At 38.6% G+C, this 112,101-nt stretch overlaps 1 protein-coding gene across 8 annotated transcripts; it reads right to left on the bottom strand.

Moving 5' to 3' along the window:
• Positions 1–248: 248 nt before the first annotated feature.
• LOC138749495 (zinc finger CCHC domain-containing protein 2-like) lies at positions 249–111,782 on the bottom strand. 8 transcript variants are annotated; one of them, XR_011348703.1, is made up of 16 exons: positions 110,967–111,782; positions 105,411–105,516; positions 92,733–92,809; positions 80,005–80,076; positions 75,369–75,478; positions 74,577–74,668; positions 73,994–74,038; positions 55,716–55,770; positions 55,172–55,301; positions 40,222–40,286; positions 38,093–38,190; positions 13,908–14,033; positions 8,693–10,105; positions 3,616–4,565; positions 1,729–2,958; positions 249–1,086 (listed from the first exon to the last, which is right to left on the bottom strand). XR_011348703.1 is itself a non-coding variant. In XM_069910927.1 (15 exons), the coding sequence occupies exons 1-14, from the start codon at positions 111,573–111,575 to the stop codon at positions 3,639–3,641; spliced, it is 3,003 nt and encodes a 1,000-aa protein (XP_069767028.1). In that variant the 5' UTR covers positions 111,576–111,782; the 3' UTR covers positions 249–1,086; positions 3,616–3,638. The 8 variants fall into 8 exon arrangements, 1 of the variants encoding a protein (XP_069767028.1); XR_011348707.1 differs by having other exon boundaries at positions 3,616–3,643; XR_011348699.1 differs by having other exon boundaries at positions 1,729–4,565.
• Positions 111,783–112,101: the final 319 nt, after the last annotated feature.

The following is a 112,101-nucleotide window of genomic DNA, read 5'->3' as shown; positions in this document are numbered from 1 at the left end:
TTTGTTATCAATATGTATGGATTTCGCATTTTTTTTTATATAAAATATATAAAAAAGATTTGTATTTTTTATGTAAATGGAGTATAGATTATTTTGCTATATTTATGTAAAGGCTGTATACCTGATATATGCTTGAAAACCAAAAAATAAAATTTATATAAAAAAAGCATAGATTATTATGGCTGAATACTGTTTCATAAACAATGAGGAATAAAAACTCACCAACATATTGGCAATAACTCTCCTACTCCAATTGAAATAGTGATATTTATTGAATCCTGAGCTTATTACATCCCAATGAAGCTCATGTGGTCTTCTTAACTTCTTATCTAAAACCAGGTTCAGTTTTGTATTGAATATCAGCTTAAGTTCTTTTATCCCAATCCATGGAGTGAAACTTGAAATAATCAATTTTTTGATTGAGGAGAATGAGTATGCTATCACATTTTAGAAAATATGAAGCAAGAACATGTACTACACACTATAATTAAAAGGTGATTGGATGATCTTTTCATAACATTGTTTAAAATTCTATCAAAAGCATTTATTGCTACCTCTTTCTTCCATCTAGAATTACTTGCCATAACAATTCTATTCATTACTAATCAATTAATTAAAACTAATATTTGCACAAAAAAAAAGACAAATGCTTCAAAATGTTCAGGAACCAAAATTAAACTGCAGCCAGATTGATCTTCATGGTAATTGTATCTCTGGGAAAGGTGTTCATTTTTGTAAATTGAAAATGATTTTTAAATCAACTTTTGACATCAATAATTTTGAAACATTTCTGAAAAGATTTTAAAAAAATTGTTAAATAGCTAAAGACTGCGACGTTTGCATTTTATAATAAAAATATTTAAAGTATTGTAAATCTGAATTTCCAGGTTCAATGTTGATGTGAAGTCACTTGAAAACATTCCCAGCTTTAGAAGTTGATAAAGCTGGAGATGGAACTTTCCTGGATGTTCACGAGTTTTGGATGAAGGACATCATCAAAACATTGGTGGAAGTTCTCCCATCAGTCAGGCTTTGCTTAGGACCAGTTGCTTTGTCCAAACCAGTTTAGTAGCAACAGTTTGTCAGCTGTAGATATAAGTTTGAAATAACATGACAATGTGCTAAATAATTTTGAAACATTTAATCCAGGCACAATGGAATTTTCTTTACTAAGGACAATGGGTGAAATGCAAAACCAAGAGCAGATTTGGCAACTTATTTCTGAATTCTGTGCTCTGTAATAATGGCCTTTGAGCATTTGCAAGTCATTTTAATCCCTTTTCCCATATATGGCCAGCTTTCTCTGCTACCAGGACAAGGTCTACCATCAACTAGGTATAACATCTCATATTCCACCTGTGCAGTCTTCAATCTGATTGAACTTTCCAATTTCAGTTAACTCTCACCTACTGTTTCCTTCCTCTCTCCTTACCTCTTTCCCAATCTTTGCACACATTTTTGTCTCTTCCCTTGCTTGGTCCTATCTGCCGACTACCAACATTTCACCCTGATGGATTCCTCCCCCCCTCAAAAATCTGGTTTAATTTTCTCTTCACATTTCTCCTAATCAATTGATTTATCCAGTCCTTTGTGTACCTGTTCATCACCCTCCACCTGTCATCTTTTCCACCTTCATCACTCCCTCAATTTGGCCTTTCCTTCTCTTTTACTGAACTCTATTCTTTCTATTTGTCCTTCATCTTTCCTCAGTCCACATCACCAACTCACCCTTTCAATTCTCCAGCAAGTCTTGATGCAGGGTCTCCACTCAAAACATTGATAGTTACTTTCCAATCATGTAGTAGGCACAAGTAATTAATCCAAGGCCAAATTGCTTCCCAAAATAAGGCCCACATTATTTCCATCAATTATGCTTGTCTTGGGTGGTCCAAAGGCAAATTACAAGTTAACCAAAAGATATCCAACAAAAATTAACAGTGATCAAAAATAGCATATTTGATAAGAGAATAATAATGTTCAAAAGACATTTGGACAGATATATGGATTAGAGTTTAGAGAGAAATGGGGTAAGCCCAGGTCAACTTGGCTGGCATGAATGAGATGGGCTGAAGAGCCTGTTCTGTATTGTGTGATTGATTGTGTACCAATAAAGGCAAATCAATTTTGTGTGTACTTGATTTGGTTTCTTTTAACTGTTTTACCATCAAAACTCATGTACAAGATGGAAATAGACACCAGGAAAAAAATGTTTTTGGGACAAGGGAATAAAATTAAAACCAACAAACGACCAATAAGGTCACAAGTCTGGGATTCAAACACTATTCTCCTTAGATGATTTTGCTGACTCAGCTATTTCAACAGATAATGTCAAAACAATTATTGTTCTATTTGAATACAAGACAAGCAAGGACTGTGCTTAAAATAAGAAACTGTAATAAAAGGTTTGAATATTTTTATTGCTATTAATTCAGGGGAAAATTGCATAAAATCCAAAAATTGTTCTAGAAATATAAGTGACCTTTCCAGGACATAACATCTTGAGTATGAAAGAATACCGGTAAACAAATGAACAAACTGAAGGTAGCAATATACCTCCTATATAAAGTACACTTTTTAAACCATAAAATTAGCTCCAATACACCAGAGTTATTTAGAACCACTGTCGTATGATTTCCTCGTCTCTGAATTGGAATTTGAAGAACAAAGAGCTCAATCACACCAAGATAATTATTTTGTATCCAACTGGTCATTCAAAAATCCAGGTAAAACAAATGTGCTTTAAGGAAACGAATTGCCACACTTTATCTGAAGATTTGAAAATAAATTAATTGATTCACACAGGTAGCAGTTTTTAAAAGAAAACATGCAAGAAATAATTCAGTTGCTGTCCTGTATACAAGTTCTGGCTTCTCAAAGCAGCTCAACTGGAATAACCAGAGACAGATCAAGCCAGCTCCAATAGGTTTGCTTTGTATATGTATCAGCATTTTGTTGACACTAAAGGGTTTAAGACAAAGATTTTTAAGATCCTACAACACATTCAGATCCTATGGCACAGTTGCTTGTTTTCAAGTCAGAAAATTACATTAATCCACTCAGGAGAGGACAATTCATTTACAGAAAAAGCAGACTGCTTGCACACTAATATCGTATCTCTGTATATCCCATGAATTTTAGTTAAAGGAAGGCCATTCAGGCAGCAAGGTGCAAATTCTCAAAAACTGCCATCAACTAAAAAATGTCAGTGTACTTTGAAGAAATAAACCCAGAAACAAATAGTGCATGTTGGCTTTTTTTTCTCTTTCCAAAATAAGCAGCAGAGCATAAAGTAGGGACATCGCTGAAGTGATTAATATCATCTACAACTAGTGCATTAGTCTTCACATTGTAGTCATGGAAAATGCACATGAAATGGTCAGTTCAGAACCATTCCAATTTTGCAGAACTCATTCGACCGAAAATAAATATGAAGCAAGTGGTTTTCTAATCATGAGAATTTGTAAGCGTTATGCGTCACTCTCAGCAAAACATTTGTTCTACATTCTAAAATTTGAGTCAACATGTGACAGGAGGTTGTAACTTAAAGCCTTTTACTATTTTTTTTAAAAAAGAATCATGTAATTTTCAATGGTACAGTATAAAAAAGGGACTCACATAAAAGTGTGGCCATTGAATATTCAACCTAAAGATAAAAAGGGGGAAAAACATTCACACATTATTAAAAACAGTCACAATAAATATACCTAAACTTAAAGTATCAGGAGTGATTAGTTGTTCTCAACTTTTGTTTTAATATTTGTTTCTCTAAGCTCTACTGAAAAAAAAAACACTAATTGGACAACTTTGAAAACCGTTTCGTGTTTTTTTTTTAATCAAGATTAATACAGGCACTCAATTTTCCAAAACTTTATCTTCCAAAATCAATATAAAAGGTTTTATCCATATCAATGTCTAAATTTATTATTTTTCCAGTAGGCCAAACAATGCATTTCTAAATTCGTGCCTATTTTTCAAAGTGGAGTCGCTTCAACACAAATTGAAAGAGGACAAAATAAAATGAAATAATGAACAAACGAGACTCAAAATTTGAAGACAATTTGTTTCAGACAAAAGATGGAGCATAATGAAAGATATGACCTAGCATTTCAACTGGCAGCAAGTTTGCTCATTCCAGGTCAGCGTCTACTGGACAGGTAGATTCTGAAACACTGTGATAAATTATTACAAACAATGAACATTGCACGTGCCACTTGGTACAATACATTCATCAGTGCAAAACCAGAGGTCATTATTGTCAGCATTTCTGGGTCATTATACAAACTGCTTGTTTGCCTCATGAACAATGCAGCCAATACAGACAAAGACATGTTCATAGGAAACAAAATGCCACAATAAGTTCAAGGCAATCAAGACCTTAGTGACAACGTACTAATTCAAAACAAATGGATAAAACCATTAGTTTTTTTTGCTGGATGGAAAGAGCATCAAATGTATTATTAGGGTCAAAACCCCACAAATCAGGCTCATTGCCAAGATGACAAATTTTCTAGCTTAGTCAGCTGAATCCAAATCATGAGGTGGGGCAAACTTTAATTTGAAGGCACCTGTGTAAAAAAAAATATATTAGTAAAAGTTCACAGTAGGATTTATTACAAGCAAAAACACACAAACTTTTCAGTAACTTTTAGAGGAAAAAAAAATTTAATTCTTAAATCATATAATTTAAGCATTCCATTCTAAGATTATTGCAAAGGTGCTACACTGTTCAAATTGTTTATTTGGCAAGGGACTGTTTAGTTTTGTTGGGCTGTGGAAATATAGAAGCAATCATTTTACATAATTCTCACTTTCTTGTTCTCCAAGATAATGACAACACTTTAGCTTGGCGAGGCACAGAAATGGGCCCAGTGTCAAGCTTTGCTCCAACCATAGGTATGTTCCATCATCAATATTCATTCTGCACAAGATTGTTGCATTAAATTTTGTTTAGATTGGTGTCGATCATAACATTCAATGTATTTGGCAGCTGGATTTAACCTGCAAGACTGCTTTATTGAACAACAAGAATGAAATGCTCTGGCTCTAATGAGGATAATATTAATAACCTGATTAAGCTTAACATTCTCCATTTTTTTTAAACTTTTTGAAGAAATATCAGGTAACAATGCCACTTTCCAAGTACAGACAGTCCCTGGGTTTAACATAAATTCTGTTAGCTGGCTCTATCTTTTTTTTCTCACAAATTTCTTACTTTTTTATTTAATACTTCACTGTGTACCATTTCAGTAACAATATATACAAACATTCGTCATTAAAATATATACTGTGACATTTTTCCCCTTTCCCCCACCCCCTATAATATAAAGCAAGAAAAAATGGGAAAAATATAAAATAAATAAAATACAAAAGAGAAAAACATAAATCGTGTCGTCCTAAATTCCATATTAAGGTATTTTCGTACTTGTAGCTTATCATTTTAAGAGATGGAGGTCTGAAATCTCGCTAGCTCTGTCTTTAACCCGAATTTATATTTAAGTCAGAACCAGTACACATGGTCCTTATTTAGCGTCAGTGAATCAAATGTTCATCTTAATATATAGTATATATTGTGTATTTTACCTTGACATGCATATAAAACATTTCACAATACACCAAAGTATCTTAAACATAATACAGTACATAATAATACAGGTAATAATAGTTCTAATCGTACTTTAAGGCTGAGCAGCGGCCATTTTGCAGGGTGTCCCCCCCTCCCTCCTCAGTGGCACAATCGCACTTTAAGGCCAAGGGGTGGTCATTTTGCTGCTTTGCCCAGGCTGCGTGCAGTGCAGCCATTGCACACGCCGCTGCTTCTTTGCCTAGCCTATGCACGGCATAAGAAGACAGCGGTGTCGGGATGGCACACGCCCCCTTCCTCCCTGAGATTGGTGTGGGGTCTGGTGGTTGTTTTTTTTGAGGGGGTGGGGAGGGAAACAGAGGGTGCTGAGCAGCAGGACCAATCCGGGGACTGTTGATAACACAATACTAATAAAAATTTAATAATTTTTGGTCATTGCTATGAGAATTATGACTCAACCACGCTCAAACCAGAAGTTGATGCAATTCTACTTCTGGCTGGTTTGATGGTTTGTAACTATGGGTTGTTCATAAATTGGACTTTTTTATCTGCCTGTACCATTTGAGAATCTTCTCATCTCTTAAATTTCTGAATATTTGTTATCAACACATTTGCACAGGTCACACCTAACTGAATTTTGATTAAGCACCTTCAAGCATGATCTACTGCTGAGTCCTCCTATCAGTATGCACAATACTTCAGCAACATCGGACCTACTTTGTGAAGCTGCCTTTAAAACTGCAACACTTGGAATAGAATGTAACAAGAACACAAATTGTGTCCTACTAACAGTTATTCAAATATTCATTAATCAAAAATATATAAATGGTCCTTCTCCAAATGCAACAATCCCTCCATTACATCAGAAATCATTTCCTGCTTTACCTCCTTTTCATGAATTAGAATGGAACTCCAGATGTTATTTATGGTTGACATACACCTTCCCATGTACAACAGATCTGTACTAATATTAATCTTTAAAGTTAAAATGTAATATTTTTAGAAAAATTGTAGTGGGTTTGGATTCAGGGACAGACACTTGCACATAGAAACCATTCTGAAAATCGAAATCTCTGATAAGCCATTGTTCTGCTGGAAGCTGGTTTGCTTAAAAAGACTTCTAATTAAAAACTGCAAATAGTCATAAAAGTCTTATGACTGCTCTCTATTGAGAACTCAAAACAATAGGTATTGTTCAGAAGCAGCTGTGTAGACACACTGCCATTCTGCTGGTTATGGTCACAGACAGGCCAGAGTCCATTGGCTCATGATTCATACTTTTGAAGAAGGCATTATGAACTTTAAAGACAGAAATGATGAATTGTGATGAGACATTTCAGAGAAACATATTACTGAAAACAGGGATATTTTGAAACCAGAAGACATCTGGCCATCCTGTAGGTAACACAGGATTGAAGGGACTTGACCATCCTGTAAATCACACAGGAGTGAAATGCAGTTAAAAAAAAGACTGCTTATGAAAAGGGGGAACACTGGAAATGTGGTTTTGAAGAATTTAGCTACCTCGCTGTCTCTAGAAAAGAAGACATATCCTACTGGATCCATTTTTATATGGCCACTTCATGTAGTTCTTGTGTGGGTTCAAGAAATCATCATGGAAGAAAAGTCACTTCACTGTCTCTTTGGAAAAGAGGACAGATTCAGTGTGTGGAACACAAATTCCAAAATCATGCAAGAAAGAGAAAATCGTTCGCATGAAGAAACATTGCTCTGAAAACAACTCTATAAAAGAAATTTGAGTTTTAAAGAGGTCTGCTGTTTCAAAATACTTCAATATTGCTTTTAAGCAACAATTTTAAGAAATCTGATGCCTCACACTTACTCCATCATTGCTTTTGAAGAGCAATAAAGACTTTGAGTTTCAACACAAAAGGTTTCTGAGACTGAACTTTAAAATCAACTCTTGAATCAAGTTTAAACTGTAATAGTTTGGGTTTTAATGTGCATAGTGGGGTTAAGGTTAGAGTTAAGTAAGAAGTGTCATAGTATTAATAACTAATAATAAAAATTGTTTTACCAAAACCACTGCTGCTGACTTAGTACGTAACACCATGCCAGTCCTGAACTTATCCTTTAATTTCTTCATGGTACATGGAATGACTTATCAGCTGCCTACTGTGCGTGTGCGGGTGTGCGTGCATGCACCCCACCATCACGCATCCTGTAATTTCAACAGACAAAAAACTTACAATTCTCCAAAGCATGTTGCCCAAAACACCTTTGGAAAATGGGCTCTTCGGAATAATTATTAGCATTACCGCCTTTCACTATTTCCAAACTCTGTCACCAAAACTGGATATAGCATTCATTATGCTGCTTGATAAAAAAACAGTGTTTTTGCTGCCACTGTACATTTGGTACCAGTAGTGCTTCAGGCTCTTTCTAACTAAGTGGATTGCTGATTGTGGGGGAATGACCAATTTTATGCACTTGAACAATTTCCACCAATGTAGTTATAAAGGTAATCTTTACAAAGGAAAAGAAAATAGACTGCAGAAAGTGATTACCTTTTGTTCCAATCAATTCATTAAATCTTAAAATAACTTGGTTCGGTTACATTGCAATTGTCAAAAATTCTAAACTTCAGCTCTGCAACAGTATGAAGCAGGCAGAATAAAGTGATAAAAAGCAGGACACACACATTTGAAAACATTTTTTCCATGTTGAGGTTTAAAATCTATCATTTAACCCATGCATTGCATTTCTTTTTAATTTTTGAAAAAAAAATCTGGGAATTGTTTTAGATTCTGTTTCATAAATTTCTTTCATGTCATTAAAATAGAGAATATCCATATTTGCAAAATATTGGCCGAATTTCAGTGAATACTGGATTTTGCATCCAAAGTTAACATTCATTTCAACAATTCACAGGACACACTAAGCTAAGGGATCACTTTGTTGTCATTCACGGTGTTATATTAACTTCAAGTTCAATGCTTCAACCACATTAATTACATATAGTTAGCACATTTTACAAAATTAATTGCAAGACCATAATCACAGTGAAATCCCACTTTAAAGATCTTAGTATCGTGAGAATCTGAGTTTTGCAGGGTTACTATCTTTTTTTATGTTCAACACACTGCTTACCTGGCTGACTGGCCTCCATGGATGGCTGTTTACAGTCTTGTGCATGGTGTCCACCTATACCACAATTATAGCATGATGCAGTTCCATTCTTTTTAGGTCCTAACCCATTAACATTGGTGACCATATTGGCCACTTGATACATTAATGGAAATCCTCTGATAAATCCTGGCATTTGTTGTATCCCATAGTTTGTCTGATTTGCCATAGGATCATGCATTAGCCCATTAGTATAAGGATTCTGATAAAAGGGCATCTGGGTTCCATTGTTTTGATGTGCTTGGTTGAGGTAGCTACCATTACAAAAAGAAGTCATCCCACTTAACGGGATCAATGGAAATCTGATAAACTGGCTAGGTATCGTGCTTGGATAGTAATAATTTAACAATGGACTACCATTGGTTCCACAGCTACCTCGGCACCCACAAGAACTACAAGTCCCACAGGCAACTTGCTGTGCTGGTTGAATGGTCCCGTTAGTACTAGTATTTCCTATTGCATTTATGTAAGAGGTGCTATCACTCTGAGCTGTGCTATGAGTTAATGCAGTATTGAGACTTGGTACAGGGCCTGGAGTGTGGGTGGGAACAGAAGATCCAGTGGACTGGATTTGACCTATAGGAGATGGAGAATTTGCGGTTCCTTGTAAAGGCAAAACACTGGCTGGAGTTCCACTTAAGTTGTATGAGCCAGATGGTGGCTGCAGAGCAGCAGCAGGAAGCATTACTTTCAAATTGGCAGATTCAGGTGCCGTTGCTATATTTCCATCAGTCTGAGGCAACAAGGTGTTCAGTCCTGCTAGGTTCTGTGTTGAAGGTTTAGCAGTGGGATCTAAAACAGAAGACACAGAGAGTTTCCCAGATGGAGAATGGCTGTGTACAGGGATGAAGGCAGTATTAGCTGATCCAATGTTGACAGTGACTGCTGGTGGCTGGGGTCCAGGAACATGGCAGTTCTCCATATTAATTTGTGGTGCTGTCATTTTATGTCTGTGCACCATTGGATGTAGAGCAGGACCAGCAGCCTGCAGAAGGAAAGGAGTTGGCACAGACAGAGGGGAGGGCATTAGGTCCAGTCTCTTCCCTGCTTCTGCAGCACCAACTGACGTTACATGTGACGAATCTCGGTGAGAGACGGCAGCAGGAGGGACTGCTACAATCATTCCTACAGTTTTACCATCAACAGGAGCAACATAGTCTGATTTTGTTCCACCATTTTGCATCATGTAGTGTATAGGAGGCATCATAGGAATGCGAGGAAGCAAAGCGGTTGGCTGATTTCCTGGAATAGTACCATTCTCACTCTGTACTGGTGCTACCTGAGCGGTTGGCCTGCTGGTAGATCCACGGGAAGAACTACAGACGAACCTCTCTTGCTGCCTATCTTTCCCAGAATCTTCTGAAGTGCTGTCAGAATCTATCCAAAGAAAATAAGATTTATCTTTGGTGTTATGAAACAGAAACTCCAAGAACTTCAATGCTCACAAGAATATCCACTACAAAACTAGAGAACAATAGCATTCCTTTAATAACCAAGTAAAATAAGATGGTAAAATAGATATTTACCTTGATTTGAGGGTCGACTTCACAAAATCTGCCTTGGTACAACTATGTTTTTAAAAACAAGGGAAGCAGCAACCACAAAGCCCCAAGCCCATTTTGTCTGCCATTTATTTGTTTGCCTTATTTAGACATACAGCACAGTAACAGTTCATTTTGGGTCATGAGTCCATGCCGCCCAATTTACACCCAATTAACCTACACCTCCAGTACGCTTCCAATGGTGGGAGGAAACTGGAGCCCCCAGGGAAAACCCACGCAGAAACGGGGAGAACATACAAACTCCTTACAGACAGAGCGGGATTTGAACCCCAGTTCTGATCACTGGCACTGCAAAGGCATTGCACTAAACAATACGTCAACTATGCTAACCTTAGATCAGGTTGCCAATGGTCTGCATCTCAACTCCCTCTAACCAGATCCTTCTAACTGGACACCCCCAACCACTCTGTTCATACTTTTACCCATTAAAATATGTTTATCTGCACTGAAAATTTCAGTTAAATATCGATGCGCAACACAAAATTGGTCCACTTTTTCACGGATGCTACTCATCTGGTGCTTGCAAAAATCTAAATTTAATGTTTATGGAAAATACTCATTATGTTTGTTTTAAAGAAAGCATTTTAGATTCAGCATTAATTATTGTTGGCATCAGTGAAAATGCTTAGCCACCTCCAACATAGCTGTACCTGATTCACAACTTATTTTCTTTTTGGTATGGTTGCTCTACAATGAACCAGGCAGGATCCTCTGCTACATCAGCAATATTAGAGTGAGAAATTTGTTGATTAGGTCACAAACAGCAATGGAATTGAATTTTGCTGCAAGTAATGGCTCAAAAGATGCTCCATCTTGAGTTCTGAATCCATTCTCTCTTAGCATGTTGATACTGCCACACAACACAAGGTATTCAGTGCGAATATCACTCTCACCAACAATGTTATACCAAGGTACATCAATAACTAGTAGTTTGGGAATACAAGGTCAAAGGGTCTACATAGTGCTTCTCTCTTTATTACTTCAGACCCTTCTAATATCTTATTAATTTTTTTATTTTTCACACTATGAACCATATTGACCAAAATGCACACAAACATTTCCCTCTTGAATATAAACAATGTCATTTTCTCCCCTTTTCCCTCCACCCTTCCCTCCCTCCTTCACCCCCCCTCCCCGCCCATTCAACGATCAACATATACTTCTAATATCTATGACGTCAACCGGGTCTGTTGTGAATGAGGCATTCTTAGAGTGGACATTGAACTTCCCCTATTTAGTGTATACTTCACATCCTTATTCTCAATACTCTTGTCAAGTGGCATTATTCAGCTAAGAACTGAATGGAGTTGTTCCATCTGTGGAAGTAAGTATCTGCCTAGTATGGAATAATGTAGATAGATCAATTTTTATTTAATGTTCACATGTGCTTTGCACAGAATGAAGGGAGGATCATAAATACCATAACACACTGTGAGTCCCATACTGTCCTATCAGGGCAAACCTTAGCCTGCTAGTAAATCTCCTTTCAGCTTTGAGTTCCCCAGATTATGTGACTTGCAAAAACAGCTCAGGAAGATGAAATGTAAAACCCAAATGTTTAGAGGAATGTGTCCCCTTAAGGTGAAAACAGAATACTCTGCCTTCAGATTTCACAAGTTATCTCTTGGAGTGACAATAAAGGTGTTTGAAGTTCTGCATGACTAAAGAGTCCAGTATTCCAAATGTTATCTTCTGATTTTAAGAGTAGCAAAAAGCCCACAGTAACAGGGACTGCGATATTTTTTGGGTGCCACTAGAAGAGTTGTAAATGCTTGATCAAAGCTATGTTTTCAGAATCCTGGTGTCAGACTAAAGGAAAAAGGAGACAAGGAAAGAAACCAGCCTGATCACTGACCAAGATCGACAGCATAAAACTGGATAGAAGGTGACCAATTAGCAGGCTCACTTACTGAAGAACCAGCTGCACAATAGCTGTGCACCCCATATTAACTGAGTTGTCAAGTTTTACAAAACAAATAAAGGGTGCTTTTTAACAGGGTTGTGGTCCTGAAATTTGTTCCAAGGTTTGTAAGGAACAAAAACATTAACACATCTTTGATTAGATGCCATGACAATTCATAAAGAACAGAAAGTTTTTACTTTTCTAAATATACAACTGTGATGCTACTTATAAATCTATCCCAGATTCTTTTTACTGTAAAAATTCTCAGACATGGTCTGCACAATAAGGATACTAACACTGGATGGAAAGAGTCAAGGACCATTGATATAACAGCTGTAAGAAAAATGATCTGACAAAAAAAGATATTGTAAGAACAACAGACGCAAACACAATTGGAGGATATATATAACAATATTTATAGAAGCTGTATCATGACTATATCCGCCTTTCTCAATATTTGTAGTGTCAAGATGGTAGGATGAAGCCTCACTTCATTCCTTGCAAATAATAGTAATTGACAAAATATGTTTTGAGGAAAATGGCATTTTTCAAATGAATGCTGTGCAAGTAGAGCTTCAGTTCCATCCAGAGCCAAAATAGCCATATAATTAATTGTAGAAGAGCAAGGTCACCTCCTTCCTGGGATATAGTCATCTCCCTCAGGAACTATTTTATTGATACCATGCATCTGGTCACCAATTTGCACAATGCACCACTGGCTAATATTCCAGAGTAATTAATTTGCTGTATCACATCAGTATACACTTGATATGTGATTAAAAACAATTTTAAAAACTAAAATTTTATAACCAATTCTACTTATCAGATTCAAAATTCATGTCAGAATTTCTAATCTCAGGTGGATAACGTTAAGAGAATATTGCATTTCCAAAAATGCAGCATTCTCTTAACATGATCCATCCAAGAAAATTATTCTTAGAGCAACTTTTGCAGGGATTGAACTGGAGGGCAAGTTTGGGAAGATGCATGGAATGAAGTTTCTAAATAACAATGTGGCAAAGAAGAAAGGATACCAAGGAGCAAGGTGGCATTGGAAGAGTGCTGGTTATGAGGAGTCACAGCTGGATGAACAATTGAAACCTCTGAGTTATGAAATCACCAATAAAATAAAAACCTGAAGGACACAAAGTTACCATATTAAGGCATATTAAGCAAAGAAACTAAGTGGAGAATCTTGTACACTTATTTTCGACAAGTGGATTAATGGCCAATCTTTGCATTATTTATTTTTTGGCCTAATTGCTTGAAATTCTTTGTAATTTCAAAGAGGGTCATTAATTTATTTTTATTGTTCACTCCGTGTGATATATAACAAATTGAAGGGTAATAATGGCTGAAGAGAATTATAAATTGGTTAAAGTACAGCAAAACATTACAAATGGATTATATGAGGGCAAAAAGGCATCTCCTATGTTTCGTGAGAATATTTTGCATCTTCAGGAGCACGGAAATTCAAACTGGTTACAGAAATCTGTTGATCACAGTTTGTAAACATTTTTGCTGGACCAAATCTAATTGTGATGCAGATTTCCACTGGAGTGTTACCCAGCAACTTCAACTCTCTGCTTCAAGAATTAAATGTACTTGAAAGTTACCTGATTTCAGCAGCCTCAGTCAGAAAAATGATATTTTATTTGACTGTAGGAGATTAAAAGCCAATCTAGCAGGATTTTAAAAGTACATAGCAACTCACCTTTGTCTTTCTCATCTTCACTTTCACAGCTCTCTCTCCCATCGTGTCTTGGGCTGGAAGGAGAACTGTAACTTTCTGAAGAGCTGTCTCCACATGCCTCTAGACCACAGCCAACATCCCTTAATTCTAAAACAATCAGGTAGGTGCCATTGAGTAATAAAGCACAGCCAATTACTTTTTCTTTTTTAAAAAAAAGCCTGTGGCATAGTAGTCCACTGCATTATTTTGCAAAATACTTTAATCTGTTCCAATTCTTATTTTGTGTGCGGGACAATTTAAACTAACCTCGACTCCCAATTTCACTCTAGAAATATCTGACATGCAAGAATTAATTCCTTGCCAGGGAAAAATCTGCTGTTACAAATCCTATCAGCACTCTGAGTCCCATATCAAACCAACTAATACCCTGGAAACTACTACCTTCAGAACAATTAATCACCAGATAACTCTGCAAAATATGCTGAAAATATATACAAGAGTCATCACTTTTGAAATGTTGACAAGATTGTATTTGGTAAAAACAAAACACAGATAATTTCTCATGCCCTATATTTCTGAATTTACCACGGACATTGAACAAATAGCCAGCAAATCCAACGTGGTAGCCAACGCCCTATCCCGTCCGGCTATCTTGGCTGTGCACGACTCTAGCCCTGGCATCGACTATGCGGCCCTGGGTGATACGCAGCAGGTAGAGCCTGACATTCTGGTGTACCGGACAGCACTCACCTGCTTTCAACAGATGGACATCCAAATTGCCCCTGGCAATTCCACGCTGCTCTGCGACACCTCAACGGGTAAACCTCGCCCTGTCAAGTTAGTCTACAGCACACCCCTAGTTATTCCGGGCGAATTTGTGACGGCCCCTTAGGAATTTGGAGGAGCCCCCAGTGCCCACATTGTCCCGATTACACGAGCGCCTAGGCACCCTGGCCCCTGCTAAACCTAGACCCCAAGGCCAGCCCTGCACTTACGTCCCAAAGAACTTTACTGATTGTAAGTACATATTTGTTTAGCGTGGAGCTCACCAGCCACCTCCATAGCGGTCTTACGAGGGGCCATACTGTGTCTTCAGACACAACTGCCCCACTTGTGTTTTGAACATTGGCAACAGCAAAGAGACTTTCACACTCGACCCATTGAAACCAGCCTACTGGACTTTGACCAGCCCATCACTCACCCGACCCCAAGGTGCAGGGGCCGGCCTCCTAAAAACAGTGCCCCGGTCGCCGGTTTTGGGGCGGGGGGTGCGTGCAGTGGCCCGCGACCTGACACAGAAAATGGTTGTCGAACACAGAAACTGGCAAAGCTTCGTGCGAACTGAAATGCTCATTTCCATAGGCCGCTGGTAGAGTGGTGAAACTGGCCAATCACCACCAGTGGACCATAGGCAGCCCAATCAGGGCCCAGGCATTTGAGGTAACCATTCGGCAACTGGTCCGCTCAATCCACGCCCCAGTGGTGACGCAGCCAAATTGACTATAAAAGGCAGAGCTGCCACTGAATAAACTCAATGTCGAATACACTCTACTGGTGTGTGTGTCTTTCTTCTCCTGCAGATTCAAGCTACTGCTTTAGGGCTATAACCAAAAGCTATAACCTAGCTGCAGCGACCTCGTTACAATATTTCCATTAACAAGAGATAATACTCTTCATTATTGCCTCAGACATAGAGCATTACAATACAGTACAGGCTCTTCAGTCCATGTTGTTGTCCCTACCAATATAAACTTATTCCACCATCAATCTAATCTTTCTTTCCCTCACAGCCCATTATACTCTATTTTTCTTACATCAACATGCCTCTCCAAGAGTCTTTTAAATGTCTCTATTGTGCCTGCCTTCACCACCAGCAATACATTTCTGGCACTCATTACTCCATAAAATTTAAAAAAAAACTTTTCTGATGTATCCCCTAAACCTTCTTCCACTCAACAAATGTCCTCTGGTAACGACCACCCTGGGAAAAAAGATCGTAACTATCCTTTCAAAACCTAATACAGCCTCTCTCCTTCTTACGACATATGCGACTTATGACAATCCGTACATACAACAAAAAAAAAACCTATGTTTTTTTTTTAAATAAAGAAAAAAAATACAGATATAAAAAATTACTCTTGGTCGTACATCCACCAGTGCTAACGGCTGCATTCTTATGATGGTGACTGTCAGAGTATCCTGGCATTGTGTGCATCACAGCATCTTTCACAGTTCTCAGGATAAAAAAAAATGCTGTACAGGTACAGTGCGGCTGTTGGGGGAGCACAGGGCAGTGGGATCAGTGTGGGGACTGATAGGTGGCTGTCAAGGGAGCATGGTGCAGTGGATCAGCGTGGGAACTGATAGCTTACATCCATTTTGAGATCTGACCGGTCGGTCAGAACGGAACTCTGACGCATGTACATCTCTGTTAAGTTGCCTCTCAGCCTCCATCAATCTAAAGAGAAAAGCCCTGGCTTGGTCAACTTTTCTTGCAGACATTCTTCAATTCAGGCAATGTCTGGTAAATCTCCTCTCCACCCTCTCTAAAGCTTCCACATCCTTCCTATAATGAGGCAACCAGAACTGAACACAATGCTCTATAAAATTATGGTTATATCACAATTAGAGTTGCAACATTACTTTGCAGCTCATAACACAATCCCCCCCAATAATGAAGGCCAGCACACCACGTCTTCTTAATTACCCTATCAAATGCACAATAATCTTGAGGGATATACGACTTGGACCCCAAGGTACCTTTGCTTCTTCACCTTGCTAAGAATCCTTCCATTAACCATATACTCCACCTTCAGGTTCAACCTTCCAAAGAACATCACTTTACTTTTCCAGATTGAACTCCATCTGCTTCTTCTCAGTGTAACACTGTTTATACCCCATTGTAACCTACAACAATCTTATCCATCATCCACGACACTTCCTATCTACAAATTGTCTGACTCACTTCTCAAATTCTATGTGATGCTATACTTTACTTCCAACCAAACACATCCCACATCTACATCTCTGATTGCCACAGTACTGATGATTTCTCTGGCTCACAGTGCTTCCCCTACCTCCTTTCCCTTTTTACCTGATTTTTGGGACTTCAAGTAATCTGGAGTATTCACTTCCCAATCCCAAATGACCTGCAAGCATGTTGTTGTTTTCAACTCTTGTTATAAAAACTTGTAATAAAAGTTGCATGCATTCAGATAAACTCTAGCTTTTCACTTGAGATTTATTTTCTACATATTACACTTCTCTGCTCCTCCTGTTGCACTTTGATTCTCACTTCTACTACCTGATGCTATTGTTGTTTAATTTCAATTTAATGCATTAAACTTGTCACTAATCTCTCTTTAACTCTATTTATGGGATTTGTTGGAACATTGTTCTCTGCCTATTGGAGCGTTTTTAACAAGGAAAAACACAAAAAATGCAAAATGCAGATTCTGGGATCTTGAGCAAACAATAAAAAGCTCTAGGGACAGCGGGTCTGGCAGCATCCGTGGATTGAAATGGTCGCTCAACGTTTCAAGCCTTTATTTGAGACCCTTGATTGACCATTTCTATCCATAGATGCTGCCTGACTCACAGAGTCTTTCTAGCTTCTCATTGCTTTGCTTATGATGTCCCATACCTTTTTACTTTTACCTTCTTTAAACTTTACATCATTATGTAGTGCAGCCCTTCTATTAACACCAAGAATGTATTCTCAATTAGGGGTTGCCCACAGAAGGAATGGAGTGCATTCTGCCTGGTGGTTGTTAATGAATAAAAAGTTGCAGGGGAAAGAGGAAAGAGTTGGGAGTAGCCCAACCACATGCAAATGTTTTGTCTTAATAAGAAATCCAAGAAGGAATCTGCAATTAGAGTTGTCAAGTTTAATCTGTAACCCAGCAGGGTTAATACAAGATCCTCTGGTTAAGACTCTTCTAAAGAGTAGAAGAAACATGGTAGAATGTCAGATACAAAATGAAAACAAACACTTTGAGTTCATATGTATCTTCAACTTAAATAAGGACAACTCAGATGAGGAAATAGTACCCTTGAATGCGCCAAAGCAGTTGAAAGGAAAAATCAATAGCTGAGCAGCAGCAGATTCTATATTTAAGTAGCTATTTCATAATGCTCAGCAGACATTTACCCAATTAGATAGCTCTGTGGTTTACAAAGGATGTTAATAAAAACATGAAATCAAACTTGACAACACCAAATGGCAAAATCTAGAGGTAAACAAGATTTTGATTTTTGTTTCAAGAACCAGTAGCAAGAGACTAAAAAGGAAAAGAAAAATGATGAGATAACACAAAGGCAACTAGTAACTGGGACCTTGAACAGTGAAACTAATTAAATTATAAGAAACAAGGAATTGGAAAACAATTTAAACCAATACCTTGCCAGCCTTCACAGTGAAGGACTTTGCTTGTTAGCCTGATGTCAGTGGTTGGGAAAATGTTGGGAGTCGATTATATAAGATGAGGTTATCGAGTACTTGGAGGCATATGACAGCAAAGGCCAAGTCAGTCAACATGGCTTCCTTGAAGAAAAGTCTTACTTTATAAACCTATTGGAATTCTTTGAGGAAGTGAGAAGCAGGCTGGATAAGGGAGATGCAGTGGGTGTTATGTATTTGGATTTTCAGAAGGCATTTGACAAGGTTCCGCACAAGATAGGTGCCGCAATTAGATAGCTCTGTGGTTTACAAAGGATGTTGATAAAAACATGAAATCAAACTTGACAACACCAAATGGCAAAATCTAGAGGTAAACAAGATTTTGATTTTTGTTTCAAGAATCAGTAGCAAGAGACTAAAAAGGAAAAGAAAACTTAACAAGTCAGGAGCCCATCGTAGAACTGGAATTATACTAGCATGTGTCGAGCACTGGCTGATTGGTAAGAAGTAGAGAGTTGGAATACAAGGATCATATTCTGATTGGCTGCAAGTTGCTAGTGGACTTCCACAGAAGTCGGTGATGGGGGCCCTTTCTTTTTATGTTGGATATTAATTATTTAATTATGAAATAAATGGCTTTGTGGCTAAGTTTGTGGATGATGTGAGCGTATGGGGGACTCTTTAGTTTAAGGGGGGCAGAGGGGGATTTGCCTGAAATTTTATACCAGTAAAGTCACAAGTACTAATTTCCAATAAAAAGTATTTATCAATCAACACTGTCAGCACAAATCACACAACATGCAACTTAAAAATAAATATTATTTTCCCCACTGCCTAGTCTGAATTTGGGGTTCCCCCCATTCCCAAGTTGCACGCCCTTAGTAGTGTAAAGGAAACACAGAGGCTGCAGGAGAATGGGCAGACAAGTGGCAAATGAAATATAATGTCGGGAAGTGTATGGTCATATAATCTGTAGGAAAAAAAAAATGGGTATTTTTTTTTAAATGGGGAAAATTTAAAATACCCAGATGCAAAGAGACCTGGGAGCCCTCATGCAGGAAGCCCTGAAGGTAAACTTGCCTGTTGAGATGATGGTGACAAAGGAAAATGCAATGCTGGCATTCATTTCAAGAGAAATAGAAGAGCAGAGATGTGACGTTGAGGCTTTAATTAGGATTGCTGAGAGCATGAGTATGTGAGCAGTTTTGGGCTCCTCATTTAAGAAAATGTGCTTCAGTTGGAGAGTGTTCAAAAGAGGTTCACTTGAATGATTCTGGGAATGAAAGGGAAATGATATGAGGAGTGTTTCACAGCTCTTTGCTGGCATTCATTAGAATTTAGCAGAATTCGGGGGGGGGGGCAGAATCGCATTGAAACATTTAAAATGTTTGAGAGGCATTGACAGAGTAGATATGGAAAGGTTGTTTCCTATGGTGGGAGAGTCTAGGACAAGATGGCACAACTTCAGGATTAAAGGACATCTGCTTAGTTCAGAAACTAAGTGGAGGAATTTTTTCATTTAGAGATTGTGAAATCTGTGGAATTTGTTGGTGCAGGTAGTTGCGGAGTTCAGGTCATTAGGTGCATTTAAGTCAGTGATCGATAGGTTTTTGATTAGCCAGGGCATCAAAGGTTATGGGGAGAAGGCTGGGCAGGAAAATAGATTAAATGGCAGGGCAAACTCGATGGACTGAAAAGCCTATTTCTGCTCCAATGCCTTATGGACGCTATGGACAGCTTGATCTCTTCCAAAGAGTTCCAGGAGAGTAAGGGCTGATTGGAAAACCGAAAATCCTTTAAATCTTTTCTATTCATGTACTTGTCTAAACATCCTTCAAACATTACAAATGTCCCCACCTCTTTCACTTTTTCTAACAGCCATATATCAACCACTCTCTGTGGACCCTTCGAGTTCCTGTTAATTTTTTTTATCCCCCTACCTGAAATCTATGCCCTCTGCATTCCCTTACCCTTGGAGAAAGACTCAACTATTTATCTCTTTGATACCTACTATAATTTTATAAACCTCCAGAATGGCCCTCAGTCTTTTCTGCTTCAAGCCAATCCTAATAATTCAAGCTTCCAGTAACAGCAAGATTCTAATGAATCACTAATACACCATTCTTAGCTTTACAAAATCCTTCCTATTGTGGAGTGACTGGAACTGCACAGAATTATCAATGCGTGATCTCACCAATGTTTTGTACAGTTATAATACAGCATCCTTGTTCCTATCATCAATGCCCAAATTGAAGGCAAGAGTGCCAAATTACTACTTCATCATCCAATCTACCTATCTCTTTTTATGGAACTATGTACCCGTGCCATCAAATCTCCGTTCAAAAGGGCTCTCCGAACCCTACCACTTAGCTGCAAGTCGTGTCCTGGTTTAACCTACCAAAGTGCAAGACTTTGCACTTGTCTGAGTCAAACTCCATCTGCCATTCCTTGGCTGACTTTCCCAGTTCATCTAAATCTTGTTATAATCTTAGATAACCCTTTTAAACAGTCCACTGAACAATACATTTTAACGTCACCTAAAAAACGTGTTCAGTGTGCTGACTATATTGTCATCCAACTTTTAAATATCAATAATAAACAACAGTGAACCCCAGTACAACACTGGGTTTAGTCCTCCAATCTGAATAAGAACATTCCTCTACCACTGTCCATCTCCTACTGTCAAAACAAATCCATATTCAATTGGCCAACTAATCCTGGATTCCATGCAATCTGACCTTCTACTTCTGCCTTTCATGCCAGACAATGTCAAAGGTCCTGCTAGAATCCATGTCAATGAAGTCTACTGCTCTGCCTTCATCAATCCTTTTGGTCACCTCTTCAAAACTCAAATTCAAGAGATTTGATTTTCCACACACAACGCCATTATGACTATCCCTAATCGGTTCTTGCCTTTCCAAATTCATGTACACCTGATCTTTAAATAAAGATAATAACATAATCCACCCTCCAATCTTCTAGCACCTTATCAGTGCCTAAAAGTGAGGGTCAACACACGAGTTAGCTTAGCATCTATTGTTGGCAAAAAAGTAAGAAACAAAAATCAAGGAAGAAATTGCTAGTCTTCAAAGCTTAATGCAATCAAACAAGTCAAGTTTTATGAAAAGTAAATCACATTGAACAATAGAAGGAAATGAATAGATGTAAAAAGGTACATTATGGACACTCTATACATCCAAACAAAGATTTGGGGAACTACCAGAATGGATTTGCCAATGCTGCAACTATGTTCTGCCAGGTGGAAATGGAATATTTCTGCATTCACTTTTGCTTATATCTTGACGGACTCAATAACGCCCAATTTCATAGAATATAAGAGCTCAAGGTATTGGCTAAGAACGACAATATGAATTTAAGTGGTTATCAAATAGCAAACAGTCAGAATAAATAGGTCTTTTTAAGACTGGCAGACTATCACTTGTGGAGGGTATTCCTTGATTATTTATGATTTATATTTATGACCAAAAGAGGGCAGAGTGCAATGGATTCACATTTGTTGGTTAAAAAAATCTAAAGTCTCTCTCAATTGCAAATGAATGGCATACAGAGGGTATGAGTTAATTTTGAACAAAACAAATTAGCACACAGGGGAAACTATGTCAGGAGTGCAAATGGTACATTGGCCTTTGTTGTGAGAGTGTTCAAAGTTAGTATCAGAATTTATTGTCATGAAATTTGTTGTTCTGTGCAAACATTATAGGTGAAAAATTGCTATAAAATACATTTTAAATAAACAAATAAATTGGTGCAAAAGGGGAAAAAAAGCAAGGTAGTGTCTGTGGTTCATTGTCCATTCAGAAATCTGAATGCAGAGGGGAATAAGCCATTTTTGTACTGTTGGGTGTTCTTCAGGTACCTGTACCACTTTCCTCATCATAGCAGTGAGAAGAGGGCATAGTCTGGGTGGTGAAGGCCCTTGATCTATTGTTCTCTTGTAAATATCCTTTATGGAGTGAAGACTGATGGCCATGATAGTGCTGGCTAAGATCACAACTCTCCATTGCTATTTCCTGTCCTGTGCATTTGGCAGCTCCATACCAGACAGTGATGCAACCAGTCAGAATGTTCTTCATAGTGCATCTGTAGATATTTGCAAGAGTCTTTGATGACATACGAAATCTTCTCATACTCCTTATGAAGTATAGCTGCTGGCAAGCCTTCATGATTACATCAACATGGATCAGGATACATCTTTAGAGATGTTGACACCCAGGAATTTGGAGTTCTTGTCCTTTGCTTCTGCTGATCCCTTGATGAGGACTTGTTTCTGTTCTCCTGATTTTCCCGTTCTGAACACCAAACCAGCTCCTTCGATTTACTGAAATTGAGTGCAAGGTTGTTGTTGTGACACCACTCAACCAACTGATCTATCTCAGCTCCTAATTGCCATCCATGATTCTGGCAATGACTATGGTGTTATCGGCAAATTTGTAGATGGCATTTTAATTGTGCCTAGCAACACAGTCATGGGTGTAGAGCGAGTAGAGCAATGGACTACACACAATTCTTCAGATGTACTTGGGTTAACTGTCAGTGAAGAGCAAATGTTGTTTCCGATTCACACTGACTGCTCTTCTGATGAGGAAGTCAAGGGTCCAGTTGCAGAGGAAGGTGCAGGGTTTGGAACTTGCTGACCAGTACTGGGTACCATGATAAGATGGTGTTGAAAGCTGAGCTGTAGGCAGAAGGCAAAGTCTAGAGCCAGAGAGATTGCATCTGCCGTGAGTGATTGTAGTGGTAGGCAAATTGCAAGGGGTCTAGATCAGTGGTTCTCAACCTTTTTCTTTCCACTCACATACCACTTTAAGGAATCCCTATGCTATCGGTGCTCTGTGATTACTAAGGGATTACTTAAGGTGGAATGTGAGTGGGAAGGGGAGGTTGAGAATCACTGCTCTAGATCCAATTGTTACGGAAATATTTTGCTTGAGCAAAATTGTCATTGGCCCATTTCATTTGGAGTGATGAAACCGTGTACATAATGAGTCAATTAGGTACGAATAAAACAATGGTTTTCAAACTTTTTCTTTCCACCCACATACCACCTTAAGCAATCCCTTACTAATCACAGAGCAAAACCTATGGCATTGGAAGTACTTAAAGTGGTACGTGAGTGGAAAGAAAAAGGTTGAGAACCACTAGTCTAAATCTTTACTTAGCAACGAGTTAATTCTGACAACCTCTCAAAACCTTTCATCAGTTATGTGAGTGCTCAGAGGTGATGGTCATTGAGAGTTCACTCTGCTCTTCTTGGCACTGGGATGATTGATGCCCTTTTGAGGTAGGTGGGAACCTCCGACTGCAAATGTCTGTGAACAATCCAGCTCGTGGATACTGAATCAGGAAACAACATCTATCTCTTTTTGAAGGGAAATACCAAAAATACCAGAGATTGGCATGAGAGTTTGCAAAGGAGGATTAATTTTTTAAAACTTTTTCTCAGACATTAACAAAACAAATGAAAAATATTACAATAATTGTCTAATTTCTCACCAAATTAAATAATTTTACTTCAAATTACTAATTTATCTCTATTTGAATAGTAACCTGCAGCCCACCATAAAAAAAATTATCATCAATAAATGTACATAATCTGGCCATTTAGTAAAATGTTCCTGAAAAATGGGTTTCAACGATTAAATTCAAAACTGTAGTTTCCAGTCGAATTGAAATGTAGGTAAAATAGGGCAGCAGTTCATGAAATTGTAAGGCAATTAATTACCAGTAAAAGCTAAATTGAATTATTTATCCACAAGCACGTACCGAATGAAAAAAATAACAACTTTATGGTCAGGAAGTTCAAAAGCATCAAACTGAAATTACACAAGAATAATTGTTCACCAAACTCCAGAATAATGATGCATTTAAACTGATATTACACTGTACTATTTGGTTGTTTATCCAGACTCTTTTGTGTAGTCTTCCAAAGGCGCTATTTGCCTTGGCGAGTCTGTTGTCTATCTCATTGTCGATCCTTGCATCTGATGAAATGGTGCAGCCGAGATAGGTAAACTGGTTGACCGTTTTGAGTTTTGTGTGCCCGATGGAGATGTGGGGGGGCTGGTAGTCATGGTGGGGAGCTGGCTGATGGAGGACCTCAGTTTTCTTCAGGCTGACTTCCAGGCCAAACATTTTGGCAGTTTCCGCAAAGCAGGACGTCAAGCGCTGAAGAGCTGGCTCTGAATGGGCAACTAAAGCGGCATCATCTGCAAAGAGTAGTTCACGGACAAGTTTCTCTTGTGTCTTGGTGTGAGCTTGCAGGCGCCTCAGATTGAAGAGACTGCCATCCGTGCGGTACCGGATGTAAACAGCGTCTTCATTGTTGGGGTCTTTCATGGCTTGGTTCAGCATCATGCTGAAGAAGATTGAAAAGAGGGTTGGTGCGAGAACACAGCCTTGCTTCACGCCATTGTTAATGGAGAACGGTTCAGAGAGCTCATTGCTGTATCTGACCCGACCTTGTTGGTTTTCATGCAGTTGGATAATCATGTTGAGGAACTTTGGGGGACATCCGATGCGCTCTAGTATTTGCCAAAGCCCTTTCCTGCTCACGGTGTCGAAGGCTTTGGTGAGGTCAACAAAGGTGATGTAGAGTCCTTTGTTTTGTTCTCTGCACTTTTCTTGGTGCTGTCTGAGGGCAAAGACCATGTCAGTGGTTCCTCTGTTTGCGCGAAAGCCGCACTGTGATTCTGGGAGAATATTCTCCCAGCGTATACAGAGCCGTTGTCATACCCACACTCCTGTTCGGCTCCGAATCATGGGTCCTCTACTGGCACCACCTACGGCTCCTAGAACGCTTCCACCAGCGTTGTATCCGCTCCATCCTCAACATCCATTGGAGCGCTTACACCCCTAACGTCGAAGTACTCGAGATGGCAGAGGTCGACAGCATCGAATCCACGCTGCTGAATATCCAGCTGCGCTGGATGGGTCACGTCTCCAGAATGGAGGACCATCGCCTTCCCAAGATAGTGTTATATGGCGAGCTCTCCACTGGCCACCGTGACAGAGGTGCACCAAAGAAAAGGTACAAGGACTGCCTAAAGAAATCTCTTGGTGCCTGCCACATTGACCACCGCCAGTGGGCTGATAACGCCTCAAACCGTGCATCTTGGCGCCTCACAGTTTGGCGGGCAGCAACCTCCTTTGAAGAAGACCGCAGTGCCCACCTCACTGACAAAAGGCAAAGGAGGAAAAACCCAACACCCAACCCCAACCAACAGATTTTCCCTTGCAACCGCTGCAATCGTGTCTGCCTGTCCCGCATCGGACTTGTCAGCCACAAACGAGCCTGCAGCTGACGTGGACTTTTTACCCCCTCCATAAATCTTCGTCCGCGAAGCCAAGCCAAAGAAAAAAGAAGAACACTGTACTAAGATACAAATATTAAGCAATGGACCACAAATGGCACAAAATATATACAAATCAAACAATTATTTAATTCAGTTTTGACATATGCTCCTACTGGGCCAACAATATAATATAAAAACAAGGAGCAACAGTAGGCCACCTGGCCCATTGAGCCTGCTCTGCAATTCGAATAGATAGTGGGTGATCAAACCATGGATTCACCTCCACTTAATCACCTTTTTCCCATAACCCTCAATTCTCTGACTACATTTCTGCAGGCTCTATACACCCTCTGTTCAATTTACTTTGCCACTCAAATGCAACCTTTTTGAAACTTTATTCAAACAGCTGCTGTGGGTGGGGCAGTACCAGGGCACTCCACTGGCTGAATGTTTCCTCCCAAAAGAAACATTTACTTTTACTATTTCAAAGTTTAATTAAAATTTTTATTTAAAACTTTATTTATTCTTAATGCCAGATGAGGTTTTTAAAAACTTTAATTTAATTTTTTATTTAAAACTTTATTTATTCTTAATGCCAGATGAGGTTTTTAAAAACTTTAATTCAATTTTTTATTTAAAACTTTATTTATTCTTAATGCCAGATGAGGATTTTACTGTTTATAACATACCTCCAGCTACTGTGCTTTTTTAGCACTTGAGTAAATTAGTCAAACATGATCTGCCATTCTTGAATCCATTCAGTCTGCCTGATGAAACAATTTCGAGCGCAGTGCCTCGCCATTTCTTCCTTAATGGTAACTTCAAGCATTTTCCGACTACAGACTTTAAGTAACCTGCCTTTTGCCAATCTCATTATTTAAAAAAAAATAGTGGTGTGACATTTGCTGTCTTCAAATCTGCCATTTTGAAAATTATCACAATTATATCTACTATAAATGCCACCATTTTTTTTAGCCCTTTGCAATGCCTTTCATCAGGACCAGTCTAACTTTAGACTCACTAGTTTATTTAGCACTACCTCATCAGTGATAACAATTGTGTCAAGGTCCTCACCTCCTATTGGATCCTTAACTTTACAATATAGCATTTAGAGCATGTTCCACCAGGAAGTCTGACACAAAATAGTTGTTCAAGGTCTCACTATTTCCACATTACCCAATATTAATTCCCCATCTCATCTTCCAAGGAACCTATATTCACTTATGCCATTATTTTATCCAGTATATAATTATTAAAAACTTTTACTGTTAGTATATTTTCTGCTGGTTTACTTTCAAAATCCATCTTCACTTTATTTATTGCTTAGTACTTCTTTGTTCAAGTCAAGTCATGTTTATTTGTCATTCATACCATAACCATTGCAGTGTACTGTGAAAAATTTCTCTGAACCATGGAGCTGGTTATTTATATACTAAATGACATCAGAATTTTTTAAAATCAAAAACATATCACTTATATCATGTTACATATACTAGCTTTGTGTCCCCGGAATTCAGAAGCCTCATGGCTTGTGAGAAAAAACTGTTTCACAATCTGGTCATGAAGGTTTGAACACTTCAGTATCTCTTCCTGGATAGCAGGAGTAAGAATAGATTTGGGAGGGGTATGTGGAGTCCTTCATAATGTTTATGGCTTTCCGCAAACAGCCGTTATAAATGTCTAGCATGGCAGGGATAGAGACCCCAATAATCCCCTTGTTGCCTTTAAAGTTTGCACCAATTTTCCAGTTGCCTCTACTCTTGGCGACTTTATACACATGAGTATTCATTTTGATGTTTTCCTTTATTTCCTTATTAATCCAAGGCTGGCTCTTCCCACTCTTATTGTCCTTGCTTTTAACTGGAATATATTTTTGCTGAATATTATAAGGAGATTTTAAAACACTTGAAAAGGACAGCAAGTTAAAACTTTGGGAATTTCAATTTAATACAATCAAAATTCAAACATGTCTACCCATTTGGAACTAACATGTGCTGGTTGTTCTTCAACATGTGGCTGTAATTTAAAATGCCTTCCTTCAATGCAAGCCAAACTTTTCAGGTCTCAGGAAATCTCCCAGATAAAAAAAAATCAAAAATTATCTAGTCCTGAGGCAAAAACAATACTACCTGAAAAAGAGTGCATCCCTCAGGCCCAAGAGGCTATTCAAAAAAATAGTTTTTCCTGCATTCGCTTGAAGAACACCAAATGTGTGCTCTCTCTTGCATTTATCATTAACCTTCATGATAACCACTAATTTCAAATGTAACTTCAATTAGCTTCTAGTACAGAATAAATTCTTTTCTTTGGAGGCTGAGCTAAATCATTGTGCTGGACGATTTTGAAAAGGAGGAATACGTTTGAGGAATCAAAAGAATAAAGAGATGGCAAGAGATTAATATATTCCAAAGTAATCTCATCAAGATTTAATGATCAGGTTAATCATACAAAATGGGGAACATCGCATTTAGCTCTCCAACTTTCTATATCATGGTTGATCTTTTACCTCAGTTGTTTTCCTGCCCTAACCCCATATTCCACAATTTCATCAATATCTGAAAATCATTCAGTCTTGAATATACTCAACTAATGAACCTCTAATAAATGCAAACTTTGGTGTCAGTGAGATGCAAATTATAACTTAACGTGACTGCTGACAGTAATGATCCAACCCTCCATCCTCCCAACTAATGACTCAATGGGAAATTATAAACTGCCAACATTTAAAACAACTAGAAATCATAAATAATACAAAAATCCATTAATAACTAATACTCTATTAATCTGAAACAGACCAAAATAAATGCTTACCTTTAAGTGAAACATTTAAATACATTCTACTACAGTAACCCAGTTTTCCTTTTAAAATATGGTTTTAATACAAGTCAATGTTTTTTAAAATTACAATGAAGAACAAAAATAAGTTATTTGTACTGAAAATAAGAATTGTTGAGTTACCTGTGGTGCCTCAAGACTCTGTACTTTCTTGATGTAAAGTTGCTTACCTGTCAACCATAAACTCACAAGAATCTGACTTGGAACTTACATTGGCAAAAGCCAGTGATTTGGGTTTTGCCATCAGCTTGCTACATTAATTTTCTTTCCAACCATACTTAAAATGAGACAATATCAATGTCCCCCAGATGACCACTCACTTTAACTTTAATACCACTTTTTTTTATATATACTAATCATTTACTTAATCATTCCATTATCTGAAAATCTATAATTCTTGGCCTTAAATACACTTGCAACCAAGTCCCCTCAGACTTCTTGGGTACAGAACACCAAACACTCATTGCAGATCAGATAAAGTTTCAGTTTTGAAAGGCCAAACCCTTATTTGAAGATTGATTCCCCAGTCCCAGTCCCAGAAATCTATTCTGTCAAGCCAATTACAATGTTTTATGCTTCAATGAAATCTGCTGACCTCCAGCCAATATCAGAAAATCTCCTTTATTCACTTCTTATTTGACAAACTCCACCTCTGCCCCCCAACTGCAGAAATAAACTTGGTAAACCTATTTCAAATTTTCTTTGGAATGGGTCATGGACATAACATTTCAAGTGTAATCTCACCAGGGCCCTGTATGATGTGATAAATCATCTGTCTGTCAATTACAATAAAGGCTAACATACCTTTAGGTTTCCTAATAGTTTGCTGCATCTGTGCATTAACTTCTCAGAGTTTCGTCTACAAGGATACCTTGGTCCTTCTGGACATTAACAACTTTAAGTGTTAATGCAAGGGTTCTGTTCCCAAGAACTGACTGCAAACTGAATTGTTGCAAGTCAAAGTGAGCATATATCCCAGAACTAAGCTGTGTGAAGATACAGGGTATTACAACCTGATGTATGGACATGGAAAGACAAAATGTCTTGTTGGAAATTTTGCTTTAAGTAAATGATTATTAATTAATTGAATTTCAACTTTAAAATATTCTCTCTAATTGTGTTGCTGAGATTAGATAATCACCTACTTCTGATTACCATCTTAATTGAGGGTTCAATTTCTCTGGGGATGTTTTTGATTGTTGTTTAATCTGGGGAAGAAATATAATTTTATTTTCTTGTGGAATGATAATATTTCCAGTTGTTTATGAGGATTAAAAAAAGGTAGAGGGCCAAATCTATCCTTAGATTTCTATACATATGACTACTGTATTTTTTCCACAGCTCTGGATTAGCGTTAAGGGAAGAAGTCACTCAATTTCTTGTTTTGAAGTCAGTGCCCATTTTGAATTTTTTTTTGAAAGCCAATCTTATTTTTGATATTGGAGAGTTGATGCACAATCAGGTTTGTTGTAACCCGAGGACTGCCTTTAAAAACATACATTTTCCTTTCTACTGTTGTCAGGCCAGAGTTAGCCATAATTTCTTTCTCCTTCTTAAATAATGGTGTCACATTTGCTACCTTCCATCCTTTGTACATTGTTCTTGAATCTATAATTTTCGCTCTTTCAAAATCATGAGATTCAAAAATCAGCAGGTCTTCATGAATTATCAGGACAATCCCATTAATTTCTACAAAAGTCGATCTTTAAATAAATGGGAACCTTTATCCAATCCTCATTCACTTTATACCTGTGATCTACTATTTCCAGGGACTTTTCATATTCTTTCATGAAATTAGAAATAAAACATTTCTGTATATCCTCAGTTCCCAATTTAAAAAAAATCTTCCTTTCAAACTCCTAACCATATAATTAACTCCCAATTAGACAATTTTAAATCTCCCATCCCTCTCTTCTCCTCTCCCCTCCAACCCTGAATTGGGAACCACACAGGATCTGCTTTAGGTCACCTAGACCACAGGGACACCTGCATTAGGCTTTTGCTCAATTAATGCCAAGCTGTAGTCAACATCATCATAACACCAAAACATATGACTAAACAAAAGGATATAGGTGTCTCTTCATCCCTCTGTACTGGATCCTCATATTTCCTCATCGGCAGAGGCCAATCAGTGTGAATCAGCAACATCACCTTCTTCACACTGAGCATCAATACAGAGACAACTCAAGGCTGTATATTTAGTCCCCTGCTGTATTTCCTCTAATCAAGTTAATCTTTAATTCAATTTACAAATTTGCTGACAGCAGCAATGCTGTTGAATGAATAACTGGAGATGATGAGATTAAGAATCTGGTTGAGTGGTGCCAGAACAAATGGATCCGTGACTTCCTCATTAGAAGACCACAGTCAGTACAAATCTCCTCCTCATTGATTACCAACACTGACGCACTTCAATGATGCGTGCTTAGCCCACTGCTCTACTCATTATACACCCAGGACTGTGTGGCCAGACATAATTCCAAAGCCATCTACAAATTTACCTATGACACCATAGTTCTTGGCAGAATTACAAACGGCAATAATAAAGCATATAGAATGGAGATAGAACAACTCATTGAGTGGTGTTACACCTATAACCTTGCACTCAACATTAGCAAAATCAAGGAGATGATTGTGGACTTCAGGAGGAAGTCAGGTGAATACGACCCAGTTCTCATCAAGGGCTCAGTAGTGGATAGGGTCAAGAACTTCAAATGCCTGTGTGTCAACATCTCTGAGGATCTGTCCTGGAGCCTCCATGTTCATGCAATCACAAAGGCTCACCAGCAGCTTTACTAATTTTTTTGTGAAAATTTTATTTTTCATTTGCATCAATACATAGATATAATTCTTCATCAATGTAATAAAAACAATACAAAATGATATATAATTTTTTTTCTTTTTATCCCCCTTCCTCCCCAAAAGAAAAAAGAGAAAAAAACACCTGAATTTATTTATCATTCTCTATTCTTATATTCCTAACATATTATTCTATCCTGTACATATTAATTGGGAGGAGCGGGTGTTATGGATACAGTGGATGAAATCCACATATGGTTTCCAAATCATAAAAATTCTCAGGTTGATTCCTTAAATTATAAGTAATCTTTTCCAATTTTGAATTTCCGTATGCCATTGATCTAACCATATAAAATTATCTGACTTCCATACATTTTTGTGCCACTGCTATTGCTACACAAAAAATTTCATTGATATTTGTCTAACTTCAATTAATATGTCATATAAATCACCAAGCAAAAAATATTCTGGAATCTTTTGGTATCTGTATTTTCATAATTTGTCCCAATAATATATTTAAGTCTTCCCAAAATTTACCTACCTTTTCACAAAACCAAACTGCATGTAATAAGGTTTCTGTTTCTTTGTTACATCTGAAACATTTGTCAGAACAATTTGAATCAAGTCCATGTAATTTATACGGAGTGTAGTATAAATTGGTATAAAAAATTATATTGTACCATTTGATATCTAACATTAATTGCATTAGTTACACTCTCCTGGCACAATCTTGACTAGGCCTCATCATGAATTTGTATATTTACATTTTTTAAAAACTTGTATAGTTCCTTTTTCTGCATTGTGTCTTGTCATTGTATATACATATTAGTAATAAATTTCTTAATAAATGTATAAATTATTAAATACTCAAATGGGCCCTGTTCCAGAAGTCTAAAATTCATGCCAAATTTCTTTTTTAAATACGATTTAAGATGATAGCATGATTTGGTATATATGGTCCCATATAATAAATTTATTTGTTACTGAGTGTTCATTAATTTCTAGAAAAAACTTTATCTGTTGTCTCATAAATTCACAAAAATCTTTCCTCTTTAAAAGTACCGTATTAAATCCCCATCTATAACCTACATTTTGTTCTTATTCCAATGCAATTGACATCGCTAAAGATGAATGATCCAATAATATTCTTGCTTGATATTCAATCTTCTGAACTCTAGCTTGTAATTGTGTAGAGACTGATACGTGAATACGTCTAACAAGTCTCATTCATTAAATCTGTCATTTAACTACTTTATTTTTAACAATATTTCCACCTGATCTATCTAGTTTTGAATCAAAAGTAACACTAAAATAACAGTACTTGTCACAATAATCTTAGTTATTGCAGGCGTAAAATAAAAGATAGAAATAGGAACAACCCCCCCCCCCCCCCCCCCCACCGAGGCACGCGATGTTGCTACATCTCTATTCCCCTCATCTATTTGGCATGTGATCCAAGTCACATTCATGCACGAGACTTCACAGTGTTAAACTCATGGTCCCCACTAACTCGCTCAATATACCAAACAATCCCATATTGCATTGTTATCATAGATTCTAATTCTCTCATAAATCTTAAAAAATATATGTAGATCACTTAAAGGTTAAATCCTCCTCCCCATTTAAACGAACTTGAAATATTACTTTTTTTACCCAACTATAGCAAACCTTTTTCCATCTGATATTACACACAAGTATCTGCATCCACCTGTCTTGCTTTATCAGGCAATAAATCGGAATATACCTTTGCCTCATTAGGTTCCGTGTAAATCCTAATTCGAGCAAAGACCTTCAAAACTGCTGGATACCTTAAGACAAAGGCATAACCTTTCTTCCATAACACATTTTTAACTGCATTGAATTCCTTCCTCTTTTTCAACAATTCAAACTTATATCAGGATAAAAAAAAACTTATTCCTATTATAAATCATGGGTGATTGTCGTTCTTTTGCTTGCTTCGCTGTCAGCTCTAAAATTTTCTCTCGTACTTCACATTGAAGAAATCTGACTAGTATTGGACGTGGCTTCTGATCCGGCTGTGGCTTTGGTCTCAATGCTCTATGCGCTCTCTCAATTTCAATGTCTCCTTGAAATTCAGTCACTCCCAAAGATTGTGGAATCCAACACTGTAAAAACTTCTTTTATTTCTTGTCCTTCATCAACTTCTTTAAGTCCAATAATCTTCATGTTGTTTCTTCTGCTGAAGTTCACTAAAATGTCTATTTTCTGCATTAACTAATCTTTTGTTGCAGCTGCTTCTGCCACTTTCATTTGCTCCTAATGCCTTGAATTTCAAATGAATTTCCTTTAATTTTCTCATCCATAACTTCAAATCTTTTATCTACCTGCTGCATCATATTCTCAACTTTTTGTAAAATTTTTGTTTTCAACTATAATCTCTCCATATTTTTTTTTATTTCTGCCATTATAAACTACCTATCTTGTTGGGAAGATTCCATGTATTTTTTTCATTTCTGCTGCAGAAATAAATGATCCTTTCATTTTCTCCAGCTGTTTGGAGTAACTTGAGTAAACAAAGTCTCCTGTTTTTCCGGTTCCTCTTCTTGCCCACTGGAGCTGGAGGTCTGAAATGTCTTTTTTGGTTTCCTCTGTCTTTTTTTTGTGCTTTGTGTATGCATGACTCCTCACACATGTGCAGAGTCACATCTTCATCCGAGTCGGGTGGCCATTGTCTGGAGAGACCCTGTACTGCAGATTCCAAGGTCTCCCCAGCTCCTGGCTTATCTCCCCTGGGCAGTACCTTACTAACAGTTCCTGGATCCTTCCTCAAGGTAGGCCTCTCTTCCTTATCTCGAGTTTTTTCTTGTTCAGTTTCTTGTACTGTAACAGCTGGATTTTCTTTCTTTGGTGTCATTTTAAAATATTCTGTAGGTCTTCCGATACTTATTTCTTCTATTTTTCTTAAGTTTTGCTAACATTTTTTCAACTGATTTGAGGAGAGTAGGATTTGCAATTTAACCCTACCATGTGGCACACCCCCGCCAGCAGCTTTACTTTGTGAGGTGTTTGAAGAAATTTGGTATGTCACCAAAAACTCTCAAAAACTTCAACAAGAGCACCGTGGAGAGCATTCTGACTGGTTGCATTACTGTCTGGTATGGAGGCACCAACTCTCAGGACAGAAAAAACTCCAGAGGGAGTCCAGCCTGCGACATCACAAGTACTAGACTTCACTCCATCAATGACATCTACATGAGGTGGTGTCTTAAAAAAGCAGCCTCTATCCTCAAAGACCCCCACCACCCAGGCCACGCCCTCTTCACTCTGCTACTATCAGGAAAAAGGTACAGGAGCCTAAAAACAAGCACTTCCCTTCTGCCATCAGATTCCTAAAGAATCAAAGACACTGCCTTACCTTTTGTGCACTATTTTATTTATTGTTGTAATATGGTTTTTTGAATGTTTGCACTATGTTGCTGCCACAAAACAGCGAATTTCGTGATTTGTTCATGACAATAAATTTTGATTTTGATCTTCCTTTCAACATCAGAGGCAAAGGAGCTTATTCTTGATTTCAGGAAGGGCAGGCCAGGGACCAAGCACCTATCTTCATTGTTAGAGAGGGTTACAGGCAGAGAGGCTTCACAATTCTTGTGAGTTCATTTTTCAGAAGACCTCTCCTGCAGCCAGCACATTGAGGAAACCACGATGAAGGAACACCAGTGGCTTTACCTTCTCAGGGGTCTGATGAGTTTGACACATTGTTGAATATTCTATAAAATTTCTCCAGGAAACTTGTATACTGACTATTTGCATTACCACTTGGTTTGGTAATTCAAGTGCCCTGTAACACAGAAGACTGCAGAATATAGCAAACATAGCCAGATCCAGCACAGGCTCTGATCTCCCATCCATTGAAGTACAGGTACTCCTCAACTTACATCTGTGTTCCGTTCTGAAAAACTGGTTGAATCTCAGAATAGATGCACGTCAGAATTTCACTGTATCTGTCTTATAGTTTGTCAAATTCAACATGTCGGCCACCAAGGCCAGCTCTCATGAGAGGTTGGCCACCAGCCAGTTCTCGCAGGTTGTCCACCAGTGCCAACCTCTTGCATTAGATAGGACTGACTTTCACATAGGTGGTAAGTCAGGGAACAATTATAAACTATGTGAAGTGGTGCCTCAAGAAGGCAACCAACAATATAAAGGATACTCTTCACCCTGGTCACAATCTCATCTCATTGCTACCTTCAAGCAAAGATAAAGAAGCCTGAAGACCAGGATATCTAGGATCAAGAATAGTTTTTTTTCCAACAGCTAACAACTTCCCCCGTTACACTAATCATGCATTGATCTGACATCGCAAAAGGACAGCCAGCACTATTTTTATTTTTACACTAGGATAACTGAATACTGTATATTTTTGCAAATAAGTCAAGTCGTGAAACCTGAAAAAATTTCTCAAAGCAGTGGGGTCGACTTATACGCTGGATATACTTTACAGACCTTAAATTCGCCAAAAAAAAAAACAGATTGACATCGATTTGGCATACAAGTCGATACTAGAAGCATCTCCCCACCCCCGGCGCCATAACCACTCCTACCTGTGACCCTGATATCGCCACTCTTGCCTGGTAGGCAAAGGTTCCTGCTCCCACAGGGAGCACAAGGTCACTGCATCAGCTCCGTGGGCTGTCACTACTTCTGCCCGCTACTTAATTTACAGCTTTGTTACTTGCAATTGGAGTGTTTTAAAAAAAATTTGGGTTGTTCCTGGGAGGTTCAAACAACCCAAAAAATGGGGGTCGACTTATATGTTAGACATAACATAAAACCATTAAAATTAGACTAAAAACAATGGGGTGGGTCAAATGCCAGTCGACTTGCATGCTCTAATTGGGACGGAGATGAGAAAGCATTTTTTTACCCAGAGAAGTGTGAATCTGTGGAATGCTCTGCCACAGAGGGTGGTAGAGGCGGATTCGCTGACTATGTTCAAAAGAGAGTTAGATAAGACTCTTGTGGGTAACGGAGTTAAGGGTTATGGGGATAAGGCTGGAAAGGGGTACTGATAGTAATGATCAGCCATGATCTAAAATGGTGGTGCTGGCCCGACGGGCCAAATGGCCTACTCCAGCTCCTATTGTCTATTGTCTATTGTATTTATTATCTATCTTTTATTGCCCCTTTTTATTTCAATTATGTATACTAGTTTAGTCTTTTTTATGGTACTTGTTTGACTGAAGTAAATATTTCAGTGTATGTGTATATTGTATACTGTATATGACAATACTCATTATCTTCATTAGCTTTTTGAATTCCTGCTTGCAGAGAAATGTATCTATTATTCTTACATTCTATCATTGTACAACTTTACATTATTTTTCACACTCCCAGCTTGAACATTTGCTCATCCATCCTATTCTCTCTGCAAGTTATCTCCAACTCTGCATACAGGATTCCCATTGCTGCCGATACTTTTTAATTAAACAATTCTACAATACTTAATTTAGGGGTTTAAGTGCCTCTTGAAACAAAGTATCCAGGTAACATTCCTCCTCTCAGCTGTATTGTAGTGTTCAAAACCTTCCACTCTAGCTCAGCAACTCAAGCTGCATACAGTAGCCATAGATTAAGATTAATCAGTTCCCACGCATCAATAGCCAATATACATTAAATGCCCCAACATACACTTAATTTAATTAAATAAGTTTATTTTAAACTAAATTTTAAATTTTGGTACCTTACCAAAATTTCCATTTGTGATGCTGCATTTGGCAAGAATTGCACATTGTGCCTGGGCTGAATCCACAGACTATATCCCCTCTCCGCTTTCCACAGGGACCACTCCCTCCAAAACTTCCTTGTTCACTCAACCCTTCCCACTAACTGCCTCCTTGGTATCTATCCATGACCACACCTGTGCCTACACCTCCTCTCTCACCACTAATCGGGACCACAAGCAACACTTCACATGAATCTGCAGGGGTCATTCAAAGTGTCTGGTGTTCCCATTGTGGAGAAATGGTGGAAGACTGAGAAATTGTTTCACTGAGCATCATCACTCTGTTGTAATAGTGGGTCCTCCCAGTGGCCAACCATTTCAATTCTGCGTCCCAATCCTAGGCCGACATCCATCCATGACCTTGTACACTGAGGCCACCCGCAAATTGGAGGCACAGCACCTAGTATTTTGTCTGGGTACTCTCCAACTAGATGGCATTAACATTGATTTCTCTGGTTTCCATTCTATGTCTCTCTCCCTCTTTCAGTATCTCTCTGTCTCCTTTCATCCAGCTCCCCACCCTCTCCATTCAGTGAGGTTCCCATCCCCCTATCACTTCCCAGCTTTTTTCTCTTCTGTCCTCCAACCCATATCCACCTATGGCCTCTTGCCTGTGGATCTGTAAAGCTCCCCATGCCCCTGCAACCATCATTTTATTCAGACACTTGCCTGCTTTTTGCTCATACCTTGATGAAGGGCTCATGGCCAAAACATTGGTTACACATCTATGCAACATAAAAAACGCCAATGATTTTCTCCAGCACTTTTGTGAATTGAACTACAATCATTGTGTCTGACTCTTCTTGTTTAACAACAGACTAGTTATAGGCTCAACCAGTCATCCGACTCAAGTTAACCAGTTCCAGTTGAACAAGTCTGCAGATGTTGTGATTGAACACAATATGCAAATGTGTTGGAGAAATCAGTAGTCATGCAACAATCAAAGGATGTAAAAGGTAACAAATATCAAGGTAACAAATAACCCTTCACTTCTTTTGGATTCTGCGTACTCTGCTGAGATTCTCTAATACATTTGTTTATTGTTCCAAGTTGTTATTACATGAAAAGATGGCCACAAATTATTAACAAGTGATTTGGATGAATTCTTTACCTTTTCCTGATCCAGTCCATATGCGATGCACAGGAGGAATTCTGAGAATACCATTACCAACAGGTGTTCTTTGATTGCCACGGTCTACTTTGTTTTTTCTGTTGTGGAGTAAACAGAATTGGATCAAAATGAATCTTTCCACTGCAAACCTCTCCCCTCCAGCTACTTCCAAAATGTATCTTCAACTATTCTCCTGTATATAGAATGTGGATCATACGAACTGGCCTATTGGCCCGTGATGTCTGTGCCAACCATGATACCAAATTAAACTAATCCCATCTGCCTGCACATGATCCATTTGTCTATATGTTCATGTACCTGTCTTTTCCTTTTCTTTGGCTTGGCTTCGCGGACGAAGATTTATGGAGGGGGTAAAAATCCACGTCAGCTGCAGGCTCGTTTGTGGCTGACAAGTCCGATGCGGGACAGGCAGACACGGTTGCAGCGGCTGCAGGGGAAAATTGGTTGGTTGGGGTTGGGTTTTTCCTCCTTTGCCTTTTGTCAGTGAGGTGGGCTCTGCGGTCTTCTTCAAAGGAGGTTGCTGCCCGCCAAACTGTGAGGCGCCAAGATGCACGGTTTGAGGCGATATCAGCCCACTGGCGGTGGTCAATGTGGCAGGCACCAAGAGATTTCTTTAGGCAGTCCTTGTACCTTTTCTTTGGTGCACCTCTGTCACGGTGGCCAGTGGAGAGCTCGCCATATAACACGATCTTGGGAAGGCGATGGTCCTCCATTCTGGAGACGTGACCCATCCAGCGCAGCTGGATCTTCAGCAGCGTGGACTCGATGCTGTCGACCTCTGCCATCTCGAGTACTTCGACGTTAGGGATGAAAGCGCTCCAATGGATGTTGAGGATGGAGCGGAGACAACGCCGGTGGAAGCGTTCTAGGAGCCGTAGGTGATGCCGGTAGAGGACCCATGATTGGGAGCCGAACAGGAGTGTGGGTATGACAACGGCTCTGTATACGCTTATCTTTGTGAGGTTTTTCAGTTGGTTGTTTTTCCAGACTCTTTTGTGTAGTCTTCCAAAGGCGCTATTTGCCTTGGCGAGTCTGTTGTCTATCTCATTGTCGATCCTTGCATTGATGAAATGGTGCAGCCGAGATAGGTAAACTGGTTGACCGTTTTGAGTTTTGTGTGCCCGATGGAGATGTGGGGGGGCTGGTAGTCATGGTGGGGAGCTGGCTGATGGAGGACCTCAGTTTTCTTCAGGCTGACTTCCAGGTCAAACATTTTGGCTAATTTACCTGTCTAAATGCCCTTTAAAGGTCACAATCATTTCTGCTTCCACCTCTGCCCCCAGGAGCACATTACAGGCACTTGCTGTGTATAAAAATTGCCCCAGATTCCCTTTGAACTCTCTCCTTTGCTATGCAAAGCTACACCCTCTAGTGTCTGACATTTCCACCCTGTGAAAAAGACTATGCATCCCATAAATACTCATACATACTTCTACCCAGCACTACTGAGAAAACATTACAAGTTCGTCCAAGCACTCCTTACAGCTCATACTCTAACCCAGAGAGCATCCAGGTGAACTGCTGCAGCCTCCATATCCTTACAATAATGCGAAAACCTGAAGAACACACAATACTCTAACTTTGGCCTAACCAAAGTTTTATAGAATTACAACAATATTTATTTATTTAAATAGACGAATACTTGTTATGCATATGTGTTGTTTCTTTGTATGTGTGTTATGTCTGCTTGTATGTCTGCATGTTTTGTACCAAGGACCGGAGAATGCTATTTCATCAGGTTGCACTTGTACATCAGATGACAATAAACTTGACTTAACTTTACAATTTAAAACTCAATGTCCTGACCAATAAAGGCAAGCAAGCCATATGCCTCATTTACCACTCTATCTACTTATGCTATCATTTCAGGGAACCATGAACTTGCACTCCAAAATTCTTAAATCAAGGAAATCAAAGAGAAAATATTTTTCACACTCTTGCTACTCTTAAGTTCATCAGAGCTCCTCAACCCAGGATAGCAGAGATTTTCATTGTACAGTACTTTTCACTTGCTTTCTGTTTCTCTGCTTCTTCATTTCATAGGGAATTCCTTGCCTCCAACAATGTTTGCAATTAAAATGGTTTATAAAAGATATTTAAATACATACACATCCACTCGACTGTTCAACTTTTTATTCCCCGATGAAGCATTTCTTTTATCTTCTGCCAAACACTACAAGAGGTGAGAGAAAAAAGAATGCATAATTAGAATTTTCATTCAACGTTTAGAGACAATATTCAGCTGAGATGCATTCTGTACTGCACGTACATTGATTTACAGCAGTCAAGTTGTTTTGTGACTGCAGAAACTATTAGAATTGTTTCCACAAAATATTTTGCATGATCCTAAAAACTAATGGTATGATTTTAAGAGCATACAGAATAGATAAACATGGGGATATTAATGCATAAAATTTAGATGACAGCAGTTTAAGTTAAGAGAGATTGTTATAAAACAAATAATATTCAACTTTATTAATAAGGTGTATTTCCAAATCATCTTACAAATAGGAAGCTTTCAACCCCTTGATGATATGCCACATCAGAGAAGTCCCATTCTTCTAATTTTCCCAGAAACCCTTTTGCTCTATTCTGATTAATTTTATCAGTTATCTATACCAGATAGTCAGAGTTGGAGAGAACAGAACGGCCCTTTGACCAACCATGGTATTTATTTATATTTGATCCATTTACTTACACTAGTCCTGAATCCTGCCACGCCTTTTATTTATAAATAACTGTCTAAACGCTTTTTAAACACTAATTATAACTACAATTTCTTTGTCTGGCAGCTCATTTCATATTTCATACTCTGTGTGGAAAAAATTCTCACTTTCATCTTAAACCAATGTCCTCCAGTCTTAAACTGCCCCGAGAGGAAAAATACATCTACCCCAATGGTTTTCAAACTGCCCCCTAAACTCATATTTACCTTAAGCAATTTCTATGTCATAAGTGTTCTGAGATCAGCAAGGGATTGCTTGTGGTAAATGTGAATAGGAAAAAAATTGAAAACTGCTGTTTTAATGGTTCCCAATTGACTCGTTATGTGCATGATTTCATAACTCCAAATGAAATGGGCTAATGACAATTTTTCTCAAGCAAAATATTTCAGTAACAATTGGGTTTAGAGCAACCTTCCCTTCCCACTCAAATACCACATTACTAATCATAGAGCACTTATGGCATAGTGATTGCTAAAGGTAGAATGTGAGTTCAAGGGGGCAGTTTGAAAACCACTGATCTTCCCTATTATGCCCATCAGTTTTATAACCTTGATAAAGTCATCCCTCAGGCTCCTACATTCTAGTGAGAATAATTTAAACTTCCAATCTCACCTTACAAGTAAAAACTTCTATTCCAGACACATGGTGACACCTTCTAAATTCTTCCTAATGTTTTTACATTCTTCCTGTGTAGCCTGATCAATGCTTCTACAGCTGCAACATGATATCCCAACTCATACTTCTTCACCTTGTTAAATGAGTAGACAGAGAACATCTCTGATAGGGTATGACCAAATGATTAAATGCAGCAGATAAACAGATCATGGTTCTTTCTCTATAGTTTTGAACAGCTTATCCTTTGCAAATCTCCTTCAAGATGTCAGCTGCAAACATTCCTTTTCTCCTATTTAAGGGATTGCCTTTTTGTGATTCACTGGTCCCCTTGTCTCTTTGTTCTCTCCCATGAAACTGCAGAAGTGGTGATATTTGACCTTTCACACCTTCCTTTTTGATCATCCAGGACCCCAAAATGTCTTTCCGAGAAAAGATGCAATTCTTCTAATCTTATGCATGTAAATTGGTCTTCACAATGAGGTCTCCTCTACGTGGAATAACCAAATGCTGATCTTGTGATAGCTTTAGTGCCTGCATTGTCCATAGGGCCAAGCCTGAAATTCCAATTGCTTTCCATTTTAATTCTCCATTCCACTCTGATATTCCTGTGGTTTCCTATGCTATTAAATGAAGACTAATGCAAGCTTGAAGAAAGCTTAATATTCCACGTGAGCCTTGAGTCCAGAATATCAAATTTGTCAACTTTGGATAACTTGCTTGGTCTTTCTGTCCATATCAGAATTAGACATTTCCGCTTGTCATCCACCTACGATTTGGTGGAATTACCCCCCTCCCCCTCTAAACTAGTATAGCATAAAATACTAGTCAAATTTAGGAATAATTAACAAAGAAGCATCAACTTGCTTGTCTCTGCCATACTTATTCATTGGTCCAATCCCATTTGTGGCATTCCCTTTATTATGTTCCCCTCCCCTCTCCAAACTTTACAATTGAAACCAATTGATTTTCTCTCTTTTCAATTCTGATGAAGAGTCTTGGGCCTGAAAAGTTAACTGTTTCTCATTCTCCAAATGCTGCCTGTGGTTCCAGTACTTTAATTTGTATTTCCAGCATATACAATTTTCCTTTGTTATCCCAATTCCTTTTTATTCATTCCATTTTCACAAGAGAAGAGAAGCAAGATAATCTGGGAAGCATGGTAGACCATTACACAATATTGTCAAATGACACACAGACTATTTCTGCAAATCAGCAAGTTTTCTTGTTCACTGTAGAAGTGTGCATGTTTCATGCAACAACCAATAAACTATTTCAGTATAAGGAGATGAATTCCAAATCTATTCTTGGAATCTTAAATCAAGAATGTGATTGACTGGAGGGGGGCGTGGCAAGATGGCATAGTGGGAAGATGTGTGGTTTCACCTTCCCCCAGTTAGACTTCTAAATACCCGAATTTAAAATTTATAAAAGTGGTTAAAAATAGTATTTACAGACTTTGGAATATTGGAGGATTGCAATAGCTGGAAACGTGAAAAAAATCAAAAACTCAATTGCAAAAGAACTTACCTTACAAAAATGTTGAAGAACTGAGGCCTACTTACCAAGTTGAAGCCACGGAGTCGTCGACTGGAGTCCACAAGCCTGAAGACTCCTGCTCAGTTAAGTATTACGCCGCCGCCGATCGCGCAACCGCAAGATGGCGCCGGCTCAGTGATGGGCTCGGCCGGCCCTGACTCGCGCCCCCGTAAGTCCAAGGGTGTGGGCGGATCGACCGAGCGAAGACAGACCCACAAGCCCGCAATACTACCTGGCGGTCCGGGAGTGTGCGGTGTAGCATCGGAAGATGCACCTGGTGGTCTGGGAGCGTGCAGTGTAGCGTCAGTAGACACACCTGCACAGTCGGTGATTTTGCTGGGCATGTGCGGAGCTTCGCGGGTCCGGGAACTACTGGACTAGGTGTGGACTGTGGGGGAGCCTGACCAGCAGTGGGCTGACGAGGTCAGCAAGCTGTTGACAGGCTCCAGACCCACAAATGCACTGGAAGAGGACCTATGATGTTAGAGGAGGAAGAAAGATCAACATTACAGGAACTTACACAGGAAGAAATGGGGACTGAGACTAGAGAAGGTAGGCTTCAAAGGGAGGTGATGGAACCTGGCCTGGATTCTGTGTTCACAATTTTGGAAGGGATTGCTCATCAATGGAAAATAAGTCAATACAGATGTCGACTCAGATGACTCAAAGATTTATGGAAGTGAAAACTAAAATGACTACTTTATGTGAAGAAATGACTTGTGATTACCGAATTTTCAGCATTATTATGAAGCAGCTCAATTCAAATTTCTTAGTGCATTAATGAATATGGACGACCCACCTAGTTGGGTAAAGATAGAAATGGCGGTTATTTTAGAAAAATTTCCTCATGAGTTTTTGTTTCGATGGAATAAAAATTTATTACGAACTTATGATGTACCAATATTGAAACATTTATTGAATTTATGGACAAGTAAACTTAAAAAATTGGGACTTAAAAATATATATTCTGGAAGATTGCCATTGTATAATAATCAACTTGTTCCTTTTACGGTCTCCAATGCCACTTTGAAACAATGGGAAAAGAGAATAAAAAATTTATCAGATTGTTTTTCTGAGGGTTGTTTTTGTTCCTTTGATGAATTACAAAGGAAATATGGTATTAGTGCAAATTCTATATTTGTATATTATCAATTAAGATCTTTTGTAAAACAGCTATGTGGTCGACATATGATTTTATTGCCTGAATCTAGTTTTGAAGAATATGTACTTTCAATACCAAAAAAGGGATATATATCTGATTTGTATTGTATTTTACAAGAAATTGATAGTAAAAAAGACTGGGATAAAGATAAGTTGAAATGGGAAAAAGATTTAGGACATAAAATAGCTGAAGAAGCTTGGATGGAAATTTGTCAGAATAGTATTCGGAAATTAATTAATGCTAGACTAGCGATGATTAATTATAATTTTATTCATCAGCTATATTTAACACTGGAGAAATTAAAAAAATTTGGTCTTAGTAAGTTGGATTCTTGTTTTCGATGTGATCAGACGGCCAATACTTTTTTGCATACTGTTTGGCTTTGTGATCGATTGCAACAGTTTTGGAAAGGTATTCAATCTATTTTTAACAGTTTATACAATATCCATCTTGTATTAGATCCCGATATATTTTTATTAGGGAACATGCAATCATTAATTGATTTAGGTTTAGAGGATTATCAGATTTCATTTATCTATTTAGCTTTAGTCGTGGCTAAGAAATGTATAGTACTTACTTGGAAGATAGAAATATACTAACTTTAGATAATTGGTATTTGGAAATGAAATTTTGTTTGACTATGGAAAGGATATCTTTTTCAATTCAGGATAAGATGTCTTTTTATAAGTTAAAGTGGACTCCGTTTGCTAATTATATGGATTTAAGTTTGATTTAAATATATGTTTAAGCGTGATATTTTAGTATTGACAATTTTTTTTGTTGCTAGAATTTTTTTTAAGGTTAGTTTTATCTCTTTTTTTTAAGTGGGTATTTTTTTTCCATATATAATATTGTTAATTTTATTAACTCTTCACTCTTTATTTTGGGGGGGGGAGGGTTGGACTAATTTTAAGTTAGACTATTAATATTGTGTTACAATTAACGGGGGGGGGGATTATTTTGTGTAGTTTTCTGATGTAATATTGTAATCATACTATTTTAATTTTTTCTATTTTTCTTTAAATGTAATTCTCTATTGTATTCATGTTATAAAATTTTAAAGTCTTAAAAAAAAGAAATGACTTGTATGAAGCAAGATAATAATGTAGTTAAAAGTGATGTAGTAGATGTATAAAATCAGTGCACACTGTACAAGATAACTTTAAAAAGATTGAAGAAACTTTTTTTTGAATGTAAGAACCAAGTGCAGTGTAATAGAGAAAAAATGGAAAGAGTGGAGGATTCGTTCATGGATTAGGGATCCAGAAGAAGGAATTATTGAAGAAGATTGAAGAAATAACGTAAAAATAGTAAGTCTTCCAGAAAATATAGAAGGTTCTGATCCGGTAAAGATTTTTAAGAAATGGATTCCTGAGGTGTTGGGCAAGGATTTTTTTCCGGATGGTCTGGAGTTAGATCGAGTACATAGAGCACTGAGGAAGAAACTGTTTCCAGGCCAACCACCATGAGCTGTTTTGATTTGGTGTTTGAAATACCAGGACAGAGAATTGATATTATGAATGGCGGTGCAGAAAGCACAACAGAATCAGGCTCCAATGATGGTCCAGAATAATACGGTGTTTTTTTATGCGGATTTGAGTCAAGAAATTATTGGAAGGCGCCGAGAATTTAATTCAGCTAAAGAAGTATTGTAGCGAAAGGGATATAAATTTGCTGTGTTGAAAGTTTTTTTATGGGAACTTTCAATCTCAATTCTTTGAAAATGATCGATGCATTAATTTTTGCTAATTTATTGCCAGATTTACGAGGAAATAGATGATCGTCATCATTGTCACCCAAGAGGAGGGTAAATGGCAATGGAAATGGGAAGAATGGAAAACATGGGAAGAAAGTTGAATTGACACAAAGTCTTCTTGATATTGAAAATCCGGAACAATCATTGGGACTGGAATCATTGGTTTGATTTTTTTTTTCAGTACTTTGTGAAAGTCTGACTAGGGTAGGGGGTGGGGTGGGGAGGATGACACTGAGACCTTCCACTGAGATCTGCCACTAGTGGGTTTTACCACACCCTGATTTTTAGGGGGCTACTACTTTTTTTTAGTAGTTTCTTTGGAATTTTTACATGGGGGGGGTTAGAATATTAAGGGAATTAGAAGGGGAGCATATTATAGTAGTCAAATATATTATTAGATTAAGAAATGTCTAATTTGGATTTTGCAACTTTTAATGTTCAGGGTTTGAATAACCCAATTAAGAGTAAATGAGTTTTGGCTTATACAAGAAAATGAAAATTGATATTGCTTTTTTGCAAGAAACACATTTGACTGAAAAAGAACATTTGAAATTGAAGAGAGAGTGGGTTGGCCATGTATTTTCTTCTTAATTTAATTCTAAAGCGAAGGGTGTAGCGATTTTAATTCACAAGAAATTACCGTTTGAATTGGAATCGTTTGAAGGAAATGCTGGGAGGGTTTTGATGGTTAACTGTAAAATTTTTGCTGAATCGTGGACTTTGATGAATATTTATGCACCTAATGTAGATGATGAACCATTTATGACGGAGGCTTTTTTATTGCTTAATCAAGCCAATAATAATATTTTGGTCGGGGGAGATTTTAATTGTGTTTTGAATCCTTTATTGGATAGATCTCCGAAAAGTATAAGGAAATCGAAGGAGACAATACAAATAGGAGCTTTGATGAAGGATTTAAATTTGGTTGATGTTTGGAGGTGAATAAATCCTACAGAGAAAGACTTTTCTTTTTATTCCTCTAGACATGATTCCTTTTCTATAATAGATTTTTTTTTTGGTTTTGCCACATCTGCAAGGTAGATTATTACAGGTTGAGTATAAAAGTGGGGTTATATTGAATCATTCTGTTATTTTTTTCCTGTGTAGGTTCAGAAGTAGTACAATAGTCTTATAGATGCTGTTGAATATACAATGCTATTGAAGAAACCGGAGTTTATTACTTTTGTTAAGGAGCAGATTACTTTGTTTTTGGCTGAGAATGTCAATTCAGTACGTAATAATTTTGTATTGTGGGATGCTTTGAAATCATATTTCCGAGGGCAAATTATTAGTTATACTACGAAAGTTAAAAAGCAATATCTGGCGGAAAGCTTAATATTAGAGAAACAAATTGCTGAATTGGAAAAGGAATTTCAGAAAGATACTACAGAAGACAAAAAAAGCTGCTTTAATGAAGTTGAAATTACGTTATAATACTTTACAAACTATCAGTATGAGCATCTACTTCATCGATCTAAGCAACCTTATTACGAACTGGGTGAGCGAGCTCATAAGGTATTAGCATGGCAATTAAAAACAGAACAGACATCACAAACTATTAATGCTGTGAAAAAGAATTCAATAGTTACCTATAAACCTCAAGGAATTAATGATCAGTTTTATTAATTTTATCAAAAATTATATACTTCTGAGGGAAAGTAGGATGCTGGTTCTATCGAATCCTATTTATCTAAATTAAACTTACCTGTTTTAGGGGAGGATGAGGTTAAAGAATTGGATGCTCCATTTACGGATTTTGAGATTAAAGAGGCTACACGAGATGCCAAATGGAAAGTCGCCAGGAGATTATGGATTTTCTCTTGAATTTTAAAAAGTATTTTATGAAGATTTATCCTCTATATTTGGAGATGTGTTGCAGCAAGTAACAGAGGAGTTGTTGCCAGAATCTTGTTCAAGGGGTATAATTACTGTGATTCCTAAGAAAGATAGGGATCCATTGAAAGTATCTTCGTATAGACCTATTTCTTTATTAAATGTAGATTATAAAATTATAGCGAAGGTGTTAGCGAATAGACTTGCCAAATATTTACCTCAGTTGATACATATAGATCAAACAGGTTTTTATTAAAAATAGAAATGAATCCGATAACATTCTTAGATTGATAACATTAGTCAATGCATTTAGACAGCAACCCAACCATCCAATGGTGGTTGTGCTGGATGCAGAATAAGCCTTTGATAGGGTCGAGTGGAATTTTTTGTTTAAGATGTCAGAGAAGTTTAATTTTGGCCCTTTATTTTATAGGCTGGGTTAAGGCCTTATATATAAACCCAACTGCTAGGGTGGTGACAAATGGTTAAATTTCCTTATCATTTAACTTAACACGTTCGATTCAACAAGGTTGTCCATTGTCACCAGCCTTATTTGCATTGGCCATTGAACCATTAGCTCAGACAATAAGACACAATGATAAGATTAAAGGAATTAAAATTGTGGAGGATGAATACAAGATTAATTTATTTGCAGACGATGTGCTGGCATATTTGACAGAACTGGAAATCTTTGAAATATTTACAAGATGGTTTGTTAAAATTTGGAAAGTTATCTGGATATAAAGTAAATTGGGATAAGAGTGAAATATTGCCAGTTGGGGATGGAGATTATTCAGAATATAAAACTAAAATTGAAGTGGTCAGATAGAATTAAATATTTGGGAGTGGTAGTAAACGCAGACTACCAGTCTTTATACAAATTGAATTATGTTCCTTTATTAAAAAGAATTAAAATCAATTTGATTAAATGGAAAGATTTGCTGTTAACATTAATTGGTTGAGTAAATTGTGTTAAAATAAATATTTTTCCTCAAATTCAATATTTGTTTCAGTCTATACCAAGTTTTCTTTCAAAGGGCTTTTTTCAGGACTTGAATAGGGCAGTGCGGGAGTTTTTATGGAAAGGAAAATTAGCCCGAGTAGCTTTACATAAACTTACATGGAAATATGCTTTAGGTGGATTGCAGTTATCTCATCATCAAAATTATGATGCAGCTCAGTTGAAATTTGTTAGCAGATTGATGGATGTGGACCAACCTCCGAGTTGGGCAAAGGTGGAAATGGCTTGTATATCTGAAGTTGAGTCACATCAGTTTATATTTAAATGGAATGTGGATTTATTGCAGGAATGTAATATACCAGTACTAAAACATTTGTTAAGGATATGGGTTAAAAGAAATAGAGTTTTAGGATCAAAGGGCAAATTACCAATTCAAACCCCGTTATATCATAACCAGCTTATTCCTTTTTCAATGTTTAATAATCATTTAAAGAGATGGAATTTTCAGGACATAAAGATAATTCAAGACTGTTTTGAAGAAGGCCAACTTTTTTCTTTTATTCAATTGAGGGAGAAATTTTATATATCTTTAAATTCTCCGTTTGTGTATTATCAACTCAGAGCTTTGATAAAAGATAATTATGGTAAAGAGATGAATTTACCCATGTTGTCGAAATTTGAGTCTTTGATTTCTTCTGTAGCTAAGAAAGGTTATATTTCAGATATGTACCAATTCTTACAGGATAGTATGGATAAAACAGAATGGGAGAAATCTAGGCTTAAATGGGAAAGTGATTTAACCTATATTTTTCCGTAAGATAATCGAGAGGTTATGTGTTCTGATTGTGTAACTAAAGTGACGAATGTACGTTATGGAATGGTTAATTATATTTTTTTTACATCAGTTATATTTGACTCCAGAGAAATTGAAAAAATACGGATTTAGTAATTTGGATTCTTGTTTTAGATGTGGACTCTGTACTAGAACTTTTTTTACATGCTGTTTGGTCTTGTTTTAAAGTACATTTTGGGAAGGAATTAGATTGGTTTTGGAAAAATTATTTAAGATTAAATTGCCATTCGACCCATCAGTCTTTTTGTTGGGATATATGGTTTCTTTGAAAGGACTAGGGTTGGATAAATTTCAAATTGTATTTGTACGTCTAGTGTTATCCGTAGCACTAAAATGTGTAGCTACTACTTGGAAGGATAATGTGGAGGTTAATATAACACGCTGGCATAATGAGTTGAGAAATTGTATTATTGTGGAAAAAAATTACATTTAATCTGCATGATAATTATTCATTTTTTGTGAAAATGTGGTCTTCTTATTTGGAGTATGTGAATTTAGAAATACTTTGAAATATTCTTTATAATCATTTATTATTTTTATATTTGGTTCCCCTTAAGGGGGCTGGCTGAAGGGGTGTTATGTTTGATTGTAAATTGTCTAAAATCTTTTAAATATAACGTTTCTTAAAAAAAAAAGAATGTGATTGACTGAATATTCCCCTATTTGTACATCCCAACCACCAACTTCATAGAGTGAATCAAAATCATGTTGGTGCTGTAATCGAGTTGTTCTTCACCTCTCCTCCGCATCTTATTCTAAAAAACATACAGCTTCTACTAATTCCTTCACCAAAGTTCACCTCTCAGCTTCATAAAGAGTTGCCAGTTGCATGTTTGCCAAATGTTTTCATTAAAGGACACTTCTTCCAGCCAAAAACAAAAATTCACAGCTCCCAAATAACTAAGATTCAGGACAGTTGCTCTTTTTTTTTCTTCAAGCTGCACATATGATAGAAGTTTTTGGCAAAGTGATTTAAAGTCCTAGTGTACAAAATGAAAAGGCTTCTAAGTCTCTTGTCCACCACACTAACAATTAACTAACATAATAAACACAGAATTCCAGATTGCCATGATAGTACCATTAAATTTAAGAATCCTCAAAGTAGCTGATGTCCATGTTACTTTTATAGAACTCTGTCTGTTTAACTGCTCCAAACATTCCCATGTACTTACTGATAAACACTATGCAATTCAAGCTAGTGAGGAAAGAAATGGAAAATTCAACTCCATGTTGAAACCTTGCCAAGTCTGGATTTCCTGACATAAGGAACACATTTTAAAATATCAAGACATTGCACAATCCAAGATAGATTAAAAAAACATTTCTTTTAGGGACTCAATGGAAAAAGTAACTAGGACAGACAGCATACTTCACAATCTATATCCCAATCTAAAAAACATGGTAAAGCACGCAGGAACAAGCTTTTATTTCATTTTTGAGTACAAAGACTGAAGATTGACAATGTACTTACCATACATTAGATAAAACTTACTACTGCTGCTAGAGCAAAAGGTATTTCACCAGAGTTGGGCAGGTATTGGGACAGAAATCCAATCTAACTCTGCCAGACATTTCCTAGTAAAAATTTCTACCAGAGTTCAGAATTTCTGCTCAGATACAACCAGAGTACAGGAATAGGTCCTTCGGCCCAACTAGTCCACTAGTCTATTACATGGACCTGCATCTGAACCATAGCTCTCCATATCCCTCCCATCTATGTGTATATTCAAACTTTTCATTAATGTAAAAATTGAACTCACATTAACTTCAGCTGCTCAATATGGAGGAGGTGGTGCCAATAATTGAAATTCCCTGTTACAACTTCTATCGTTATTGGCAACACTGGAAGTTAAAAAAAAAATACCAGCAGTGTTTAGAGTAAATCAAAAATCTAGACGCTGTGGCTGAAGTAAAAACAAAAAAATGCTGGAGAGGCTCAGCAGGTCAGTGTCCTTTATGTAGCAAAGGTAAAGGTACATTACTGACGTTTCAGGCTTGAGCCCTTTATCAAAGTATGAGAAAATGTCGGCAGACATCCAAACAAAACAGACAAAGGCAAGAAATAATAGGTGGAGAAAGAAAGGAGGGAGGGACAGCAGCAATGAGGGAGAGGAGGGATGGCTAGGTGGGTGGAAGAACTGGAAAGACAGGAAAGGGGAAAGGGCAAGCAGGTTAAGTAAAAAGCAGTAAAGTCAGTTTAATGCCATCTAGCTGGAGTGTGCCCAGATGGAAAATAAGGTGGTGTTCGTCCAATTTGCATGTAGTCTGGGTGGGATTGTACACAAGGCCATGGACAGACATGGAACTGAAATGGTTGGCTACTGGGAGGTGCAGAGCGAAGTGATCTCCCAATCTGCGACCTCTCTCTCTGATGTAGAGAAGGCCACAAAGGGAGTACCAGATGCAGTAACTAAGTTCTGTGGAAGTACAAGTGAAGTGTTGCTTCACTTCAAAGGGCTGTTTGAGGCTGTGGACCATGGTGAAGGAGGTGCAGGTATAAATGTTATGTCTCCCGCAGGCACACAGGAAAGCGCCAGGTGTGTGATAGGTGGGGAGGGATGAGTGCATGAGGAAATTGCAGAGGGAGCAGTCCCCTTAGAAGGCCGAGAGGGAAGGAAAAGGAAAAATGTATCAGGTGGTGGTGTAGTAAGTGCCGGAAATTCCAGCAGATAATGTGTTGGATGTGGAAGATGGTGGGGTGGGGTATAAAAATAAATATTGTTTAATAAATAATCAAGTCTCGGAGAGTTAGTGTGAGCAGTTCTCACTGCCCATGGGAAGAAGCTGTTTCTCAGCCTGTTGGCTTTAAGCCTGATACGACTATATCACTTTTCTGATGGGAGTAGTTGAAAAATGTGCAGAGTTGTTGGGAGTCCTCAACAATTTTGTGCCCCCTCTTCAAACAATGATCCCAGTAGATCATGTTTATTGGGGGGTGGGGGTGGGGAGACCACTCTTATGGTCTCTGCCACTCTTATGGTCCTGTGGATTTGACCTCTGATCCAATGCTATAAAGCAATCGTACAACACTGAGATGCAGCTGTGCAGGATGCTCTCGGTAGAGCTCCTGCAAAAAGATGACAAGATGGTGGCCAGTAGCTAAGCCAGCCTCAGTCTTCGCAAAAAATGCAGTCGCTGTTGCGCATTCCTGACAAATGAGGAGATCTTGCGTGTCCACAATAGGTCACTTGTTAAGTAAGCTCTGAGGAACTTGGTACTCTCCTCTTTCTCCACTACAGAGTTATTGATGTGTCGTGGATGGTGCTCGTTCCTGATCCTCCTGAAGTCTACGATCATTTCCTTTGTCTTGTCCACGTTGGCACTCGGGTTATTATTCTCGCACCATATCATAAGATTTTCCACCTCTTCTCTGTAGTGTGAATAATCATTACTGCTGATGAGACCAACTATTGCTGTGCCATCTGCAAACTTGCCTCTGGTGGAGCTGGATCTGGCGTTGCAGTTGTGGGTCAGTAGCGTGAATACTCAGCCCTGAGATGCGCCAGTGTTCAGTGACGATGCTCAGCGTTCTGCTGCCCACCTGGACAGACTGTAGAAATCCAGAATCTAGTTACAGAAAGAGGTATTGAGTCCCAACGAGGACAACTTCTCCACTTGTCTCTGGGGAACGATCCTCTTCAACGGAAAGCTTGAAGTCTCAGCCTGGCGTATGAAACATCGTTCTCCTGGTGGGTCAGTATATAGTGGAGGAACAAAGCTACAGCATCATCAGTTGGACAGTTTCACCCACAGGTGAATTAAAATGGGTTGAGTGTCTCTGGGAGGTGCATTTTAATGCATTCCATCACCAGACGCTCAAAGCATTTTCTTTTCTTTCTTTGGCTTGGCTTCGCGGACGAAGATTTATGGAGGGGTATGTCCACGTCTGCTGCAGGCTCGTTGATGACTGACAAGTCTGATGCGGGACAGGCAGGCACGGTTGCAAGGAAAAATTGGTTGGTTGGGGTTGGGTGTTTCCTCCTTTGTCTTTTGTCAGTGAGATGGGCTCTGCGGTCTTCTTCAAAGGAGGTTGCTACCCACCGAACTGTGAGGCGCCAAGATGCACAGTTGATTTTATAATGCTGCAAGTCAGTACTACGGGGTGGTCGTCATTGTGGCCTGTTACTGTTGCTCTTTTTGACGCTGGGATGATGGTGACCATCTTAAAACTCATGGGGATGATGGACTATTATAGTTATGTGTTGAAGATCTCCGTAATGACCTCTGTCAGTTGATCTGCGCAGTCCGAGTATATGGTCTGGTCACGCAGCCTTGCATCAGTTCACCTTGGATAGAGTTCTCCTCACTTCAGCCGTGGCTCTGCAGAGGGTTTATTCATTAGGGGGGACACTGAGCTTTCTTCAGCATCAGCCTGTTCTTCTCATTGAACCATGCATAGATGTTCAGTTTGTCCACAAGGGAGGAGTCATTGTCTTTAATTCACAAGGCTGTCCTGTTATGGTCTTGATCTCTGCTACATGTACCTTTTGTGTCACCGGTATCATACAGCTATCTATGGATCCTCTGTGCATACCCAAGCTCAATTTGGAAGCCTGTGACCAGAGGTGTGCCATAGGGATCAGTGCTGGTTCCACTGTAGCTTGTCATCTATATTAACAACTTGAATGTCAATCTAATTAGCATGGTCAGTAAGTTTGCTGGTATCACCAAAAATAGTACTTTCATGGTAAGAGAAGGTTATCCAAGATTTAAAAATATTCTCAATGAATTGGGAAAGTGGGTCAAGGAATAGCAGATGCAACTTAATTCTGACAAGTGCAAATGGTGAACAGCAGTTAGTTAAACCAGAGCAGAACTTACAGGTGAATGATAAGGACCTGGTAATGTTGTGTGAACAAAGAGAATTGGGAGTACAGGTACATATGGAAGTGCTGATGTTGAAGAGGGTAGTGAAGAAAGCATTTAGCATACTTGCCCATTGGTTTGGATATTAAGTACAAGAGCAGGGACATCATGTTACAACTCAATCTGTCATTGGTGAGACAGCCTTGGAGCAGTCTTGGTTTCCCAACTATATGAAAAATATCATTAAGCTGGAAAGGGTGCAGAAAAGATTCACAAGAATGTTACAGAGGCTGGTTGACTTGAATTACAAGGAGAGGCTGGAACTTTTCTTCCTGGAGGATCTGACGGAAAGGGGATCCTAATGAAATCATGTTGGAAACAGAAAGTCAACTTCTTTACACAGAGGGTATTAGAATGAGCAGCCAGAGGAAGAAGAAAAAGTGGGACAATTGTAAAGTTCAAAAGGTATTCAGACAGGTTCATAGATAAGAAAGGTTTACAGGGATATGGCCAAACACAGGCACATGGAACTGGATTGACTGACATGGGCAAGCTGAACTGAAGGGCCTGTTTCTGAGTTGTTGAACTCTACGATCAACTTTGATATCTGCAAGAGCATCAAGCAGCAGGGCACTGCAGGATAAATAAGCACTTCAACAATAATGCTTCCTGAAGTTAAAAATCATGGCAAGAGAAAACATCTGAAATTACTGTCCAGACATTTTCTAACACTAAGAGCCCTGCGATATTAGAATTTCAAAGTGCTCTTGAAATGAACAAGATTTGGGCCAAACAAAAATTTACACCCACATGTTCCATTGCTGTACACTGTTCAGTGCTGGGTTTTGTGCTGTAGCTCCTTTTCCTCCAGTCCAATGTACCATTTTGCTCAGAGTGCTGTGAACTTCCACCAGTACCTTGAGATTTTACACTAGGAACACTGTAAAATGAAAAAAAAAAGACCATTCATAAAAATTAAACCACAAAGAATTTATTTTTCAAAGCATGACCTGAAGCAGAATCAGAATGCACTGCCAACAATTCACCCCACCCACCCCCCATTAATCCATGCAATAGGCAATGGGAGTATGCACCATAAAACTAAATTTAGTCCACATTTTAAAAATAGTTACTGTATGTTTTCCATTCCTTCACCATTCCCATTCAATTTATAAACAAAAATAATTTGATAGCAACTGCACCCATTAAAAAGGTTCAGCAAGTTTTACTGATGTAAACCAGCTTCACACAGGGCTCAGAAGTAGACCTTTACTATCAAGAGTAAGATCAGAATTTAGCATCAGATTTGCATGTTTTAAAGGTTTTCATAAATAAGAAATATACCTAATCTTACCTGCATACTCTAGCTTTCCCCATATTTTTGTAATGAATAGTTTGCTGTTTTCCATCTAGAAAAATGTAAAAAATGTTTAAATTTGATCTCCCAAACTTTTCCATCTTAAAATTGCTGTTACTGATAGAAAAATGTCCATTCACCATTATCCACACTCATAATCTGCAAAAATCTTTCAGCATTAAATTGCATAAATATGGCAATTTACACTCCACCAAATAAAATACATCTGGAATCCAAGCAACCGGCAGTCTCAAGCAACTGACAAAAGATTTGAGGAAAATAAATTTAAAAATTTAAATAAATAAAAATAATAGATTAAAAATACTCATTTAAAATTGTAAACGTAAATTCTCTTAAGTAAAACATGAACCTTTGGTAAAGATGGGAGCAAATATTTAGACAGCAGAGGGCCTTGGCCGTGCTTTGCTCATAGCAGTTATTTGAATAAATGTGTGTAACAGCAATGGTGTTCCTAGGATAAACAGTTGGTTGATGCCACTCACTGTTCAGGTGATTCTCTTAAAGTGTTTCCTTATCCTTGCTTCATAAGAATCACCCTGGTTAGATGCTTTATTTATCTATAGACTTGATGTGGTGGGGGGGGTTTAATTATCTATAATGTTATTGTTCGTCTTTTGGGTGGCTCTGTGGAGGGGGAGTAACATGCAGATGCAGTGACAGTTAAAGGTTTTCAAAGAATGTGACTGAAAATAAAGTAAAATGCTTTAAGCTTTTATACATTCATGCATGTGAATTTTGTTCAGTCCCAAGTACAGTATAGTATAGTATTTTTGTCTTTTAAACTATTTATTCTTAATGGAGGTGTATTCGTCAGGCATTGTAGGAGTGAGTCTCAAGCCACTGGAAAATACACTTATCCAGCATCTATCAATTCTCATAGCTGCCGGATACTGTATTTGAAATTTTGCATACTCAGAAATGTCAAAACATTTATTTAATGGTATCAGATGCGAGATTTTTTGAGTTTGGGGAAGGAGATGAAAGTTGAAGGGATAACACAAGTATTAAAAATAAAGTTATACGGGAAACTGCTTCTCTATGGGGATTGTGTGGGAAACTATAAAGGCACAGAATCTGCCAAAATAGGCCTCCTTCTGCATATTGTGTGCTGATATTTTAAAAACTGAAAACCGATTTCAACAAAACACATTACATCCAGCGTAATTTCACTAACACTTCTTTTCACCTTGTTACGAGTCCAGAGGACCCCAAAACCCAGCAGCAATATTCACCAAGACAAATGGTTACTTAAACAAAAGTTGCTTTTAATTATCTTTAAACATGAAAACAGAATCACACTCTAACTTATCACTATTGACTTAACTAACCTGACTTAACCCCCTTCTCATTCTAAGCGCACATGTATATAATGTGTGTGTAAGTTCAGAAAAGTTCTTTGGTTCACAGTCCAATCTCACTTCTCATTCTTCCAAGTTCACTGGTTGCAGGCAATTCTTATACTTTGCACAGAATTTAACATTTATAAAGGTCACCAGGTTTTGGTGCTTGAAAGGTAAATGGTTACCGCTTAGGAAGGTTATTGTCGGTTTTCAGAGAGAGATTTGTTGTACGCTGGACACCTACAATGGATTTCTTTTTAATCAGCCACTTCAGTGTCTTGCTGAAGAAACCTGCCCTCTCAGGATTCTCCAGATGATGACCTCTTTCTTTCAGGTCATCACAGAATTTCCTTCTGTTTCTCTTATTTCAAGTGAAAGATTAGACAGCCAGTCCTCTCCACTTGCATGAGCCACAAGGGCTTTGAACTCGCAACCCATCTTCAAAATGGGGTTTTCCACAAGCTTGCCAGCTTGTCCTAGTCCCAGCTCCTGCTGCTGAATGTAGCACTGCAAAACTGATCTCTCTCTCTCACACACAGAGAAAAACATGTTTTACTCTCTCTGCTTTTAAAACCACATGACCTTTTAGAACAACAAGTTCCACTCTAGCCAAACTGCAACTCTGACATGTTCTTTCAACTGTTGCCTTTTTGTAAACAACAATCCATTAGTGATGTCTCTTGGGCACTCTCCAAAGCTTTGGCAAAGGTTCTGGGGTTGACATGTTTAGCATGAGCAGAGCTCCAATATTTTAAATATAATCTGTTTTAAAGTGTTTGTATGTGACCTACACTAAAAACCTATTCAAATTTACCTCCCAAAAACATGTCTATATACTCTGTCACAACCTCCTCACAGTCATCAAATCATCAGATTACTCAATTAATATCAATGATCATTTGTAATTTGCACCTCTAACCAGCTACATAATCATCTTCCTTGTTACACAGGCTTCCCCGGATTTTGAGCATCAAGCTTACAGACATCTCTGAAGACTTTATTTAAAATTTTATAACATGAATACAATAAAGAATTACATTTAAAGAAAAATAGAAAAAAAAATTAAAAAAGGTATGATTACAATATTACATCAGAAAACTACACAAAATAACCCCCCCCGTTAACTGTAACACAATATTAATAGTCTAACTTAAAATTAGTCCAACCCTCGCCCCCCCCAAAATAAAGAGTGAAGAGTTAATAAAATTGACAATATATATGGAAAAAAAATACCCACTTACAAAAAAGAGATAAAACTTAACCTAAAATAAATTCTAACAAAAAAAAATTGTCAATACTAAAATATCACACTTAAACATATATTTAAATCAAACCTAAATGCATATAATTAGCAAACGGAGTCCACTTTAACTTATAAAAAGACATCTTATCCTGAATTGAAAAAGATATCCTTTCCATAGTCAAACAAAATTTCATTTCCAAATTTACAGACATCTCTGAATACCAACCATTTCCTATATTATTAAATTCAAAAGTCTGAAGTATGTACAGTACAACTCAGATTATCTGAAATCCTCATTTATCCGAAATTTTTTTAAAAATTTGGATAAATGAGGATGAAGTGCCAGTTGATGAAGTAAACAAAGACGATGTGGTCAAACAATAATCATGGCTTTTATTAGCAGAAACTCATGGTACAATAATGAAAGACAATAGGTGCATATAAGTTATATCCAAGGGCAGTGTCCTTAACAGTAGAGATAATGCACAGCCAATGTTAGTACAGCAAGGCTCGCCAGAGGAGAGACAGGCAGCTTGGCAGACATTCACCACAGAGGATATCTTAAACAATCAGAAATCCAGAGCCAAACTGACCTCACAGGTTGAAAATAAATTCACCCGACATGAAATTAGAACACTTGTCCTCGTTTCCAGTAACTCCCACCCCTCTCTCTTTCCATTTCTTCTTTGCCATCCCCTATTGACTTTTCTCTCCAACTCTCCCTTTCAAACTGTGTGCCACTGTCTCCCAGCTTCAAGTAGTTGGAAGAATCCCTTGTCCCCGCGGCATCAAGGAGAGCGGTCTCCAGGGAAGGAGTGGGACATCGGCCTCAGTGGTGTTCCCTCCCTGGCACACCGGAGCTCCCGACTCCAAACCCTAGGCCTACTACTGCATCCGCACACCAGACTTGTGTGTGGTAGGTTTAGGGGAGGATTCGGAGTGGGGACTTAGGTGTCAGGATCTCTGGTGACCGGGGAGACAGGAGCCCGCTGACTCGCCAGTGAGTGTTCCACTGGTCTAGGAAACCTATTGGAGTTCAGCGGCAGTGGTGGGAACGGCTGCAACAGTTGGGAGGTGTCAGTGATCAGCTGCAGCCAGCAATTTTTTGTAAGAATTAAACATTATTTTAATGCTTAAAAATCCTTCCCTTGCTGATTGTTTTTGCTTAAACATTAAAGTGATTTGTTGTTAATGGGCAGTTAAATTTTTTTTTTACCAGTTCTCCAAAAAAAATTACATTTATCCGACATAGGCCCAGTCCTGACCTTTTTGGATCATTCGAGTTGTATTGTACATACGTTTGGTCCCAAGAACAAAGGAACTAGTTTTCTCCTCTCCACTTTTTGTGATTGCTCTTTCTCACCAGTCTTGTGTGTTTTTGATGCTATTCATTGGAGATTATTTACCACATAACATTTTTTTTTGTGCATTTTCCAACACAAAAATGAGTGACTTATAGTCTCTGTATTATAGGAACCTGTTTGTAACCTGAGGACAGCCTGTGTCTCCAACTGAAATAAACAGTTAACATAGTTGGTGTCATTAGATTTTTTAAAAACTCTAAACCACATAACTACAGCTCACTTCTATCTCAGTAATAATGACAATATAATGTTGAAATTCTTATGCATCCTTAAGTTCCATTCTGTTCCCTGCCAAGGTGAGAAAATCCAAACCCCCTAAATTACTCTCAATTCCATTAATTGAACAAGCTTCTTTAGAGGCATATATTGATTTCCAGTTAATGTCTCAATATACAAAATTGCCACCTTTCCTTTCAAATTTCATTTGGGTAGAATTACCAACAACTTATTTTCTCTCCTCTGGCTCCACATACTGCCAATATTTACACATTTTTCATGTATGATGGTGCCTTGAGCATTCCTAAGTTGACCATTTTATCATCATCAACCTCATCTTCAGCCACCAAAATTATGGAAGGCTATCATCCATCTTACCTGTTCCAAGACACTCTACAGATTTATCCTGAGGTTTTTGTTTAACTGACAAACTTTATTTGATTTTGTTCCTGTATGTCCCTTAGAACATGCTGTCACATTAAAAGCACTGTGTTAACACCAGAGTATAGTAAAAGTTTGAAAGCTGCCTCCAGGGATGTGAGTAATTTGTTTTGAACATAATAATATTATCGAGACACAACATATAAGCAAACCACTTCACTGATCATCTCAATTCCTTATTCCTACTTCCCTTCACATATTTTGCATCTAGAAATTTCATTCTTTAAAATTTCTTCAGCAATTTTGCCTCCACAAACCCCTGTGGAAGAGAACTCCTCAGGTTCACCATACAGTGTGGCCAAAGTTTATCCTCATCCCAAATTTAAAACTTTTGCCCTGTGATACTTGGTTCTGGTCACACCCACCAAGGGAAACATTTTATTGACATCCAGTGTTAAAGCCCATAATTTTTAAAAAAACTAGATTCCCTCTTGCTCTTGAGCTCTGGTGGTCAATTTAATATCTCTTCATACTTTGAACTCACCATCCTGAATCACAGCGTCTGCAGACTTTCACACTTCATTCCATTCAGTTGCCCCACTGGAAAATCTCTTCAAGGGATGCCAACTCAGAAGAGGTTCTCCTCTACAAAGGGAGTTTTGTGAGAGTCTCTCTCACTGCTCCCCATCTGTACTTCCTGCCGCTCTCAAGCACTACAATATTTATTTTTACATATGCATTGCATGTACCTCAGATTCCGAAATGAACAATGAACCAACCACTCTGCCTTCCTTTGACTTTTACTTGCACTAATTTTTATTTATTTTGCAAGGTGTTTAAATGCCACTGCAAATCAACAAATTTGTGACATATTCAGGACAAATTGTGATTCTGATGTATTTGTAACCAATGATGAATTAACTATAGCATATAATAATGTCAGTGTTCTGGGAGAATCAGAGGGGGATATTCCAGCACCTAATGACATATCAAAGACATTGATCAATCTCTGAGCATAGTTTAGTTGCACTGTGTTAGTGTGCACAATATCAGTCAATGTATGTACAATTGTAGGGAAGAGATTTAGTTCAACGGTCATGCTGGAATTTACATGGAACCATCCAGGCTCTCATTTTGGCTTAACCAAACAACTTTACAATGTTTGTAAGCTGAGTGCAAGGCGCTTGATACTTCCCAGGTCGTTTTTCTGGGCATCTGTTTACATCTGCCAGCACATTGAGGCAACTGTGACAAAGGCACACGAATGCCTCTATGAGATTTGGCATGTTGTTGGTACTCTATCAAACTTCTAAAAGTGCACTGAGGAATGTATACTGATTGGCTGCATCACAGCCAAATTTGGAAATTCAAGTGCCCAGAAAGGCGGATGGTTGCAGAAGGTAACAAATAGCCAGATCCATCACAAGCTCCAACGTCCCATCATTGCAGATATCTATATGAGTTGTTGTTTCAAAAGGCAGCAAACATAATCAAGGACCCCAACATCCCTTGTCACAACCTCTTCTCACATGAAGTGTAACATGAAAGTCTGTAGAGCTGTGATTGTAGTAAAAAAAAACAGAAATGCTGGCAGGTCTCACAGCATCCATAGCAGAAAATGATAAATAACTGATGTTTTGGGCTGAGCCTTTCAAGGTCTGAGTAATATGCAAGCAGGCACCTGAATTAAAAGGCTGAGGAGAGCAGAATGACTCCTCAACCTTTTAATTCAGGCACCTGCGTGCTTTTGACTCAAACCTTAAAGGGCTCAGGCCTAAAACATCAATTATATATCTTTGTCTTTGATGAATGCTGCAAGACCTGTAGAGTTCCTCTATGAACATTTCAGTCATTAGCGGTCTCACTGCCCATGGGGAAAAAGCTATTTCTCATCCTGGTGGTTCTGGCTCTGATACTCTCAATGGAAGTAGCTGAAAAATGCTGTATGCGGGGTGTTAGGGGTCCTCAACAATTTTGCATGCCCTCTTCAGACAACAATCATGGTAGATCACTTCGACTCAGGGTGGGGGGGGCGTTGTGGGGAAGAAACGAGATCCAGTGATCCTCTCTACTGCTCTTCTGTCCTGCGGATTGACCTCTGATGAAATTCTTGACAACTTTACCACACTGTGATGCAGACACCACAGGATGCTTTCAATAATGCTCTTGTAAAAAGTTGACAGGGTGGTGGCCGGTAGCCTTGCTTACTTCAATCTTCTCAGGAAGCACAGTTGCTGTTATGCCTTTTATGATGCAATGAGTAAGGGAGTCTGACTTTCAAGTAATCGCAATACATTTTTTTGTTACTGCTAAGGTTATTTTGACAAAAGAAATTTGAATTGTAGTTTTTTTTTCCTAACTTTATTTATTCGCTCAAGATACAGGTAATAAGTAACATATGTAACAATAAACTAGACATGAACATTACATTTTATATTTTATATAAAAGAAAAAAAGAGAAAAAAAAAAGAACCCCCCGCTTCTGCCAACTCTCCTAAGGAAGCCATGAAAACAAAAGAAATAAAGAAAAATGAAGCATACTTATTAAAATCTAATCAATGTAAATCAAAATGTAAATATTCTGAATATAACAACCACTTATGAAGAAAAAAATTATAATTATCACGTGAAACATATGTAATTTTTTCCCATTATTAAACAATATTTCATCTCATTATGCCACCTATTAATATCAATCATATTCATATCCTTCCACGTACTAGCAATACATTTTTTCGCTACAGATAATGCTAAATATACAAAAGCAAGTTGAAATTTATCTAATCCCAGACCTTTCAAAGGCTGCAAACTACCTAATAAAAATACCATCAGGTCTAAAGGTATTTTAATCTTATACAGGTATTCTAGAAACAATTGAATTTTTTTCCAAAAATATTGTATATTTATACACGACCAAACCACATGAAAAAAAGTTCCAACCACGTTACCACATCTAAAACACAAATCTGAGTCATAAAAACCATATATTTTTTTTAGTTTTTCAGGTGTTAAGTATAGTTGATGTAAAAAATTATAATTAATCATTGCATAACGTGCATTTATCAGTCTAATTACAGTATCATAACAAATATCTGACCAATCATCCTTGGAAAAAATAAAACCAATCTCCACTTCCCATTTACCTTTAGATTTATCCCAATCCTTTTTATCCACACCATCCTGTAATATTTGATACATAACTGAAATATATTCCTTCTCTGGTACCTTCATAAGAAAAGTCTCAAATTTAGTCATATCTCAAATAAAATCATATCTCTACCAAACACATGCTTTACCAAAGATCGAATTTGATAATAAAGAAACAAAGAGTTCTTATCAATACCAAAACTATCCCTCATCTGATCAAAAAATAAAAATTTACCGTCTTTAAAACAATCTCCCAAATTTTCCACACCTTTTAATCTCCAGTGTAATAAACTCCGATTATGTATTGAAAAAAGAAAAAGTTGATTATTATACAATGGAGTCAAAGCTGACAATTCACCACTAGAACCTATCAATTTCTTTTTCTTCGTCCATAATTTCATTAAATGTTTTAATATAGGCACATTATATTGCTGTAACAAATTTACATTCTATCTAAAGAAAAATTGATATATTTCAAATTCATAAATATTTGCCATCTCAATTTTGGCGCAACTAGGGGGCCGTTCCAGATCCAACGATGAGCTAATAAATTTAAATTGGGCTGCTTCATAATAATTTTGAAAATGCGGCAACCGTATCCCCCTAGGTAATATTTCCAAGTTAATTTATTCAATGCTACTCTTGAAAATTTACCTCTCCATAAAAACTCCCTAACTATTTTATTCAAATCTCGAAAAAAAAATTGTCAAGTAAATACGGAACAGATTGAAATAAATATTGTATACATGGAAAGATATTCATCTTAATTGTACTTATTCTACCCAATAAATTAATAGGTAGATCTTTCCATTTAATCAAATCAGTCTTAATTTTTTTCATTAACGGAACATAATTTAATTTATATAAAGATTGATAATGGACATCCATAATTATTCCCAAATACTTAATTCGATCTGTCCATTTCAAATTAAGAATATTCTTATAAACTGAATAATCTCCTTCACTCATTAAGAGAACCATTAATTAATATTTCACTTTTATCCCAATTAACTTTATATCCAGAAAGATGTCCATATTGCATCAAACACTCCTTCAAATGCAAAAGTGAGTGAGCTGGATTTGCCAAGTACACCAATACATCATCAGCAAATAAATTAATTTTATATTCCTCATCTAAAACTTTCATACCCTATATCTGTGTAGTTTGTCTTATCAACTGAGCCAAAGGTTCAATCACTAATGCAAATAAAGCTAGTGATAAAGGACAACCATGACGAGTAGATCGGGTCAGTTTAAACAGTTCCGAAATCAAACCATTCGTCAGTACTCTAGCTACCGGTTTACTATATAAAGCCTTAATCCAACCAATTAAAAAAAGGACCAAACTTGAATTTCTCCAAAACTTTAAACAAAAAATTCCATTCAACTCTATCAACGCTTTTTTTGAATTGTACTTCATTTATAAATTATTTCATTAAATTACCCAAGAGATAAAGCTCCAGGTCGCCTGTAAAGGCCACTCCTGATTATCCTTATTAATATTTCAGCAATATACTGCCAAAAAGGCATCACCTTTACACACAATCATATCGCATGTAAAAACATTCCTATTTAAATCCCACATCTAAAACACATCTCTGATAGTTCATATTTTGATATATGTAGCTTCTGTGGTGCAAGATTATAGTTGGTGTAGGAAGTTCTACTGAACCAGTCCATAACTTGCATTGATAATTGATGTCATATTGCCCAAACACAAATCAGGCCAACATCTTTCTGATATTACAACACCTAAATCCAACTCCCATCTCTCCCTCAACATCTGTGAACCTGGTTTTGCACGTTCACTCTGGAGAGCCTAGAATATTTTTGTTACAAATTTAGGTGTATTCCCCAGCCAAATCGTTCGTCCATTTCATTAATTTTAAGTGGGACCACTTAATGTCAGGTATCAGACATTAATGTTGGAGATCCAATTGGATCTAGTGATCATAATTCTGTTAGCTTTAAGGTAGTTTTAGGGAAGAGCAAGGAGGGGCCTAAAGTTGAGGTTCTGGATTGGAGAAGAGCAAATTTCGAAGGAATAAAAGGGATTTGGGGAGTATTGAGTGGGGCAGGATATTTTGAGGTGAGGGTGTAAATGAAAAATGGAGGATATTCAAAAAAGAAATTTTGAGGGTACAGAGTAGTTATGTCCCAGTGAGGATCAAAGGAAAGGCTGGAAGTCAGAGGGAGGCTTGGTTTTTGAGGAATATTGGAAATTTGGTTAGGAGAAAAAGGGAGGTGTACAAAAGGTATAAAGAACAGGGAGCTGACAATTTGAAGGAGGACTACAAGGAGTGTAGAAGGAATCTTAAGAAAGAAATTAGAAAGGCCAAAAAAAGGCACGAAGAGGCTTTGGCAGACAAGAGTAAAAATAAATCCAAAGGGTTTCTATAAGTACATTAAAAGTAAAAGATTAGTGAGGGATAAAATTGGACCCCTTGTAGATAGTGAGGGTAGGCTGAGTGAGAAGTCAGAGGAAATGGGGGAAATTTTGAATGATTTCTTTGCCTCGGTATTCACTAGGGAAAAAAATATTGAACCAGTTGAGGTAAGAAAAATAGTGGGGAGGTAATGAAGCATATAAGGATAACCGAGGAGGTAGTGATGGCTGTGTTGAAAAAGATAAAGGTGGATAAATCTCCGGGACCGGACAAAATATTCCCAAGGACACTCAGGGAGGCTCGTGGACAGATAGTGGGGCCATTTACAGAGATATTTAGGATGTCACTGGCCACGGGGGTAGTGCCAAAGGATTGGAGGGTGGCACATGTGGCTCCGCTGTTTAAGAAAGGGTCTAAATGTAAACCTGGGAATTATAGGCCCATGAGTCTGACGTCTGTGGTGGGCAAGTTGATGGAAAGTGTTCTGAGGGATGGTATTTACAAATATTTGGAGGTACAGGGATTAATAGGGAGTAATCAGTATGGTTTTGTCAGGGGTAGATCATGCTTGACAAACCTGATTGAGTTTTTCGAGGGGGTTACAAAAAAGGTTGATGAAGGGAAAGCTGTGGATGTTGTCTATTTAGACTTTAGTAAAGCTTTTGACAAAATTTCCCACAGGAGGTTAGGAAAAAAGGTGGAGGCATTAGGTATAAATGAGGAGGTAGTGAAATGGATTCAGCAATGGTTGGATGGGAGGTGTCAGAGAGTAATGGTAGAAAATTGTTTGTCCAATTGGAGGCTGGTGACTAGTGGAGTTCCTCAGGGATCGGTCCTCGGTCCACTATTGTTTGTTATATATATTAACGATCTGGAAGTAGGGGTGGAGAATTGGATAAGCAAGTTTGCAGATGATACAAAGATTGGTGGTGTTGTGGACAGTGAGGAAGATTACTGTAGATTAAAAGGTGATTTAGAAAGGCTGGAGGCGTGGGCTGAGAAATGGCTGATGGAATTTAATACAGATAAGTGTGAGGTGTTACATTTTGGAAAGGCAAATCTAAATAAGTCATATGCATTAAATGGTAGGCTATTGAGATGTGCAGAGCAACAAAGGGATTTAGGAGTTGTGGTAAATAGTACCCTCAAGGCTGATACTCAGGTAGATGGTGTGGTGAAGAAGGCATTTGGAATGTTGGCCTTCATAAATCGGAGTATTGAATTCAAGAGTAGGGAGGTTATGATGAAATTGTACAAGGCATTGGTGAGGCCAAATTTGGAGTACTGTGTACAGTTTTGGTCACCAAATTATAGGAAAGATATAAACAAAATAGAGAGAGTGCAGAGAATGTTCACGAGAATGTTAACAGGATTTCAAGGTTTGAGTTACAGGGAAAGGTTGTGCAGACTGGGGCTTTTTTCTCTGGAGCGTAGAAGATTGAGAGGGGACTTGATAGAGGTGTTTAAGATTTTAAAAGGGACAGACAGAGTAAATGTGGATAGGCTTTTTCAATTTAGAGTGGGGGAGAATCAAACTAGAAGGCATGGTTTAAGATTGAAGGGGGAAAATTATAAGGGGAACATGAGGGGAAATCTCTTTACACAAAGGGTGGTAGGGATGTGGAATGAGCTTCCGACAGACGTGGTCGAGGCGGGATCATTGGTTACATTTAAGGAAAGACTGGATAGTTACATGGATAGGAGAGGACTGGAGGGGTATGGACCGGGTGCTGGTCAGTGGGACTAGGAGGGTGGGGATTTGTTATGGCATGGACTAGTAGGGCCGAATTGGCCTTTTCTGTGCTGTAAGTGGTTATATGACCAACAGTGACCCCCATGTTTCTCTCAGGAACAATTTTAGCTGGAGAAAACAAAAGAAAGTTCCATTAGCTACTCCATATTTCTGTTTTAGTTAATCAAGACATAAGAATCCTCTCTGCATAGCAGACTTCAACGCGTATTATTCCTTTGTCAAACCAGGAGTTTAATATTCTGTTACCTAGATTCATAGGCAACAACACATTCTTACATAATGGTGCTCTTAATGATATCCCTACTTTTTTCCCCAATATACTCACTAATTTCAAGCCATACTCTAATCATATGTATTAATATTGGATTTTCCGTCTTTATGGTTATTGACTTAACACTCCACTTGTAAATAAAATATTTTGCTGCCCCCTCTTTCATTGAGTATATTCCTATTTGAAGCCAAGAGGGAGGTCTGCCTTCCTCAAAGAAAGATAAAAAAATCTGGCTTGCTGACAAATAATACTTTCTAAAATCTGGTAGCCTTTGTCTTCCTATCTTAATTTTAATGTTAATTTTTCCAGCAAAATTCTCAGCACCTTATTATTCCATAGGAATTGCCTAATACAATTAAAGAAAAGTTTCAGCAAAGAACTAGGCAGCAATTGGAAAAGATATTGTAATCTTGGCATCACTTTCATTGTGACAAAGTAATCGGCAAGTACTTCCATTTCTGCAAATCCTTCTCTATCTTCCCTTAACAGAGGAGTATAATTTGATTTGTACAAATTCTGTAGGCTATTGTCAGTCATTATTCCTAAGTATTTGATTCAATCTACTTTCCATTTCAATTTATCTCCTTTTTGATATCTTTCGTAATCAAAGTTTGTCAATGGAATTATCCCCCTTTTATCCATATTAATTTTTTAACCTGAAACTCTTCCATATTTTTCTAGTGTTGTTTGCAATTTCTCTAAAGATTCAGCCAGGGAAGATAAATATAGCAGCACATCATCAGCAAATAGGCTGATTTTATGCTCTTCTTGTCCAGCTTTGAAGCCTTTAATATCCAGATCTTTCCTTATCATCTCCGCCAGCAGTTCAATCACTAGGATAAAAAGCGCTGGGGATAGGGGACACCCCTGCCTATTCAATCTAGTCAGAGGGAAAACCGTTGACATTTGACTTTAGTCATAATTTTGTTTGTGGTTTATAATAGTTTTTAATCAATTTATAAATGTTCAACCTATTCCAAACTTCTCCAACATTTTAAATAAAAAAGGCCATTCTATGTGGTCAAATGCCTTTTCCACATTGAGGGAGACTTATTAGACTGGAATTCATAGCCTACAAAGACTATTTGAAGAGTGTCTTCCTTTAACAAATCCCACCTGATATGTATGTATCAATTTAGGTAAGTATTGTCTCAGTCTATTAGCTAATGCCTTTGCCAATATCTTATAATCAGCATTCATCAGTGAGATAGGTCCATATGAGGAATTGCTTTTTCCAATGGGTTAGTTTTTTTTTCAGCAACTCTAATAATGACTATTGAAAAAGAGTCCAGGAGAGTCTGAATTTCCACTGCCCATTCTAGCACATCCATCACTAGGTCCTTAAATTGTCTTTAGAACTCAGGCGGGAACCCATCCTCCCCCAGAGACTTATTAGTCTGCAGAGTTTCCAGAGCCTTTTCAATTTCTTATCTTGTGAAAGGGCCGTCTAATTCTGTCTGTTCTCTCACCTCCAATTTTAGAAGCTCGATGTTCGCTAGAAACTCGCCCATCTCATTATCATCTCCTTATAATTCTGATTTTTATAGCTTCGTGTAATATTGTCTAAAATATCATTAATATCTGGTTGTACGCTAGAATGTCAGCTTCTGATTGCATTTATCATCTTTGGTGACACTTCTGACTTCACTTGCCAGGACAAACCTTTATGTGCTCATTCTCCTAATTCATAATATTTTTTTTCCCCATTTTATGTTTACAATGTGTTATATCTCAATTTTTTTTGTTTTCTAACAGTCTATATTTTTCTTGTAAACCTGTCCTCTAATATTCTTTTTCCAATTCTGTAACCTCTTTCTCCAAACCATCCAAATCCACATTATATTCTCTCTTTAAGAATTTTTTGTAATAGAAAGCATTTGCCCTCTCAGATCAGCTACAAACATATCCCATATCAACAAGCTGTTATCAGTGGAAGGGAGAATTGTCTCACAAAATAATTCTGTCTCCTAATAAACTCATAGAAGTCTGTCCTTTTCAACAAAATGGCATTAAGATGCCATCTGTACACATTTTCATGTTTTTCCACTATCATATAGTTAAGATTATAGGTGAATGATTTGATAATAAGCTCACCAAGTATTCTCTTTTTCATCACTCTGCTTTTTAACTGTGCAGACATTAAAAATAAATCAATCCTTGTAGGTGAGTTACGGACCTTTGAGTAGAACGAGTAGCCTCCTTCAGTGGGATTGAATTGCCTCCAGATTATCGTTCAGATTCAAATCTTTCATAAATTATAGCATCGCTTTTGTGGCTTTCGCCCTTGTTACCATTCTTGCCAATTTACCCAATATTGGATCTAAACAGAAATTAAAATACCCTTGACCAATATATTTTGTCTACCCTCTGCTGCTTTCATAAAGACTTCATCATCTTAATTTGGACATATTCATAAATGTCCAGGATTCTGCGTAAATTTTACAATGTGCCACTACAAACCTTGCAGCTTGGTTAATCAATATATCTTTCAGACTAATAAACTTTAACATTCTATCCATACTAGTTCTTAAATATTGTTTGGCAATAATAACCTTTTTGATTATTCAAGTAATACAGTGGTCTTTCCACTTAAACATATGTAGTGCCCCTGCTCAGATGGTAAACAAAAAATCCTAGAAGCCTACGTAAAAAGTCCGTTAAAAAAAACCCCTCCCTTTAGTGTCATCTCGCAAAACTGCTCATCTCCCGGTGCCATTATCCCCCTTAGACAAGTGTCTCCACCCTGCCATTATTTTCACCAAGATCCTGCCCGCTCTCTTAAGCTCTCCGTGCAAATTTCTATAACATTTATCAATAAATACAAGACGATTCAAAACAATATATACTTTATACTTTGTCTCATTGTAAACATACTTCTTAATGAAAAGATTAGAGATATTAAACAAGATTATCTTCGTAGAAATTTTTCTCTTTCTTCCTTAGTCTTGATAAAACACTGATTGCCATCCGTTACTTCAACCCTCAGAGGGGTATATCAGGATATATCAGAGTATTTTATATTCTTTGACCACAATTGCCTTTTTATACCATCAAACTCCTTCCTTTGCTTAATAAAAGTTGGGCTAAAGTCTTGAAAGAATAACAGTGCACATTAGGGTTAAGGTTAGGGTCTCAAGCGGGCCATTATGTTGCTTAGAATAATCAAAAGCTGTTCCCAAAAACTGTTTCACGTTCCTGGTAACTCAAAAGTCTTACCAAGACCAGCCGTGGTCATTGCTGGTCAGATCCTCTGTGTCTGATGAGCCCTTTCTATCTGTAGTTTTCCATTGAATTTATTTTCTCCCAGCACTCATGGGATCCAAGTTTCAAAGAAGTTCACCGGGTCTCTCCCTACAAACCAATAATCCAAACATTATTGCATCTACTAAAATTATCCATGTGGTCGACCTTGTCCAGCAGAGCTTGTTTATCCAAGACCAATTTCTTCACATCCTCTACTGAAGTTTTCAGCTTTTCTTGCTTTTAACCAAGTCGACTTCCACTTGGCCTATTCATTACATTAAATCATCAATGGCCTCTTTAAATTCAGTCATCTTCTCTGACAAATCTCTCATTGCGGTTTCTTATCTAGGATTATATTCAGGTCTCGCGCTGACCCCCCCCCAGCACTGCTGGATTCAGTCGATCCCAAAGTCACTCTTGTACCACTCCCTTTTGGATTTTCACTCGACCTTCCTGGCTGAGTCGGTATCTCTTCTGATTTTGGGTTTTTTTTTGCTATCTTAGCATTTTAGTGTTCATTTTGTTCATTGACGGTGAAAAAATTCTTAATTTTAGACTTTTAAACTGTCTTTTTAATACTCTTCACGGAGAACTCATCCAAGACACGCATGTCTAGATCCTTCGCATGGCCATGTGCCAAATGGCAAAATTCTTAGAGTGGAGGAAAAGAGGGATTTTTGGGTCCAAGCTTTGCAAGTTGATACTGTGGTTAAAAAAAAGTATAGTCTGCTGGCCTTCATTAGTCTTGAGATGAATTGAGTTCAAGAGCCACGAGGTAATGTTACAGCTCTATGAAACTCTGGTTAGACCACACTTGAAGTATTGCATTAATCTCTGGTTGCCTCATTATAGACAGGGGGCAGAGGAGTTTTACTAGACCGCTCCTGTTCACGCTACTGACTCATTAGTGCATCACCAGATCCAGCCCCAACAGTGTCATCAAGTTTGCAGATTCGACAATAGTAGTCGGCCTCATCCATAACAATGATGAGTCGCACTTCAAAGAAAAGCTAGAAAATTTAGTGATGTGGTGTGAGAGTAACAACCCAAGTCTCAATGTGGTCAAGATGATGGAGATGATCATGGACTTCAGGAGGATCAGGAATGACCACACTCTCAACACATCAACAACTCTGTAGTGGAGAGAGTGACAGTGGAGAGAGTGGAGAGCACCGTTGCTTGAAGTTCACTTAACTACCAACCTATCGTGGACACACATCTCCTCACTTGTAAGGAAGGAGCAACTGCAAATGCACTTCCTGAGAAGAATGAAGCAGGCAATGATAAAAGACACCATTTTGTCAACCTTCGACAGGAACTCTATAGAGTATCCTGGGTGGCTGCATTTCAGTGCAGTGCAGTTGCTACAGAAAAATGGATTGGAGATCAAACCACTGGACCATGAGAATGGCAGAAAGGATCACTGAAGCCTCCCTCCCCCCTCCCCCCCCCCCCTCCACCACCACCCCCATTGACATTATCTACTGGGATTGTTGTCTGAAGACCCCTTCCACCCCGCACTCAGCATCTTTCATCTGCTCCCATCATGAAAGTGATCCAGGAGTATCAGAGCCAGCACCACCAGGTTTAGGAACAGCTTCACATAGGCAGTAAGAATGCTGAACAACCAAATGAGACTCGCATATTTAAAAGCAATATTTATTTATACATACATGTGAATACTTGTCCTGCTTATGTATTGTTTGACTGTATGTGCGTTATGTTTGGTTGTGTGTCTGTGTGTTTTGCACTGAGGACCAGAGAAAGCTGTTTTGTCGGGTTGTACTTGTGCAATTAGTTAACAATAAACTTGACTTGAACAGGTCTTACGTTTTTATTATGTAGCTTATGTATTTATTGCCTCTTTTAATTTAATTAATTTAGTGTACTATTATTGTTTTTCTTTATAAGTACCTGTTTGGCTGCAGTATGTATTTGAATATACGTGTATGACAATAAACTCATTATGGTTATATGAAGGACCCATTTTCCCCAGCAGAAAGACAAGAAACGAGAGGATATAGGTTGAAGGCAGATTTCAGAATCAGACAAGAGGTGAACAAATTAAAAAAAAAATCAGACAAGCAGTAATGAGAGTCTAATTTATTGACTAAAACGTGTGGTGGAAGTATAAGATGCCATCACATTTAATATAACACAAACTTCAAGATTAGATAGATCTAGAAACTATTCCCCCCCCCCTCCCCCACCCCACGTCACTAAGCGCGAAAGGCCTCAAGTTCTGTTAATTATAATATTCATGTCAGTTGCCATATAGAGCCTATATATGGGCATATATAATGCCATCCACATTACAGTATTTATGCTGTACTCTACTTGGCAATCTTTACAGACCCCACAATATAATAAAGAATTGTAATTAGCTTTGTAATGTGGTGTGTGGCTCCCCAAATTAATCATTGTGGGTATTATTTTCTGGCACACTGGATATAAAATAATGCTTTCACTAATTTGTCCCTGAAGAGGCATAGATAGGGTAAACAGCTGGGACCTTTCCCCCAGGGCAAAACTAGCAAATACCAGAGGACATTTGTACAAGGTGAGGGAAGTTTCGGGGAGATGTCAGGGAGGCTTTTTTCTGTAAGCAGAGTTGTGGGTGCCACCACTGCATTGCCAAATGTAGTGGTGGAGGTTGGTACAAAAGGAACATTTGAAAGATTCTGAGACAAGGACATGGATGCAAAAAAAATGGGTGTGAGGTCATGAAGGTTTAATTTGAGCAGGTTTGTATAGGATGACACAACATCATGGGCCAACGGACCTGTACTGTGCTATAAAGTTCTATTTTTAAGAAACTTGTTGATGTACCCATTTAATGTTATGGATTTCACACACAAGTAGCAGGACCAATGCTAAAAAGCACAACCACAAAATGCAAAGCCATGTACCTTCTTCCTGACTGGAAGCTTCAGAACTATCTTCTTTGAAGTGCTCTGCAAATTTAGACAAGTTTAACACTGGTTGTGAATTTGCTGCAAAAATAGTGAGGTAGTTTAAAAACAATCTTTATTATTCATGACACTGCACTATACGTTCATACAAGGACTGCAAAATACCTCATATGGATGCAGTGAAATTGATTTGTTCTCCTCATTCTCCTTCAAAACTCTTTTTTAAAAAAAAGTGTGTCCTGGTGCATGTTCATATATAAAAGGCGCATCACAGTCATGTACTTTCAGATCATTTAATTCCCACCGACAATTACAAAATTCTTTACGATCCTCTTGATTTATTAAGATGATGTATCTTTCTGTATTGTAAGAGTTATAACTGAAATTTTAATGCCTTCTCTTTCCAGATTCTGATATTTCCAGTATTATGGTTCTTAAGTTATCAATTTAAAAAAAATAGTTGTTTGCTGTCAGGGATAGAGGCAGCTCAAGATTAAAACCTAATTAAGTTGCTTTTGTGAGTAAACAATTAAAGAATGCTCATATACCACAGTCATTGATTCTGCACAACATGACTCACTGTGGTACTGAATGTGGTCAGAAGATCTCCCAAAGAATTCATGAACATGATCACTTCTTAAGAAAGAGCGAGATGGCGACAAGAACAGTTGCCTAATGGATAAAAATAAAAAAATAAATTTATTTTGTCCTGGACCACATCCACACTGGAAGCAAAAGATGTGACAAAATTAGTATTTCACAGCAAAAAGACATGTTCAGATGTGCAATAAGTTAACTTATTTTTTTTCTAATGAGAAATGACCAGTTAATATTAACAAATACAACAATCTAAGGTTGTTAATTCCCATTTAATCACACTTCTACAATTCTGTTTATCATGGTTTTGGAAAGCAAAAGCTCCATCAATGCAGCAAAGGCCACAACAAAGGAATGGAGAGCAAGGAGTAGAAACAGAATGATAAAAATAATGCTATTGTAGGAGGCACTCTGTAAAGGCAAACTTCCACAAAACACTTAGCTGAAGGAAAGCTGACATAATTACATTTATATGTTGAATGAAAGGAAAAAAAAAATCAGAAATTCACCATGTTTTACTGGATGCAAGGAGAGGAGTAACAATAAAAAAAAGGGCATAAACATTATTGTAAAATACCTTTGTTTTCCATAAAACCTTTTCACATGGAATTTTCAAATATTTTGCTCTATTAATGTTTAAAATGAAAAATTCTTACTTAAGGCCAACATGCTCAAATTAAAAAAAAAAGCAACAATGGTTATACTTTATAAACAGATTGGTCACCAACACAAGATGAAGCATAATTAACACTTTGGTTTCAGTATTGCCAATTACCTTACGACTGCCTCTAAATCAGAGTGCTTCCTGTCTTCTCTTGTCTGAGAACTGTGACTGAATGCCCGCAACACAGTTTTGCCAAAAGCACCAGAAAGATCCTTGGGGAGCTTTATGAAAAAAAGTGTTTCAGAATCACAGAATGTCAAAATTCAACTCACAAGAATAGTGTAGGTATTCCAAAATACCATGACTCACAAATGGTAATATTTATGGTAATTGTAAATTTTCTATTTCAGGCCAACAAACCTGGTTATTAATATTACATGCCACTTATTATATAAACAATGAGAACTCATTTTAATTCCCAATGCATGATCAGCATAACTCAATGCAATTATTCAGGAAGCAAGCTTCTTTATTAAAAGAAACATTAAAATATGAAAATTTCTGGCAATAGTGGCATTTTATTCTTTGTTCCTAATAGAGCTTGAATCGAAAATAAAGTTAGGAGTTAACCACGTTAATGATTGTGGAGCCAAGTGTCCAAGACCAGGGAAAAATGCCACATTTCGTTCATTCAACGGCCATAATTAACCAAGTAGGTTTTACCAATCCAGTTGCTTCAAGGTCATTGTTACTGAATTAATTTTTCAACTAAATTCCATATCAGTTTATTTTGCTGGAATACAAATTATGCAGAGGGACTTGGCAGGTACAATAGGTAATCATGAAGATAAATGGCCTTCATAGCTTGAGGTTTGAATTAAGAGCAGGGAGGTTCTGCTGCATCTGTACAGGAAATTGTTGAGGCCGCACCTGGAGTTCTGCATGCAGTTCCAGTCTCCTTACTTGACAAAGGATACATTAGCTTTGGGGGCAGTGCAGAGGAGGTTCACCAAGTTGATACCGGAGTTGAAGGGGTTAGCTTCGAAGGAGAAATTGAGTCATTTGGGACTATACTCAATGGAATTCATAGGTATGAGAGGGGATCTATTAGAAACATACAAAATTACCTTCCAGATGCATAGCCAACTTGTTACAAACTGGCAATGCCATGATTCTCAAAACAAGTTTCTCTCTTAAAGGGAGCAAAGTTAGAATAGCAGTTAGCACAATGATATGACAGTACCAGCTGGGGGTGAATCTGGCATTGTCTGCAAAGAGTTTGTACATTCTCCCCGTGATCACATGGATTTCCTCCATGTATTACTGTTTCCTCCCACGTTCCAAAGACAGATGGGATTTATTGGTCACATGGAACGGAAGGACCTGTTATCATGCTGTGTCCCAAAATCAAAAGTAATTTGAATCATAATACTGCATATTCCTAATTGTACTTGGTTTTTGACAAACATCAGCCAAAGAAATGTCCTTGAGATTTGTGAACATGTGGGACATTAAATGGACCTCTGTAGCCAAGCAGAGCAGGAACCTGATTCCAGATGCTGCTGGATGATCCAATCCACAAACTGGGCCACACATGAACTCAGGCTAACAAAACTATGATAAGAATAGTTCACAGAGTCAGTTGATCATACAGCAGCCAAAAAGAGTAAAAAGGATTTCTACGTTTCAGGCCCAAGCCCTTCATCAGGAATATAGAAAATCAACCTGAATAAAAAGGTGGGAGAGGAAGAGAATGAGTAGTGGCTAACAGTTAAGAGGTGGATACATTTGAAAGAGTAGAAGAGAAAGAAGCTGATAAGTGATAGGGGAAGGCAGAGGGCTACAAAATAATAGCTCTCTAATCAGAGAAGGAAGGGAAGCAGTGGGGAGCTGGAGGAAGGAAGACGGGCAGGGAAAGAGAGGCTGGGAAAGGGGATTCAGGAAATTGGAGAAAATATGTAAAGAATATATGTTAATGATCACCATTTATCAGCTATTGAATATTTAAATACTAACAATACTAACAATATTGGACCAGACAGAAAGGAGCTGTGGTTAGTGTCAAAATTAAGTTTTCCACTCAACTTATTACTTTGAAAATGGATGGCAGAGGCCTCGACCACCCCACCCCCTTGCCCTTCTGATTGGTTAACTCAAGTGAACTTTCTGGAAGGCAACAGCCTGAGTATAATTAACACAAAGCATCTGTGATAATCCTCAAAACATGGGCACTCCAAGGCTATTATATTCCTTGCATACCCATGACTGCACCAACTCAATCTATGAATTCACTGATAGCACCACTGTTGTTGGCCAAATAATTGTGACTGATGAGTCAGAATACAGGATGGAGAAGAACAACCTTGCTATCAAAGTAATCAAGACCAAGGTGTTTATTCTTGATTTCAGGAAGAAGAGGCCATGAGATCTGATTATGTTGATGGGAAGGAGGTCGAGTCAGAACTTCAGGTTTTGGGGATTCCTTATCTCAGATGGTCTTTCCTGGAGCCAACACATTGAGGCAATCATGAATAAGGCACACTAGCAAATGTACTTTCTAAGGAGATGTTGGAAAGCTGGCTTGTAATCAGATATTCTGTCAAACTTTCACAGCTGCTTTGCAGAAAGTATACTGACTGGTTACATCACAATCTGATTTGGCAATACCAGTGCATCGGAATGCAGAACGCTGCAGGTCGATCACATGCTCCAGCCTCCCATCCAATGCAAATATCTATGTGACATGCTGCCTCAAGAAGGCACCCAATACCAAAAGAATCCTAATCACTCTGCCATATCGTCTTTTCACTGCTACCTTTGGGCAGAAGGGACAGAGGCATGAAAACTAACACCTCTCCTTTCCAATAGCTTTCAGACTCTTGAACCTCCCTTTGTACACTAATCATGGACTATTTATATTATTGCAAATCATTTTTTTATATTAGGATTACTGTGAATGTTTATAATCCATCTTACGTAATTATTATCTGTTCATTTAATTCATAGTTTATCATCAGACACTTAAATCACAGACCTAGAGTCTCATTTAAGGACTCTTGCCTTGCACATTATTTATTATTGAATTTTTTTTGTATTGCACAGTGTGTTTACAGTTCTTTATTTACATTTCTCTCTTTTGAATACACATTTTTTTCTTAATTATAGTTACCAATAAGTAGAAATTATGCCTGAACTGCAGGAAAAAGAATCTCAGGGTTGTATTTAATGTCATGTATTCAGTCTGATAATAAACTTGAAATTTACTATTTTTGCTTTATTTTAAGTACCTATTCAGCTGGAGCAGCAAGAATTTCAGGCATATCTTTGATCCAGAAACTGTCCAAGGATTCCAATGGGCAGCAAAATGTCAATAAGACTTAAGGACTAAGAAGATGAGCAAATAAATTGAATGGTCAAGTTGATACAATGTTGAGAAGAGGGAGAATCAATTACTCAGGTACTTCGTTGCACACCAACCATTAAACTGCCATCTACACTAATTAAATTCTGGTCACCCCACATTAACATCAACTCCTAGATATATCACTTACCTACACACAAGTGAAAATTTTCAGGGGCCAATCAACCTACAAACCCACATCTTTTAGATGTTGAAGGAAACTGGAGCACCCAGAGGAAGCTCACATGGTCACAGGGAAAACACGAAAACTCCAGAAGTCAGAATTGAACTTCAAGTCTTTGGTATTATGAGGCAGCAGCTCTATTAGCTGCACCACTGAATTTTGAAGTGGTTTTAAGGAAAGAAGCAAGGTTTATGTTGAATTGCTGCTACAAAACCAATGAATAAACTATTGACCAAAAAGTTAGGTGAGGAATTTCTTCACATGGTTGAAATTCTTTCAAAATTTCTACTCCAGAATTGGGGCTACTCATCAATATAGACAGGATATAGAAAGAAAGTAATTTATAAACTTGTGGGACCCATTCTTAGAATTTCACAATAATTGGAAGAATTAAGAATTAGCGTGCACTCTCCGATGTCTGGGGGTCTCCACTGGATCTACATATTCATTTTTAAAATTATTATAAGGTAATCTTGATTAGAGGAGGGGGTAGATTAGGTGTCCTTTTTAGTTTTTTTTTTCCTTTTATTCCGCCCACATTTTTTTATTTGGCTTAACTTAGTAAACAGGTTTAACATGGTTTTACAGATCAATTCAAATTATGTTTATTAAGGAATTCTCGACTTAGTTTCATCTTTCGGTTTTATTTTTTGTGTGCTTACATATATACAAATGATATGTTTGTTTTCTAAAACTCTATATGTAAGCTTATATGTTAAACTCAATAAAAATATTTTAAAAAGAAAGTTAGTTTTTCAGACAATAAGTGAATCAAAAGACAAACTTTTGTAAAATAAGCACTATAACCCTGAAACAGATTAAGTTTATGGATCTCCTCATCTCTTTTGTCTTTTATCTTAGAATAATGCATGTCTAATTTTTTTTAAATTTAAAAATTACAAATTCAAATTTACTAACTTTTCAATGGAGATGATTTGGAAACTTATCTCATGGCCAAAGACCCCAATGAGCTTTCATTTTACAATTTATTGAAAAACAATAAGCAAAATGGGGAAAAGTGGGTCCAGTCTTGGTATGCAACAAAAACTCCTACAATCAAATAGCTACAATAAATTAAAATGTTATCGCAGATTAATTCTTCTAATTTAATGCAAGATAAGGTTGATGCAAATAGTATAAAATAACATTAAATTCCTGCCCATGTATTAATTTCAATTCTTTCACATACATGCAAATTCGCCATTTTACATAATTAAACTTACTTTAGTTAAAAACTCCTGGAGATCATGGTGTGTTTTTCTCACAGTACACATTGAAAGATCAGTCCTTATAACCTTAAAAAAATAGAAAAGCAATATTAAGATTGCAAATACTAAAGAGTGCTAACAGCAGAATGAAAGTCCAAAAGTCCAATGAGTTCAAACTATTATTTAAAAGGTCTAATTTCACATTCTATCATATTCCTTGATATTACTTATTAAATGTCTAATTTACTTCAAATTTATTAATAATTCTTCAGCAACAGATTACACTGAGAGGCTTCCACATTTAACCACATCTTTACTTATTTAATTATTTGGAATTATCTTAAAATTGTGCTGTTACCTTGTTTATAACATTTTACTTAGTCGTTACTTTAAAATAACCCATCAAGTCAATCTTTAAATATCTTCAGCTCCACAGACATAAGGAACCTTCTATTAAAAACAGATCTCACGTTCAACATTATCCTCCCTTCACTTGAGACCAGCCATTTTCAACCTTTTTTCGGCTATGCCCCACACCCACCCAGGACTCTGATCCAAGATTATGAGACCCCTTCCCTGTGAAGCAGTTCAGTTTTGATTTCTTTCGTACTTCTCTCCTACCAACAACATTAAAAACATTTTTCAAATATTTATGGTATGCAAGGTGAAAAGAAAAAAAAGCTTTTACTTAAATGTGTTGTGGCTTCCGGGGGCCCTAGGGCCCCCCATTGAGAATGGCTGCTTTACATCTGACATCTCACATCTGAAAGTAAATTTCTCTCCATCCTGTCAAGTTCCTTAAACAACTTCAAGCAGCTGATGTTCATACATATCACTCGCATTACTGAACAAAGTCACGCTGTGTGGTGGAACAGAGGTGGTCATGATTGTGAGGTAGGTGACAGTGCAGACATTCATTGAACAGAGTACCTCACCTCCAGGATTAGTACACAAGATTAAACAATATGGTCAAAACAGAAGAATAATAAAATCAGAAAAATTATCTAACTGTGCAGTCATCTAATCAAGGGATCATCAGGTTGCAAGTTGCTTTTCCCCATCCCCAATGATACAAACATAGTTCACAGAAGTTTAAGACAAAAAAAGTATTTTGCTGCTCCAACGCTGTAATTTCAACAGACTTTCAGAAGGAAATGACCTACAACACAAAATGTACCTACAATCTTAGCAAACCTTTATTGGGGATGGAGTGTGGTGTTGGGGGGGGGTTTGGTGATGGGAAAGAGGAAGAAGTGATGGTACAATGATGAGAAGTATTGTCCTTTAACCTCAGTAGAATTTTCCTAAAACAAGCAATGTGTATTAGTCTGGATCTATGCCACATAATGGTTTAATAATTTTTAACAATGTGGTTAATATGTGCATTTCCAATCACTTTGGCAAATGCTTCGCAGAATACAGTCAAAATAATGCAGACCGTGATCCTTATTCATAACACTGAAGCGTAAATAGACCTCCATTCATTCTGTGGCTGATAGAATATCAACTTATGACAGTTATAAAGAAAACAAACTTTCTGTCATTAGTGATTTTGCATTTACTTGAAAAGGCGCCAAGCCACGATGCTGTTTTTGCAGAATTGCGTACCAATTCCAACGTGTGCAAATAACATTGCAATCCGATTTTCATCTGCTCTTATTTGATAGAAAACATTAAGACCATTTCAGAAGGACTGCAAATTTAAATCTAATGAAAGCAAAATTTCTCAACTTTTATAATCTACGAATACAGCGATAGATATCCTAGATCAGTGCTCATATTAAAAGTGGAATGCAAAATTACCTGGAGGTAATTCAGTTTCAGTTGACAAAAATCAAAGGTATACAAAATAAATAGTGAACAAATGTTGCAATTTGAGACAAATTCCAGATTTAATGGCCTAAAAAAATATTTTAAGACATTGACATAAAGGATATCACCTTTCCTTTTCCAATGGCAGAGAAAATTGTACGCTTTCATGAGACACTGAAACACCAAGTTTCTAACATTTCCCATCCTTGCCAAAAAGTGAGGATACAAAATCTCCTACTGTCTGCACCTCCTGCTGTCTTGGTAAAGCTGCCAAATATCAAAGTGCCCATTACACATCTTGACCAGGTTAAAAAATGCAAAAATTTGAAAACATAGGGCACCATCAGCCCTCTTGAGCGAAATGCTCGAGGGACATAGGCCTTGCCCTCACTTTGAGCAAATTTTCTTGGAGCAGCTGCCTGAGGATATCCGACTCTTGCTCGCCAATGAGGGCTTCTACACCTCTTCCGTTCACTGACAAGTTTGCTTGATCTGAACTGCTGACGCACCTTTTTCCACAACCAGGACCCCCAACGTCTCTGGTCAACCAGAGTTCCCCAAATTTGCCAGCCTTGGCCTTCACTCCAACTGTAACTCAATAATCCTGAACTCTTGCCATCTCACTTTTAAAAGTTTTTCAATTGCCAGCCATCCACTTACCTGCAAACACCCTCACCTAATCAACCTCTCCAATTTCCAACCTCTTGCCTCCAAAATTATTCTTGCCCAATTAACTGAATTTTTAGACTAGTGCTCCCTCTCTCCATAAATATCTGTACAGAGACAAACAGAATTAACATAATCAGTATTAACTGTATCAAGTCTGCAATTTCAGCTTTCCTATACCACATCAATTCTTGCACAAGGGCGCACAAGTGGGGGGGGGGGGGGGAAGGAGAGGAGAGAGAGGGCACAAGAGAGAGCAAAACTGTTGTTATGGAATAAAGTCAACAAATCTGCTATTTTGATCTTCATTCAGAGTCTGACAAAGACAAGAAGGGATCTGTCCTCGAAAATTATGCCTTTTGATTGCTTACTTGTGAACCTTCTTCCTGATGGGAAGGAGTGAAGAGAGCGTGGGCAGGCCGGTAAGTCTTTTTTTAATAGGTTGGCTGCTTTTCCAAGGCAGTGAGTGTTGTATATGAAGTCAATAGTAGTGTGTGTGTGGGTTTGTGTGATGGACTGAGCCACATTTAAGAATTTTTTGCAGTCTTGGAGGGGCAGTTTCCATACCACACAATTAACACACTGCTAGAATGCTGTCAATTGTGCACATGCTAAATTTCCTCAAGCTTTTGAGGACTTCATTCACTACTGCAGGAATTTGGGGGGGGGGGGGGGGGTGGGGTGGGGTGGAAAGACCAGGACATATCGCAGGAAATTTTTACCTCCAAGAACTTAAAGCTGTTGATTATCTCCATATTGCAACTGTTGATATGAACGGGGTTGTGAGCTGGTCTATAACCAGCTCCTTGGTCTTACTGACATTGAGGGAGAGGTTTTTGTCCTTGCACCAAGCCACAAGCTTCTGTACTTGATTTCATTGTTTTTAAAAAAAAAAATTATTTATCATTTGTATCAACACAAAGCATAAATTCAATAATACAGTAATTTAAACCATACAGAATGATATAATCAATTTTTAATTTTCTCCCCAACCCCCTCCACAAAAGGAGAATAAAAGAAAAAAAAGAAAGAACACCTAATTCTACATATATAATATTACTAACATATATAGTATTCATTGACTATTTTTTATAATTACTAACTGAGATGGGTGGGCAAGGTGGAGGATGTGGATGAATTTTTATTCATAAAAGACATAAATGGTTCCCAAAAAGTTTTCAATTTGATTCCTTAAACTACAAGTAATTTTTTTCTAAAGGTATACAATTTTGCATTTCAAAATGCCATTTTTCTATTTTTAATCAAATTCTCAGTTTTCCACATTACTGCTATACATTTCTTTGCTGTAGCTATGGCTACATTTAAAACTTTTTCTAGTTATTTCTTTATATTCTTCATATACATATATCCCAAAGTAAAAATAACCTGGTGCTTTATTATTCTATAATGACATTAAGGTCTCATAAACTTCTATTTCAGAAAAAGTATTAGATAATTCTAATTTTTCATCTTCATCTAACATAGGCAATTTAACTTGTCACAAATATTCTTCTATTTTATTATCATCTTTCAAAGATTCTGATTGATAAAGTTTGGCATCAAAAACCTTAAAATTATCATTTATTTCCTGTGTTTTATAAGCAACTTGACCAGTATTTTTCTTAGTAGCAATTATTGTTTAAGAAACTTCTTCGGTTTTTAATTGCCATGCTAATACTTAATGAGCCCTTTCACCCAGTTCATAATATTTTTGTCATGACCTCATTATATCTCTCCATTCTGTAAGTTTATGTTCTATTAAATTTTATGTTTTTGATTCTAACAATATTCTTTTCACCTCTTTTGCACGTAGTTCCTTCTCTAATTTCATTATTTATTTTTCCAACTGATCCACCTCTTTCATATATTCCTTCTTTACTTTTGAAGTATAAATTATTTGACCTCTTAGATACGCCTTCATAGAATCCTATATTATAAACCTATCTGTCACAAAGTTGCAAAATTCTTTTTTCTTCAGCAATGTTGTATTTAATCTCCACCTATAACCTATCTTTTGTTCCTTTAATAATATTGACAAAATTAAAGGTGAATGATCAGATAGAACTAGTGTTTGATATTCAACCTTTTGCTCTCGAGATTGAAATTGTGCAGAAATTAAAAACATGTCTATTCATGAATATGTTTTATGCCGAAAAGAATAATCTCTTTCACTTGGGTGAATTCTTCTTCATGTATCCACTAACTCAGTATCTTTCATTAAATCTATTGCTATTTTAGCTACTTTATTTTTCATCATTTTATGAACTGACCTATCCAGTTTAGGGTCCAAAGTAAAATTAAAATTTCCTCCTAATATAACTTTTCCCTTAGCGTTTGATAATTTTATAAAAATATCTTGTACAAATTTACCATCATCTCCATTAATGAATGTATGCACACCTAAAGTCCATTGTTCTGAATAAATCTGACAATTTACCATAACATATCTTCCTGCTGTCTCTACAATTGTGCCAGTATTTTCACTGGTAAATTTTTATTTATCAATATTGCTGTAACTCTAGCTTTTGAATTGAATGAAGATGCCAAAATGGTTCCTACCCAATCTCTCTTTAATTTTTCATGTTCTTTTTCTGTCAAATGTGTTTCTTGTAAAAAGGCAATATCTATTTTTGCTTTTTCATATACACTAATAATTTTTTCATTTATTTGATTCTATATCCCATTAATATTAATAAAATTCAGTTTTCCAGCCATCACATCTCTTGACTAAATCTACTAACCATCCATCTTTCCACTCCCATTCCTCTCATTTTTATAAACACTAATAATATATATCTTAATGTTCTTGATATATTTAGGTGTATTGAGAAAAAGAAAAGAAAGGAAACCAGAAAAAGATAGAACACCCCCCCAAGGCATACATTAGTAAAATTACATTTTTAAAACCCAGATCTATACAAGTTGCAGTTGAAATCACACCAGCGCCCATGATTCCGTAGAAGTTAGTCCTTCACTCCCAACTAACTCTCTCGAATTACTGTACTGTATCTTGTTGCATTACATCTATATAATCTTAACAATTTACAAATTTTTACTTATTTATTGATCCTTCAGGTTAAAATTTTCCTCCCCAATAATCTCCCTCGAAAAAAAAAAGAATATTTCTTTTTCCCTCACTGTATTACAAGTACACGATCCTTTATCCGGACATCTAAAATCCGGAAAGCTCCAAAATCTGGCAAATGGGGACCAGCGATTGGGGAAGGCGGCTGAGCAGCCAAGGGACCGCAGTTGAGGGAGATGGCTGAGGGACCGGCAGTGGCGGCCGGGGGACCGCAGTTGGGGGTGGTGGCCGGGAGACTGGAAGGGGGTGGGGGTGGATACAGCAGCACAATTCAGGTGGGCTTTCCGAAATCTGGAAAAATCCAAAATTTGGAACACACTCTCCTAAGGGTTTCCTCGGATAAAGGATTGTGTACCTGTATCAGATATAATCATTCAGTATTATCTCTCATTTCAAGCATCACCCACTGCTTGTCTCTCTTTCTCAGTCTGTAAACACCTTTGCCTCATTGGGTTCCGTAAATAATCTATTTTTCCTGTCTGGAACAAAAACTTTCAATACTGCCAGATACCTTAAGACAAAGGCATATCCTTTCTTCCACAATACATGTTTAACAGCACTGAATTCTTCTCTCTTTTTTTAAAAAAAAAAATTGAAACTTATATCAGGGTAAAAGAAGATCGTATTTCCATGGTAATTTAAGGGTGATCGTCTTTCTTTCACTTGTTTCGCTGCCAGTTCCAAGATCTTTTCTCTCACTTCATCTGGTTGTGGCTTCGGCCTGAACGTTCTGTGAGCTCTTTCAATCTCAATATCTCCTTGAAATTCAGTTACCCCCAAAAATTGCAGAATCAAATGCTGCAAAAACTTCTTCATTTCCTGACCTTCATCCACTAAAGTTTTCTAAAATGTCAATTTTTTTGAGTTAGTTGATCTTTTGTTGCAGCTGCTACAGCTTGGATTTTTTTCATCTATTCTTTAACATTTTGAATTTCAAACTAATTTCCTTTAATTTTTTCTTCCACAACTTAAAATTTATTATCTACTTGCTGCATTGTTCTTTCCACATTCTTTGTAAAATTCTTATTTTCAACCATACTCTCATTACACCTTTTAACTTCTGTTGATTGCACCAAAGATTGTTGGAAGTTTTTCTTATAGTTCTTCATTTCAGCTGTAAATACACAAGTCTCTCATTTTTTCCTATCTTTTTAGTCATAGTTCCCTGTTCTAGATGTAATTCCCGTTCTTCTTGGTCTTCATCCTGATCGCTGGAGCTGGAAGCTTCTAGTTTTTTTTAAAAAATTTCCTCCTTTTTTTCCAGTGCTCTGCAAATGCGCAAGGAGTCGTGCATGCACGGTCATTTCTTCACCTGCAATGGGCAGCCATTGTCAGGGGAGACCAAGGTCTCCCCAGCTCCAGCTTTATCTCCACAGGCTCCTATCTTTCAGACAGCTCCAGGATCCTTCTTCAAGGTAGGCCTCTCTTCTTTATTGGTCTCTTTTTCTTGTTCAGTTTCTTGTTCAGTTACAGCTGTTTCTTTCTTTCTTTCTTTGGTGACATCTTGTATTATTTATTTGATCTTCTGACAACTCTTCCTTTTTTAAAAAAAACTTTAACCTTTATTAACTCTTTTTTAAAAAACTTTTTCCAGAGAGAAAAGGGATTCATAGTCTAACCCCAAGTCATTATGTGGCAACCCCCCTCCCCCCACCAACCCTTGGTTTCATTGTTGTTACATCCTACCTATGACTGAAGGGCCATCTGCAATTTAAGGATGGGAGTTGGAGCTGTGTTTGACCACATATCTATTGGTACACAGGAAATTTTGTAAGATGCAAAGTACACAGCCTTGCAGGGCCCCAACGTTAAGGATGATCATTGAGGAGATATTGACACGAATCCTCACTGATTGCAGCCTACAGAATAGAAAGTTATGAATAGAATTGTAGAGAGGCATGCTGAGACCACGATCAAGTTGCTTGGGGATTATTTTGCCTGGAACAATTAGGTTGAAAGGAGAGCTATGGTTGATAAATGGACACGTCAGTGTCCTTGTGTAGATATTCCAGGGCTGAGTGCAGAGTTCAGGAGATGGTGTCTGCTTTGTACTGGTTTTGACAGTATGTAAACTCGAGTACGTTAGAAATGGCCAATAGGCTGGAGCTAATGAGAGCCATGACCAATTTTTCAAAGCACTTCATGATGGTGGACATAAGCAGCACCAAAATAAAAAATAATTGATCAGGCCCATCACTGTGACTTCTGAACCATATTATCCTTAAATGCTTGGACTCTACACCAGAGAAAACCATTTAATTACAGAAACAAAAATGTGAGGAAAAAAGTGCTCTTATTATCAAAGTTGCATTTGATAGCGTGGCATCAGAGACCCAGTAAAACTGAAGCTAATGGGAATCATGGAGCAAATACAGTGAAGGTTAAAAGAGCAACAAACAGTTATAAGACACTTGTTGGGGGCCAATCAGCTCCTTCTCGTCAGTTCTTTAGACGAGTGTCCGAAGCTCCACATCTTCATCTATTTCACTGGTCTTCCTTCAGTGATCAAGCAGTATAGGAGTGCTTGCTGTTTGTCACAGAATTCATTCAGTTCCATGTACAAATCTGACAGCACATGGTAAAATGAAAACATTTAGGCTCAACAGCAGGTTACCTTGAACCCAACAAACACCAAGCAAATTATATTTTCCAACAAGGGAACACCAAACTGCTACCTCTAATGCCATTACCACCACTGAGTCCAATACTTAATGTAATTCCATAGCAGGCCAGCGATTGAGCATTTTCAATCGTGACTCAATGCATGTTATCAATTATCTACAAGCCACATGGAATTTTCTTCATTTCCTCACATGTTCAGTACTAGAATGACTGAAAAAAATCCACTAGGATGAAGTGCAAGACACACAACACAATAGCATAATAATTCATTTTACACAACATGCACAAAATGCATTGCCGTAATTTGTCATTGTTGACAGTATATTCAGCACCCCTTTTCTTCCTTTGATATGTTATCCCTCAATCTCCATTTTGTCTCACATATTTTTGGCTGTAAAAAATATTAAATTGAAACATTTTCAACATGAAAAAATATCAGTTCCAAAAGATCTCCAGCAAGCTAGCAAACGCAGCAAGATTCCTTTCCTGGGTCATATATTCTAGATCCAAACTCTTCTTCTGAAAAGGGACAGCAAGTCAACATAGACAGAACCCTTGGCAGCCTTAAAGGTCTTGACAGATAAGGAGGTCCCTGATTTCAGTATCTCTTCCAAAATAAAACCACACAACGCTCCCCTCTCACTTCAAATGGAGAAATATCAGATCAGGAGTGCAACCAAATTCATAAGGAGTCCTTTCAAGTTCACAGGAGCTGTCACCTTGTGCATGTCTTATGTACACAGAACAATGCCTTGCCCAGGTCTTAGAAATGGCTGGTGGCCTGGGGGTTCATGAACACACTTCCAAATTCAAACTTTTAGTCAGTAGATGTTTCAGGGCAGGAGTGACACAGGAAAGTCATCACCTACAAGGTTTTTCTCCAAATCATCTGTTTCATTACAAGTGGGCGAAATTGCTGGTACTCTCAAATTCATCACATTTTCATCATATGATTTCAAGAAGATGGCTCACTGTCATCAAAGAATAATTATATTGAGGCAACAAAAGAAAACAGTAGCCTTACCAGCAGTGCACAAAGAGTGACAACAATGGGGATGGGACAAGGGAGTGAAGTGCTCAGATTTTCAACTATCAAAGACAAAACCTTCAGTGTCAAAGAAATTTACAGCCTAATGAAGATAATAAAAAAACAGAAATAGCAGGAAACACTCAGCAGGTGAGAAGCATTTGGGGAAAGTTAAACCATTAACATTACAGGTCAAAAAAGATCATCAGAACTGGAAAGGTGAGAAAACAAGTTTAAAGTTGCAAAGATGGCGGGGAAGACATGGATAGGGAGGATGCAGGGATGTTTACTCAGCCATCTGATTTGCAAATTAAACATGATTAAATGTCTGGTAAATAAGAACATCTGCAGATACTTTGGTCCTGTGCAATAGACCTTGCTACCAACTTCCACCTGGACCTCAAATTGATTTGATCTGTCTCTGGTAACTTCCTCCACTTTATCTTTGTTGCCATTTTGGGAGACAAATTATCCAGCTATCTTATAAACTCACAAACCTTGGCTCCTGCAAGGATTCTATTCCTTTTCCTCAATTCCTCCTTCTCCACTGGATTACTCCAGAAAGAGGCTTTCCATTCCAGGACACAGAGCTTCCCTTCTACTGATATTAATGTAGCCTTCAACTACATCTCTTCTACTTTCTGTACTATCTTGGTCCATTCCCCATCCCAGATGCAACAAGGACAGGAGATATCCTATCTTTAGCTACCACTCCACTAGCCTTCACAATCAACATATCATTCTCCTCAATTTTTGCCATCACAATGGTATACCACTAGTCATATCCTTCCTTCCCTCGAGAATCGCTCACTCCAAGTCTCCCTCGTCCATCAATAGCCCTATAGGTACATACCCCTGAAACCACAAGAAGTGCAGCACTCATCCTTACACCTCCTCCCTCATCATTATTTGGGGCCCCAAACAGTACTTCCATGTGAACCAACACTTCATCTGCGAATCTGTAAGGGTCATTTACTACCCCTGGTGCTCCTGATGCAGCCTCCTCAACATTAGGGAGATTGGATACCAAATAGGGAGATCACTTCATTGAACACCTTCACTCTTTTTGCTGCAACAGCAGTGACCAATTCCACATCCCATTGCCACATTGCACTGTTGAGGCCAGCCATAAATTGGAACAATCCCTTATATTGTCTCCAAAGTCTGCAACGAGATGGCATCAATATTCCCTATTCCAAATTTTGTTCATCCCCTCTGCCAGAATCCCTTTCCCTCATCGCTGTCTCCCTTCCCATCCTTCTCCCATCAAACGACCATCTTTCTTCCCCTCTGCCCTCTCGTCGGCTTCTTTTGTATCTTCATACCTGAATCCACCTATTGCCTCATCTATTAGCCTGCATTCCTCCGCCTTCTCCTCTTCCCTCACCCCCTTCCATCTTTTTATTCAAAAGTCTGTTTGATTTCCAGCACCCGTGAAGAATGGGTCAAGCCCCAAATGTCAATTGCCTTTTACTTTTTATGGATGCTGTGAGATCTGACAATTAAATGTCTTACCAGCAGCATCCAACATCAATTCCTCTTTCCAGATACTGTCCGGCTTGCTGAATCCTTTCAGCATTGGATTTTATTTCAGATTTTTCAGCAGCTGTAATGTTTTCTTTTCATTAAAGATAATGCATCAATCAAGGGGAACAGCAGCCAATTTGAATTCTGCAAGATCTCATGTCTAGCATAATGTATTTACAAAGTCAAAATAAATGAGCCAAAATTTTGAGTGAACTGCACCAAGCAATAGTGAGCCTTCAAATCTTCTTTAAAAGATGTTAATTGTGATAACAGGCATATCTCTAGAGCTGGAACTCAGTGAATAATGCTTTCCTTTTAAAAACTTACAAAATAAGAAGAATCTACCTTATCCACTATAATTACAAGAAGTGTACATTTTTTCCCCTACTTAAAACAAATTTAATAACTAAATTTGGGCTCAAAGCTCAAATATTGAGACCAGGTTAATTCCAAAACTATGTTTTATTACAATCAAGTGATCCATTCCAATTACACAATTTGGGCATCAAGTAAAATTTTAAAACTAAAAAAAAGCCCAGTCATAATTGTTCTGTTTTAAACACAAAAGCCACAACACTGCCCCCTTGCTGTAATATTTATTTTCCTTGCATCAAATCCGTCTCGTGTCAAAAAAAGAATCAGCAGCATGTTAAGCAACAGGGACGTACTTGCTTGATTCACCTTTAAGATATTGGATACTATTTTTGATCCTGGATTGATTTCCTTCAATATATTGTGGTACAAATAGCAGTTAATAAATAACAATTAGAAGCATTAAGAGTGTTATGCCAAAAGCCTTATTGATGCATATTCTCATTTAGCAATTCACAACTTTTTCCATTACAGCAAATAATAAGCTTAAGCAAGCAATACCAATGGAAGACCATTGCTTAATCTCATCACCGGTGATGAACCTAAATCAACAATCTTCGATAGAAATAAGTTTCTGAATCAGATACAGTAGTTACTTCAACTCAGTAAAAACACCATCCTGGCGAAACTCAGCAGGACAAACTGTGTATTTTATATAGCAATGATAAAAAAGAGATACATAACCAACATTCTGGGCCTGAGCCCTTCATTAAGGTGCCTGAATACAACTATAGAAGGGAAGGTCAGAAGAACCAGAGGACCACAGGCAAGAGGTAAGGGGTGGATGAGGGAGGGAAGGCACACCAGTAAACAAGATGAGGGGATAGATCTGTAAATGGAGGGAAGGGGTAGAGGATTGGAAGAAAGGAGACTGGGATAAGGAAGGGAGAAAAGGCAGTGATCTAGCAGAAACTGGAGAAATTGATGTTACTGCCATCTGGTTGGAGAGTGTCCAGACAGAATACAAGGTGTTGCTCTGCCAATTTACGGGTGGCCTTGGTTTGGCAGCGTATGAGGCCATGGAGAGATATGTCAGCACAGGAATTGAAATGGTTGGCCCTGTCATTGGGGGTGTTTCTACTGAGCCGGGAAAAGCGCGGTGATGCGAGGTGAAGCGCGGTGACACCTCGAATCTGGCCGCACTGTAAACACATCTGGTTGTGGCCGATGTGCGGCGATTTGAGGTGCTCCGGCGTCCTTTTAAGGTGGTCGATGCGGGGTGATGCGAGGGACGACCTCGCAGTGGAAACACCACGGGTGACTCACCGGAAGTCGCGATATTTCACCCGCGGTTTTAAATTGCTCATCGCACTTCCTGGTCACCTCGCATCGCCCTGCATCACCGCGTATTCATCGCTCAGTAGAAACAGTTCGGGTAGTCCTAAAATGCGTGGTGATGCGAGGGACAAAAAAATCGCGGTGATGCGAGGTGTCCTTAGTATAAATACACACATTGATATCTCTATCAGTTGAGTAGAAGTGGTGACTTCTACTCAAATATTTAATGTAAAGCAAAATGAATGCTTGCAACAAATTTGTTACCATTTTCCTTTCATTTCAGTGCTGTTGCATCAGCATTTTCTCTATTTTAATTTCTTGTTATAAACAAAGTGAAGAGAATTTCTTACTTACATCAAATGTATATTCCCAGAAGTTTTCAGATCTCTTTTTTGACACATTCTTAAGGATAATATTTTCAATCTGCACTCCTAAAAATGAAGCATCCAGAAATTCTAAGTTACAAAATATGTAAACAAAGATATATTGTAAATAACTTCTATCTGCAATAAAACAATTGACAGTTGTTCTTGCTGGTTATGTATTAACTTGTACATCATTCCTGAACACTTGATGAATGGACCTATTGATAAACTTTCTCATTACAGATAGATTTTCTTGGAAAAATTACAGCAGTTTGTGGTCTGAAACATGACAGTTGGCAGTTCTGACAAATTAACAGAACACAATTTATTTATTAACCATGGGTGATCCTACTCAGAATTCGCACTGCAAGAAGCATCAAAATGACCCCCTACAGAACTTGCAAAGAGGCCAAAGATATTATTTACAATTTTGATTTCCCAAATGAAAATGAAATTAATTGTCACCGATATTGAATGCAAATAGTTAAGACAATTCTGTAAATATGGCACTGATCGTAATTCTGTCACCAAAATACTTTACACTTGGGCACTCCCAAATTATCTGTTGCATAAAGAAAGAAGACTAAGCCCCAAGACACAAAATGAAGCCATAGAAAGATTATATTTTAAGAAATAAAAAGTCAGCTTATAATTGAACTAAAACTTTTTTTTTTTAAAAAAGTGCTCCACAATATACCTCTTGGTTTTAGCACTTCACTTATTTGGTCACACCACCACTGAAATGTATTGAAGGTACAAGAGAAAACTTCAATATCTCTTCCTTCATTCCAAACAGTTTATTAAGATTGAAAATTACACAATACTTTGTGTACCCATTTATAATGCAAGCTAAAGGAAATCTTTTAAAATTTTTTTTATTTTTCATACTATGACCAAATTGACCAAAATACACACAAACATTTCCCTCTTGAATATACAGTGTCATTTTCTCCCCTTTCTCCACCCCCCCACCCACTCAACATTCAACATATATGATACATTAAACCCATTAAACAATGTCATCACACAATGAAAATAAACAAGAAATTTGGGTCTTCTGCTTTTACATACTGGGTCAGTTCATTTCGTCGTCTTCTCATTCTGTCATTTTAGGGGGTGGAGGTCAGCAGTAGGTCCTCTCTGTTGTGTTCCATGTACGGTTCCCAAATTTGTTCGAATACTGTGATGTTATTTCTTAAATATTATGTTATTTTTTCCAATGGAATGCATTTATTCATTTCTATGTACCATTACTGTATTCTCAGGCTATCTTCTGATTTCCAGGTTGACACAATACATTTTTTTGCTACAGCTAAGGTTATCATAATAAATCTTTTTTGTGCTTCAACCAAATTGAGGCCAAGTTCTTTACTTCTTATATTACTTAGAAGAAAGATTTCTGGATTTTTTGGTTTTTTTTTTGTGATTTTATTTAATACCTGATTTAGATCTTCCCAAAACTTTTTCACTTTCTCACTTGCCCAAATTGCATGTACTGTTGTTCCCGTTTCCTTCTTACAGCGAAAACATCTATCTGATACTGTTGGGTCCCATTTATTTAACTTTTGGGGCGTGGTGTATTGCCTGCGTAACCTCATGTTATTGCATTTCTCATAGTTCCGGAGCATAGCTTTTCCCATGTTTCATTCTTTATCTTTATGTTTAGATCTTGTTCCCACTTTTGTTTGGGTTTACAGCTTGTTTCCTTGTTCTCTTTCTCTTGCAGTTTGATGTACATGTTTGTTATAAATCTTTTAATTATCATTGTGTCTGTAATCACATATGAGTTATACCATATTTGTACTTCATTTGTTCAAAAGATAATTAATTATTTCCTGAAAAACAATTTTCTATTCTTTTGATCCCTTTTCTCTCCCATTCTCAAAAGGAAAGGTTATCTATTGTGAAAGGGATTAGTTGATTTTGCATCAATAATAATTTTGGTAGTTGGTAATTTGTTTTTATCCTTTCTACGTGAATCTTCTTCCAAATGTTGAGCAGTACTGGTGAACTCCTATGTTGCACCAGCTTTTCATCCCACTTATATAGTATATGTTCAGGTACCTTCTCCCCTATTTTATCTAGCTCAAATCCTGGTCCAATCTGGTTTTTCCCTTGTTTGATAAAAATCTGATAGGTATCTTAATTGTGCTGCTCTATAATAATTCTTAAAGTTTGGTAGCTGTAAGCCCCCCTTGTTTGTACCATTCTGTTAATTTATCTAGTGCTATCCTCAGTTTCCCCCCTTTCCATAAGAATTTACTTATTATTTTCTTTAGCTCCTTGAAGAATTTCTCTGTTAGGTGAATTGGTAATGATTGAAATAGGTATTGTATCCTTGGGAAGATAGTCATTTTAATGCAATTTACCCTTCCTATCAGTGTTAGTGGTAAATATTTCCAATGTTCTAAGTCATCTTGTAATTTCTTCATTAATGGCTGATAATTTAATTTGTATAGATGGCCTTGATTATTATCTAGTTGAATACCTAGGTATCGGATTGCTTGTGTTTGCCATTTAAATGGTGATTCTTTCTTAAACTTTGTGAAATCCGCATTATTCATTGGGATCGCTTCACTTTTATTTGCGTGATCTTGTACCCCAATACTTCTCCATATTCCTTCAATTTCTTATGTAATTCTTATTAATAATTCTGGTTCTGTTAAGTATACTATGATGTCATCTGCAAACAGACTGATTTTATATTCCTTCTCTTTTATTTTTATCCCTCATTTTATTTTCTGTTCTTATCAGTTCTGCCAAGGGTTCTATACCTAATGCGAACAATGAGGGAGATAGTGGACATCCCTGCCTAGTTGACCTGCTTAATTTAAATTGGTTTGATATATATCCATTTACTGTCACCTTCGCCAATCGTCCCTTATGTAATGCTTTAATCCAATTACTGTAATTATTGCTGTTTTGCATGAATCTGGCATGTTTTGTGTTTCTTCAATCTGGTTCATTACTTCCAGGAGAAGAAGAATTAATAAGTCTTTAAATGTTTTATAGAATTCTATTGGGAGTTCATCCTCTTCCGGCATTTTATTGTTCAGTAGTTTTTTTAATATATCCTGTATTTGCTCTATTTCAAATGATTTTATCAATTTGTTTTGCTCCTCTTCTTGCAATTTCAGTAGTTCAATTTTAGCTAGGAACTCATCATCTATTTTGTCTTCTTTCCCTTCGTTCTCAGTTCTATATAATTGCTCGTAGAATTCCTTGAAGTTTTCATTGATCTCCGTTGGGTTATATGTAATTTGTTTGTCCTTTTTCCTTGACGCCAATACCGTTCTTTTCGTTTGTTCTGTTTTAAGCTGCCAAGCTAGTATTTTGTGCGTTTTTTTTCCTAGCTCATAATACTTCTGCTTTGTCTTCATTATGTTCTTCTCCACCTTGTACGTTTGTAGTGTTTCTTATTTTATTTTTTTGTCCGCCATTCTCTTCTTTTTGTTGTATCTTCCCTTGTTGCTAGTTCTTTTTCTGTACTTGCTATTTCCCTTTCCATCTGTTCTATTTCCCGATTGTAGTTCTTCTTCATCTTAGTTACATAACTTATTATCTGACCTCTGATGAAAGCTTTCATTGCATCCCATAGTATAAATTTATCTTTCACTGATTCCGTATTTATTTCAAAGTACATTTTAATTTGGCGCTCAATGAATTCTCTAAAATCCTGTATTTTAAGTAGAATGGAGTTTAATCTCCATCTATATATTCTCGGTGGGATGTCCTCCAGCTCTATTGCTAATAACAGGGGTAAGTGATCCGATAAAAATCTAGCTTTATATTCCGTTTTCTTAACTCTCCCTTGGATGTGGGCTGACAAACAGGAACAGGTCAATCCTTGAGTATGTTTTATGTCTACTCGAATAATATGAGTATTCCTTCTCCTTTGGGTGTTGTCTCCTCCATATATCCAAAAGTTGCATTTCCTGCATCGATTTAACCATAAATTTGGCTACTTTGTTCTTTCTGTTAGTCTTTTTTCCAGTTTTATCCATGTTTGAGTCCAAATTAAGGTTAAAGTCCCCTCCTATCTGTATATTCCCCTGCATATCTGCAATCTTCGAAAAGATATCTTGCATAAATTTTTGATCCTCTTCCTTAGGTGCATATACATTGAGCAAATTCCAAATTTCTGAATATATCTGACACTTTATCATTACATACCTCCCTGCTGGATCTATTATTTCCTCCTTTATTTTGATTGGTACATTTTTATTAATTAATATAGCTACTCCTCTGGCTTTTGAATTATATGATGCTGCCATTACGTGCCCTACCCAGTCTCTCTTTAATTTCTTGTGTTCCACTTCAGTTAGATGTGTTTCTTGCACAAATGCTATATTAATTTTTTTTTCTTCAGTAAATTTAACAGCCTCTTCCTTTTGATTTGGTTATGTATTCCGTTAATATTTATAGTCATATAGTTCAACGTGGCCATTTCATACTTTGTTTACCTCTCATTTCCGCTTCCTCACCACCATCTTTCCTCCATATCCATTTCTGGTTTTTTTTGAACACACTAAGACAACACTTCTAAAACACAAAATATTTCCACTATTCCCACATCTAAAATTCCCTTAACCCCAAATGTCCTCCCCCCTCTCTGAGTTGCCCCTTGTCGGGCAACCACAACTCCCTTCTCCATTTGGATTGCTAACCCGCTCGCAAGCATCAACTGATTTCGCAGTGCCTGTTATTCTCTCCCACCCAACCCCCTCCAGAAAAGACTTTTTTCTTCACAAAAAACAAAGCTCACCCTCTTTTTTTTCCCCTTGCTTCCTTTCTTCCCTTTTCTTTCCCTCCTTTAGTTCTTACTTATACATTATTTTTCCTTCTTTATATGAAGTTTGTCATCATTCTTTGTTCTTGTTATATCTCTTCATCTCTCTATGTCTTGCAGTCGTTCTGCAAATTTTCGTGCTTTCTCCGGATCTGAGAACAGTCTGTTTTTCTGCCCCGGGATAACTATTTTAACCACCGTTGGATATCTTTACATAAATTTATAGCCTTTCTTCCATAGGATCAATTTTGCTGCGTTAAACTCCTTCCTCTTCTTCAGGAGCTCAAAACTTATGTCTGGGTAGAAAAACATTTTTTGACCTTTGTATTCCAGTGGTTTTTTTTGTCTTCTCTCATTTTTTTCATTGCCTTCTCCAATATATTTTCTCTTGTCATATATCCCAAGAATTTTACTAAAATAGATCTTGGTTTTTGTTGTGACTGTGGTTTAGGGGCTAAATGTTCTGTGTGCCCTTTCTATTTCCATTCCTTTCTGCATTTCTGGCATTTCCAGGACCTTGGGAATCCATTCTTTTATAAATTCTTTCATATTTTTGCCTTCATCTTTGCCCACTATTTTTATATTGTTTCTCCTACTATAGTTTTCCATTATATCCATCTTCTGAGCTAACTCCTGTGTTTCTTTAACTTTATCATTTTCTTCCAATTTTCTTTTTAAGTCATTCACTTCCATTTCTACAGCTGTTTCTCATTCTTCCACCTTTTCTAATCTTTTCCCTATTTCTGCTATGACCAGCTCTATTCTCCTCACATTTTCTTCTGTACTTTTCATTTTTATTTTTATTTCACTAAATTCTTGTGTCAGCCATTCTCTTAATGCTTTTATATGTTCTTGAATTTTTTTTTAAATCTATGTACTGTCCATTCATTTTACCTTCTATTTCTCTGTGCAGAGCTTGGTGTTCTCCTTCTTCTGTGTCTCCTCTTGGGTTTGTGTTTTCTAGTTCTCTTCCTTGTATTTGTGTCTCTTCTGACTTTCTTGTTGAGCTGCTTGTCTTAGTTTGTTGGGTATTTTTTTTTTTTTTAAAAACGGTGTCTTGATGTTGGTCCTCTTCTGCTGGGCTGGTTATCTGTTGTGTCTCTTGTTTCCTTTTTTCATTCTCACCCCTCCCGTTCCCATTATTTTCTGTATCTTCCAGCCAGAAGCCCTGCTGTCGTGTTTCTCTCAGCTGTTTGTGCTGTAGAGTTTCACTACACAGCTGGTCCCCCCTCCTGTCGGTGTTGTCTTTGTCATGCACATCGTGCAAGCGTGGTTGCGCACCTCTGTTTGGCACCGTGAGCCATCTTTGCAGTCCTCTGTTCGATGGGTCGCGACCCTGCAGGGTCTCCACTGACCTCAGGGAGTGGGCTCCTCTTTCAATGGCGGGTCCCTGCTTCTTTGTACAGGTAAGGCCTTCACCTTTCTCTTCTGGCATCTTTCTTTCTTCTTTTCTTTCCGTTATTTTTGGCTTTTCTTTCTTTGGTGCCATTTTCTCCACACCTTTATTTTTTTATTTGTTGTGATTTGGGTGTCTGGGGCTTTTTTCCCCTCACCTTTTTCCTTCTTTTCTGGAGAGGGCTGGTATTCTCCTACCAGCCACTACTCCATCACGTGACTCCTCCCAGCTAAAGGCAATCTTGCAGCAAATTTAAGATCAAAATTTCATGACTTTCATGATTCTGCCAGTTGAAAAGGAGCATCCCAGCATAATGCCATCTTCCAATCTTACTCCATAGTTCTGCAAGTCGAAACTTAAACAACATGTACAGGTTATAATTGGGTTCCTGTCCAAAGAATTCTTCACAATCTGCACTATTACCAAATCAGAAATGAACAAAAACATTACGGGAGGAACAAGTCATGGGAGAATGAATAGGCATGGGAAGAATCACTGCATGTAATCTCACTGACTGAATTCTGCACTCCCTGCTCTGCAAATTGTAGCAATCTAGACCCCTTAATTAAATATCTCAGTTTCTGTTCCAGAAAATAACTGTAGTTTAATCAATCTTTCTTCCAACTTAAAATGTTTCAATCTGAACATCCTTACAAATCTCCCTAACAACCTCTCCAGTTCAATTAGATCTCTCCTGCAATGAGGACACATTCACAATTGCACACGCTGTTCAAGTCTAACTTGTTCCTAATTTTAAGTAAAAAGGGAGGAACAGTTAAACATTTACAGTTATAATTTTTTTCAATTGCATTCACTTACAGGGTGGCTAACCTTTTAATTTTTAACTTAGACATTCAGCACAATAACAGGCCATTTTGGCCCACAAGTCCATGCAACCCAATTAACCTCCACCCCAGTACGTACTCGAGGGCCAAAATGGCCGCTATTGTGCAGAACACTTATTTTGGAAATCTGAATAACTTGGCCAAAAGAGAAAAGAAAATGTAGATGGGAGAACTTTTTGTACAAAGTGCTACCCCATCTAACATTTTATCATCACATCACTGACTTGCCAACCAATTTATTGTTTACACATCTCGTTGACAATCTCAAGAGACTAAACATTTAGGTCTCTAATCTGCTCTTGATCTTTTCTGAATATACAGGAGACAGATCAGAATGTTCCTACACATGTTGCCTTACCCATCATACAGACACATCACACACCCAGAGCTAAGTATCTCTTAGGATCAGCAAAATCCACTGGGAAACCCAAACAGCTATGGAAAAGAAATTCCTCACCGATCCCTTAAGTTGATGAAAACCTTTTCAGGAGATAACATTGACCCTGATCAATCTCAAACTTCCACATATAGGAAGGCACAGGTTACAGCAAATTGCCAATCTTGAATACTAAACATTTAAGTCTCCAATCTGCTTGCCACCTTTCCTGGGTATTTCAGAAAGAGGTCATGTTTATAGATAAACAAAGATTTTGTACAGGACAAAACTATAATTCGCCATGGAAAAATGCTCCAATCAAATATCAGACTGTGGCCACGGGAATCGCAGTGAACACAACAAAATCAAACAGATTTACTCTTCATCACCCACATAACCTTTTAAAAGACAGAATCACACTCTCAACACACACTGATCTCATCACGTACTGACGTCCCATGGCCAGTTTGATGCCTCCTGCGAGCTGTAGTATTGCCATAGTGCCACTACACGCCCTCCCTCTCCCTCTTCCCCCCCCCCCCCCACATCCTCAGAACTGGCAGAAAAGTTCATCTTTTAGGCTGTCAACCTCTGTGACAGACTGTTAGCTGCTGCAATGGGGAAAGACTTGTCCAATGAGCTGGTTTAAGCCTGTCAATAGTGAAAATGTCCAAAATACAGGTCAAGTTAGTTTGCCTGAGTATTCTATAAGATCCTTTGTAGGGTGTCTGTAAAGGTTGAAACATATTTGCGGTTTTTGAGGTCTTCAGGCACAAAAGAAGTGTTCTCCATTTGACGATGGTAGTACAGAGGTCAATTTTCCTATGGTCTCCCTTTGCCTGATCAACTGTTCCTTAGGATCATCGCTAGAGTTGAAATGGTTGGGGATGAACTCCCCTGGAACCACCAACAGTGAACCATACACTAGCTCTGCAGATAAACCTTGGAGGTCCTCCTTTGGAGTTGTTCTAATGCTCAGTGATAACCAGGGCAGCTAATCAGCCCAGTTCAGTCCCTCTAACCGAGTCATCAAGGCTGACTTGAGATGTCGATGAAATCTTTCCACCATTCCATTGGCCTGGAGACGATAGCCATTTGTTTAATGAATTGTTGCACCAAGCAAGTGAGACAAGGACGGCCATTGGGAGGAAGCAAAGGGTGGTCCTCTATTCTAAGTAACATGCGCCGATAAACCAAAATGAGACACCCAGGAACTGAGGAGCACCCGAGCGCAAGTGTCACTACCATAGGCACGGCCTCAGCCCACCGCATAAACCTATTACTGTAAAAAGATAACAGTATCTTCTTGAAACAGAAAGCGGTTCAACAATGTCCATGTGGACATGAGCAAAACACTGAGTAACTGTCAGGAAGGACTGCAGTGGCGCTGAACTTTTGCTTTTTGGTAGGCAATGCAGGACCTCGCCATTTGTGTAAAATCTTTTTTTTAAGATCGTGCCATACAAACCTGTCCAAAACTATACCACCAAATTGATGGATGTGAGAGACCATGCAGAGTTAAATATTTGATGTTTCCATGACGCCAGAACTACTGGGCATGGGTGTCCCATTGATATATCACAGAGGAGTAGTTTGGCATTAACTCCAAGCTGGACATCTTTCAATTGCAGGTTCGTGATTGCAGTCTGATAAGCATTCATCAAGTTCTTGGGCCGCGGCCAAAGCTGCGTAGTTAATACCTTGATCTACAGACGAAACCTCGAGTGGAGCAGAGCGGGAAAGTGCATCAGCTACGACATTGTCTTTTCTGGAAATATGTAGTATTTTTGTGGAGAATTCTGAAATGAATAATAATTGTCACTGTTGTCGAGCTGTCCAGGGCTCTGCGACCTTGGAAAATGCAAATGTTAAGGGCTTGTGGTCAGTGTACATGTTAAAAACTCCAAAAAAAGTGTTGAATTAACAAGTAAATGGCCAAAAGTTCCTTATCAAAAGCACTGTATTTCTTCTCTGCCTCACAAAGATGCATTGATGAAGTGCACCTCCTACAGCCATACCGGAAGCGTCTGTAGAAAGGGCGGTGGCTGCATTTAAAAGTGGGTAACTGAGCATAGTGGCATGAGTCTGCAAATCTTTCAAGAAGGTATTGTTTCCCTCTTCAGTCTAATGGATAGTTCTGGTGTTTCGGACAGTAAATCAAAAAGAGGCTTCGTGATATGACTTCACCTGCAAGAAACCGATGGTAAAAATTTACCATTCCCAAGAATTCCTGCAGACTTTTAACCGTAGCAGGTCTTGAGTACTCGGTAATGGCCTCAACTTCGGATGGCAGTGGAGTCACACCTTCCTGAGTAATCCTATGCCCCAAGAAATCAATCATTTCTTGTCCAAAAACGCATTTATCCAGATTGATGGTCAGTCCAAACTTGTGAAGATGAATAATACGTGTACAAAGATGTTCTTCCTTGGTCCCACTGGCCACTAAAATGTCAGAGGTTAATGAAGACATTAGTTATGCCACGTCCTAAATCATCCATCACCCGTTGAAATGATTGGGTGGCATTCTTTAATCCAAATGGCATTCGTAAAATTTGAACAAACCAAACAGGGCAATCATTACCACTTTTGGAATGTCTTCTGGCTCTACTGGTACTTGGTAATAGTCTATTTTGGAGAAGATCTTCACTCCATGCAAATTAGCCAAGAAATCCTGAATGAGGTATCAGATAACGATCCAGGATGGTGGCATTGTTAAGTTGCCTGTAAGCTCCACAAGGCCACCAACCTCTATTGCGTTTCAGGACCATATGTAATGGATATGCCCAGGGACTGTCGGACCTACGAATTATGCCTAGTTCCTCCATCTTGACAAACTCTTCCTTAGCCAAGCGCAGTTTCTCTGGAGGCTAGCGATGCGCTTTAGCATGGATAGAAGGGCCCTTAGAACAAATGCAATGAGTAATACTGTGCTTTACTGTGGAGGCAGAAAATTGTAATCTCAGGGAAATCTTCCAACAGCTTGGAGAATTCATCTACTGGTTTACTTAACGTTTGAAGGTGCAGAGCAGGGCATGGGTAAGGTGCAGTGCAGAGCAGGGCAGGGCAGGGCATTTGCCAGAGGAGGATCTGAAAAGTAGTTCCATCTATTAGCTGACACCCTTCTAAGTCAATGAGGAATGAATGAGCTTGAAGAAAATCTGCACCAAGCAAAGGTCAGGATACTGCTGCTATAATAAATGATCAAGTGTGGAGATGATTCTCGAACTTGACATTCATTTTCCAGGTTCCAAAGTTCAGATGTTGGAACTGTTAACTGCTCGTACATGCAGGTCTGGGATAGGATGGCGTGTGTCAATACCGGTGGGTGGAAATACACTAACTTCTGAACCTGTATCCACCAGAAATTCTCATTGGAACAACTGGTCCCATACATAGAGTAGGCTTGCATGTTTCTCACCAACCGCCGCAACCCTTACTGGCAGTTGGCCTGCTGATTGTGCAGACTGGTTTTTCCTTGCTGTGCTTTTTAGCCAATCACAGAATGTCTGCCTGTGCCACTACAGCCCTTGAGTCTTCAAATGAAAACTTGGATAACAACAGCTGAATATAATCTGGCATTCACTCTAAAAAGACCTGCTCAAATAAAATATTGGGCCTTTCGCCAGCTTCCAGGAACAGCATTTCATCCATTAGTTCTGAAGGGGCGTGGTCTCCCAACCCATCAAAATGAAGTGGTTTGGCTGCCCTTTCGCTAGGGACATACCATATACACATAATAAAAGTGCTTTTAAAGCATCATACTTTCTGATATATGGTGGATCCTGTAGGAAGTTGCCGACCCTCTTAGCGATAGCCTGGTCCAGGGCACTGGCAAGATGGTAATAGCAAGTAGTGTTCAATTCGACTTTGTGAAGGTGAAATTGTGCTTCAGCCTGTTGGAACCACAGAGGACAGCCGTCCAGAAAGATGGTAGCTTCTCAGTAACAGCTGCAGAGTCCATGTCTGTCCAAAAATACATTTTTGGACTCGTTGGGGTCACCAATTGTGGCCACTGGAATCGCAGTGGACATGACAAAATAACAACACAAGGTTTTTTCTAGAGTGAATCAAACGGATTTACTCTTCATCATCCGTGAAACCTTTTAAGGGCCAGAATCACACGCTCAACATGCACTGATTTCATCACACACTAATGTCACATGGCTGGTTTGATTCCTCCTGAGAGTTGTAGTGCCACCACAGCGCCGCTACAAGACACCTATTTGTAAAGGTAAAAGATATTGTAACAACAAACTGGTCATGAATACTTATAGATTGATGGCCAACATATGCAGTTTTTTCCTAAGTTCATACAGTATGGAAACATGCCCTTTGTCCCAATTTGCTTACTCCAACCAAAATGTCCCACCTATCTGCATTTGGGCTGTATCCCTCTAAACTCACCCTATCCATGTATCCATCCAATATTCTTTTAAAACAATAGTACCTGCCTCAACCACCTCCACCAACAGCCCAATCCATGCCCTCACCATCCTCTATGTAATGAAAGTTACCCCTCAGGTTCCTGGTAAATCTCTCTGCCATCACCTTAAACACATGTCCTCTGGTTACCAATCATCCTTTTCTAACATAGAGGTGCTCCTCAAATTATGATGGGGTTACGTTCTGGCAAACTTATCCTAGGTCTGATGATGCTCGTAGAACAGACTGCATCATCGACACTTGTTGGAGACATTTTCCATCCTCTGATACATTTTCCATTATTCACCAGCCTTAAACATCCTCTCAATATATCTTACATTCTCTATCCCACGCTACTTTCTCTGAAACTTGAAAGTTGTATCGTCTCAAGTAAATTAATAAGAAAAACTGTAGATGCTGAAAAACCTACAATAAAAACAGAAAAAGCTGAAAGTGATCAAATCAAACAGCTCAGAGATAGAGAACCTGCTGAGTATTCCAAGCAGTTTCTATTTTTGTTTCATCTCTAATTTTTCCCAGTTCTAAAAAAAAAGATTGTCCACCTGAAATACCAGCTCACTTGCTCAATATTTCTCACATTTCTTTTCATTGTAGATTTTAAGCATGAACAGCATTTTGTTTCTATATTGGTAGACTTTTTCATAGCTCTAGGTTCATTAAAAGGTAAATGATCACTTTCAGGCTTCCTGCTAAACTGCAAATCCAAATTTTCCAATCTTTCAGAAATAAGGAAATAGTGAGTAAGTTTCATTACAAAAGTAATGTCATGAAATGATTACAAATATCAAGTGCAACTTCAGCAAGGTCAAAGAGATTACCTGGTCGCTGAGTGATTGTTTCTGTCCCTTCTTCAGAAGATGGAGGAGCCCTTTCATGGAAATTATTCTCTGTCCCCAAAGAGTAATTTTTCCTGGAGAAACATTCCTTTTAAAACAAAAATACAAAGCACAAATAACTCATAAATCCAAAAGGTATTTCGATGAGATATACCAAACCAATTTGAGAAAAATGATTGTAACTGCATAAAATTTTGAATAGGCTGCACCTGTGCACTTCTGGTCACTGCATTACAAGAAGTTTGTTGAGACTTGAGAAAGGTGCCAAAAATGTTCACCTGGCGTATCAGGTACACAGAGAGGACGGACAAAAGTGAATTGTTTTCTCTGGAGCATTTTAGGCCAAAGGGCAACCAGATAGAAGTTAAAAACATTGAGGCATAGTTTGCCTTTTCCCCCCATGTTGGAGATGGCAAATACTGAACGGTATAGATTTAAAAACTACACAAAGGATGGTAGATTCATGGAACAGGCAGCCCAGGGTGACAGTGGAAGCAGATAATGATAGCAACACATAAGAGGCACTTAGACAACCACATAAACAAGGAATGGAGGAATACAAATCTGAAGCAGGCAAATAGAATTAGTTTAAATTGGCATCATAGTCATCATGGGCAACAAAGTCTATTCTTGTGCTGTACTATTCAATGTCATTCAATTACTTCCTTCACCAAAATAATACGATAAATATGCATCTGCCAATTAATGGTAAATAGTGCAAACTAGATTTGAAAAGTGTATTCCAAAAGAACAAGAATTGAAATCTTATTTTTCAGACATTAACCTCAAGCTTCCATTCATGCAGAGCAGTTCCTTAACAGACAAAAGGATTTCCCCCAAATATTTATATATTGTATCGAGAGCAAAAATGTCCTATTTAATTGAATGAACTTAACCATCTACAAGAGGTGGTGTCTTGGGAAAGCAGTCTATATCCTCAAAGGCCCTCACCATCCAGGCCATGCCCTCTTAACTTGCTACCATTGGGAAAAAGCTACAGGTACACAATCCTTTATCCGGACATCTAAAACCTGGAAAGCTCCAAAATTCGGCAAGTATGGAGAGAGTCCAGCAGCGCGAGTCGGGCGGGCGGGGAGGGCGACCGGCAGCGCGAGTCGGGCGGGCGGGGAGGGCGACCGGCAGCGCGAGTCGGGCGGGCGGGGAGGGCGACCGGCAGCGCGAGTCGGGCGGGCGGGGAGGGCGACCGGCAGCGCGAGTCGGGCGGGCGGGGAGGGCGACCGGCAGCGCGAGTCGGGCGGGCGGGGAGGGCGACCGGCAGCGCGAGTCGGGCGGGCGGGGAGGGCGACCGGCAGCGCGAGTCGGGCGGGCGGGGAGGGCGACCGGCAGCGCGAGTCGGGCGGGCGGGGAGGGCGACCGGCAGCGCGAGTCGGGCGGGCGGGGAGGGCGACCGGCAGCGCGAGTCGGGCGGGCGGGGAGGGCGACCGGCAGCGCGAGTCGGGCGGGCGGGGTGGGCGACCGGCAGCGCGAGTCGGGCGGGCGGGGAGGGCGACCGGCAGCGCGAGTCGGGCGGGCGGGGAGGGCGACCGGCAGCGCGAGTCGGGCGGGCGGGGAGGGCGACCGGCAGCGCGAGTCGGGCGGGCGGGGAGGGCGACCGGCAGCGCGAGTCGGGCGGGCGGGGAGGGCGACCGGCAGCGCGAGTCGGGCGGGCGGGGAGGGCGACCGGCAGCGCGAGTCGGGCGGGCGGGGAGGGCGACCGGCAGCGCGAGTCGGGCGGGCGGGGAGGGCGACCGGCAGCGCGAGTCGGGCGGGCGGGGAGGGCGACCGGCAGGCAGCGCGAGTCGGGCGGGCGGGGAGGGCGACCGGCAGGCAGCGCGAGTCGGGCGGGCGGGGAGGGCGACCGGCAGGCAGCGCGAGTCGGGCGGGCGGGGAGGGCGACCGGCAGGCAGCGCGAGTCGGGCGGGCGGGGAGGGCGACCGGCAGGCAGCGCGAGTTGGGCGGGCGGGGAGGGCGACCGGCAGGCAGCGCGAGTCGGGCGGGCGGGGAGGGCGACCGGCAGGCAGCGCGAGTCGGGCGGGCGGGGAGGGCGACCGGCAGGCAGCGCGAGTCGGGCGGGCGGGGGAGAAAAGGAGATGGCAGTGCACCTGGAAGGGGGTGGAGGTGGATACGGCAGCACAATTCGGGTGGGTATAAATATGGCTTTCCGAAATCTGGAAAAATCCGAAATTCGGTTCACACTGTCCCTCAATGGTTCCGGATAAAGGATTGTGTATCTGTACAGGAGCCAAAGACAAACACCCAGCAACACAGAGTTTCTTTCCCTCTGCCATCAGACTTCTAAATGACAATGAGCCACAGACACTACCTCATTTTTTTTTCTTCTTTTGCACCAATTTTTTAAAATTTAATTTATAGTAACATTAACTTGAGCTGCTGCTGCAAAACAATGAATTTGTGACATGTTCATAATAATAAATTCTGATTCTGTTAAGTTCATAAAGATTTTGGATGCTCAGAATTTATTATAATGGTGTTTGCTGCTTGAAGAAACCTCCTGACACAATTTATCAATCTGTGTCACAAAAGCTTTCCCAATATCCAACCCCATCTTTTTCTTTGGATTGAGGATAATTTCTTTCTATGCTGGTGTAGTTTCTGCGATGATTGGTGTGGCCAATGTCAAGACTGCAGTTTCTTTTGTGAATGGGGAAGCAAGCCACAGCAAATGGGTGGGTGGAATGTTTGTTGAATTGTGAGCTCCTCCTATTGATTATGTAGGACAACTATGCTGTCTGATGCATGGACTGAAGACTCTGCATACCATTCTAAAGGTTACTTCTCTACATTGAGCAAACATAAATCAGGGATTACCAATAGTAGCATGTCATATTTTTCCAACTTTGATTTTTTTTCCTTACACCTCATACATCCCATTGATTCCATTAAGAATTGTTTGTCTCCAACAAGGAAGTTAATTATTAAAAATTAGATACTTTTAAAATTGCTTCATTTACTACAATGTTAATAATTTTTAAATATCTCAATGCCAGAGACAACTTAAAGTTATTGGAACAGATTATTCACTGAAGAGAGATTGGCACTAGTCAATGACTTTGGATGCACAACTTCCTGGCCTCATGCTCACATAATGTCATGCTCAATGAAATATCAATTCTATTACAATGACACAACTAAAAACTATTAAAACCGTGTTTCAGATAAGTGAGGTTAATTACTTGAAAAGCCACAAGTTTAAAATACCAGGCACATTCCACACACCAGACATCTATGGGAGAAAAATTATGATCAACCCGAAAGTATGACTTGCAGAAGGCCATCTCTGAAGCAAAATAGCAATTCCAGAAGAAGCTAAAGACAGATACACATCAGCTATAGCAAGGGATGCAGGCAAAGCGAAGGCAAACACTATAGATAGCTTTGATGGATCATCAGAAGAGAGTGAAATTGATGGCCCTGTCACTTTAACATCCTCACCATCCAGCAATGAATTTTCGTTCAATGTTTCAAACATTCTTCATGCTCAGTATGCTATCGGCTGTGTACGTTAATGGTTTTTTATTTTCAGTGTGGAATAAAGGTGTTCAAAAATGTAATTATAAAAAATGGTAGGTGAGGTATTCTCTTTTGACCTAGGAGAGCGTTCTGGCTGGTTACATCAGTGCCTGGTATAGAGGTGCCAACTCTCAGGACAAGAATAAACTCTAGAGGGTTGTTAATTCGGCCTGTGACATCACAAGCACCAGATTTTACTCCAGTGAGATCTACATGAGGCAGTGTCATAAAAACGCAGCCTCTATCCTCAAAGACCCCCACCACCCAGGCCATGCCCTCCTCACTCTGCTACCATCAGGAAAAAGGTACAGGAGCCTAAAGTCGAGCACAAGGACAACTTCTTCCCTGCTGCCATCAGATTCCTGAATAATCAATGAACCAACGACATTGCCTACTTTTTGTCCACTATTATTTTTTATTTTTATAGCAATGTTGTAAGATAGTTATAATATGAATGTTTACACTATTATGATGACAAACATCGAATTTCATGACTTGTTCATGTCAATAAATTCTGATTCTGAAAGGTTGACCTAATTTGTAATAATTGCAGCAAATACAAAAGCCTGAAACAATAATCCAATATTTCTCTCTGCACACTGCCTAACTTGAATCTTGTTCAAGACAATCCTTCAGCTCAACAAGTCCAATATTTTATCATAAACACAGATTCACCGAAACATCATACAAGGATACATGTGGCTCAAATTTTATAGAAAAAGAGAACCACAAGTCACTGTTGGTGCTAAAATCTGGTCCAATATGCTGGAGGAGCTGGGGGGGGGGGGGGAGGGGGGGGGGGGGGGAGGGGGGGGTGGGGAGAAAGGAAAGAGAACAGATTGAAACACTTAAAGACTTTTTCCTCCCACCCCCATCAACTAAGTTGATCAGATATTAAATTTCCCCAACAGGTTGCTTGAAACAATTCTAGTTCATCAATAATTACAAATTGGTTTGGTTTAAAAATCAAAGCCTAGCCATGGAAATAAATTGAAGTAGACACACCACTGAAAATTACATATTTAACATTTGACAGTTATCGTCGAGAAGTGTTTCAGTATCACTCGCAAACAAGGATTGATCAATATGTAAACTAACTTCTGTCCACTTGTCAACAATAACCTTCCAAAGATGCCTTCAGAGCAAATCCAGAGGCTTTTAATACTGAAATAATGTCATTGGGGTCCAGGACTGATTGAGTGCAGTTTAAGCATGCAGTCTCTCAAACCTATCCAAAAATGAGTTAGTAGCTTCAAGAAGGACCGAATTGCTTAAAAGCAATGAAAATATCAGAGTGTCGTAAATTATATTTTAAAAAATTAAACTTTCACGACGCCATTAAATCTCTTAACTTCCGAAACTGGGACAAGGACAATCCAGCAAAATCTTTATGCCAATAAATAACCGCCGCCCAGAGAAGAAGATTATTGAATTTGCTCCATCATATCACTCGGATGAAGTTGGAGCGGAAGGTGAAGAATCACTAAAACATATTTTAATCAAAAAAGCGTTTTACATCAATAGGATTAAACACGTCCAAGTAAGAAATTACATTGCACAAGATCCGTTTTCTTTTGCAACAAAATGTAATTTAAGGAAGGGCTTTTCCTTCGCTCGTGGCCAGACTTTGGAAGGGGGAATCAGGAGCGAGGACTGGAGATTGGTCCCAGAATGAAGGGGACAGACTTTGGCTCCACCCGACACGGACCCAACGCCGCCGCCCCATTGGCCAATCCCGAGCGCCAACGGCCCATTTGAAAGTGCACCAACGGCCCACCTCTTCCCCAGCCTCACACCCTCATGCCGCCCCGCCCCTCGCCAATCCCCGCATCGCAAGAGCGGTACAACATGGCGGCGAGGGGGCGTGAGTGTCACACTGGAAAAGGCCAAAGAAAATAAATGGATTCCCTCCGACGGGGAGGATACCGGCTGCGCCTGCCCCGCGACCCGTGCGGGAAGTGATGGCGGGCCAGGCTCGCGCTCCCCCCCCCCCACTTTCACAGTTACCTGAGCGATGGTGTTCGGGTACTTGGCGGGTGCCCGGCGCTGCAGGCCGGCGAGCTGCTCGCGCAGCGTCTCCTTCTGGTGGAAGGAGAAGGCCGGGTGGTTGGACGCCATGGTGAGCAGCAGCACGAACTCCTGGACGCCGCGCTCCGCCAGCTGGAGGCCGTAGTTGCGGATGAGCGAGTCGATGCGGCTGAGGGCGCGCGCCAGCATGGTGGCCGCCTCGCGATTCTCCGAGCCGAGCAGCGCCAGAGAGACCACCATCTTACTGCGCACCACCTCGTCCGTCACGTCGCCGAGAGTGGCCAGGTCGGCGGTGTTGTTGGCGCGGATCTCCGAGTCGCGCAGCGAGTGGTAGTCCTTGCGAGCCAGGTCCTCCAGGCAGCTGCCCAGGAAGCGCAGCTCCAGTGGGTGGCACAGGTCCAGCAGGCCGCAGCAGAACTCCAACCGCTGTGCCGACGTGAGAGCAGAGCCGAACCATTCGTACACCGCCTCCTTCTGCGGCTCCGGCATGGTGGGAACCGTTTCCACCCCCTCGTCGTCTTCCTCCTCCTCTTCGTCGTCGTCCTCCTCCTCCTCTTCAGGGTCGGGCAGCTTCATCAGTATCTTCATCCTCAAGTTAATGCAATACCCGCCACCAAAAAAAAGGCACAAACAGCTAATTAACTGGAAACATCCGCGCCAAACATTTTCAGTGTGCCTTGCTCACAAATTAACTGATATTTTTCTCCAACTCCTCCCTCTCCGTTCAGCGCCGGAACGCCGATTGAAGTGCAAGTCTGTGCCCGGTCATGGCTGTCAATCATTCCCGCCTAACCCTGCCTGTCAATCACTCGCGGCCACGCCCAGTGCCGGCTCGGCCCCGCTCCCCCGTATCCGTTTCCTGAAGCGGTGGAACCTGCCTTCGAACGACCAATCTCAAGTCGTTTCGACTCGACGCATTCGTCATTTACGTCCACAGCCGACTGGGCTGGGCCTCTCTCCTCCCGCTCTAGGGTAGGATATATACCTCCATTTCGGGCAACGTTGCGATCACACGTTTCTCGCTTCTGACCAGGCATCCCTCTGCTAGAGACGTTCACGACTGTAAGCCCCTTGATGGCACCTCAGGCATCATGTTTTATTTTTTTTTTAATTA

Source organism: Narcine bancroftii, chromosome 1 (assembly GCF_036971445.1).
Source record: "Narcine bancroftii isolate sNarBan1 chromosome 1, sNarBan1.hap1, whole genome shotgun sequence".
Classification (NCBI taxonomy): domain Eukaryota; kingdom Metazoa; phylum Chordata; class Chondrichthyes; order Torpediniformes; family Narcinidae; genus Narcine; species Narcine bancroftii.
This window is presented reverse-complemented; position numbering and strand designations above follow the sequence as displayed.

Coding starts and splice junctions, on each gene's coding strand:
- LOC138749495 (XM_069910927.1), bottom strand. CDS start 111,575: ATGAAGATACTGATGAAGCTGCCCGACCCTGAAGAGGAGGAGGAGGAC. Junction 105,517..110,966: donor ACCCGAACACCATCGCTCAG/GTAACTGTGAAA, acceptor TTGTTTTAAAAG/GAATGTTTCTCCAGGAAAAA. Junction 75,479..80,004: donor TCCAGGAGTTTTTAACTAAA/GTAAGTTTAATT, acceptor TTTTTCATAAAG/CTCCCCAAGGATCTTTCTGG.